At 41.6% G+C, this 144,179-nt stretch overlaps 1 protein-coding gene across 9 annotated transcripts; it reads left to right on the forward strand.

Moving 5' to 3' along the window:
• Positions 1-12,501: 12,501 nt before the first annotated feature.
• AFF1 (ALF transcription elongation factor 1) lies at positions 12,502-87,549 on the forward strand. Of its 9 annotated transcripts, XR_009933226.1 has the most exons (23): positions 12,502-12,649; positions 34,490-34,610; positions 35,127-36,125; positions 54,588-54,632; positions 55,647-55,733; positions 56,327-56,363; positions 56,734-56,785; positions 60,902-60,956; positions 61,085-61,122; positions 62,541-62,697; positions 63,978-64,856; positions 66,449-66,546; positions 68,404-68,653; positions 69,456-69,547; positions 70,123-70,186; positions 70,969-71,105; positions 71,345-71,416; positions 72,046-72,139; positions 72,242-72,285; positions 73,056-73,300; positions 82,809-82,894; positions 85,856-85,974; positions 86,952-86,961. XR_009933226.1 is itself a non-coding variant. In XM_062493053.1 (22 exons), exons 1-22 carry the CDS (start codon positions 12,633-12,635, stop codon positions 87,015-87,017), a joined length of 3,768 nt encoding a protein of 1,255 aa, XP_062349037.1. In that variant the 5' UTR covers positions 12,502-12,632; the 3' UTR covers positions 87,018-87,549. The 9 variants fall into 9 exon arrangements, 5 of the variants coding, with proteins under 5 accessions (XP_062349037.1, XP_062349042.1, XP_062349041.1 ...); XR_009933223.1 differs by lacking the exons at positions 82,809-82,894; positions 85,856-85,974 and adding an exon at positions 75,925-76,812 and having other exon boundaries at positions 86,952-87,029; XR_009933225.1 differs by having other exon boundaries at positions 82,809-85,974; positions 86,952-86,964.
• Positions 87,550-144,179: the final 56,630 nt, after the last annotated feature.

Below are 144,179 nucleotides of genomic sequence, written 5' to 3' on the forward strand. Positions count from 1 at the left end.
GACAACAGTTGTATACAGGCAAAGTATGTAAACACAGCTAGTTAATATACTGCTGCTGCTTTAACATAAATAGTGAGTTCAGAGGGTTTGGGCTTGTCTGGGTTTTAGAAACAAAAAAAAAAGTAGACAGTACGGTTAAGGCAGTTCAATTCTTCTTTTAAATGTTTTCAGGTACAGGCCAAACAATGTAGAAATAGGAACAGATTTTGTATAATGTGCTGCATGGAGCCAAGTACAGCACAAACAGTTTGCACCAGATTACAGTTTATGGGAAACACAAATCAGGAAAAGATGCCAGATTTTGCTGCTTGTCCTCACAGATATGATGATGATCTGTAGTATGGTGTCTTATACCAAATTTCCTTTTAATGGTGGACACTCAGAAAAGCAAAGGATAATGAACTTGACCTAACCTCCCCTTCCTCAGAAAAAGGACAAATACACACATGCACATGAACAAAAAAAAAAGAGCTATGCACAAAAAAAAAAAAAAACAAAACACATATGCACACACAAACCATTCAGGTGTTTCTGAGAAATCATGCAAGTATGGTGAAAGGTGGCATTGGCCTCTTTTGAGAAGTTCTCTGAATTTCTCTGGGTTTGTCTCAACATTGAGGAGTAGAATATTGAATAAAGATTGAATGTTCTCTAGTCTGAGGGAGTCTTAGTAGCTGAGGACACTGGAAGGTTGTCTGTTTTCTGATATGCAGGTGGAACTTCCCTTCTGAAGTTCCAGACTCTTTCACAGCTGATGTGGTCAGTTTGGTTAAAACATACCCCACAGTTCAAAACTCATTACAAAAAAATGGATTTGCTTATGGAGTGGGATGGCTTAAACTTGGTTTCTGTGGAAAATCTGGTTGGAAATATGTACCAATGCTCACCTTTTTCTTCAAAGGATTAGATTACTTAAAATCCTTATGCCCCACTTGAAGAAATGAGAAGTAAAATTATTAAGAAGCCTAGTTCCTTGAAAGGAAAATTGCTATGTGCTTTCTTGCTATGCTGACTACATGATTTGCAGCCTGTATTTGAGAGATTTTTTTTTTCTTTTGTTTTAAGAATTGGGATGCCTTGCTGAGTAAGCATCCAGGACATGCTCCAGCTGAAAGGGATTTTCCTTTATATAGGTACCTGATTTTTAGCAGGAAGTTTACTAGACTAAGGAAAAAAAAAAAAAACCTGATACATAATCCATTACAGTTCTAATTAAAGAACTGACCCTGTGTGTTAACCCAAGAAAGAAAGGATCTTTTTGTTTTTCCAGCCAGAATTAGCTGACAGAAGCACAAATGCTTTGCCACATAAGCAGCCCTATGCCATTAGTAGTTTATCATATCTTTGTTTTCCTTGCTGGTCTTTGCCTGCAAGAGAAGGGCAAGGAGGGAGGAATTCCAGTTGCTCCTGGGAAACTGTTCTGGGGGTTTGTTACTGTTGTCACTTGAATGCTTCTGAGCAGCCTCTTTCCTCAGCACTGAAGTCCTTCTAAAACTAGCTGTGTGGGGGGAAAAAGAACCATCATCTGGGTGGGAGTCTGAATTTGTGACATCCACTGGTAGATAAGTCAGGACATTACTTGCAAACATCAAGTGGCTTGTGGATGCTGACACAGCTGAGTGGAGAACCTGCCCTGTGCTGCCTTCTCAGTGCAGTTGACCTCAGAGGTAAATTCAGGGAAATGTTACTCAGCATTTAAGCAGCTTTGAGAGGGCAGTGTAGCAAGAGGTCTGAATATTAAGAGCATTCATTCCCCAAATATTCATTCAGAGAATGACATTCTCCTGGCTGGGCAAAGTGGCAAATAAATGAATGAATGAGCCAGCAGAGAAGAAAAGGCCAACTCAACGTTGGGAAAGAAAATGCTGACCAAAAGTGGCTGATACAAATAAATGTTATATTGGATATATACTGAAAAGACAATGAAGAACATAGACATACATGATAAAAAGCTCCCATGGTACATGGCTCTGAGTAGTGTTTGCTGCAAACTGGAGTTCAGCCACTGGGTTGGAATTGATAAAGGTAAAGGATTCCATCTTTTGGAAAATTCCTTCTGGAGGTCCCATTCAATTTCAAGTGACCTGTCCAGTGAGTGAAGTGTTGATTGATGAAGATATTCTATTTGACAATGGTGAATCTATCACATCTTCTGGACATTGGAGAATTTGTGGAGTGGGATGTTTCACACCAGCCTCTCCCATGAGAGAGTGAGGATGAAAATGACCATTTGTGTCTGAAATTTTGGCCTGTACAGATCTCTTGCAGATGCACATCTTGGTCCATCCAATTCATGTCAGCTTCTGATAGAATTGATAATAGCCATCATGGAAAATCTTGTATTGCTGTGAACATGATGACAGAATTTCCGCTGCTGCTTTGGGTAAACAAACAAACAACAAAAAAGGCAGAACACCACATCCTGTGGCTGACATTCCAACCTCAATTTGAGCATCACTTCTTGGGCTTAATTCCTAGTGTTTTGTGTTGGCCAGCCCGGTGGGCTCTGCGGGGAACTTTGCTTCTTAATGAGATGCTAGGAAAAGGGCGATTGGTTTTGTTTTAATGAGGTGCTGGGAAGATCTTGGTGGCTATGAGAACGTGACTTGAAGGATAAATCATTGGACTGGGAGCAGATTTAATTGCTAATTTCCTCAAGTGGGTTCTAGGAAATGAATTTCATATTCCTTGTTGTACTGTGATGACCTCCATAGTCAAAAACTTTCTCTGGTAGGGCTCTGACTGTAACTTCAGTACAATAGCCAGATTTCCCAAACAAATTATTATCTCTAAACAAGTTAACTTGGTCATAGATGTAGCCTGGTATTCAGTAACAAGGAGTTTTGTATGGTCTGTTTTACCTTCTCAACTCTCTTTAAAGCCAAATTGGATATTTCTGCACTGTCCCCAAGAAATGATACACTGGGATATCCCATTAAAACCCCCTCAAGTTGCTGTTCTTTCTTTTCTTGAAGTCTTGTCAGAGGTGGAACTCAAAACTTCAGTAAAGGAACTTGATTTTGGTTCCACTTCTAACACTGTAGAGCTTTCAGGCCAAGCCTACTGAAATTGGAGTGTGCTGAACAACTGGTGTGTAACTGCTCTCTGTCTCCTTGGGGTGCGTAAGCCAAATTTGATGAGCTGAGCAAGCCTGCAGTAGCCTTATGGAAGTTGGACAGGGTTAGAAGATAAAGCAAGAGAGTTCTTGGCTATGCACTGTAGAATAGGGTCACTTTCTCCACAGCTCCTTTGACACTTGTCAAGGAAATAAATTTTCTCTTGTCAAACATTTGTGGGTTTAAAAATACCCTGGCTTTGAGTGGTGGGGAGTGCAACAGAACTTTCCTTGCATTTCCTTGTGTCTCCTGCGTGTAGCCTCCTGCTGGATAAAGGGCATTAGGACATAGTTCCCACAGTTGTGGGTTTCCTGTGTTCAAATCTGTCTTTAGATTCTGCAGTGTTCAGTACAGTTCTAGTATGTAACAAAGTTTTTTAAAAGTTAGTTCTTCTAACAAGGAATAATAATGTCTCAAAAAACCAGTGACCTCTGGCCTGGTAATTGAAATAACTTGTCATCTTGATGAATCCAGGAGAAAATTGTTCATTTACACTAAATGAAATTTTTAAGTATGGTCAAGTCTATTTATCCCTTCAATGTCTTTAATGGGTGCTGAATGCTCTGAAGCAGAAGTGGCACTGCCTGGTTCCTCCTAAAGCTAGTTTTTGGTATAATGACACAAAGGCAGCATTCCCAGTTCTGCTATGAAAAGATTATCATGCTGATGCTACAGATAGCAGGAGAGTGAGTGGTTATCAGGAGGCATTTCCTCAATGGTGGTGTTCCTAGAGCACTGCCAGTCTTCCCATCAGCACAATCTGCTCATGTTACCCAGTCCCACAACGGAAATAATTCCCTGAAGCACAGCTACCTGCTTTGCTTTTCTCAGGGAATCATAAAGCACTAGCAAACAAGGTTAGATTTAGGCAGGAATTACATGAGTCCTGCAAGGTTGTCCATTCATATGATAACTATTCTGCATTCATCCCCTTTCTGTAACTGGCTTTTTCACACACAGCTGCATTTTTTTCCCAGCAGAACTTTATTTTTAATAGTTTCGTTTCAAATCCCTATATTGCTATAAGCATTCAGCAATTCTGTTTGCTGTGATAAGTCCTTACCATGAGGGCTTTGTGCTCCCAGCAGCTCAGGCTACTTGTCTTGGCCTTTTGGTCCCGGGACTTCGGACATAAACTCCTTGTCTACTGATGTGTAGCCCTGGCATGTTGAGGGTTGCTTTAGAAATCAGCATTTTCTCAGCACAGGATTCATCAGAAACATTTGCCTAAGTGGGATATTTGTGTCCAGGCACATGGGTGTACTACTAAGGAGGGTTGCCTTATTTACCTCAAAAACACTTACCTTCTTCACCCCCAAATCACTTTATCTTTTTTCTTTCTCTTTTTATTACTGTCTTGTGAGAGAGGCATTATTTACATGTCTCTTGGGTGACCAGTGACTTGATGGTTTATAGCAGATAGGGATAATAATGCAGTTTTCAGAACTTGTTTTCTGAGTTTGGGCATGGTATCAGAGGGTCCTAGAGATACAATAACCTTCTTTTGCACTCCAAGGTTATGGAACTGGGCAGAAAACAAGTACAGCCAAGGGAAACATGTAGGTACCTTATCATTCAAGACCTCCTGGCCTCCCTTGCACTATTTATTGTGCAATCTGACTGTGCCATGTTGTCCAGTTGTCTCATTCACTTAATTTGTTGAGATTTGCCAGTGTTTTTTGCCCTAAGTAAGAAAACAAATCAGCACCTGACATGAGAATTTTTCTTTATATTATGTATGTGGAGAGCTAGATGATGTTACATTCCAGTTAGTTTTTTGTAAAAATTCACCTTCAAGCCCAAAGAAGCTCAGCATAGATTAAAGAGGTGAATGGAAAAAGGTGAGTTCCACAAAGGGCATTTCGAAATGTTCCCCTTTTTCTGGAACATAAAGTTGCCTCACTCACTGTAGATGAATCAGCTCATCCAGGAGAGGAATCCAAAAGGGAACTGTGCCGAGCAATCATAATTCTAACAAAGTCCTTATGAAGGGTCTAGTCAAAGTGAAATGTTTATTTTAAAACATCCTCTGTCTAGCTCTTGGTCTTTCAAGCAGCTTCTGTGACCTTACACTTGTCCTTGTTGAACTTCATAGGGTCATGTTATCTCAATTAACCCATAAGACCCACTCTTCCAGCCTGTCCACGTCTTCCTGCAAGGTGGGTCTCCCTTCTGAAGTGTCCCCTTCCCCACTTGGTTTGGAATCATTGGCAAACCTCATCAGGGTGCACTTGGTCCCATCATGCAGATCACTTGTGAGGATGTTAAACATTGTTGGGCCCAATATCGATCCCTGTTGGACCCCACTGGTGACAGGTCACCAGCCTGAAGAGGAGCTGTTTACCAGCACCTCCTGGTGCTTCCTGCCAGCCAGCTCCCACCCACTGCCAGGACCACTCGTCTAGTCCATAATGTGTCTGTTTGTCCAGGAGGAGGCTGTGGGAAACTATATGGAAATCCCTGCAGAAATCCAATGATGTAAACAATGTCTGCCTCCTGCCCCACTTGGGCCGAGCAGTTCCTTTGCCGTAGAAGGTGATCAGTTCTGTCAAGCATGATTTACTGTTAGTAAATCCATCCTGGATTTTCCCAACACCTTCTTAATTTTTCTTGTGTTAGCCCCCAGGTGGATTTCTTCGGTAACTCTCCCAGGAACTGAAACATAACTTGGTTGCAAAAGCATTTGGAACTTGGGGAAATATGTCAGGTTAATAATGCCCACGCAACTGCAAATTCATGGGGTTCAAATTCATCAGTTTGGTTGAAAACCTGACTCTGTTAAAGCATTTGCCAAACTTGTAGATTGTTTAGTGAAATCTAGATTTTACTGCTGGCTGCTCACATGCTTTCTAGCTGTGTTAAGATGAGCTGGCAGCCGAACAGGCTTCCCCCACACCCTGTTCAGTCAAACATGTGCATGCATCTCCATCTGCCCCTGTTATTACAGTGTGAAGTCTCTGCTTGGGCTGAGGAAACCCCTCCTTCTGTGGTTTGCAGAGTGGTTGTCTGATGGTCCCTCACCTGGTGTTAAAGCCATGACCTAGAGGTCAGCTGCTTCACCTAATCATCAAAGCACCTGTGCTCCTGTTTCATATCAGTTGCCCTAAGTGGGTTGGTTCACAAGGCTTCACATAAAGTTCCTGTAGGCTGGACCCCTGCCAGAAGTAATTTTGCTCGGTCAGGAATGTGACAAGATGCAAATGAATGACAAATTGAAACGTAAACCATTTTCTGTCCTATTTCTTCTTGTTGGAGACTTTGCTTATGCTGAGGTGATCTTGCACTTAATTAATCAAGTTTTCTGTAACATGTTTCCAGGCAGGATTCACTTCTTCCAAAGTGTTTGTAGAACACATCTGCAGAGCACACTCATGGGCCAGGCCAGACCTCATAATAATGATTTTGATGTCATCAGTCTTCTCTTCTGTGAACCAAGGATTAGTTTTGGGCAGACAGGATGGTGAAAAATAGGTGGTGGATGCTGTGAGTGAACAGCATTGTAGGAGTGACTTCACCTCCTTTGCATGGACCAAAGCAAGGGGAATTTTTTTTATATATTTACTGTGATGAGCCAAAATGGTGCCAATTGTGTAGAGGCTGAAATTTAGCTCTGTCTGAGGGCCCTTCTAACTGGAACTGCCCTTACAGTGACATGAGGAGCTTAATTGCTGCAAGATCCTTCCCCTTCACTTCCTCCTTGCTTCTAGAACATTGCTGCCTTGAATTTTTATCCAGTGCTACCTCTTAATCTATAGCTGTCTTTTTAATGTTTGTTTTTTCTCTTCTCCCCTTGTCATGAAGGTTGACATTCATCAGAGGCCTATTTGGTTGTCTAAAGGGAGGGACACAACAGCACAGTTATTCTTAAAATTGAACAAAATATCTTGGAGCCAGTAACTGTAGCCTCATTTGTCATGCTCTTGGCCAAGCCTGAAGTTCTGTTTAGGAGCTGACCTGAACTGCAGCATCACTGCTGGGAGAAGGGAAAAACTGATCCCTTGGTTCTCCCCTTCTTAGCTACATACAATCCACATGTTTGGCTTGTATGTTTAGGAACACTGGCAGTCACTGCCAGTTGGCCATTCCAGGCTCTCTGTGTAGCATGCCCCTGAAGATCTTGAGCCAGTGTCCCTCATCCAGTTGCAGCTGAGTTCCCTGCAAGGAATGCTGAAGAGCCCAGCAGAGATGCTGGCTTTGGCAGCTGCTCATCCTTTGGAAAAACTGCCATGAGAGCCAGCATCACATGGCAGCTTCCACTGCCTTGCAGTTCCAAACAGGCAATTACTAAATCTGTTTTGTTGTTTCTTGACAGTTAAGGCAAAATTCTGCAAACATTCATTATGGTCTACTAATGAGTATGTGTGGCTCTAAGAGGTCTCTCTGCAACCAAAAGAAGTGTTTACAGGAGAATTCCCAGTGTTTACAAGCTTTTCCTGAACTCAGCTTCTTGAGCTGTGTTTGATGCACATTGTGCCTCAGCCTATCAGTATTGGGAATTGTGTGTGGAAAAAGCTGTCAACCTAGTATACCTCAAAAATTCAAATTATTTGCTGCCTCAGGTAAGCAATCTGTTCTTTAGTTTCCATCTAAACTTCCTGTTGAGTAGTATTTCACTGAACATAACCATAACTGAATGATGATTTGGATTGCTAGAGATAATCTAGGGATTCACACAACTCTGAAAATCTCTGGGGGAGTGTTGGAGGCAAGTATTCTGTATTTTAATTTTGCAGTACAAAATTGTTTTGAAGAGTTAATTTAAAATGGAGATTTCAGATGTAACACACACAAACCTAAATGCAGAATGTACACCCACAGACACTTTGAAGGAGGAAAAAAATTATTAGATTTAATTTTTTGTTTACTGTAGCAACTACTGGAATGACTTGTTGCTTTGGAAACTGAAGATTTTTCATGTTTGCTTGCTTGACTTTGCCTTTTTCCTACTGTTGACTCCAAGGAAGCTTGTTTTGGGTTGGCCTTTTTGATTGTTGAAGCAAAGCTTGGGTAGCATCTATCATGTACAATGGGCTGCTCTTTTGTAAAAGAGATGTTGAATATCTGCTTTTTCTCCTCTAGAGAAGCTGACCCAAATTGAGCCTTCATAATGGAATTTACAGAGATGCAGAACAGTGGCAATAACTAGGAATTAATTTGTTGAAATCTTGGCTTCCCAGGTGGTGTGACAAATGTCGAGATGGTTAAAACAAAATAATCCCCCCCATCAATGCAAGAATCATAACCACTGAGTGGAAGGAGTTAAATCTAACATGCTGTCTTTTACTAAACAATTGATGCCTTTTGTAACTTGAATCTGCTGAGAAATGATCAGTGCTGGACACTGGGTCTCAGTGGGATGCTCACACAGATGTAATGCTTAGGGTACAGTGCTTGCAGGAACAATTCTTTGGAAGTTTGGACAATGAGGGTTTCAAACACATATAACTTGTAAAATTTATTATTCTGTCCCTGCACAACCCCCAAAATATAATTTTTAGGCAGTTTCCATTTGTTTCTCATTTAGAGCTTTACAGCTGCCAGTGTGCTCTACCCTCATACCACCTGCTATCACTCTTCAAAGTACATCTAATTTCTCTTTTTTTTGGCAATACATCTGCAAGGAATGAACCTTAACTTGTGAAAGTTCATAGGCATTATGGAACATTTTAAGGCATTCTAAGTGATAAGTGAGTAATGCCAAGTAAGATGATGGAAATTGCTCCTGTTGGCTGCCAAAAGCTAGTGGGGTATAGCCTCTAGTACAGTCTGGTGCCTGCGAGAAGGTGGTTTCTTTTTAAAATCTGTTTTCTCCAATTTAGATATTGAAAGATGAAGAGTTGTTTTCCTCTCTTCTCAGAAAAGTTTGATTCCTAACATCTGTAGAGCAATAACGTGCATAACAGATTGTACCCAAGTCAGTAATTTTGTTAAAGTCAGCATATCCTTTTGGTTGTATTCTCCCCTACCCCTTCTTCAGTGTTGTACTCAGCTGTTTCTTTCCCTTGCCCGGCAGCTCCTTCAACCTCGCTGTAGCTACACTGTGTGTGTTAGGCCCAGTAAAATCCAGGTGCTTTCCAGGATTTGCCCAGCAAGGATGTGCTCCCGGCAGTCAGCTTTGGTTCTGGAAAGTGCCAAGGTTAAGGAGGTGCAATAAAACAAGCCTACAGGGAAGTGCTTTGCTGAGTCAGGGTTAACAGAGAGTTTTGCTGCCTCAGCCTTCTTCAGACTCATCATTTCTCACAGCTTCATTTACCTTGTTGAACTGGTTTTTGGATGGGTTTCTGAGTTCTGCTCACTTTCCAGCTCAACTTTGGAGACAGAAGTTTGAGGATGAGATTAACCAACTCCTCCAAATACGTGGAACTCCTGAAACCCTGTCTGTGCATTATGGTTGTAGCCCTTGCTTTACAGCGTTTGTAGTGTGCTGGCTCCTTGCCTACCGGTGGGGAAAGACACCAGAGAATCATGCCCTTGGCAGCTTTGTGTAGTTTGGGAATGCCAGGACACAAACAACTCTGCAGATGTGCAGCCTCTGTCTCTCTGTAGAGGTAGCAGGGAAATGCAAGGCAGAAGGGCTCTGCCAGCCAGAGGGGCTCAGGGGTCAGGGATCGTTCTACCGGGCTGGGGCAGCAGAGCCTCTATGGAGCACGGTCCTTGCCTTCTGACCTGGTGCCGAAGTGCCCTTTGCAAATGAAAAGGCCACCCGCGGCTCCCTCAGGCTGGGAAACACAATATCCATTGGACCCTTTTCACCTCCAAATGTGAAGGACTCATCAGTGGCAATAAATGGCAGCGGTAAGATGGATTTGTTGTCAACAGAGCGTGTTAATTAAAGGCCAGCAGTGACTCTCGAAGAGTGAAGGTAGGGGGGTGTGTCTGTTTAAAAACCTGATGCAGTGCAGTGCAATGAGATGTTTTGAACAGCGTGGAAAGGGCATGAATTTGACCTATTTCTGTGCATATACAAATACATGTTTTACTTTACAGCAAATGTATTTCAGGAAAGCTTACTGACCGTGTCTTTATTCTAATTATTTTACTATTGCTTTGTATGTGTTCCTTCTTCATTGGTACTCTATACTTGATTAATTGTTTCACAATGCCACAAGATTCCGGCATTTGTCCCACAGACTTAAGGAACTATCACCCCATTATTAGCATAATGTCATGTTCTGTTTTTTTCTGGAGTTAAGGGATGCTGCATTCCACTTCCTGAACCAACACTTGGGTATGGCCAAGCACTGTTAGTGGTGAGCAGAGAGATACCCGTCTCCCTTCTACAAGGCCTTGCTGTAGATGCTGTAGGTAATTTTTATGGCAATGTATCAATATCTGCACCTTATCTGGAAATAATGTTGCTTCACGCTTGAAACTTCTGGGTCTTTTTTTTTTTTTTTTTGCATTGAAATATCCTTCTGGTCCAGATGTCCAGATACAGGTAGGCCTATAGGAAGGTGAGAGGGGACTTCAAAGAAATGTAATGTACCCACAGCCTGTGCTTTACCACTGATGCCTACGGTTGGTAGTCGGGCCTTTTCAGGAGTACAGAATTAAGTAACATTGGCATCCAGGCTTGCTGTACACCTTTGTTTGTTCTTTGGTTGGATTTGCATTTCTGAATCATTTCTGTGATTTCTCTGAATCACAGACTTTGTATCTGGAGAACTGCATTTTCATCCAATGCACAGGTAAATATGAATGGGTCTTCAAATCTTGCATACAGCTTAAATGCCATTTGGAATGATGGTCACCTGTAGGAAGCTTTCCCTGATAGGTTTTAGGACAGAGAGCTCAGTAGTGAATTTATGAGATAATGATGAGCTGAAGAGTACAAAGAGCTTTTTTTATTGATTTGTTTTGTTTGCATTTTACTTAGGACATTTTCCTTCATTTTGCAATCTTACAAAAAGGGGGGAGAGGGGAAACTTGTATCCCTGATCAGGGAATAGAAACAGGTGAGAAAAGCTGCACTCTGCTGATTTTGGAAACAAACATGAGGGAGGAATCAATAGGTGACAGGACATATTCTGACAGAAAGCTTTCTTTGGAGAAACACTGATTTGTCAGATGCACTTAATCAAGTGCTTTTGAAAGGGGGTAGGTGGAAAAGTGCTAGCAACTTTAGGTGAGAGCAAACAAATTTTCTTTCCTGTAGAAAGCTCAGCTGTTGTGGAAAATCTAGAGAATATCTTTTTTTTCCCCATTATCTTTTGTTCTGCCTGAAAGAGCCGATATGAATTTTATTTAATCTTTCTGAAGATAGGTCGGACTCAAGATTACCATAAAGGTTATCTAGAATACGAAAACAATCAAGTATAAACCCCTTCTCCTGGTATCTGCCGAATACTTTGACACAAGCTGTGCTTTAAACCTGAAAAGTAGGAGGAGCATAATGTTGTTGCAGTGTTGAGCCATACACAGTTGCGGAGAAAAGTTGAAGGGATATTGGATCCGCGTATTTTGCCTGCTGAACGCTCGGTCAATTTCTAGTCGAAGGCAGTTGCAGGAGCAGTTTGTTTCTATAATTGTGCCAAGAAACACCCAGAGCAAAGGACAGGTATTGCTGCTTTCCGAGTGCGTCTGCAGACCACAACCAGGAGCAGAGCCCAGCAGGAATTGCATAAGCAGCTTCATGTGCACTCAACAAACCTTTTCCCGAAGGTTTCTTAGCCTGCAGTTCCGATTCTGGCTTTAGCAGCGCGCTCAGGACTTCCTTTGCCGCATGTGTGCGGACACCTGGGATGCGTGCCTGCAGCTGGGCTATGCGTTAATTCCGCAGGTTTTGGAACACGTGTGCCGTTTTGTTCTGTTCTTCTAAAAACAGAAACCTCCCGTACATATAACAATAATCTTTTTAAAAAAATGAAAAGGAAGGGGAAAAAAAACAAAAAAAAACCACAAAAAACAAAACGGCAAACAAGTCAAGACGCCGCAGGAGCACCCTCGGGGCGGTGGCGGAGGGCAGGGGCCGGCTGGCGGAGCAGCCCCGGCCCGCTGGGCCCGGGGGCCGCAGGCAGCGCCTCGGGAGCGGAGCGGAGCGGAGCAGGCACGGCCCGCCCGCCGGGGCACGGGCACAGGCCGGGCCGGGCCGGGCCGTACCACGAGCGCTCGGCCGGGCAGGGGGAGGCGGCCGCGGGGCGGGTGCGGGGCCCGCGCTGCCTCAGGTCCCGCCGCTCCGAGCACCGCGGGGACACCGAGCGGGGCCCGCGGCCCCGGCGGAACGGCAGCACCCGGCCTCGCCGGCTGCGGGCCGGAGCGGGGCCGTCCCCGGGGGCCGGGAGGGCCCCCCTCCCTGCCGGCGGCCGGGGGAGGGCCGGGCGCCCGGATGTCGATCAAAATGAGCGAGCCCCAGCCCTACGCCGGCCGCCCGGGTGGGGGGAGCCGCGGCGCGGCGGCACCGGGCAGCGGCGGGGAGGCGGACGGCACATGGGACGGCGCGCTTTGGCGGCGGGGTAGAGCCCGGACAGCTGCGGACGGAGCCCATGGATAGAGGACGCTTGGCAGGATAACCCCGCGATGGCTGCCCAGTCGAGGTACGGCACTAAATAACTTTGGTCGCGCCCGTTGCATCTCGCTGAGGGCTGGGTCTGTGATGCCCTGGCTGCTGCTCGGGCTCAGTCGGCTGTGGGGTTTTAACCGAGCCCCGGGTAGGTTTTGTCCGCGTGTTTTGTTCACCGAAGTGCCCTCTCCCTCCTCCCAGCGTAAACTTTCTTCCAGCAGAAAAAAAACAGTCTTAATTGCTCCCCGTCAAATTTCTCCCAGTCCAACAAGTTAAAAGCTCCTTGAAACTGATTTCCTCCTCCCCCGTGGACTTGTCTGTTTAAAACCTCTTTGAAATTGGTTCTCTTCTCCCGTCCAGACTTGTCTCGCGTCTGTTTGTGTCTGTTCGCCTGCAGCCCGGCGTGAGCAGGTTTCTGTCACTGCTCGCAGCCGCGGTGGAGAAGGTGGGAATGGTTTCTGTTCGGCCGGGCGGCAGCGCAGGCGAGGCAGGTTGTGTCTGCTGGATAGCTGGGACGATAGGACATGGTTACAACAGAGGAGCACGGAAATGAGGGAGTTGCTGTCAGGGAGCAAAATTCAAGAGAAAGCACCGGTCTTGGTTAAGTACTTTTCAGCTGTGGTTTTAAAGAAACAGCATTTTGCCTGCTCTCGGGAGGAGTGGGGGAGTGTCCTGCCTAAAGTAAATTTCATACTCAGCGTGGGGGAGGCAGCTTTTCTTGAGCAGTAGTACTTGATGGAGCAGTGCTATTTAAGGTACCTGTTAAATGGCTTTTAGCGTTTACGATGCCTTAATGGGCATTTCAGAAATGCCAAAGAGAGAAATTCCTTTTTGCTCTTTAGTCCCACAGCCACCCTGCTCTTTTTTCCTGCAGGCAGGAAAAAAAAAACAAACCTAAAATGGTGGTATATCCAACACATAAGTTTGGCACTCACGGTTCATTTCCACAGTGGTGCTTTTCTGCAGGTTTGAAGCCAAGAGCTGGCTTTCAGTTACAAACTGGAGAAGGACAGAGCCCTGGGCTTTGGGGAAGATTGATTGCTTGGTTAACAGCTGAGCTCTTCTCTAGCTTCCACGGCCTACTCTCCCGATACTGGGAGTATTTTACATAAAGAGTACTTAACAAAAAGGTAAAGACTGAGTTCCTAGCATCTTTTTTCTTCCTTTGTATGATCCCTTTGTATGATTTACTGACCTGCATTATCAGCGTTGCTGTAATAGGACCGCATGCTGGATGCAGCATAAATCCTAGGGATGCTGGCTGGCCCTGGAGCTTGGCTTGGCTCCAAGGCTGGGGACATGCCTGATGTTTCAGAGGTCGCAGAGCCATTCTGCTGGGTGGCAGGAGGGCCACGTGGGAGCTGGGTCCCAGCGGTAGCCCCCCAGCTTCAGCCAGCTGGCCAAGAGGGCAGAGCTGGCACTAGGGCCAGTGAGCCACATCCCTGACCCATCAGGCGAATGGCGCAGAGAATCAAGTGTTACATACTGAGTGGCTCAGACTGAAGGGAGGAAAATGGTCCACGGGCTGGGCCCGTGGGGCTGGATTCTGTAGGGCAGGTGGAAGGACCCTGCCCCACGCCTGCCATACGAGACAGACATGGGGACAAGACATGCACCTGCCATCCTGTACCCTCCTTCCTCCTCCAGCCTGTGTGCTAGCTTTTACTTTTGTCAAGATGCTGTAAAACTGCATCCGAGCATTTCAGCACAGTGAGTACAGAGGTTACTCTGTATGCCTGAAGATGTATGTTAAGATCTCTGATTATTGCTTGTTTTAAGACTTTGAAAGAGAGTAGGAGTGCATATAAGCAGCAGAAATACGTTTGTAGGAGAGAGGTTGCATTTGACAAAGAGCTTGTGGTATTTCTCTTTCAGTGATCTGCAAGGTATACATCCTATTAAAAAAAATGTGCTTTGTGGATGTGTAGAAGCTTTTATTCAACAGTAAAGGATGAATTAATATTCACAATAAATAGAGCTCTACTGCATGGGACTGAGGAGCCACATGTCTCCACAATTCATTTTGCCAACACATGTCAGAGGGTTTACTCTGCAAGGTAGCTGACAAAAGAAACTGGTGAGCTTTCTGTGTTTATTTGTGCTTTGCAAAAAATACAGGCAATTTTTGCCAGCTCAGTAAATTACTGATGAGGTGGTGTGATAGCGAGCGCAGTAGTGGTTTTTGTGTATCACTCTGTACGAGGCCTTCAGGCACTCCTCCATCTGCTCACATTTTCTATTTCTCACATGCTGTTTGCTTTAGCTAGTGAAAGTGATGTGGCATAGGGAAGGATGCTTGTTTGGAAACAAGAAAATCCAGCATCCTTTCTTCAGCTTAAGCGCTGTGATCAGCAGCTCCCCTAGCATTTGGGCTTCACAGTTTTGAATGGTGGAAGGGTAAGGAAAACAAGGTGATGAAACCTGCCTGTTGCTGCTCCTTTGCATTTTTAAAACTGTAGTACTGATAACTGAGGAACTGATGTGCTAATGGATGCCACAGCATTCTTTAAAATCATGATCTTAAGAAATGGTTACGGAGGGAGCTGGGCATGGTTTGCTTTCAGCTGTTTGAGAATGATCAGCTTCTCCCATTAACTGCTGAAAGTAGCTTACATCTGGAGCTATTACGTAGAGAAACCATCCTCCAGTTAGCGTTGTTTTGTGTATAATGTAGGCTTGTGTTTTGTTTTGTTTTTTTTTTAAGTTGCTCACTGAGCCGTAGGTTTGCAGCTGTAGCTTTCCATGTGCTCACTTCTGGAGTGATCTGATGCCTGTGGTGTCCCCAGGCAACAGGGCTTGTGTCAGGTTTTTATGGTATATTCAGGAACTTGTGAGCAGAAGCAGTACTGATCTGAATAAGGACAAATTTAGTTTCTTGTCGAGTGTGGTGTGATGTTCATCATGTGCTGTTCAGCTGCTCTGGGAATATTGCAGGACCCTTGGGAGGAGTGTGGGACAGACAGACTGAGCCCATCTCATTTCTGCTTCTTTCTTCATTAAAATATCTGCTCTACTGCAGAAATTGCAAGCTGAGGATCTTCAGATGAATATGTGCCTCTTTTTTAAGATTCAGGCTGCTTGTGGTCATTTTAAATTGTCTGTAGGCACTGTAGCTTACATTTATTTACAGTAGGAGGATAAACAAAGTACTTTGTTGTTTTGGATTCTAAGAATTTTGGGTTGTCTTATGTTTTCAGTGTGTTCATGGTTAGCATAATTTTTGGTGTGCAGAACAAATGCAATTTCCTAATCTTTGTGCATAGGTGGATATGGTACACAGTCAGAGCAACATGAAACCTGTGTGTTGTGCTGTCATCCCTGCTGTGCTCATCTTGCTCCTTCTCCTGAGTCAGCCCTGCAGGGAAAGGTAATGATGGACAGCAGCCTGGAAAACCTCTGTTTCCACCCCCTAAAGCCAAGTTGTACCAGCTAAACCCAGAATAGTCTTAAGAGAAGGCTGTACTTCCAGTTGTAGTAGAAAAAGGTGATGCTCTGCAGAAATAGAATGTGGTCTTATCTATACTTAAAACACAGTAAATTCAGAAGGGAGTAACACTGAAGCTTTTCCCTGAGGAGAAGCAACGATGAATGATGCAGCTTTAGTTCATTCCATGTCATTTCACAGCTTTCAGGCCAGATGTACAGACACTTTTCATAACTTGTTTCATGGGTCCTGTTGATACAGGCAAATGCCAGTATTGGTGATGTTGGGTTCAAGTCAGCTGATAGAGGTCAAGAGCGGCTGAAACAGTATCTTGGGGGAGTTTACTTGTCTATTGAGAGCTAAAACATCCCATGAAACCCTGTTGGTTTTACTTGCTACTAGCCCTGCCTAGAAATACAAATCTGTTTTCTCCAGAGACAGATGTCTGGATGATCTAGGGCATGTTTTGTGGGCTGCTGGGGATTTTCAGTTTGCTGTTCCTAAGTGCCTGGACTTTCTGAGCATGGAGTTGCTCTGAGGCAGACCTGCAGCTGAAACGCTGCCATACAGAAGAAGGAGATGCTCACAGGGAAGTGGATTTTTCAGGTTGGTTTGGGTTTTTTTTAGCAGTGGGTATTCCAATTTGCAATAGGACATTGAGAACTTTGAAATACAATTGTCATGGCATACTTGAGCTGGTGTACAAGGGAACGTTTCCTTAGGTCATGTAGTTTTCCTGTGTCTGAATCTGTGTTATAAAGAGAGGCCTCCTCTTACAGCTTTTTATGACAAAACCGTTTGCAAGATGCAGCATGAAGAGCAGGAAACAAGATTTTAATGAGGTGCATAAATTCTCCTCAGCACTTTACTTCTGAGGGGAGCCATAGTGAACGAAGCATGAAGCTTTTACATGCCTTTAAAGTATAATAGAAAAGGTGTCTCTTTAAAGTTATGTGGGAATGCTACAATGACATTGTTGTCCATGAGGTGGAGGGCAGTGAGGTGAGGAAGAGTTCTCCAGAGAGTGCAGGGTATCATCTTAGGGTTTGGTGCTGGGTGGTTGGGGGTGCAGAGACTGGTTTGCTTACCTGGCATGCCAAAAGAGTTACTGTAGAGATTCAGGAGCCTCAAAAAAAGAGAAAGTACTTTTCCTGTTCAGTCTTGAACACAACCTAGAGATTATTTTTTTTTCCCCCTGTGGTATGTTACAGTGGAAAACGTGCTGGCTGTTTTATGTTTTGCAGTTTTGGCTGCTGCAGTCCATGATAAAAAAGAGAAGTGTGAGGCTGGCTGGGGCAATTATCACTCCCGAACGAGGTGTTAGCATACGTAGATTAAGATGGAGCTGCCTCTCCAGCAGAATGCCTTTGTGGGGAAGGGCAAGAGCTGCCGCATGTGCTAGGAGAATATTTTCCACAGTTGCCTATTCATAGACAATTCAGGGAAGAGAAGTTGAATTCTAGTCCAGTACAGAATCAAGCAGCTGTGGGAAGTGGTGAGAGGTAGAATTCTTGCAGCCCATCTTCCCTGTCAGCTGTGGTGGCTGCTCTGTGCAGAGCCAGCCCCCAGCTCTTTTGCTGCTGACATGTAGAAGTTGTTGATCACCTTATTGAACTGCATGGCTTTTTAAAAAGTGCATATCTTTTTCTGCCTTATTCTTGTATGGGAAGGGGGAGGTGGCAAACAGGGAGAAAGAGCAGGTGTGCTGGGCACAAAAACTGCATTTGAGAAGTTGCTCTGCTCCTGTTAATGCTTCATAATTGTCGAGCTGAGGTATCTAGGTGCACTTGATTAGGCAACCTTCATCTCAAGTGCTTCATGAAGATGTTTGTCTTCTGGATTAGTTTAGGCTTAGATATTGTTTGTAGAATTGTCATTTTCAGCTCTTCTTAGTGTTTATTGTACTAGCAACCTAAAGTTTCTCTTTGCTTTTGATTTTGCAATTTTACCATCAGGTTAAGAGAAAATAATGTTCCTGCTGTAATCTTTAGAGAAAGTTTAGCAAGCAAATTGTTAATGTTTAACTTCAGAGACAACAGTAAAACTCATTTTCAGAACTGCAAGGACTGTGGCTTTCATTTTTTATACTTGTAAACAAAACAAAAAAAGCAACAAAATCCAACCACAAAAACTCATCAGAGAATAACAAACAACAAAAACACCTAGTTCACCAGTTCAACCAAAACATGAGCAAGAAGTAGCCCTTTTAAAAAAGAAACAAAAGAGGAAACTCTCAAGCATATGGTAGCATTTTTATTCCATACATCTTTGCTTCTCAGAATGCCATATAGTGTATAAGCTGTATTCAGTAGTGTGTGATCAGCTCCTTCATGGCACAGTGGTGTTTAGCAGGTGGTGTGTGCATGTGAGGTGTGTGAGAGAGCTCCTGTGCACGTGCCTCCTCCCTGAGCTGAGCTGAGCTGTGGGCACTGCATTTTGAAATACAGGTGTGTCTGCTGGCATCTGAAATGGAAAGGAATTATTAAAATGTGGAGCAGTAAAGGGATAGTTACGTCTCTGGAGAATTGGAGATGTGATAAGAAATTGCTTTGGGCTTTTTGTTCTTCTGCAGTTTGTAAGGTTTTGCTTAAAAAGATATTACTGGGGTATTTCATCTTTTCAAGCACAGCTCAGAAACTCTCCCTTGTAACTGGTATGCAGCTATTTCTCAATAATCCTCTCCACCCTGAAGGCTATTTTGGGAAAATCATCCTAATCTGAAGGCAGGGAATATACTGTTTAGAAGTGCTTTGGTGACATGCTTCTCTTTTCCCTGTCCCCACAGCCCTCAGCAGAACAAGCTGTTCTAGGAAAAGTTGTTTTCCTGATGTCAGTAAGCCTGAGGCTTTGCTGAGAACAGGCTGTCAGTCTAGAGACCTATTTCTTCATAGCTTTACTAAAGTAGCATGTGCTAACAGAAATGGAGCCTGGTCTATCCCTCCGTGCTGCAGAGCAGGGAGCCTTGCTTGGATTTTTAGAAGACTCCCTTAGAATTGCCACTGCCTGGAAGCTGCTGTGTCTGTCTGTCTGTCTGTCACTGCAGGCCTGTTTTACTGTGAAAACTGCTGGCGTAGCTAAAAGGCAACAAATATACTGCAGAGGTGAGATAACTCTGTTGGCCCAAGTGTGAACTCAGTGATACTGGTGAAGAAGGCTGCTTTTTCTGGCATACGGCTTCTAGGAGGATGGCTGTGGGATGGTGGGTGTAAGCTGTGTTGGTCGAAGAGCTCTTTTGGACCACTGCGTCTCCTTTCTTTGCTGAGACCCTGCAGCTCCCTTGTAGTAGAGCAGTCAGCTTTATCCAGCAGTTAACTTTTAATTGGTCATTGGTTTGATTTTGGGTTTCTGATTTAAGGCGTGGTATTCTGTAACTTTCATTCTGGAAGCAAGAAGAACAAGTGCCTTAATAATTAAAGGATATGTGATCACTTTGCCAAGGTTTTGGAACACTGTGGGTGATCTTTATCTGTTTGCAAACCCCTGTCTATCTTGCATGGACTGGCTTCAGCACACTAGTAATAGGGTATCTGGCTTAGCTGGGTTTGTGGCCTTCCATAGAGGGAATGCCTCGTTCTGTGTAATGCACTACAGGGGTAAAAAAATACTGGTCTAGAGCATAAGAAAATTCTCCGTAACCGCTCGTACTGGGGAGGGAGAAAAATAGGTAAAACTGTGTACTGTTCTTTGAGACAGTCTAATCTTCTTTTAGAAACACTGTAGTTGATGAGACCTGTTATTTGGAGACTTGGGGTACTTTTGCCATTGTGTTCTGCAGGAAAAGAAGTCGACTTTGTATGATGAGGAATTGAGAACGATAGACCAAAATAGCTTCCTAAATTGGCAGACCTAGAAAAATCAACAATTCAGTGTTTTGCATATGCAAAAAGGCTTGGTAATTTAGTGAATTAAGTGTCACAAAGGTTTCCCTTGCAGTTCTCTATTTATTTGTAATAAAAATGAAGAGTTTAGCCTAGAATGGGAGAAGAACATTAGCAGCTTCAGTCTAGAATTTCCCTCTGAAGACGCCTTTAACTTTTTGCTATTGTCCCCTCCTCCTTCCAAACCAGTACCAAACTGTTAGTGGGCAGATGGGATGAGCTCAGCCTTGGTTTTGGGTCCAAGTGAGCCAGCCCCAAAGTGGAGTTTCTGTGCCTACCTGAGCATGTCACTGATGATGAGTAGTGCTGTTGTTTGGTGCCATGGTGCACTGACAGTGCACAAGTAGGACCACAGCAGAGTGAAACAGATGGATGAAGTTGTCAGTCTGCAGAAATTGATAACATTAAAACTTGGCTCCCAAGCTGGTTCTTCCATTACTTAAACATGTGAATCAGTCTGGTTCCTAATGATTTGGAAAGTGTGTTTTCCTTCCAAGTCAGTTAAGTAAACTGGATGAACTGCATTACAGTAAATAGGTTTCTCTCATTACACATCCCTGTTTCCTGCATGTTTGGAGGGACAGACTGAATTTATGTACAGGGAACCTACTGCTGTTTCTTCCTCTTGCAATATAGACAGCTGATGTAGTATAGCACTCTGTTTCACAGCCAGAACCTCCTTACTGTAATTCTTGAATAAATGAAAACAGTTTGTAATTATTGCATAATCTGGTAATTGCAACAAAAACCTTCTTGGGATCTGGTTTGGCAACTGTATTTGTGTGCGTTGATGTTGTTTTGGTATTTGAACAACTTGTGAGAGAATTTACTGTGAAGACTGAGCATACTAAACAAACCCCACCAAAATACCCCAAATCAAAGAAAAATAAAACCATACACACACACACAACTCCCCATCCTGTAATGCTTATAAAGCCAGATGCAGTCGGGATTAATTTTTATATCTCATGAGCATTTAGTTGTCATTCTGTCCTTTAGGCTGAACATTGGCCAAATATAGTGGTTTCTGTTCTTTCCTAAAACTGACTTTGGTATCTGTGCTGTACTTAGTTATGAAGAGATATGTGTGGAGCTTATGGTGTCTCAGCCAAGGGTCCTGTGTTCAGTACTGTTTCCACTCAGTTCCCTTAACAGTGCTTATTCCTGTAACTTTCTGGTTTGGCAGTTGTTTGTGCTAGTCAAAACAGTAGAGAGAAAAGGTCTTATTTTCAACTATAGCAGGAGAAAACATTGAAATCATGTTTGAAAATATTCCCTCACATCCCTTTGGAAAAAGTCTGATAGAAATGCCATATAAAAAAGGTATTGTGAAGAAAAGTCTCTTCTTTCTGTGTCCCAACCCCATCTTCTGGGTAATTTCTTCATTTCCCTGTTCCTTTGTGCATCGATTAAATATCAAGTTAATGGTTTCCTTTTGTAAAAATTGCTTCCTTGAAAATGGGCCATTCTCCTCCCTCACAGCCTAATTACAGAAAAGTACAGATGATATTGATATAAGCTGTGTTTACTTGAATGTAACAACTTGAAAGGCTGTTTGTGTACAGTAATCTGCCAAGTGAATAATGATTCGGTTTTACTTGTTCAATAGTTCTTTCTTTCCCCTAGAGAGGGGGAGGTCTGAACAAGGAGTAGCAGTTGCTGAGGTTAATAAGATGCATTTAAAAGGTCTTTAATTAAGCCATGCAGTTTTCTTGGAAGGCTCTTGAACTATTCTTTCACCCCTTCCTCTTCTGTTTTGTGTGGGTGAGTGCAAATAAGATGGGAGTGCAAGGGAGGTACAGGCACTGACTAGATACAGATCTAGGATCCTGCAGGAGCCTGCTTACATACAGCGAAGTCTTAATGGACAGTAGAAAACCAGAGGAGGATTGAAATGGTTTGTGTGAGTTCAGCTGGCCAAGGGTGTGCTGAAAGCTGAGGCAGTGGTGAGAACTGATGTGCCAGGGCTCAGCAGGGTGAACACACAAGGTGTTGTTACAGCTGCTGCTCCAAATTTTATACCACTAAAAATGTAGAAGAAAATAAATCCTCTGGGTTTATCTACGCTGTCCTCATCTGGGGCCAAATCGTAGCCTTCAACTTGTACACTGGGTTCCAGCTGGTCTACCCCTCCCATATATTTTGAGAAACTTAAACTCCATATCATAAAGCAATGTTGTATTTTAGTGAAAAGAGGAATTTGTGACAGTATCTAATTTTCTAGTTTCCTTTGGCTTTTAAGTTTTCAAGTCCACTTCAAAAGGGTGTTCCTGCTAAAGAGCTTTGCTTGAGCCTTATGCTCAAAAAGAATTCTTGACCTGGAGCCTTTATAGAGAATGGATTTTGCATGCATATAAGCAAGTGCTCAAAATGAATTCCTGATTCACGGCTTGAAACTGAGGAATGACAGAAAACAAGATGTAGAAAAGTGAGGGATATTAACCTTACAATTTTCTGTGTTCTTTCTCTGTTGTATGCATTACTTTCTAAGCAGGGCTGTTAAGTGAAAAAGTGAGGAGTTAAGGCACAATTTGCTAGTTAGGAAGGATCTAAGAGCTGTTCTGAGGATTAATGAAAGTTTCAAGAGGAATAGAAAAATGCATAAATAGTGAGACTCTTTCCTTACTCCCTTTTTTCAAGTGGCTTCCAGAAATACTTATGGCAAGTTTTGCTTTGCAGAATTTTACTCTTTTGCGTCCTGTGTTTAGTCGTGGTGGTAACCAAGCAATTGGGCAAGACAGAAAAGTTACTGAATGTGTTAAAAAGTAGGTGTAGAGAATGTTATTCCATGTTTCCAGATTACTATGATCAACTTGCATTTTCTTGAAAATACCTAGCTTTCTACAGATGACTTGGCTGGATGTTACCTGGGTTATGAGAGGTGTTGGCTGCTGTTGAGGGTGTTACTCATTCTGTTTGTGGACGTTTCATTAATGAATTTCGGGGCCAGCGAGAGAGTACAGAGAGATGAAGCAATCCTGAGTCAGCGCATCCCTGTGATGAAGCAGGAAGCTGCCTGCTTGGAGGAGGTTGTTCAAGGGGCTTTTTGTGCTTGGCACGGGATGTAGCTCTGGGCAGACGATCAGGGTGTGAGGAAAAGTCCAGCAGCCTGCATGTAAGAATGTAAAACCTTCTTCAGGAGCTCGGTGCAGTGGCTACTGTAGGGCATCTGCTCTGTCCCTCGGTGAGCAAAGCGCAGCACACCTCCTGCCTCATCCTGAGGGCAGGGAGTGGGTATTGTTGGGAAAATGCATGCGAGGGCAGGGATGAGGAACCCCAGGGAGAGGCAGTGCTGATTCATTCTCCTTCCAAGTCTGTTGCCACCGTGGTGTTGAGGAAAGGAACTCATTGGCTGTTGCCATGAAAATATTTGTAAGGGCAGAGTCTTGGAAGTGCGTTACCAGAGAAGGTGATTTATTCCCTGGAAGGTGCCCTGAGTCATCACTGAGTGGACAGAACGCTGGATATGCCTGGTGAAACTCCTCCTGTGTATTTCTGTGGCACGTTGGTGTGATTTTCCAGCCTTGGTCACAACCTTGGTGTGCAATCACCACAGTCGTTGCCTGGGCAGATGCGATTTCCTTTGGCTATCAGGTTGAGCACCTTGAAGAGGTGGTCAGTTTTTATGGAATTAGAACTTCCTTGATATTTTTTGCCCTGCTCTTAGAGGCACAAGAAATGATGCTGTGTTCACAGAGAGGAATGCACCCACTCACAGGTGTCCAGGCAGGACTCTTCCCCAGTTTCACCCAATCTCTTGGCAGCAGTCACTCCCCCAATTGTTTATGGTCACACTGGCCCATCTGCAGTCGTGTGTCACATCCTGTCCCTGGTTTTGGGATCCTGCCTATGAGGAGAGTCTCTGTGGGCCCATGAGCACCTCCTGCCCATCCTGGGCTGCTTCACGGGGGCTCTGCCTGACAGGCATCAGCTCATGAGGCTCCTTCTGTTGTATTAAGCTGTTTGCTCAATTGTTTAACAAAGTGCTTTTAATGGAAACATAAAACCGGATAGAAGTACAAAGCCTAATGGAATAATCTCTTAATTGCAGTGCTGTAAATGACTCTTCAGCGCATGATTACTGTACTTCCAGGGGAACAGCTAGGAGGAAAGAATATTGAGTGAAAGACACTAAACACCTCAGCTGCTAAGAATGATGACTTATTGCCAATCTGATCGTTGGGCTAAGCAGGGAAAATAAACTGACAATAGTAAGTGCTTTTGGAGGTAGAAATTGCCTCATTCAGGGTATTCACTGTGTGTAACACCTAAATTCTACCAGGATAAAAATACAAAGAGTGATTAATTTAGTGGCGAGATACTCATGCATGCAGTGTCCTTAGGCAACCCAGAAAAAGTATTAATCAGCACATTGCCCAATTATTGGCAGATAACTCCTAGTATGTAGTAGTTTGCTATTTCAGCTAGAAAATGCATTGTCCCTCTGCCTCCCTGTAAAAATCATGGGGTTTGCTGTGTTACGTGGTTCACAAAAAATACCTCGTTTTTGAACAGCCAAGATGTGCTCAGAGGTATATTGACATTATCATTTTTTGGTATTGCTGCAAGCATTTCAAGATCCATTAGTCCTTAGAGAAACTGTATCCATCCTTCAGATATCTCGCCTAGGTTAGGCAGCAGCAGGTGAAACAGCTGTTACCTGGGTATTGAGCTGGCTGTTGATTTGGTGTACAGCTGTGTGCTCCCCAGAACAGGGCATGGTTAGCAGGGAACATGTTCTCCAAGAGCACGTGCTGCTCAGGGAGGCAAAGTAAGTGCTTTGGAATCGGCCTTGCTGGTTCTCACTGGCACTCCCCTTTCCCAAGATTTAGTGCCTGGATTCCCAGTGCTGCCTGACTTCACCTGTGTGCAGAAGCCCCTGTGCTGCTCAAGCTTTTCTTGGCACGTCTGGGACTGGGCTCTGCCCGATGCACACAGATGCAGACCCAGCAGCAGGCTTGCACCAGGCAGCTCAGAGATTTCCAGTGTTTGCAGTGGCCTTGGCACTGCCAAAGCCGTGCTGCTGTCCCGTGGGAACGGGAGCTGGCTGTTGCTTCTGGTCGGAGCCAGAGGGTGATGTTCCCACTGCCTGCACGCAAGTGTGGCTAATGATGGTGGAGCTGAGCACTTGCCTGCTTCCAGTACCAAGAGAAAATAGGTGCTTTTTAAACAGAGGTGCAGATGGTATGGTGAAAATGTGCTTTGTGTTTGTTTTGGCTTGGGGTTTTATTGTTGTTGTTATTTTGTTTTGTTTTGTTTTTGTTTTGTTTTTAATTGGAAAATCAGAAAGGTGTTGAATAATTGTGTACAGAATTGAAGGGGAAAACTATTTATATCCATTTTATTATTATTCTTTAAAGGGATAGCTTTTTGTAGTTGCTAAAAGTAACAGCTTATGTAAATATTCTTAAAAAGCATGAAAAAGGAAAGATAAGATACTTCAGAGTGTATTTTGGAGGGGTATATGCTTTGCAGTGTGCATTAGGTATGCATCAGTACCTGCCTAATGCACCCTGTCATGGATTATTGCTCTTGCTTAGATTGAACACTTGCCAAGTTCTTTCAGAATGACAATGAGATGCTTTGTTCAGGCTGACGATTCGATTGCAGTTTGAAACTCCAGCACAGAGAGATAGTAGGCTACAGAGGATGTGCACCTCTTAATAAAATTGAAAAACAGATAAAAACCATAGGAAAGTTAGCAGGCCCTTCTGTGTATAGATGAAAAAAAATTGGAAAATATTTCTGGAATAACTAGAATCTGGCAGAGAATGCAGGAAAGGTTTTTAAATAGGCTTTTCAGCTTATAAACAGATCTTTTCAACAAACATTGCTAATCTCATTATGCTTCTACGTAGTCCTTGCTATGTAGATAAGACTTGCTGAACCTGTTACTTGGTAGATGCTGTTATGTAAGTGAAAAACTCAAAAGGATAGCAAACTTTCTTTCATGCATGATGTGTTTGCTGCTATTTCCTATGAAAGTGTGAAAGAATTATTCTCTTTCATATTTTTTAAACTTTTCTTAATCTCAATTTAGTTACAGTACTATCGGTTCCTAGCATATTAGATTTGATTTGCTGGGTTGTTTGGGAAGGGTTTACAGTGAGAATGTTTCACAATAAATTTTATGAAGTTGCTCTTGTGTTTAATAGGTTGCAGGGAATTAAAGATTCAGGAGGCAGAGTTGCACATATCCATATTTCTGAGACAGTTTCAAATGCTCATCTTTGCAGGTTTTGCTTCTGATACATCTCGCAGCAAATTAAACCACTGATAGCATTTGATGTGGAGTTAATTCTTTGAACAGCTTCAGGTTTGCAGTCAGGAAAGGTGCAAATTCTCGGGCTGATGTTACATTTTACACACTGGGCTTTGAGCTGCCCTGAGCTGTCAGCTCCAGGAGCCTGTGCTGGCCCTCAGGCTGGGATGGTTGCACAGGGAAGAAAAGGGGACTGTTTGAACTGTGCAGGAAATCTGAGGTGAAAGGCTCTTGGGCTCTGCAGAGGTCTCACTGCCAGCCCTTGCAAGCTGTCTGACAGCATTTACAACAAGCTGTATGAAGTCAGGGTCATTAAAAAACAGGGGCTTGGGGATGGCTGAAGGGAACCGAGCTGAGCTGAGCTGCATGTGAAGTGAGAATGTGGCATTGTGTGTATGTTGTGGCACCTGTGGACTGCATGGCAGAGTGACTGATGGAACAGGAGCTGCTTGGCAGAGCATGGACAAGGTCAGCTGCTAGCAGGCTCCTGGGGGAAAACCAGGGACGTATTCATTTGGCCAGATGTGCAGGGATGCTAGCTGTGTGAGAAGTGTTATGTGAGAAGGGATTTAAAATGCACACCCATGAAGAAGCTGGTAACTAAACATTTTGGGTTTTCTTTTCCTATCTGTATTTCTTGTTGAAATTCTTTTTTTTTTACTGCAGTGGAGAACAATGATGTTAACAGGTAGGATAGGTTTTATACAAGGGAGAATGTAGGTTGTGCCCTATGCATTTTCCCACGCAAGCCTACAACAGTTCATCCCAGATGCTGGATTTCTGCCATTGAGATGAGGAATTCAGAGGCAGATGGGTACAGTGGGAGATTTCATGCACCACTTTAGTGAAGAAAGCCTTCAGACTGCTGGGGCAGAAGCTGCTAACCACTTCTGACTATTCAAGTATGCCTTGTCAGTGTTGGATGCAGTGATATTTTGCTAGTGGTGGGTGAGTTAATAAAATATCGCTGTCCTGCCTCTGTGTTTCCACGGGGGAACACCTTCCCCCCGTGCTGGGCAGTTGTGCACACATGTACAGGCTCTGAAAGGGCTGCTGCTCACCACGTGGTGGTTACCCTGCTCCTGTGCTCATGCAGCTGATTTAAAGAGCCCTGCCAGAAAGATTTGGCTTAGAGATAACAGCTGAAGCCAGGCACTAAAGCGCAGAGTGCTGCAGGATCTGGCCAGGCTTAACAAAACTTGAGATTTGGCACTCTTCCACTTGTTTTACTTCAGTCACATAGTTTTCCTGAGCTGGCGTTTGTAAGACAATGAGTTAAATTTGTTTATATGTCTCAGGCTGACTTAAACAATCTCATGATGTTTTTTATTGTAAGTGACATGTAGATAATCAAGAGGAAGAAACACTGTGGGAGGGAGTAATGCTGCAGGGCAGTCCGTTCCCGAGCAGTGAGAGGTTAATCCTGGTGGAGAGCAGAACATGTCATGATGAGTCTCTTAACGGGTCTACTCACCCTAATTTTTCTTGCTGCCTGCCTACTACCTGAACACTGACTTAATCCAAATTGCCACTGTGCTGCTCTGACATGGCCACGTGTGAGTTCAAGTTTTCCTGCTCTGTTCACGGCAAGTTGCCAAGTGCTTTACCTCTGTTTTCATTAAGGGGGAAAATCCAGTTTGCAGCAAGCTCCAGGTGCTGCAGAGGCAGGGAAGGTGCTGCTGGAACAGTTGCTGCAACAGCAGCTGGGGCACAGGGCTGGTGACCCTGCTGTGCCAGCATCCCTGTGCTTGCCCTGTGGCAAGTCGGGAGTAATGCCAGGCTGCATTTTGTGGATGAGAGACTTCGTGATCGCAGCTGACTTTTAAATCCATAAAAATGGGAAAAGGTCACTTCTGAGACAATCGTGGGTGAGTCAGAGTCCCCTCTCTGTTGGAGCAGGATCTGCTCAGTAGGGAATGCAGCTTTTCCATTGAAGCGGATTCTCAGACAAAGCCAGGATGTAGCGCGCTGTCAGAGGGATCTGGGTGTACCAGCTGAGCCTGACCAGATTGGCCCTGGGTCTGAGAGCTCTCCCTGGGAGGAGGCACTTGGGGCTGCTTGAAAATGTTTGCTCAGCTGTGCCCCAGAGCAGTGTAGATGAGTTAGAGGCAAACTGAAGCATCCCATTTTGATACAGAGAGTGAAGTTTGAAACAACTTATTTTTCACTGTCACCTCTGCAAAGTAAACCAATTTGGGCAACTGTCTTATCTGTATCCTGACAAAGCTAACTTTTTGATCCTTGCTGAGAAGTGAGAAAGGGACATGGATGGGCTCCTCTTGCCTACAAAAGCTGCTCGCATGGAAGCTCAGTCTTGTCACGGTTGGGTCACCGCAATCAAGGCCGCCTGGAGTTGCAGCTATGAGAGCGCTCTTAAAATCTGGGGAACCCAGATCCTGATGACACCAAACCAGGTCCCATCCGAGGCTGCGCTTCCTGAGCTGCTCCATCAGCTGCAGCCGAGGCGCCAGCAGCTTTCATTGACTCTTGCATACCCGGTCACTGAAATAGCACTTGAGTCGCAGATCTTTACTCACCTACCCACAAAGACACGCATGCCTTCAGGGCTGAATGGCAGTCAGACCACTCACGCGGCTTGGGGAAATCCTGGGATGTGTGCCTGAGACTGCCGTGTAAAGAACGCCTTGCAGAGGCGAAGTGGTCAGGGTTTTTCATTGAGCATACCCGGTGATTTAAATTTTTCACATTTCCTCCTTTGCCTGCCACATCCAGAACAAACAAAGCCTTAAATTCATCAGCTCCTTGTCTGCTTTCCTTGTAATTACACTTCACACAATCACACCTTCTTAAAAGCCCTCCTAGTATATTTGCATTTAGATGGAGAATGACAGCTTTGTGTTCCTGTCTAACTTATAATTAACACCTTTTCTGTTCTATTAACGTCACCTACATGGGGAGAGGCTGAAATCCTGGGTTACTTTAGAGACTTCATTTCTGCAGCATCACAAGTGCAGATGCTGTCTCTTGGTTTGTTCAGGTCTTCAGCTATGGCACCATAGTTATGTGCTCTATAATTGTCATGTTTTTCCAGATTTCCTAAGTTGCTATTGTATGTGGCAATAGTTAGATTTTAAACATTTCAGGGCGTGAGGGAAAGTCCAAGTCACAAACTTTTCACTTGTTTGCCTTTCTTGAGTAGGCACAAAAGAGGTCGTTACTGTCAATTATTTGCATCTTTTGACAAATCTGCTTTTTCCTCTTTTGAGACTTCCGTGGTTCGGGGACCACAGGCTGAGAAATCTTGAGAGTGTGTTTTTTAAGTGCATAGCCATTTGCACTGGGGTTTAGGCTCAGTCTATGAAGGATCTGTCATGTTTGAAGAACATCTGAGAGTTCCCAGTTCCTGCTAAAGTCTCTGGGCGCTGCAGGGGCTCACTTCTTTAGGAAAAGATCAGGCTTACTCCTGGGAACTGCTTGATGATCAAAGGCCTATTGATGCTGAAAGGAAGCAAAAGCCTCTAATGGCTGAGTAATGAATATAATTTTAAACTTGGCAACAGTGGGAGGAAACAAATAAGTAAGAATTTGAACCCAAAGATTACCATAGGAGAGGCTGAGTGAGAAGATGATTAATGTTGCAAAAGTAGAACTGCTTTTTTTTCTGGCAAAAGCCAACTTAGCTTCTACTTAAGCAAAGTGGCAGTTCCCTTCTGCCTGTTACATCCCAGCCTTCCCTGCTTCAGTTTCTTTTTGTGTAAACTAGAGGGCTCTGTATTTAAAGTGTATTCAGGATCATTTTTCCATATGCTTTGAAGGAAAGGTTGCAGCAGTGCTACATTTTCTTGGAATGTTTTTTTTTTTTTGTTCAGAAATATTTGAGAGGAGGTTTCTTACAGTCATTGTAGATAAACAGGTGGGCTGTGAGGCCTTGATCTTTTGCTCAGTGGGTCTGATGGCCCTGTCATACAGTCAGTAAACGGGGTGGATAGGTGAGATGAGTTGAAGGAGCTAGAGGAAGCAGAATCTTGAAAAGCTAATTCCAATTTCTATCGCTTCAGTGTGAAGATATGTATTTTTGGGAAGCATGTACCAAAGGCGACTGATGATGATGAAGAAAATTATTGATTAACTGTACCATCTGTTGTACTTCTGCCCTATGTTTTTCTCTTACACAGTTTGAACGTACACTAGTGATATTTTCTGAGAAATAGTGTTTGATGTGAAACAGAACGTAGAAGATTCAGCAAGTCACAACTTGTCAATGTTTCCATAAAGGAAAGGAAGGAAGGGCTGGGATGAGGAGTTTTTGATGCTGTTTGGTATTAATTGTAGTGTTGTCCTTTCATCTGCCCATGTTGCAGTCACTGTCAGGCTGTGTAGGTGATACCAATGTGAGAGCTGAGCTCAGCTGTGATGCTCAGGAGCTTTCTGTGCCATGCCTTTATCCACGTTCCTTTTCAAGCTGATGGGCTGATGAATGAAACTGCGTATTTAATCTTGGCAGATGTGGCTCTATAAGTTGGTGGCAATTCTTCTGTGAGATTTTAATAGGAACAGAGCCAGCATGCTGCAGCAAGGCTGTTGAGATGCATCCTTGTGATCTCTGTTTAATTGTTTTTGGGGATTATGTGTCTTGCCTTAAGCAAAAATATGTCTCTCAGTCATGATCAGCAGTTTCTCACCTTAGAAAAATACTCAATTTTAATGACAAAAGAACTTCAATAAATTTGTGCTTTCCCGCAGTTGTACTAAAATGAAATGTTGTGTCTCATTGTTTCAGAGGAAGAGGTTCTGCATGTTGAGAGGCAAGTGAGTGTTTTCTGTATGTTTGCTTTTTAGACTTTCTCCACCTCCCTTCCTTCCTCCTGGATAATTCCTTTTGGGAGCCAGCACTAGATCTTATTAAAATTAAAGCTGATTTTTCATTTTCATTTCATTTTTGGTTGAAGAAGACTTGAGGCAGAAGAGGCAGAATTTCCTCCTGCACCAGTCTATTTTTTGAACATGTTGTCATGGTCTGGATTGTCACATATCAGCATTTGAACCTGTGTAGTAAGGGTTGGCATGTCACTGAGAGCAGCTTCAGAGCACATTGGTGTTTTATGGCTTCTGTTACAGACCCGAGTCTGGATGATGTTGTGGGTCAGGGTGTGTGTTCTGCTGAACTTCCTGAACCAAATCCCTTATTATGGGAGCCAGTGCAGTGCCTTCACCTTGGGCTGCCTTGAGCCTAGCATAATTCTAGTGTTTCAGTCTGTATCAAGGCACAGTTTGATTGTTTTTCATTTGTTTTTTTCTTTAGGGGGAGGTGGGGGTAATTTGTGCATGTGTCCCCCAACTCCCAGACTCTCATGTACTTGATATGCTGGTGCCAAGCCTCAAGGTCCAGTTTCCCAAAGCATTTCCGCAAACCAGTGAGGAAGAGCTTGGGGGTGGTTTTGAGGTTTTTCTTGAGTTCTCATTCTAGGAAAATTGGAATATCAAAGCTGCAAGTCTGAAGAGGTTCCTGAGGAGCAGGAGTTGGGGTTCTCCTGGCATCTTTGGCAGTAGCAGGGCTACTTGAGGGGACTACACGAGGGACTCCTTGCCGGACGGAGCCTGGCAGACGGTGTCTCTGCACGGGTTTCCTTGCTGGCGCCTGGCAGGACATGGAGACCTCCTCCCCTCTTGGCACAGGTCCACACCGGGCCTGAGCTGACCGTGGTTCTCAGAGGCTTTCTGCCTGGCTTCCTGACTCTTGACCTTAGGCTAGCTACCGTGTGAGTTACAGCATAGCCCAGGTTTTCAAAAGGATTTTATAGACACCTATAGATAAGATAGGATTGGAAGGGGTTTTAGCTGTTGTTTTTCAGGTAGTTTAAGGTCTTGCCTGCAACTTAAGAGAAGGGAAGGCTGCTGCTCTCAATGGCACTATTAAATAAGTATTTTTTTCCCCTTATCCTTCTGCTTTTGAAACAGCTCCTTCGTTTTCTTCAATGAAGTTGGAGGAAAACTCGGAATGAAAATCGCATTGACCCAATTCAGACAGGGAGGCAGAGGGTGGACGGCGATCCTGAGCAGCAAAGGGGAGGGGAATGACCCCTGGCCGTGCGGCAGGGGCAGTGCATGGCCAGCAGCCCGGGCCACTGTACCCTGGGAGGGTGGGAAGATGGACCTCACTGAGCACTGCCTGGTACTCCGTCCATGTGCACGGTGTCCGCTGGGATGTACCTGAGCAGGCACCTTTGTCTCCTCTCAAACCTTCAGGAACTGGCACTGTGACAAATAGGCGGTGTCCCTGCCCTTCCCCTCTGCCCACCCCCCCCCCCCCCCCACACACCCCCTTTAGAAAGAATTTATTGCTGAGAAGAGAGCTTGGGGTCAAGGAAGGTTCAGGGAAAGAAAAGGCCTTTAGAGGTATTACAGCTGCTGTCTTTGCAGCAAGCAAGTTGTTATATTCACATATGTATGCGGGGTGCATATAGGAAACATAGCTACTTCTCAGCATAAATATTATTGTTGTGAGAGATTCAAGTGGTTTAGGGTTTTCCTTTTATTTGAACATGAGCAGAACCTTTGAGCAAAACAACTTGATTACTCTGAGTTTGGGTGCTTGCCAGCCTAGAAATAGAAGGACATCCGTAATCCACATGGATGGAAGCACAGTGTTTTAGTAAAAAGCAATTTTCAGGGTCATAATATGTGGCTTGCTTTTTTGTGAAACACATTCACTTAAAAAAATAATAATTTACCAGCATACAATTTCAGATAGTAGATATAGCCAAGATTGCTTCTGGTTTGCCTTATAATTTTTCTTAAGTTTTTGCGTTTTGCAGTTGGTGTTTCCCACACCTGACTGCACAAAGCTTTTCTGGCACACACAGTGCAACTGCCCAACTAATTCCTTATAGATAGGAAGTTGATGACATGCAAAATGACATCAGATGCACAGGGGAAATGGTTCTATTATACACTTTATTACAGAAGGATTGTATGTATTCACTGAAGCAGTGGTTTGTGATTGCTGCTTTCCTTTTTTTTTTTTTTTTTTTTTCTTTTATGAACATTTAAAGTTGTTTGCAGAAGTAGGGTACATATATATTACTGGGCACTTCTGTTTTGCTATATTTGGAAACAGTTTGGCAGTAGCAAAGTTGGAAACTATGCTAAATGTGCACAGTCTAACCCCTGCATATATTTTTCTGCCTTAGCAGTACAAGTACATCCTTACTGCAGTTCTATAATAAAGAAATTTGCCATCTGTCCTCATCATTTTCCAGAGCTCCCATTGAGTCAGGAAACCCCTTCTTGCTGCAGTCAGACCTCTTGGTTAACTGCTACATCAAAGCCAGTCCTCTGCCTCTCCTCGAGGGATGATTAAACTTTCAGTAGGTGGCTATTGGTGTAGCATTTGGGAAGATGTCACTAGTGGGGAGAACAAGGCTCTTCCCTTGCAAAGTAGACGCCCGAGTGTGAGGACAATTATAGGAATTGTATGTATACAGTAGTCTGTGCAGTAGAGTAGACAGGAGAGAGATGCATGCTTTTCCTTCCCCAGTGTGTGTAAAGATTAGAGCAAGAGATTCCTTTGTTTTGCAGTAGAATTTCACAGGTAAGGTATAGTTTAAAGGGTCTGGCTTTCCATGAAGTCTTTCCACTGTTCGCATGATGTGGGTTTATTGGTGCTTTGGTGTGGGGCTGGTAGGGTTGAATGCATGCAGATGTGGTTGAGGAGGAAGAGGGGAATTTGACCTGGTGTTTTCTGAGTTTCTGAGACATTTCTAAATATGTTTATGTTATTGCCTACTAGGTAAAAAACAAGGCAACGGCTACTTGGCAATAAACAGGCTTGAAAGCTGCTCATCAGGAAACCCATGTAGTTGTATTTAAAGCAAAGTTCATTCTTTGAAAGTGGCAGCACCTTCAAAATAATGGATTTTTTTTTGTTTGTTTTTTACTCCTGGGTGAAGAGTTGGGGTGGGAGTCTGAAGAACAAGAATGGTAGTTTTTCACACTTATTGTTGTAAATGGATTTACCAGCTGGTGTGCTTGTCACCCCCACTGACTGCTCCTCAATTTGTTTCACAATGGAATAGATGGATAGCTTTTTCCTTCCCACTGTTCTTGAAGGATGGTATCAGGAGTAGAAATCACTGAGAAGTATGCATGTACTTGGTGTGCCACGTTACTGTGATGTGCAGTAAATTCTTGATGTAACTGGCTTGTCAGCTGTAACCATCCCATGGTTACATGGATTTCAATACTGGATGTATGCCATTATCTGAAAACAGGGTTTCTGTACAAAGTAGATACTTTTTGATAACACTGGTGTACAATGTTAATCATCCTTCTTTTCTCTCCTTCCTAAAGCTTATGCAGTGAGGACAGAAACTTGCAGCGGATTCGAGAGAAAGAGAGACGGAGTCAGGAGGCTCTGGAAGACAAAAAACAGTTCTCTGAGAAGACTCCCCTCTTTGCAGAACCCTACAAGGTAATGGTACAGGGTGTGGGGGCGGGGAGAGGAGGAAAGAGGGCTGGGGTGGAAGAGGAGATCTGTGGCTCTGGATGGGATGTAGCAGACTTGAGCATGATAAATACAAGCACAGCATCTTCCCGTCGGCTTAATTTCAATTCCTCAGAGTGTGTGTTTGAATCTCTGTTGGTTGTACAAGAGCAGTATGGACTTTGGGCTGGCCTCCTGTAGTTTGAGGGAGAGTGCTCAGGAGCAGCTTGGCTGCCTGTCTGCCTGCAGCTGTGGCTATAACAAATGAATCTGATGTTAGTAGTCTGGGAGGCTGCAGCTGCACCAAGCTTGGCTTGGAATAGCTGATAGTGGCTCAAGCACTCCTGTCTGCTTTGGAGAGATTTGCAGGATCAACAGGAGCTTGCCTAACTTTACTCACGGTGATCTGTGGTGATCAAGTTAAGGTCCTGAAGAATGTTTCTTCCTGAGCTGAATCTCTTAGGGGGCTTTTGAAATCTCCACCTCTTTGTTCTTCTGTTGCAGACTAATAAAGAAGATGAGTTGTCAAGCCGAATTCAGAACATGCTGGGCAATTATGAGGAGGTCAAGGAGTTCATGAGCAACAAATCTTGTCAAAACCTGATAGGGATTCCAAAGAGCGTTGCCCCTCTGTTTCCCCCCAGACAGCCTGATCGCCCATACTTCCCTGAGAAGGCCATCCGTACATTGCCATCTTCATTCCAGCACCTGACCCGCCGTCCACCCATGGGACCCATGGTTGTACCCCCTCGTCCTCCAAGCCACTCCAGTCACTACCAAAAGGCACAGCCAGGAACAGAACCAGCTTCAGGTTTGCACAGCAAGAGCCGCAGCTTACCCAGCGCTCGGAGCCATGGTCAGGAACACGGCCAGGGTGGCCGGGGCACTCAGGCAGGTTTTCCCCACGGCCACAGTGACAAGCCTGGGAGCGGGGAAGGTCGTGCTCATGGCCTGCAGGCCTCCCCTCTGGCGCTCTCCCCATTCCTGCCATGTTTGTTGTCTTCTCCTGTGGCACCCCTGTCACCTCTACATTCCAGCCAGAATATCAATTCCAGGTCACAGAACAGCAGCAAAAGTCATGGGTCAACCTACAGTCAAACCAAATCATTACAGGACTTAGTGACAGGATCACAGGAGAAGGAAAGTCGGGACAGCCCAGCCGTTACCTTGACCAGCACCACTCAGCCTTCCTCTCAGACTTTCCCCCCTTCTTTGACATCAAAAGCCAGTGCTATGCAGCAGAAACCAACTGCCTATGTCAGACCCATGGATGGCCAAGATCAAGCACCATTTGAATCCCTGGAGCTCAAGCCTCTTCTGGAGGAATACCATGAAGGACCCAATGAAGATGTCTCGGATTTGAAGGCAAAAGTTAAAGCTGAACTATCCAAGTTGGAAACCCCTTGTGAGCCCAAGGAAGAAACTGATGAGGATCTCTCAGATTTGAAGGCAAAAGCCAAAGCAGAACTATCCAAATTTGAAACCCCTTCTGAGCCCATAGAGGTGAGTGCAATTTTTAGGGATATTTGTTGGAGCAGGATAAGTTTGGCTGTGGGAGAACAGGTCATCAAACAGCAGTGATTGCCAGAAGCAGTGGTGACTCTGTGTGTGTTACCCTGTTTGGAAGCCGCATTTTGAGGCTGACCTGGATTTGAGATACCTGTGTGAATGGTGAAAATGTGACACTTCCTGTGATTTTTCTGTTGCTTTCTCAGTGAGGCTGCAGCAGGTTTTATGGTTCAGGTTTGCCTCTGTGCCCATAATTTCTGTTTTCCTCTAAGGTTTGTTGAAAAGAAGGGGGAAATGATATGATGAGAAGATTGAGTGTTGATGCAGGGTGTCAGGACTCTGAGTGATGGTGGGTGGAGACCCCAAATCCTCACTGGATACTGGGACAATAGCAGTGCAGTGTATTCTGTGGTCATCTGGGCTTTGTGATAAGAGACTGTGAACACCACAGGATTCTCCTCTGTAAGTTTGTAAAATCTCACTGTAGACCCACAGGAAAGTATGACCTGATTCTGCAAATTTCCTTGTTGTACTCCACGTGTTTTGGCTGACCCAAGGCCACCTCTCTGATTTGTCATGTGGGATGGAGGCAGAAGCCCTGACTGGTAAAACAGTGGGAGAGGAGGAGCAGCATTGTACATGTGTTGTTCAGCAAATGCAGCTCCTTTTCCTGTGCCCTTTGAATCCCAGTTTCAGCTGTGCCAAGGGACCAGAACACTGACTCTGCCTACCTAGTGACTTGGTCTTCTGTGAGCTCAAAGGCACTTGGTCCCTTGGTACATTCTGGAGATTTTCTGTGCTCATCCTTCAGCCCTGAGGTTATTGCTATGCTCTATTGGATGTAGGATCCCATGGTCCTAAGGTAGCTGGGCAAGGAGAGCTATGGAGATTATTTCAAATTGTATTTTGCCACCTTTGTAGTGAAAAAGAAGAGTGTGAGTGCAGTCTGTTTTCCATGGAAAAGGGTGTGGATCAGCTGCAAATGGCTGTAGGCAGTGTCTTGTGGGAAATGAGAGGAAGCTGTCAAAATGACATTGTTGAGAAGTTGTGAAAGATGTTTTGTGCTGAGAGACTTTATTGGCTACCAAGTAGGTTTGGCATTGCACGTCACACCTCAAAACAGGAAGTTCACTGAGGTCCACATTGCCTTATTTGCTTAACCAGATTTTACTCCTGGGAGAGAAATAAAGTAGAGGGCATCACCTTCTACATTATCTTGTTGCCTCATCTGCATTATTCTCTTACCTCTTTTCCCATCCCCATACTTCTTCTGTGATCTCATGTAACTCTAGTTTAATATGAATTTTGATAGGGCAGCATTAGTTATGATGCCGTGTGCTGAATGAAACCTTTTTCTCACTTGCTGTTGAGCACTTGGGTCTGAGTCCATTAAATGCCCATGAAATTCTTACAGTTGGCATTGCAGGAGTACCATTGCTCAAGCTCATTCTGTTATATCTGTGTTAAAGTAAGAACACAATATAAAATGAAATTGAAGGTAATAAAACACCATGTTTTTGCACAAGCCAGAACCCTGGTTTTAATTATATGCTTTGTCCATTTTGAAGCTGACGGAGGAACCTTTTTTGTGAATATGACCCTGCTTTGCAGTAGGGATCTTTAGGCTGTGGCTCCTGATAGTTTTCTGTGCATAGCCAGGGAGGAATACAGGCGTTCTGGATAATGGCTCTGTAAGCTCTAATGAAAAATACATTACTTTAATTTCTGCTTTTTTCGGTCTTGTCATTGTCCCATTTGCTTACTTACATCTATTTGATAATAGAGTCCTCCAGGGCAGAAGTTTGGAGGGAGAAGAGGAAGAAATAGTGAGGTGGCACGCCTGGATATATGGCCTGTGTGCTGGATGTGCTGTACAAGAGAGGCTGGTTGGGGGTCTGTTGGCTGAAAGGTTCTCACTCTCTTTAGTTCTTATTGAAACAGGAACTGCAGGGGGGCTCCTGCCCTGCAATGACCCTGACAGTGAATAGGTCTAGACTAGCAGAAACTCTGCTGTTCTTCCCTCTTCTTCCCTGAACTGTTTGGCCCCAGTTTACTGAACAGCCATGTTCCAAATACAGTTTTTCCTGTGATCTCCCTTGACATGACTTAGGAAAGCCATTTCCTCAACATGTGTTCTGGTTAATTGAATTTCTAAAGTGTGTTTCACCTGCAGCTGTGGAGTCATTATTGACAGCTTCTGCTCATGGGAACGCCGAAAAGTTGAGCCTTCCAGGCCAACTAAACATGCAGTTTCACTGCAGAGTGAATGAATCCACAGTGGATAACAGTGCAGTGAGTCACTTTGCATTCACAGAGGCACTGAACAGCTCTTTCCCCTCTTCCCCAAATCAAAGCCTTAACTTTCAAATGTCATCACTGTGCCTTTAAGGCACCTTTCCAAATTTGTTTTGAGAAGGTTTAAAAATATAGCACACATAAGAAGCTTGGATGTATCCCTTCTTTTCGTGTGCCAGGTTTTACTTCTTCCCCAGCACCTAAACAAAGATGCTTTTAAAGCCACTCTCTCTCCCTCCATGTCTTTAGGAGAGCTGCAGCACCAACAAAGACCTTTGTATTGCCTCCATTGACACAGAACATGATGTGTGAAAGGGAATCAGCTTGACAGCAGGGGAAGAAGCAGTCAGGCTGTTTTGAGGGAGAGGGTTTATAAATCCTCAAGCATTATTAAGGGCATAGTGTATAGAGGAATGTAGGCCCTTGATGCTCATTGACGATTTGGCTTTGTTTTCCCAAAAATTTTGGGGTTTTTAGGGCATAGGTCCTTTTACCTCATGTAGTGATGCCACTGGATGTTATTGGACTCTCCCGCCTGCAAACTGGGAAGCAAAGAGGAAAGCAGCCAGTTTAGAACTCCTGAACAACAACAGGCAACAATGAGGCAGCCCAGATGTAATAAGTTTTTTTGGTAACACTGTATTATTCTTGAAGCTCAGGGTGCACTGGTGTTCAAATTGCTGTTCCTGAGCTGTGTTTCTCAGTAAAGATTTATCAATGTTGTCCAATTAAAGCATAGTTGTTGCATAGTAAATTGCAATTATTGAATACCTACCAAGAAGTTTGATTGGCAAATATAAAAAGTCTGTTCTAGACAGATAATTTTTAACTGGACTTCTCTTCATGGCATCTGAGTTTTTCTACTGGCAGGAGCTGTCAAGCAGGTAAACCCTGTAAAGTAGAAATAAATATATTGTTTTAATCCTGCATTCTTTCGAAATGAAAATCATTAAAGACATATGTAGCACTGTTTGCCTTGTGTGAACACACAGTTTATTATTTCTCATTTACTGAACAGAAAGGAGATTGTATTTTGTATGGGGCTTTTTTTCCCTTGCCTCTTGTATTCCTGTTTTTTATTTATTTATTTTTTTGACTGTTTGATTTTCTGTGCTTTCTTCCAAGACAGGTAACAAGATGTTACTTCTGTCTCCTCTGCTGCCCTGCTTATAATCAGGAGTGCTTTAGGTGTTTGGAGAAGGGTTTCCATGCTTCCCCACAGGCATTGTGTCAATTTGTCTTGTTGCTGGTGTGTGACTGCTAAAGAACCAAATCAAACATGAATGAGAATTGTTACTTTTCCTGACTGTTTTGGGTAAGAAAAGTTTTAAAGGAAAAAAAAAATAAACCTCAGTCAAAAATCAAATCAATCAATCAAAACCTTAAGAGCTGAACTGAGCTGTCTCATTTTTGGTAAGCATCCCTAACAACTTGCACGTAAATATCCAAAGCTGTGCTGTCCAAGGCCTTTCTCACAACCCTTGGGCATTGTGGTGTGAGTTGAAATGAATTGCAGCCAGAGGAGGGTTTACTGTGGGATTGTTTGCTGCTCAGTGTAATACCAAGTACCCAAAAACAAATCCCTTCACTTGAGTCTTCTCCATATTCCCTTTTGACACTCAGAAGTGAAAGCAGTTGGTAGTTTTTATGCTCTTACATTATTTTAATTTCCTGTTGCCCTCATTTGAGGGGTTGCAGGTACATCCTGAACAATGACCTTGATCACTGCCCCTTGGGATGGTTTCATGGACCACTGGCAATTTGGGGGTTTGGCTAGTGGTTATGGGGTCAGGATTAAAAAATGAAAAATCTGTGTTAAATCCATAAACACAGTTTGGTGTCTCTTGTTTTCTCTCACTTGGTGAACATTCAGTATCTTAGGAGAAGTCACAGTCAATCCTAGTTGACAGAAAAGAATTGTATGTCAGTGCTGTGTTTTGTTTGGGTTTTTTCAACTAAACCAAGCCAGAGCATGTGGGTGTAGTTATGTAAACAGAAAAAGCTACTTGTATTTGATTTAGTAGGTGAGTCCCACCGGATGCAAAAGAGGATTTTCCCTTGTGTGCATCTCCTTTGGAAGAAGCCACACTTTCTATCCAGGCTGGAAATAAACCAGCAATAAAATGCCAAAGCAGCTCTGATGGCTTACACGACTCATCCTCCACCAACCTCTCTGTAGGTTTCTGAAACTCTCTGCACCATTTCTTGCACAAGTGGAAAGTGCCAAAGGGACAGATGTTGCCAATTTGAACTGTACAGGGGGAAGGCAAATATTGCTAAGCAACCGAGTGCTTGAGAGAATTTTTCGGAGAGGAGCCAAGGGAGTTATGCTTGGGAGCGCCTGCAGCTTCTCATGGCTCGGTGTGAGGGAAGAGATTAAAAGTTCTTTCCTGTCAGGGCTGACGCCGCCAGCACAAAAGACACCATAACCTATTGACACTGATTAGGGCTGACAAGGCAATGTATGAAAACAGGAAATCTGCCCTGCCATGTGGGAAGGCAGTAAGACATGTTCACAGAGGTAAGTGCAGCACACAGCCAGTGCCAGGGTAGGGGCAGCAGCTGGCTTCAGCGGGATGAGGTGAAACCCAGGCAGGCACCCAGCCCCGTGAAGTCCAGTGGAGGCTGTGTCTGGGTCTGCCTTTCACATCTGACTGGGAGCAGGTCTCTGAAGGACGGGCTGGCAGGGAGAGGGGGTTGTTTTCAGCGAGTCCTGTAATAATTGCAGGCTGCCTCATGTAAATGGAGTTAACTTCTCTAGTTACTGAAGGATGAAAAAGCTTATAAACGAGGCAAGTCTTAAAATACCTTTGTGTGGTTGTGCTCCTCCCTGGCCAAGCAGTACTTCATAGGTAAGTGCCAGCCTGGAGGTCTTTGCTTTGGTGGTCCCAAATGCCACTGGAGATGTTTCCTCAGAGAGTAAATCTGCCTGTTTCAAGCCTCTGTATTATTTTGGCTGTAGTCTCCTGGTGTCTTGTTCAAGAGATGTGTTGTCAGGAATGAAACACAAGATTTATCTTCCTACATTGGTCATCGCATTAACAATGTCCTAATACTACTTTGAGCACCTCCTGGACTTTGATCGGATTCTTTCCTTTGTTTGAGTGTAGGAAAAGGTTTAGCGTGTGCTTTATTTTCTATTTCTTTCTTACTTCGTGGGATTTTTTTTTTTTTTTTTTTTTTTTACTGGCTACCAGTGAGCCTCAGTGGAAGTGGCATTTTGCAGCTTAAGGATGCTCCGTAGGACTATGGATCAGCACAATGATGTGGGTTATGACAAGTCTGGTGGTGCTGCTTTTGCTTCTTGGGCACTGATTGCAGTGCTCTTGCCCCACGTGGGTGCTGCAGCAGGAGTGTGCCTCACTGAGGTATTGGTCAGCTCTCTGGTTTTCAGTGAGCACCAGCATCAAGGGGAGAAGAGTTCCTCTGCTGTTTGTATGAGCTAGTACAGTCCTGCATGGAGAAGGGCTTCCCAGTGGTTCTGGGTAAGACATGAGATTGCCAGAGCTCACTGAAGCTTGACTGCAGCCATATGGTAATTTTTGAAATGAAGTCAGCAAGTAGTGGTGTACTTGCCCTGGCATACTACTCAGTGTAGTCTGTTTTTATGAGTTATGCCACTCTTATTTGTTTCCTTGTGTTCTTATTCGGTGCTTTGAAGTTTCAGGTCTCATTTTTCATTTTCTCTGATGTCTAACAATGTTGCTGTCTGGAATATCTTTTAACATCCTTCTCCTTCCCAAGCTTTAAATGCCAGCTTTTATCTTCACAATGGTGAGCATTTATTACTTAGACAATAAAATAGTGCTTTATGGTTTTAAGCCAGCAGAATATTTCAGTTCTCTGTTAGAAAAGGTGATACTCCTAACTTTTTGATCTCCCGCTTTTCGACACAACAATTTCTCTTCCAGACTGCTTTAACGGTATTACATCTTCTTGCCAATTTGTTCCATTGGTCAAATGGTTCATAAATGTCATTAGATATTGAGATGTTCATTTTGCATACAGTCAGGGGTAGCAGTCCCGTGGCAGTCCATTGTGCTCCAAGCAAAAAATCCAGGTGCATTCCCAGAGAGGCTCTGCCATCAGCCCAGCTTCCTTTGCATGTACCCAACCACAGGGAGACAAGCTGCAGCTGGCATCACTTTGTGCTTGTTTCAGACCCAACAACGGCTGGATGCTGGAAAGTGTCCTCTGTCCCCTCCCTTCCCCACAGCCACCTTCATCTAATAAACGACACTCTGGCCATCTATGAGTCCCTCTTTTCTAGGATACTGAATTCAACCACTTTGGCCTTTCTGCCTGTTCTTCAGGTGGAGCTTTTCTGGAGTCAAAGGAGGAAGGAACAAGGGTGATGTTTGCTTTGGCTGCTAAGGAAATAGAGCTCAATAGGACTTGGCTTGTGGACTGATTTTTAACCAGTTATTAAACTTGACCTAAACTCCCATTAACTAGAGAAACTCCAGTTTGAGTGACTTGTTCAAATGTGCACTTTCCATTGAAGACAAATAGCAACTTTTGCTGTTCAAGAGATTACCATGTAGCTTAGGTTATGCCACAGTCAGAAATGTTATCTTGTCTGGTTTACTAAGCTTCACTAAGTCAAAGGAAAAAGTTGACCATTAAAAAACTCCAAAAGACCTACTTAAAGTTGTCAGATCTTTTTTACTGCTTGAAGTTAGAAAGAATAGCAACAACATAGTGATATTTTTTTTCCCTTTTCCTGGGAGACGAGAGAATTCAGTTTCTGTATTAGTATAATTTTAAGAGAATTTGTCTTGAATTAGAGCCTAAATTAAAGTATTTGCTTTAATACACTGTTGAATTGAAAGCACCCCCAAGGGGAGAAGTGAGTGAGCACTTCCCATGATTTTTAAGGTTAACTGCTGTATGTGTTTGCATGTTTCTGTGTCTACTGTAGAAGGAGTACACTGGCAGAGTGACTGACCACTTTACAAGTTTGTTGAAAAATGGTGGAATGATTTGCTATTAACACTATGCTGTCTATTTCTTCTAAAGCTTATATTTTTTTTAATTTGGTGTAAGAACATCAGGGTTTTTTTAAATGTGAGTTATGCATGTTGTGTTTTGAATAGCAGTGGCTTATGAAGAAAGGTAAAGGTTTGGGAAGATGTATGGTGAATTCATATAACAGAAGACAAAGTTATGTTAGATTCAGATCCTACCAATCCTACCAATTCAGATCCTACTCCTCCTCATACAAGGAATACTTTGGTTTGTTTCATCAGCCTGTCAGCTCACTGCTGTTCAGACCAAGTTGTAATTCAGACTTGGCTGAACACCATCTGTTCTCTAGAGGTGAAAGGTGTGGTATATTCAGCCTGAATGTTTTCACTTGAAGCAGGCATTTTGCTGAAGGTGCTCTTGGGCTGTCACGTTGCTTGTCTCTTTGCAGTTTTACTTTGTTAATCCTTGGCTGAGTGTGCTGAAGGAATGCCATCTGTGCTTTACCAGTGCAGAGGACATCCCTTGCCTCCTTGGTGCAGGTCAGTTCCATTCCTGCCCTTCTTTGCCAACACTGTATTGATGTCACCACAATAATATTGCATGTTTTTCCATAATGAAAGCAAGAGGAGAAGTGTAGTATTTATTTTTCTGTTTGCTGTGGTAGCAGTAACCCCTTGGGTATGTCCTACCCTTCCCTTAGACGTTTCCTTAGACATTTCCTCAGAGCCTTCTGTGCTGCACATGTAGGGAAATGCTTGTCAGCTGGACAAGGATTGCGTGTGAACCTATTATAATGCAGAGATGTTGCCTGAGAAGACATAAAAAAGTCACAGTATACAAAGGTGTTGAGCCCTATCCATCATGGCTACAAATTATGAACCTGCTTGCTCACATCCCCGAGGTATTTGAAATTATTTTGCCATTGGTTCTTGGGAACTTTTCACACAAACATTGGCATTATTTGAGCAATTATGTATGAAGGAAATTATGGACAGTTATACAGAAAATCTGGAAATGTCTGTAGTCATCTCCAGTTTGCTGTCCCTAGGATGCATCAGGAAAATATGGAGAAAGGTTCTCCTTAGGCAAAGGTTGGTTGGTGTCTTGGTACTTCTTGTAATCATCTCTGTTTGGATTTTAATTACAAGCCATTCAGACGGTATGTGAAATAAGCAAAAAGGCCATTTCTTCCTTCCAGATTATACAGACAAGGAAAGGAACAGTGAACTGACCCTCTCCCATCCTCTCAACATTGCTTTGTTTTCTGACAGCATTTTGAGCCTGTGAGGTTCATGGCCTGTAGCTGTCCTATTACACTTGACTGACAAGGAGCACTTGTCAAATGCCAGGTATATTAGCTCAGCACCTCCTGCTTCACTTGGCTGCAGATAAAAATTGCCTGTGAAAGCTCTGCAGTGTGTAAGCCTGGCCATAAAGAATTTCTGGGACTTGGGGAACACTGTCTGCAGTCTTTAATGCAGAGTTTAGGGGATGATAAAAATGTATTTTAAGGAACCTTACATTTTGAGTTGTGACAAAGGCAAGTGTCTTCTTTATACAGATTTTAAATATTGTGGACTGGTTGTTCTAGGCACAGCATAAGCAAAGAAGGTTCTAGAAGGCTCTGTCCAGCCCTGGCCTCTGTTCCCACCTGGCAAACAAGCTCATGGTGCTGTGAGCTTTTTGCTGAGTGCACAAAGCTGTTTGCTGAGGAGAGGATGAAAGTGTCTGCGTGTGCTCAGCTGAGTAATAACAAACATCTCCAAGGAGCAGACCATGTCAAACCTCGGACACTGCTTTTACAGCTAAAAGTGTAAGTTAAACTGCTTTCAAGTTAGGCTACTTTCAGATACCTGGTCCCTCTGTTTAGCATTAAAAAATTGGAGTGACCAGGTAACTGGTGGACAGCACTTGTTTGGTTTCCCATTGTCTTTAGCGAGATAGGGAGCTTCCAGGAGACTTGTCCAATGTTTGTCTTGAGGAAGATAACTTTCATCTGTGTAGACATGATAATTGTGATAATAAGATGGTACCTTGCTGTTCCAACCACAAAACATAATACCTAGAAAGAGGGGTTTTTGCATTTAGTTCAGATGTAAAACAACAGTGATAGTTGCCTTTGCAAGCAAAAGGATATCCTGCTATTTTTTTCCCTGCAGGTTAAGTTCCTTGATTTGGAAGCATTTAAAGAGATTTCTTCCATTTCCATTAAGGTTTAAAAATAGCATGTAGGCTCTTTCTGAGTTAAGAACTTAATTTTCTTAGGAAGAGAGGTGCAATTCCCATCCTTTCAACACATGTGTTTTCTTCTCTTTCTTCCTTTGGGAATGCTATCCTTAGATGTACTACCAAGCATCCCTTTATTCATGTCTCTCCCACTTGCCTTCTTTTTTGATGTACTGGTCCTGGTGACTGATGCCTTTTAGCTCCCCTCCAGGTTGTGTGGTCTGTCCCAAGCAGCAGCAGCAGCACAGAGCTGTGTCGGGTGCTGGTGTAAGACTGGTGATGTTGCTTCAGGCTCCAGCCTGCCTCTTCAATCTGTTTAATTTCCCAAACTTTTATTGGCAGTGTTGGTAAAGCAGGGGGATGCTGAGGGTGCTTCCAAACAGCTGGGAGAGCCTGCATCTCCAAATCTTGTTTACTGAGTCATTAAGGGGAGGTGCACCAAGTGCCACCCCATTGCCATCATAAATCTAACTCAGTTTGTCTTCCAAGGGCAAAGTGGTCTTTGGAAAGGGTAAGCATTTCTGAGAGATAGAAGCAGTTAATTATCTGAGGTGGTCCCCAGAACCACAGGATGTCTCTCACCACCAAAAGCCCCAATTTCCTTGATGTTCTTAACAAATAATTATTATTTTTTTATCTTTTGTTGTTTCAGCTGCAGTGACCAGCTTTTTTCTGGAATAGGCTAGAGTCAGGCTTCTCAAAATAGTGTAAAAGTATATCTGTGGGCATAAATGAGGAGGTGCTGGAAATGAGAAAATACCTGAAACAGTGGCTTGCTGCTCTCACTCAGATGCTTACATTGAAAGACAATCATGTATTCAATCTGCAGGCAACAAGGGGATGCAACCTCAGCCTTTTATGGACACAATACTTAGAGATTAACATTAAGCAATATTAAAATTTATTTACTGGAGAGACTTTAAGGGGACAGTAGGTAAGAAAGTTTTGGGGAATCAAGGGGTCAGAACTAGGTTTTTTAGCGCTGTTGAACAGATGGTCATTGCAGTGGAGAGGTGCTCTTGTGTAGAGGTGGTTTATCAGAGCAATGAGCAATAATCAGCCTTGGCTGGGGTCCTGGTCTGCATGGCAGTGTATAGGTGATGCTGCTCTTAACTTCCATGCTTACTTTGTTTGGATTTCAGTTATTATTATTATTATTATTATTATTATTATTATTATTATTATTATTATTATTATTATTATATGGAGGCTAAGAAGAGAAACACAAATTTTTGCTCGCAGCTCAGGATTTGTAAGGAATCCTTCATTAAAACATATCAACAGTCTGTTCCCCCAGGACACAACCCCCTTGGCTACTTCAGTCAAAGAAAGACAAAACAGCAATTTGTTTTTCTTACGCTGTTTGAACACAAGGAGGCCCGTGTATTTATTTTTAGATTGAGCAAAATAATCCATCTCAGGGTTAGAAAAGCGTGTAAAATCTTTAAAGAATGTTTTATTTCCTGCAGGCGCCCACGGAGGAACAGGACAGTACAACCATTGTTTGCTGAGTATTTTGATGTAAAATGCTTAAATTGCCAGGATCATTCAGTGTCAGCTGAAGAAAGCTCATGGGAATGGTTTGATTTGTTTTCAAACCTGCAACGGCAATGACAAGCTGGAGCTGCTGTCTTGACTTGCAGCTTCGCTGCTGAGTTGAGGTGTGGGCAGAAGCAGAAGAGAAGGTGATGTGGCTTTTTTTTTTTTTTTTTTTTAGTGGAATAACTTTGGTGTTGCCTTGGAAGAGAGAGGATTGGGCTCAAATGAGTTAAGTGTGCTTGTGGAACTGTCCACAGGGAACTTGGCTACAGGCAAGCTGCTGGTAAAACCCTGGTGCCCACAGAGGACCTGAAATAGCACCTAGAGAAATTATTTTGGGAGGCTCCTATGGACTCTGAGACTGGTAGATTGGATTTGTAGTCTACAATGAAGTCTAGTGACTTCAAGCAAGCAGCATAAACACAAATGAGAAAACAAATACGTTTACAGTGTAATTTTGAAGACTTTGTCTGACTGGATAAAACAGAATCCTTCTGTACATTTCTGTGGTGCCTCAGCGTTGTTGTAGTGTGCATACAGCAAAAAGCATAAATAGATTTTTTTTTTTGTGAACTACAGAAGTGAAACTTAACCCTGGAAGCAGTATCAAGCAGATCTACTTTAGCTTTGCTTTGATTTGCTGGAATTATTCCAGTCTCACTCCATTAGGTTGAAGAACTAGGTTGATGATAGGGGAGACCCAAGATGTATTACTGGCTTTTCTGCTCATTCTCCATTGCTTAACCCACCCATCTGGCTACCTGAAGCTGGCACAAAACTCAAACAAGTGCATCCCCAAACATGTATTTCTTACAGCTCCTGCAGTGTGTGCTACTCTGTTACTGCTTTCCACAAAGAGAACCTGATACAAGGTTTTTATACAATTTCAGCTATTTCAGTTTTGTGTTTAATTTTTTTTCATCCTTTTGTATTCTACCTTATGCTTTGTTGGGTTTTTTTATTATGGTTGTCATGTTTCTGTTGAAATGGAGTGAGCTTTCTTCTTCTGTGCCAAAAATGATGTCATGTGGTAATTTCTCCTGTGAAAATTAATCCTAGTTTTGGTCAACCTGCTGAGAAAATTGCCGTCCCTTGTCACAGATTTGTTGTTCTGTGACAGCATCTTCCTGAATTTCCTGAAACAGCTTGAGCTGCTGTTAAAGGGACTCTGCTGCTAAATAGTACCTCTATGTTATTTTACAGTAGTAATGAAACCTCAGACAATATTTCCTGTAATAAAGTGGCCTTTAAAATCTGTGGCCATAGTTTATGAAGTCAGTCATTTAGGACATACTGAGCTCCATATGATTTGAGGATTTAAACAAATGTTGTCTATAAAGGTTTCATGACAGTAATGAAAGTCCCTTTTTGTTGCATATTTCTGAAATGTTTTTGAGCTTAATAGAAAAATAGCACCAAGGAAAACCTAAATGTATGCAAGTATTCCCACACCTGCATATGAGGGGAGTGTGAAGTAAAGGAGGGGATGGTCTCATCCTTAAAATACAGTTTGCTTTGAAGTGTTTGCACACACTTTATCCTGCTTTGTTACTGACTTAATCCAAAGCTCACAGGCAACAGTGCAAAGACTTATACTTGTAGGCTTTAACTCTCACTCCAACTTTTTCCTTTTCAAAACACTAATACTTTTTGCATGGCAAAGGAAACAAATAAACCCCCAAATACCTGTAATTTCTTAACATGAAAGAAATCAGAAGAAAATCTTGTGTTGACTACCTGCCTGCATGTTAGTTGACACAATTTTGATGGCTTTGTTTTTCATCTGTTTCCCTTGTGTTGTCACTTCTCCAGTGGTTTGCAGGGGTCTTATTTATTGCAGCAGTTGCAACAGTGATGTTTTCCCAGGTGTTCACCCAAGGGCCTCCTGATGCCAAAGCTGAGAAGAGTTGTGTTTTGTTAGAAGAGTTGGGTGCTGATGGAGCCTTTGGGCTGGAAATGAAAGTGTGGTTTTATGCCCCAGGGAGCTGTTGTGGTTACTAAGTTTCACCAGGATGTGCTTCAAGACCAAGTCGTTTTCTATTGCTTCCAATCCATTTAGCTATAGGCAGTTAAAATATCCCTGATCCATAGTTCAGGGAATACAAGGCCATGGACTAGGCTAGTGCACATGAGAAAATACAGTGTTGTACATGGACTTTGTGTGCCTTCTAGGGCAAAGAAAATTTGCTGGCAGCAAAGCATACATTGATTGCATGGTAGGTTTTCTTTGTGTTTTTCTCATAACCTAAAATACCCACTTCATAGAGGTTTTTAAATTATTATTTTCAAGTTATGCAAATATTTGGTACAATATAAGAGGTGCTATAGATTTGTAAAATGAAAATAATTGAAGGACTTACGTTCTTTGATATGAAGCATTATTTAAAGAGCCTTGGCAGAGAATCTGCTTGGTGTCTGGTGCTCTTCAAGATAGCGTGTGAAAGCCTTTATAAATTTTCATGTTTATATATTCATGTCGATCAACAATATGTTTTGGGCTTCAAGTTTTGGCAGCCTCTTGCAATACATGGCAGAACATTATTGCATCCATCATCAGGATTAGGTTAAAATATGCCTTGCCTCTTGTTGGCTGGGTCATTTTGGAAGCATGCCCTGTGTGTGTCCATCTTGCATCTGTCTATAGCACAGAGAGAATGGATTTTTAACTGCACAAAAATACAGTTTGGAAGTTGCTTTGGAGAATAAGTTGGCTTGCTATTGCTAGCGTGACTTGTGTGCAAGGAGGAGAGGGCATCTAATATGCAAGATCTCCTCGTGCTCTGGCTGGCTGAGCACAGATGGGTGAAGTGAGGACAGGATGGTAGGTTTTAGTCTGATTTTTGTCCTGCCTGTTGTTTTCAAACTAAGCCTTCATGCAGTGAAGTATGCAGTTTTGTGATCTTCATTGCATTCAAGTGGCAATGACTGTGCGGTTGACATGAAAAAATAAATTTAAAACTAGATATTCCTATTCAAGTATAATAAAGCATAGTATTAAATGGGAAGCAGCTGAAAATGTGATAGTTTTGTTTGTTTGTTTGGGTTTTTTTAGCATGAGAGCAGGAGACCTTCTCTGCTGATAGTTGCAGGGGCAGAAGCTCTCATTAGGAAACAAAGAAAACCTGACAGCAGAAGGAAGGGCATGGAACTCATTATTAGCTTTTCTCATTGTTGCTGCACCACTTGCTTGGGTTTTGTTGGTGCTAATAACTCAGTCTGAGATCAGGCAAAGAGCTATAGCTGGCATGCTTGAGCTGTACACACACACATTTCAGTTTTAATTAGGAGGAGATACCAGGCAACATACTTGTGCTGTAGCTGCTCCTCTCCTACACTGCCTGGGTACCTGCAGCACCAGTTTCAGTTAAGATGGAGATGGAGAAACAAGGGGTTTGTTTGTGCACAGGATGTCAGGGGGCAGCTCCAAATGGGCTGTGACAGCAGAGGCTTGCAAGTAGCAGGGATAAGCAGTTAGGTGGAAATTACTGAGATGAGAAGGAACAGAAAGGTCTGTGACACCTCAGTGCTTGCCTGAGAGGCAGCCTGTATCCATTCCAGTTAGTGTCTGCTCCCAGACTCCTGTCCTTGTCCTTGCACACTCTGTGTGCTCTGACTGCCGCTGGCCTTGTTTGAGCCCACACATCTCAGCAGTGTCACACGGTGGCTTCTGAAATGATGCATGGCCAACTCCTTCTGGGAGGCGATTTTTTTGACATCTCACATGAGACTACTCTGCTACAGCCTCCTGATGAGGCAAGCTGTTTAAAGACCAGGGAGAAAGCTTCAGCCCCCTGCTTCCACATGAGAGCCGTACGGTCCTTCAGCTCCACTTGGCACATGTGACAGAGTGGGATGAAAATGTATGCTGTAATTTTTAATGGAATATCTTTTTAAAAAGAAATAACCTTAGAAGCTCTCTAATCCCATCTTCATTATGAAAAAACACCCTCAGAACAACCACTGCTTATTCTTTGTAGTATCTATGGCCTATGTATTACCGTGGCCAGTGGGGCATCTCTTTTCTGTGCCTGGTGGTTCCTTAGTTTAGTTTGAGCTTGGTTTTTAGTTTATTATCTTCATTTCCTAATTTGTTCCCAAACAGAGCAGTTCAAGGCTCAGGGCATGAGCAGAGCTACATGTTCATGAAAGTGTGGATTTTGGAATTGCTTGTGAGGAGAGACATGGAAGTATTTCTGAGGGTTTCATCACACACTTGCTATGCAGTGTGAATTGAGTGCCTGTGCAGATTTTAAATTGTTTTCTAAATTAAGAGCTCACTCTCTTCCTTTGTGGGTATGTGCACCTGTGCATTTCTGCATGCCTGTTGTAGTAAAGACAGACTAATTCCTCAAGTAACTTCTAGGGGTTCTTACGTTTGTGTAGATGCTTGAAATTACTTTGGCCTGAAGTCCTTTCCAGTTCATGACCAAAGTAGTAATGAATCCTTCAGTGGCTGTTTTCCTTTTTTTACTTTTAAATCAGTATTCTTACTAATATTATTAGTAATTAAATTAGTATTATTGCTGCAGCAACTAGCTGTTATTGAAGCACAGCATCAGTCTAAAAAGCCAGACCAAACCCAGCAAGCCAAAAATTCTGGATGTCCCACGGTTGTGCTTGACCTTGACCATCAAAAAAGCATTCTGAAAGCGACGTTTGGAGGTGCCTGTGTCATTCCCAAACTGGAAGAGTGTGGATGTGGCATAAGGAAATCCAAGCTGGGGATTGTACAGACGTCTGTCAGACAGAAAATATGCACCCGGCTTAACTAGAGTTGTCTGTGGGGAGCATGTTACAATGTTCCCAGGAAAGGCTGTAGAAGTGCTAGCAGGGATAGACAGCAATGTGGAGTATTTGATCTCCCCCACACACAGTCCTCAGTGGAGCTGAGCTCCTTTCAGGGATTTCTTTTGGCTTTATGGCTTTGTAACTCTTCCTGCAGCAGCATCATACTTCTCCTTTCCCCTAAACTCTTCTCTTAAAGCTGGCAAGGACATCCCTTGCTACTGGGTGGTAATTGTGGTTTAATGGTGGTTTAGTGGTTTAACAGGCTGAAACACAGCCAAGATGTGACTTGAAGGGAAAAAAAGCAAACAACAAACAAAAGGGGAGAAAAATACTCAGGATGCAGAAAAGCCCAGCTCCTTCAGGCACTGGATTCGTAGCTTTGTAAAAGATGGAAGTGTCCTCGGTCAGTGGAGCTGGGATGGAGGGAAAGGGGTGTGCCACACAGGTTTGGGATACAGGGATTGTCACAGTCCTACCTGAGAGCAGAGCCCCCGTGCAGTCAGCTGACTCTGACCGGTTTTGGTGTGGTTTTGACCCTGTGTGTCCCCCAAACTATCTATGATTGTAATCTCTAGAGCAATCATTTCACCAGGTATTTGATAATGGTGTCCTAAAAAAACCCAGCAAAGACAGAGGTCCTTATGCTGCCAATACAGACTTGTATGGTGCTTGTTCAGTGTCATGTATTTATTTTCCTTTAAATTTTGTGCCATGAGGAAGAAAGTGGTTTCTGCTGAGCCCCTGGACCTGTGAAGAACCAGTCGCTGAACCCTTGGGGGTTACAATAAATCCTCCTGACAATTGAGCTATAAATACTCTGTGTATGTAAACCTATATCAATGTCAAAGTCTTTTCAGGCTCATCAGAAAGGACTCCAGGAAGGGGGATGTGGGTTGTTTGGCAAGGATAAGAGAGGTCCAGACTGGCTATCACAGATATTCTCTTATTCTCAGGTTAATCGCATTCCACTTTTGTCATCACTTATCACCTCATAAAACTTTAGTTTCTGAAATGGGTGAAGTAAACTGATTTTAATTTGTTGCAATCAATCTGTTAGAGTTTTGAAATACTTTGTCCAGGCAGGATCTTCATTTCTTACCAGTTTCGTGGGAAGTTTTTTTTCTGTGGTGCTGTCATGGGATATCACAGTTTCTGAAGCATTTTGTACAGGAAGATGCAAGTGAATGTGTCTGCTGCTCACCACTTACTGAATTAGGAGATAAATTAGGCTGAGCTACCAGGTTAAGCCTGCTGAGAAGAAAAGGAGGAAAAGGGGTGTCTTTTTTTAGCACTGTGAGTTATGAAGCATTCCAGTCTCTTGCCATGTGGTAGTTCCTTGCTGTTTGCCCTCCCTGTCCCCTCCTCCTCTGCTGTGGGACACATCTGCAGGCCTTGCTTTCATTGTGTGACTAATCTGGCCATGCCTTAGCTTTCATTTGTTTGGGTGAGTAAGGTCAGAAGCAGTTCTCTGTGTGATTTTTCTGAAGAAATTTAAGGTTTTGTCAAATGAGAAATGCTTCAATGAGAGCTTTATGTAGACTCAGACAAGTGAGGTTGCAAGGAAAAGGCACTCCTCATCTCCTCTTCTCCTTGCAATGTGAATAGTGCAGCATATGGGAAACAGATGAGTGGACTTCCTGTGTAAGGCCAAGGATGACAGTTTTGGACTTCATTGAAGTGTTTGCATTGCTCTTCACTTTTTTTCTGGGGAAAATCACTGTCAGCTTCCTTGAATATGAATAAAGTCTTCCTGGCCTTTCCCTTTCAGCAACAACTCTGATGACTGGACACTTCCATAGAATTTCTTCTCTATAGACAAGAAACTGATCTGGAATGCATTTTGTTCCTTACAACTGCTCAGCTCTTCGGTTGTTTACTGTTTCAGCCTCCTTTACTGATACAAGTTAGGAAAGGGCATGTCAATGACAGATACTTTCAAAACACATGCCTTGTTAGTAGATGAGAAGCTGATCTGTGGAAGGGAAGGGGTGTTTTCCATGGCTGGGACACATCAGTGTGTGGAAGCACACATACACTCGGAGAAGGGATATGTTAGAAGATCCTACCATTAAAATTCAGGACTGGGCTTTTATAGTGTCGGGTGATTGACTGTCAGATCTCTTCAGGCCAGCTGTGTCAGCTCAGCAGCTTTAGATAAAATATTGGCAGTGTCAATAGAATGTTTGTTCCTTTGTCAGGTGCTTTACCAGGTCTACCACATCTTCATCGCACTATCAGGATGTTTAACTTTGGGATTGATGAGTCAGACTGGTTTCAGATTTATTCTACACTAAAAGTGCTGTGATGCCCCCTTTTCCATTTATCACCAGTAGCTTTGCAAATACCATTTGCCACTGGTGGCATTGTTCGAGTTGTTTTACCCCGTTTCAGGCAGAGCGTCCTGGTGGAATCTCCAGTCACCTCTGCCAAGGACTTGGAAACAAGAGGCATTTTAGAAGTGTGTTATTAACTTCCCTTCTGATGGGGACTTTAATCCTTACTAGTATTTTATTACAAAAGGACTTCCATGAAATTTATTGAGCTGTTTGTAAGCAAATGTTCACTGAGTGCATGCCTTTCTCATGTCAGTTGGTAAAAAATCCAAACAAACTCATGCTGCTTCCCTCTTTCTTGTTACAGCAAACCAACCCCATTGATGTGCAGTCCATTGAAGAAATTTTGAGGGTAGGTACTCTTAAATAATAGATCTCTGTGTTTGCTTAGATTTTGCATGCTTTAAGGCAATTTCTCTGCTTCTGTTCACTCAGCAGATGTAGCTGTCACTAGTTTCAGGGTGTGTTGAGAAGTAAAGATAAGAACCTTGAATACAGCTGGAGTTGTAAGATCTGTCTTTCTATCAGTAAGTGTAATACAGTCTGGTACAGTTCAAGACTGGCAAGTCATCTGAGACAGCCAGAACTACTACATCAGGTCAGGAGTCTGCCATTCCTAAGTGCCCTTCATCCAAAGGCTCTGGACAAGCTGTCTGGTGTCTGTGTTGCCAGCCTCAGCAGCGTGGCCCTGAGCAGGAACACTCCTGTGTCCTTCCCACCTGCCTGTATATGGCACTGCTGCTGCTCCCTCACTGTAATTCCAGCCTTGTCATGCAGAGCAAAGTCCTGGCTGATTCTGTAACCTTGTGTCAGAACTGACTGTGAGCAGTGCACAGGCTTCAAGTGGCTGTGGCCGAGTCCATGTTATCCTGTCCCAGTGCACGGTGTGAAAATGCCCTGGGATTCCCAGACCAGTGGTGCTGATCTTGATGAGACAGTTCCTTGATGTCAAATGCTATTCTGAGATGCTGAAATCCTGGTGGAGCATTTTGGTTTCTGCAATTCACTTCCCTTGCTGTTGCTTGAGGTTGCAAAATCCTGATACCTCGGTTGCTCTCCAGAAGCTGCCATTGGGGCAACGTTTTAGCTGGAGGGGAGCTGTGCACTGGTGCCCACTGGCTGCCCTGTGCTGGTTGGGGTTGCTGCATGAGGACTTCTCCTGGAAGTCTGGCATCCTTTTGTGTTTCACCAGACATATTCTATATTCTTGTCTGTTAGTAATGCATATCACTATTTTTGTAGCAACCATGGGCAAACATGTCCAAATGCATGAACAGGTAAATCCAAATGAATCTCTGAAGCATGAAACTTGATCTGTGCCTATCAGCAAAAATCCTGATAGCTGCTCCTCCCAATCTCTTTCTAGGAAATGACCCGCTCTTGGCCACCTCCCCTGACAGCTCTTAATACTCCTACTAAAGCAGAGCCTCCCAAATTTCCATTCCCAGCAAAGGTAAGACACTGTTTCTGCCAGGACTTTTGATAAACTAGAGGAGAGCTTACTGGCTATTGCATTTGTTTCCATCTGATTTTGTCCCCCTTCTGTAAATAAAGGCTGTTAGGAGGTAGTACCTGCAGAATTAGTCAGATCAATTAAAGCACAACGGGGATGAATAAAAAGTGCTTCAGCAACTTAGACATTTGTTGTAATTGCAGCCTTCAAATACCACTACTTTTCTGAGATGTTTTAAGTATCTCTGCTGAAACACAAAGTACGTTTTATCTTTTGGTCAACAAAAATATTTGCTGGATGTGTTAAACAGAAGTGTTTGGCAGCTCTTATAAAATTTTTAAAATATTTCTTCAAGAATGCACATACACCTAATGTAATGTAACCACAACCCATTTTTGGTGACAGTAGCACATTATAATTTCTGTCCGTGCTAAGCTTTGTCAGGCTAGTGTAGGCTATGGGACACTTTGACAAGATAGTTGAAATCTTTATTGCAGTAAAGTAACACACGAGAAAACTAATCAGTACACTGCTCTTACGAGAGAGCTCATTTATTTTATTCTCAATTTGAACTTTGTCCTTTTTTTTCCTAGGAATTGCAACCTGAAGGATCTGTAGCAAAGGATCAGAGTAAGTTGATACCCAAAGGAAACACACAGTATGTGTATTGACAGATAGTTTTGTGTGTTGTGTGTTACACATGACGTGTTGAGTGTTTGCATTGATTAAGAGGTGTGGTTTCCTCTGCTTTGTTGAACTGTGATGAATTTAGAAATGGCTTAAGGGATTGTGTACATTTATTACCTAGACATTAAGGCAGCTCTGCATCAGAGGACAAATGGTATTTCATTAGGAAACCCCTTTTGGAATAATAAATAATCTGAATGACAGTTATGGCCTAGAACACAGTGATGAGTCTAATCTGGTGCTCAGAGACCATAGGGTAAAAAAGGCTATAAAGGATGCAAATAAATCCAACCTGTTCATTTTTGATTTCCAGAGCAGTATGGAACACCTTCAGAAATGTTGCCAGGTTCTCAGCCAAGGACATCGTAAGTAACCAGACCCTACTCACATCTCTACTGTGCAGTTTATTAAAATAATCTGAAAAAAAAAATAAAACTGGGTTACTCAATGTTTCTGAAGATTAAGGTTTTATCAGTGTGATTTTTCTTAGAAAACTTCCAATGCAGGGAATTTTCACCAACAGAAACATCATTGTTTCATGATGGAATCATAGAATCATTTAGGTTGGAAAAGACTTTTAAGATCGTCCAGTTCCATTCTTAACCTAACAATGCCAAGTCCACTAAACCTTGTCATGATTACGATGACTGTGTTAAAACCAAAACAAAACTGAAGAAAAAACCCAACTATTAATGCACCGGATTCAAATTATTTTATTTCTTTTAATCTGTGGCTATTTAACGTCACAATTTTGTGCTCTTCAACCTACAATAATGCATCCAACTGACATAAATCACAAAGGATACAAACTGAATCTGATTGATCCTGGATATTGTTTTGAAGCCTGGGAGAGCTAGTAATGCTACACCTACAAGAACTATAAAAAACAGGGCTGAAATTTAAAAGCAAAAAAAAAAAATATTGGTATATAAAGTAACTTGGTGCTGTCCTTGTAGGTGAAAGTGGTTATCTGTTAATTAGGTTAATTACAAAAGTTGCTTGAAAGCGTTTTTGTGTGGGCTGACAATAGTCTTTTAGGATTAACTTGGCCAAATGCAGCATTTCTAGGTTCTGAGCCCTGAATAACAAACAGAAATCTTTTCATGTCTGGAAGGCTCAGGGGTCCCTGTGCAAGGCGCTTGCTGAACTGTTAAATTTAAATGTCTGTCAGTTCATATGATACATAAAGATCTTGTTACTCCATGAGATGTTCTTCCGTGGAAGGCTGCAAACTATAGTGTACAAAGCTTACTCCACTTGTTTGCCTTTTCCTTATCACAAATCATTTAATTAAAAAACAAACAAAACTGGGCTAGTCACAAGTAACAGCAAAAGCCTATCTCCATCTTGGTTGAGATTCGAGAATTTTTCACTCAAGTTCTGTAGGGTCTGTTAAAGATCCCTTTTCCTACTGTTCCAGCATAATGCAGAGGAGCCCTCACTGGGAGAGTGGGATAGTGTCTTGCTGAGTAGTCAAATACTCGCTTAATCTCTTCTTTATTTTGCTTCACTTTCATCCACCCCAGTTTGCTCCTCCTCAATGATGTCTGGAAATTTTCACTGCACTACTAAAACTAGTAGTTCCAACTGCTCCAGCCTGTGCCTTCCTCCCCAGCTACCCTATGACCATCATCATTATTTCAGTTGTCAGCTGCTTGTAAAAATCCCTTTAGTCTGTTTTCCAGGCAGCAGAGAGAGAAGAGATTTTCTATGCAGACAAGAATTGGAAAAGACTCCTTTCTTAACCCACAGGGCCAGAACTGTAAATTTGGCGTGGTATGGAGCTCTGTCCTTAGCCATGATCCCCTCTCTGCTCAGCATCCTTGCCGGGCACTTCAGAGCCAGAGCTCATCTGGAAGGGATATGTGAGCCCATGGTTGGCAAAGGCAGTGGAAGCAGGAGGAACAGGGTGGTCTGGGTTTGTGTCCAAGTGAAGTTTGCCTGAGGACTTTCTCTACATCTTTCCCTTGAAGAGATGCATCCCTTCTTTTTTGTGTTTGTTTTCTCTGGAACAACAGGCCTGGCTTTCTGTGCTGTTCAAAGCGCACGTGACTGTCTGAAAATTCAGCTGCCTGCAGTAGCTTGTGTTTCAAAGTGTAGCTGGCTGAAAACAAACAGTGATTGTGCTGGTTAATTAGAAGATGAAATCCCAGGGCATCTGTGTGCCCAAATTAAGCATTCAGCTTTTCAGAGCGTGCAGGGATTTCCCAGATGGATTTCATTCTTGAATGCAGCCATGAAGTTTGCACCTGGCAGTGCTGGAATGGAAGCAGCCCTTCTTTTAAAAGGGGAGATGCCAGCTCATTCTTAGTGATGCATCTTTAACCTGGCTAGCAGAGGGGGACCAGCCTGTGCTTTCAGTGAGGTTGTTTGGCAAGTGAAAATAATTTTAGTGCTGCTTCTCTCACTGAAAGAGCTCTTTAAATAGCTTTAGGGAGATTAATGGTGTGTATATAAGCTGCAGATGAACAGGTCCTGCAAATGAAACCTTGGCATCTATTAATTCCTGAGCTAACTGGAGCATTAAAATTATTAAGGCAGATTTATTTTCTTTAACTAGGCTATTTAACAATTTGTCAAAACCTTGTTTTGGGGAAGCTGGCTTTGTCTACCCTTGCAGAAGTATGACTTGAAGTTTTAGTGTTCTTCCTTGATCCCAAATAGAGCATAAGTAGTTGCAGTGTTCTTTTATGCATTTTATTTACCAGCACCTCAGGTGGGAAAGGTAGTCCTTTTTATTACAAACAGTTTAATCAGATTTAAAGAGATCTGTGTAGTCTCTTTGCATGTCCCTGTCCATAGCATGGGTTTGAAACTAAATTATCTCTAAGGTCTCTTCCAACCCAAACCATTCTATGATTCTGTGATTGTCCTTTCACCTCTAAAGCAAATAAGTCCACAATTCTTAAAGCAGAACAGAACAAAACAAAACAAAAAAAACCCACCCCTAAAAAAAAAAAATAAAAAAATTAAACCTTTTAGCATCCCTGAAAGTTTCTTCACTACCATCTTTGAAGGACTCCTTCCCCTGAGGAGTTGTAAAAGAAAATAAAAAGAATCCATTGAGATACCAGTAGATGATTAGCCAAACTGCCCAGAAGTGTGAAGAGTGCCTGTACTGCCACTGTTCTTTTTAATTTCTGTGCCTCATCTGTCTGGCAGTGAGCTTGGGCTCTGGCCCACAAGCACAGCTGGCTCACGCAGGATTGCTGCAGGCTGTTTTCCTTCTGTAGGAAATTTGGGGCTCTCCCTTTCCAAGGTGGTGTCTCATAGTGCTTCCCTCCAGTGTTTACTCTAAATGAAGAGGCAAGAGGTGATTTCCAGCGAGAAGGTGTGTGAGGAAATGAGGCAGTGGAGGGTAGAGCTCAGGGGAATGGCAGTCAAAATGCCTGAACAAAGAAAGCACTGACTTTTTCCAACTTTCTCCCCCTTTTTCCAGGGTGATGTGGCCCTCTGGAGATTGTTTATAGTTGTTTTCTTGCTGTAAAACATGTTGTCATGAGGGGTCAGAGTCCTATTTTTCTTTTTTGGCCATAAGAAAAATTTCTTAAATTTTTCTAAAATTTCTTTCAAAAGCCCTTGATTTGAAGTGAGGTTGAAATAAGCAGAGTTTTGACCTGATTGATTAAAATCCCTTTCTCAGCTCCCAAGCTTTAGATTCCATTTTTGGAAGGACACTTGAATAATCCTCTGGGTTGAGGAGTCAATTGCCAGCTAGTTTCAAGATTTGAATAACGATACTTTCGAATAGCTGAGTTTTGCCTGCCTATTTTTTAACTCCTTTGTGATGCCTGCACAGTTGCCAGAGAGGGGGATAACAGTCTGGGAGAGCTTTGGGTCCCTCTCCTTCCCTTCAGCCTTTTAAGAACCTTGGTAATATATTGAAATTGCGAACAGTACTTTCTACCTGCAGACACAGGACGAAATGATGCTTTTGGAAATGTTTGTGGGCAGCCTGCTGTCTTATCTAGCAATAGTGAAACAGGGCTTGTGCCTCCCCACTTGTAAACTGCTCTGAGTAGCTGAACTGCTCACCAGTACTGCTGATATGTGCAGGAGCATGGAGTTCACTGAGCAGAGAAGAGATGGGAGGGAGGCTTGACTTGGGCATTGACTTAGTGTGATAGGAGACTTGAGCAGCAAAACGAGAACCCCTGGGACAGAAGAAACATTCACAGCCCCTGAGAGTAGAGTGTGAGAACATGCACAGCTCCCAGTGCTCCTGATACTTTCTGTCCCCTGGGGAGCCAGTACAGGCTGATATCATGAGAGTTTCTTATTGTACCAGTAAAAAAAAGTAAAACATTTTAACCATTCATTTCAGGTAATGACAGGGTTTATTAGATTTGAGCGTGCCAGATGTTCAGAAAGGGTGGGGGTGGTTGGTTTGTTTTGGCAAGTACAAACCAAGTCTTTATCAGTGTCTGCTGCTTCAAAATGTGGTTGCCTTGGCTGATATTTATCTTCTGGTTGTCTTTCAGAATGCTCCAGGACGACCTGCAGCTCAGTGATAGTGAAGAGAGTGGTGACGATCAAGTCGGTTTTAGCTGTTTTATACACTAGGCACACAGACTTCCCTTTAAACATCACCACTTGTTGCACTGTTCTGAGTTCTGAGCTAACCTTTCCTCCCCCTCTCCTCTTTGTCTTTGTGAACAAAACAGGTTGTCGAAAAGTCACCTTCTTCATTTGCTCCTCCAAGGTACAGGTTTGTTCCCAAACTACTAGCTAGACCACTTAAGGAGAAAAACAAAACTGCTTTTTATATGTGGGGTAGGAGGGTAAGGGTTCCTGGTTTCTCTTGTAGCTACAGACTTTGGTTTCTGGCTGCTCTTGAAAGTCAGCTTTAGTAGTGTGGGGTTTTCTGGAAAGCTCCAACTAGAAATGAATAATCCAGGCATGCTGGCTTCTGCCTATGAACCAGAGCTGTACTTCCTCAACTGCTCCTTTCTCTTCTCCCCCTCCCCTCCACCAGTGTCTTTAGATCACACTGCAGCTGATGGGATTTTCAGATGTAGGGTCAATGGGTGAGATACGAGTCCAGTTTTAGCTCAGAAGGAAGCCCAAAACAGCCAAGTGGGTAAAGAACAGGAAAGGGGTAGAAAGACTCATTGAGGCTGTTTCAGCTCTTCTTGGTAAGGAAGCTGATTGTAAGCAGTTCCTGCCACATATTGTTAGTCAGAAGCAATATTCAAGATGGACTGAACAGCCACATGCCAGCATTTGAGGAAGAAAGATGGAAAAGCTCAACATTTTTCCTATAGGAGAGCACTGACATAGATTTTTTGGCTTGATATGCATATTCTTCAAGCACAAGGGTGGTCTACAAAGTCAAACTTGCAGAGGAGCACACCAATACTTGGCATGATGTGTGACTCTACAAACTCTTAAAATAGGTGTGATCTCATGATATCAGTCTTGGATCAGCAAAGAGCTTGCCTCCAACTCATACAAATGTGTTGACACTGATGTAGGAAAGTAAAGTAGAAAAAATAAATTAAAATATCTACATTTTAATTTTGTAAGCCTGAATCCAAAGAAAAACACTGTGCATAACAAGGGGCAGCTCTTCCTTGAGTCCATCCACTCCATTGTCAGTGTGGAGGAAACCACTTTTTGTTAGAGCAGGGTGTTGCAAGAAATGCTGCTGCCTAATGTGGCTATTAATGAAGTGGGTACAGCAGCATGACCAAGTAACACAGATGAAGGGAAAACTTAAGGGGGAGAACAGAAAAAACAGAAACCATCTTGAAATAGATGTTCCTGCCTTGTTCACTTTTATTGGAAGTTTTTCATTTTGAGAGTTGGGATTTTCAGAAAAGCACTGGGCAGTTTCAGTGGTTTTTCAACTTTGGTTGGCAAAATGCAGCTCCACATCGTAGCAGTGGCATCCTGCCTACATCTTTGACTGGGTTGGAGTTGAAGGTTTTATTGTCTCCAGCGATTTTGTATTATAGTGCTTTATTTGTTGAATATGCCAATCTATTTCTCTGGCCTTCTCCCCTCTTGTCTCTGTGACAAAACATGGGGTTTCAGTTATTTTTGAATACTGCCCTGTCAATATAATAAGTAACCTTCAGCCACGCTGCTTTCTAATTTTATCTCACGGTGGCCTTGCAGTTCCTTACAGTCCCAGCCCAAGAGTGTGGCATCAGCACATTCCAGCAGCTCGGAGTCAGGGAGCACCAGTGACTCAGACAGCTCCTCAGACTCGGAGACAGAGAGCCACTCGAGTGACAGTGAAGCAAACGACCCTCCAAGAGCACCAGCACCTGAGGTGAATGCATATGAAAGGCAGAGGCTGCTTACACGGACCCTTGCCTCACACTCTGCTGTCTCAATGCAGTCAGGGCAGGAGACCTGAAACACTGTCATTGTTCAGGTGTCCCCTTGACATCTTTGCTGCATCACTTGACTTTTCTTGCCCTTTGCTTCCCTTCTAGAGTTTGTCAACTTTAGTTACCCTTAGTACGAACATAATTAGACTTTCAGATGCCCAACCTGGAAGTGTTCTCCTGTATCCTTAGGTATAATTGTCTAGCCCTCCTGGAGGAATCAGTGGGGAGATAAGAGAAGGCACAGATGGGAAGTATAGCTGGGCTGTGGGGGGCCCACCTCTGCCTGTGCAGGATTTCTGGGTGCCTTTATGGGCAGTGTCAGGGTGAGAGCAGTTTCCTGATAATTTGAGAGAAGCTGCTGCCTCCCTGCAGCTTCTGTGCCTGAGTGACAGGTTCAGCTTCTCCCAGGTTGCAGCTGAAGGGATCAGACCTGCAGGAAGGGCTGGAATGTGCTTAGTCTTGCTGCTCTTGAATTTGGCTTGGATACTGCTGCAATGGCATTTCTGAGGCATTTACTGGGGAAAGCAGACCAACAGAACTTGGTGCCTTAAACTTTCACAATTGTGAGACCATGCATTTTAAAAAAATCTGCTGCAGGAGTGCTCATGTCCCATTCTTTCAAACAATTCTTCCAGCTTGCGAAACATTCTCAGGCCACTGGGAAGTACATGGCTGTGTCTGCAGACCACAGCTGATGCAAAACAATCTACTGGCAGTTTTGAGGTACTCTTACAAAACCCATTGTAAGTTATTTTTCCTCCCCTGCCTCAGCTCGAGCTCTTTCTTTTCACCTTAGAAGTGCACAAACAGGGAGAAGCCAAAAACAAGCTCTGAGACAGCCATCTCACTCTAATACTCTGCTCTCCAGCAGTTCAGTTACAGACTTGGCCCACTGCAATATGGTGTCTTTGAAGGAAGATGTTACGCTTCTCCTCTTCTACTAAATTCTGCCTGGTTTGTCCTGAAAATACTAATGATGTTCTAGCTACTTGCCATTGACCTTTTTGTCCATTTTTTATTCAGCCAACTGTTCATCCATGATGCTCTGGAGCAAGTTAGTGCACATGGCCTGTTTGTTTATAGTCAGTTCTTCACAGGCAAAAGCAAACACTTTGAGACCTCTAGGCAGCAGTCCCTGGGCTCTGGTAAGCTGCGCTAGGATGGAACCAGCCCATAAAGACATCAGTTTTGAATGTTTCCTTCCTCTTTTTGTCTGCAGCCTGAGCCACCAACTCCTAATAAGTGGCAGCTTGACAACTGGCTGACCAAGGTGAACCCACCAGCAGTGCCAACTGAGAGCCTCAGTGACATTGTCCGTGGAGATGGATGCGAGGAGGGCAAGAAGCAGGAGCAGTGCATCAGCAACAATTCCTCCCAGCAGCACACGGAGCTGAGGGAGCCTCCTCACAAGAGCCAAGTGACCAGGGCTCCTCAGGAGGCTCCTCTTCCAACCAAACACAGCTGCCAGAAGCCTCCTGCCCATGCCAGGGAGCCCTCACCCAGGAAGACCGTGGGGATCAAAGGGCCCAGCAAGCCCCTGCTGCACGAGGGGCCCAAGAGAGGCTTGAAGGTGGAGAGTGAGTCTGGTCCTTTGGAGGTCACTGACCAGTCTTTCAGGGACAAGCCAAAAGTCAAAAAAACAGTGAAGACAAAATCCAGTGACAGAAAGGACCTGAAACCAGGAGTTCAAGAGCCCTCTGAGCAAAAAAAGGACAAGGGCTCCCACCAGGCCAATGCCAAACCCTTCTCGGACCCCAGGCTCATGGGAAATGCCCAGGCACGTGATGCTCTCAGTTCCCTTCCTCAGGGCCAGGGCACAACCCCCATCAGGACCAGCAGCCACAGGCCTCAGGATTTGCCCAAGGAGAAACTGCCCTTGCCTCTCAGGGAGAAGTTGCTCTCACCAGTGAGGGATCCCCCACCCCGTGAATGCCTCGTGGTGAAAATAGATCTCTGTCACCTGGAAAAAGTCCCTCAGCCCCCCAGGAAAAATGGGCACCAGAGGAAAGCAGAGACCAAGGATCTTCCTGGTACAAGGAAACAGGACTTGAAGAGGAAAGCCACGGACACTCCTGAGGAGTCCCTTGGAAAAAAGAAGGTGAGAGGTGGAGTGGGAGGTTGGTTTGTACAAGAACCAAGTGTGGACTTCCCACTTCATGGGTTGGGAGTAGAGCCATTATTCTTCTATAAAGCTATTGTCAAGGGGAATGTGAATCAAAACTGTCTGCAGATGTTTCATGTTGGTCACAAATTCCCTCCTGAGCAAATGGAAAGCCCTGTAAGCTGTCTAATATGCTTGGGTGTTTTAGAATATATTTTTGCTCTGTTTTCTCGAAATCCTAGTTTTCTCAGACAATAAAACCAGTTGTAGCACTCACTTTCCATTGAATTACGAGACAGCCCTATATTTAACTCAGGTGATTGTTGCTCACAAGTGTTCTTTGAAAAGCTGACTCCCAGAGGGAGAGGACGATGAATATACCTCCAGCCAGCTGGGTCAGCTGCACAAAGAGTTGTCTGCAGGCCTTGTGGGGATTGGGTATTCCCTTTGGATATTTCAGTCCCTCACTCCCTTTTTGGTCCTCCTCACAGAGCAGGTGGCTCAGCACTTGGTATGGGTTTCATTTAGTTTTGCCATTTTATGAATTTCCTGAGTTGTGAGGGAGAATTGAGAAGAGAAGGGAGATGGTGAAGAAGCTTGGGACACCCCAGAAATTCCTGTTCTTGCAGAGCAGAGAAAGGGCAACAGGCAGTCAATCTGTCACATTTTTTCCTTTTGTCTAAGAGACACAGCAGAGGAGCTGTTTGATGTTAGACATGTCTTCCCCTTGCAATCTCAGTGCCTGACTGCAGGGAAGCCCCCCTCAGAGCCTCACTGTCAGTTCTGTCAGTGCATCACTACCCTTGGGACCTCACAGCAGCCAGCTGGGTCAGGTACAGCTGTCAGACATCTTTTGTGGCTGTGTGGAACCTGAAAAACAGTGTAAGGATGTGATCTCAGTGCTGGAGCCCTGTCCTGAGCGCCGTGCCAGAGGCAGACTGTGTCACAGCACAGCCTTGTGAGTGACTCCAAGCTGGCTGTGTCCCAGGCATGAGACAGACTGGGAGAAGAGCTCTGCTGAGAGCATGCTGGTGGGGAAGGACCTGGAGGTTCTGCTGGATGAGAGGCTGGACATGACCTACCAGTGTGTGCTCGCAGCCCAGAAAGTCAAACGTGTCCTGGGCTGCATCCAAAGATGTGTGCTCAGGAGACTGAGGGAGGGGATTCTGCTCCTCTGCTCCTCTCTGGTGAGACCCCACCTTTAAAATTTCACCTATATCAGCATTTTGGTGATAAAAACGAACCCTCCCTGCACATCTGGAGTATCTGTGTGACCTAGCTCACATGCTTTTGATTTTGCTTTTGATTACTGTTAGCAGCAACATGTTTAGCAGTTCCATCCCTGTCACTACAAAGCAGTTAATCTAGCCAAGCAAAATTAGATAAAATGTCATTTTAGGTTACTTGTCAATGAGCTTGCAATCTGTATTTTCTGTGCTGTGGGTTTGCAATTAATTGGCTCCAATAAGGTATTTTTTCTTCTGCTTTTAACCAGGCTCACTCAAACTTAGCTGTGTTGGTCTGTGTTTTATATGAACTTTGAAAACCTAAAGTGATTTTATGTTTCCTTTTTTTTCCCTTCATATTAGAGGGGAGAGAAGGAGGAGACTGATAGGAAGAAAATGAATTCAGAAAAAGAAACAAAATCATTGCAGTCTTCATCTAACAAAGACTCCAGTAAATTGAAGTGAGTATACAGTGGTGGAACGGCAGGATGTATAAATCCAAGTCTTTCCTAAACAGCTTAGATCAAGGAACTGCATCTCCTGTCCTTATACTCATGAGTTTGTTTCTAATATAATGCTCCTTCTGAAACCTAATCTACAGCAGATTTGCCTTTACATCCTGTAAACAACCAGTCCAGAAAGCAGCTCTGTAGGTGTGGGTAAGGGCAGTGAGCATTTCCCTTCCCCACTAAAGTTATCCTGTTGGCTTTGTCTTGCTCTCCTAAGTGACCCAATGGACACAAAATGGACACAATGCCCTTTTGAGTCCTGACTGTCTGGAATTTCAGGTGGCCTTTGTGACCAGGAATTCCTCATTTTTCCCTGTGCAGCATTTGCAGTGCTTCTGGTAACCCTGCTGGAGCTTCCCCTGTAATTGGCATACCAGAGCACTGCCAGCATTCTGGCAAGGCCTTTGCTTGAGTGAGTGGTTCTAAGAGCATGTTTCCAACTGGGCAGTGTTCCCAAGAGGGGAGACTCATCCCTCAGTCATGGGCTACTGCATTCAATTCCTGCTTGCTTGTGGCTTGAATTTGAGGTGTTGGCTTGGGTTGGTATGTGGTGTTGAGGTTTGTGTCCTGACAACAGTTGTAAACTGCTTTTCTGAAGAGAAAACACTGACGTGCTCCGGAAGCACTGAGGAATTGGGACTAACATTTACTTGGGTGAAGGGATATTTGGATTGTGGTATATTGCAAGAGCTTTAATTCTGGGACTTATTCCTCCATTTTTCTCAGTGAGAATGAGCACCTGTTTTAGTCGTGTTCTGGCTTTTGGAGTGGGAAGGAAAGGATGCGTTTTTGGGGAGAGAGTGTGCTTGGGCAAGTCAGGTGGTGGTTTTGTGCTCTGTGGTGCATCAGCTGTGCCAAGGTGGAGAAGCTTGGGAGCATATGTATGATGTGTGTGTGGGGGTCCAAACCATGGGAAAAAGTGTGTGATGAAAGAGGGGAGAGGATTATCCCATGCACAACAGAATGAGGCAGGATGTGCACCATCACACCTCAGTATCCTCACTGCATTAAACTTCATTTCCTCCTCTTCTGATGTTGCAGTCCATGAGCTGGGATTCCCTGCTCAGTGTTTTCTTAGAATCTTCAGGAAATAGAATAAAAAAATGTAAATGAGCAGTGGTAAAGCAAAATTTAGAACTATTTGGTGCTACTTAGAGCTGCCAGAGTTCCCTGCTCATCCTAACTTCAAATGATCAGAAGTCTAATGTTGTTAAATGTGATAATCTCTGCCATTTAAAAGCATAGCATTTTAAGTTTCTCTCAACTTTGTGAGTGTTGTCTGGTTAATCTGGCAAGTCTTAAAGGAGGAACTCAGTTTAGTTCTGTCAAAGCACATACAGGATCAAGTGTCAGGGTGAGTATCTCTGACCACAGAAGATACGATCTGCTGGAAGGGGATGAGGCAGGCAGTGCTGCAGTTCATTTGCCTTGTTGGGCAATTTTTCCCAGGGATTTTAGTCACTGCAATTGCCTCCCTCACTGAGTGAAAAGGGGCTGTATTGGAGGCATGGTTTTTTTGCAGTATCCTGATGTTCTGGTTACAAGTGTTTGCTCCAAGGACAAGTTCAGAGGATTATTCCTACCTGAAAAGCAGCTTGATTGTATGTTGATGGTAGGTGAAGCTTTGCTGTCTAAAGAACAATGAAACCCCTTAAGTTTCATTTCACTTTTGCTGAATTCTTTGTATAAACAAATAATCTCACACCTCCAGAGGAGTTTAAACAGAATTGGCACATGATGTAAGTAAGTTTGTAAAAAATCCCTACATTGTATGCACACCATATTTATGAATTTCCTTCCCATCTCTAGAGCATCAAAAGCTTCATTAGAAACTCAGAAGAAGGATGTGCTCCCGCCCCTGCCAGCTGCGTCTGCTGCACAACCTGCACCAAAGGCAGCCAAGATGACCCAAAAGAGTCAAAAGAGATCCAGAAATGAGACTGATGAGCTGCCTGCCATGGATAACCCTGCCAGGAACAAGAGTAACCACAAGGATCCTTTGTTTTCCAAGCACAGGAAAGTGGAGGGAAATCATACAGAGCTGTCGAAGGGCATCAAAGTAGGTGTCCAGGATGAATGGTGGGATGTTTCTTCCAATCTGGGTGCTGTGTGATTCTCCTCAGAAACACACTCTGTAAAAACCAAAGGCATGAGAATCATGTTTATGCTAATCACCATTTCAGATTGTAGGCAACTGCAAATACAATACTTGTGTATTGGTGCAAAAATAAGTGTGTTTATGAAAAGAAATAGGGGATTGAAAACAAGTAGCCTGTGGCATTGAACTGCAAACCAGGTATAAGCTTTTATAACTTGTTTATAAAATGGTTCATGATCCTTGCAGCTGGGTCTTTGCATTTCTGGGTTACAAAATTAGATTACATGGCTATTCACTGGAGGCTCAGGGTGTGTGGTCTGGATGTTGCTTTGTGTGTGTTAAGCTAGACTGTGGACACTCTATTAGCTGGCTCTAACTGCTTGCTTTTTCCTTTTCTCTGTAGTTAGTAATGGGGAATCAGCAATTGTTGTGTGGTTAAGGTGGAAATAAGTGTGAATAGATCTTGCCATTCTGCCTTGGCTAGAGGACATGAAAACTGTGCTGCTTGAAGCCTCACTGCTCTCTTAGTCATTGTGCAAGGAAACCTGCTGCTGAATTTCTCTGAGCTTGGGACAAGTTTGAATGGTGTTAGGCATGACCAGCAGTCAGGTGAGAAGTAAGCAGGGTTTGCTGGGGAAGAGAGCCTGGAGAATAGACTATGCTTGGAACAGATGAACATTTTCACTTGAAATTTAGGGAAGCCAGACTTTGGAATTGGTTTAGGCATAGCTCTCTAATCAGCTGTATGTCTGTCTTTTTTCAGGGATCTGCAGGTGATGTCACAAAGCCTTTCCCAGTGCCTTCTTTGCCAAATGGTACCTCTAAGCCAAGGAGACCTCTGCTCAAGTTTGAAAAGTAAGGGTTTTTTTGACTCCTCATTTTTACTTTCTGAGGACATGAGGAAAGGCTGGCCATGAGGCCACCCTGGCTTCTGCTTTTTTCCTGAGCACTTCTTCGGGAGGAAAGTGGGGGAGAGATGTATGAGACTTGCCTTGTACTGCCTTCTCATGCCTACCCCCCACAAAGTAGAAGTTTATAGTTTTGCAACAGTTTTGGTTTAAGAGAAGCTGCTCTAGAAATTACATCTCTCTTGTAAGCAGGTAGCTTGAATGCAAGTTTTGGTCTCAGAAAAGTGTATGGTTGCTGCCAAATTTACTTTGTTCCAATTAAAATGTATTTACGGGTCTGTACTTGAGGAATGATAGTAAGGAATGTAAGTACTGCCTTTCCATGGCAATGAGGAAATTAATTTGATCCCATAGAAGCCCAACCTTAGGTGTTTTTTTATTTCTGAATGTAAATTTTCTACATTAGTCCAACATATGTTTTTAAAGAAATCAATCAACCCATAGCACCCTCTAGATAAGGAAGTAAAACTGATAATTATCCTACCCTTTTTCATCTGTTTTTCCTCTCTGTCCCCAATTTAGGCAACATTCAAAGGAATACTACATTGAACAGGCCCAGAGGCTGAAGCACAAAGCTGATGCAATGGTAAGTCTTGACCTTGTGCTGGGAATGTTGACCAGCTCCTGCAGTCAGCCTTCTTGCCTGAGTGTGTGGGAATGAGGCTCACTGGTTACCATGACTTCTATACTCCATACATGGAGTGTGTTCAGTCATGTGTTGGGATGTTTCTCTTTGATGCAAACACATCTAGAGATTGGGATTCAGAACTGGCATTGTTGGGGTTTAGCTCTGAAGACGTATAAAAGCATCCTTGGAAAACAGGTGGAACAGTTAGTGTTAAGACAGTTTAAAAAGTCAGGATCTTGGCAGTTATTGAGTTGCTATTGACCGAGATTTGGAAGTGGCCTTGGCAGATCTGATTTTCTCTGCTCTGTGCAGTTTAACAGTGTGCACAAGTGAATGTATTGCTTTGCTAATTATGGCAAATAATTATCTCAGATAATGTCCATTTGCTGCTTTCTGTTTACCTGGGAAAATGAAGAGAGGGCATACTGGAGTGGGAAATCCTCCTGTGCCTTGCAGAAGGAAGCCTCCAAGACCAGATAACAGTAGTATCTAAAAAAAAGTGATGATAATAAATTGCTCAAGGAAACCATTGAACAAAGAGGGACAAATGTAGCACACAAAGTTGATGACTGGGATCACATTAAGGGTTCTGCTGAGAACCCTTTAATTTTCACCCAGAGGCCAGAGAAATCTTTTTCTTTCTTCAAATCCTGCCTAACTAGGAAGAAAAGGGAATTCAAATATGCCTGGGAGAAGTGTGCTTGGTCTTAGTTAAAAAATTTGAATTTTCTTCCCAATAGACTGACAAGACTGGAAAGGCCTTTGAGTACCTGGAGGCTGCCCTTTTATTCATTGAATATGGGATTGCCTTGGAATCAGATGTGCTGGAACCAAAATCAGCTTACAGCATATTCAGTGACACCATAGTTCTCATCAAGTAAGTGTCTTTCAGAGGGTGACAGTTTGGCATGTTTGGAGGGGAGGGCATTTTGACACAGAGTCAGTCCTCTGCTCAAGATCTTACAAAGTCCCTTGTACCAGGACTAAGAATTTAAGGCAGGTTTCCTGACTTTCCAACTGCTTTTAAGATAATGGCACGCACTGTTTTTTTCATAAACTGTGGGGCTTCAGAGTGCTCTGGTGACTGACAAGGTCCTTTTTATTTTGTTGCCATAGATTCATCATGACTTTGAAACCATTCGCAGATTCCTCAGTCTCTTCACACGGAAAAATCTTTGCTGTGTTACGGTGAGTAACTGTGCTTCTGTTCTTTTGTGCACTGCTTTGAAACCTGAGAGAGGGAAAGATCCGTTGCTTCCAGGGGTGAAGGAATGAGTAAAATGGGAGTTGGAGTTATGCAAGGAAAAAAAAAACAACAATGTAAAGGAACAGAAAAGAACACAATAATGAATTGAAACATCTCTAAAGTAAGCTGGGAGATCACAAGAAACCACATGTAGAAAGCACAAGCTTTAAAATTTGATCTGCTGGTAACTTGAGAGCACATAAGGACTTTCACCTAAGGTGAAAGAATGTGATTTGCCTGCCCATGTTTGAGCTGTGTAACTGAAGCTGTAGCTGAACATGGATGAGACACTTTTGGATGGGGGCTTACTCAGCCTTTGGCACCTCTGAGAGCCTGGGCACCTGTTTGTAAGAAAGACCAGAGGAGGCCTTTCCTTGTTTTCTTTCTTTCCTTTGTGATTTTTTTTTTTCCCCCACAAAGTTTTTTTTTTTTTTTTAATCATGATCAGAAGGAGGAGAAATTTTAAGCTTTCTTGATCTTCCAGTAGAGCTAAGCTGTGCCTGCCTCCATCCCACAAGGCTGATGAGGGCTGGGTGCAAACACTGACGCTCAGCTGTGTTTGTGTCCACAGCATGCGCTGCCAGTCCATTCTGCACATGGCAATGTTTGGTTACAAAAAAGACACTGCTATGAGGTATTCCAGACTCCTGAATGACCACTTTAAGGTAGGGCACAGGTACCACTAAGCTGCCAGCTGGATGACTGTGGTAGTTACTGATGTCAGCTGAACAATCCAAAACTAACTAGACTTTTATTTCTTGCTGCAGAGTAATTTCAGAGTAATACAAGCACCTTCTCCGGGAGTCGCAAGGTAAAATTTAAAAATTTGTTTTCGTATGTCTGTGTTTCAATGACAATGAGTAAGAGCTTTGCTGTGTTCTGTGGTCATTTCATGTGGCAGCTACCAGGCTGTCTTTTAAAATCTGTGGCTGAGCGAGACAAGGTTGTTTGGACCTTGACAGTGATGCTGATTCCAGTTACATTTTTTGGCCACCTTGCACAGGATAATTCATTGAGAAGTAAATGGTCTCTTGAGAGCAGTGGTGGAAGCCCTGTCATACCAGGGACTAAAATTAGGTTGGTTGAAGTGGTGGGAGTGTGATGAGCCAGGCTGTGTCTGGAAGGCGGCCGGCTGACCACATTTAGCTGCCCTGGGGCTATAAATACGTGTGTGTAGGCTGACCTGGCTGCTCTGAGGAGCTGCCAGAATCTCCAGCCTCCAGAGGAGGGGAGCTTCAGTGTGCCTGATTTGAAAGGCATTAGGGAAAACACTTGGATAATCTGGTGAAGACTTTCACAAGTAGGTGTAGAGTTTGGAAGATGGATGGGTGGACCTTCTCAATGTCTGGTCCCACTTTTTCTCTTGTTGAGTAAAGTCTTTCTAAATCGCTCCCAAAAACTTGGCCTTGCCCCCAAAGTACAATTGCTTGTGCTGTAGCTGAACACATCTCACTTTTCAACAGTCCACTCCATGCTGCAGGCCTGGGTGACATCGGATACCTCCTGGCATGAGGCAGTCTTGCGGAAAGATGTTTAGCTCTGAAGTTGAATGTTCATGATGGTGTTTTTTTTCTGCTGCAGAAGCACAGGCTTGCCTTCTCCTCTTTCTCCAATACCCTCTCCTGCTGGATCTGTGAGTTCTCAGCTGGGATCAAATGATAGCAATGGCGTTGGCCACGGCGGCATTGGCAACAGCACTAGCTCTACTGTCACTGTCTCCTGTCATATCTCCAGTGTCACCTCTTCCTATGTCAACATCACCTCCTATATCCTCCATGCATATGAAATTTGGGAAAAGGCTGATGCACTGGCCAGAAAGAATAAAGGTAAGTTTTTGCTCTTTGTCTTTTTTGTCTCATGTGTCATGGTTGTGTGTGTATTAGCTTTGATCCTGACACTCAGTGCAGCAAGCACCATACCTAAAGATCAAAGCATGAAATATGTTGACTATATCTGCCAGGGCATATTGACAGAGATACTTGATGGTGATATATTGATGAGTGTTCCCATTAAAAGGTTTTCTTGGCATCCTCAAATGTCCAAGAGCTGGGGTGTTGAGTGCAGGAATCCAGCCAGCCTGTTTCATGGTAACTCAAGAAGTGTAAGGGGTTTGGTTTTTTTCTGTCTTGCCCTTTGGAGCACTGAGCTCTTCTGTGTTGGTTAACTTTGTTTAAAACTATAATTTTGGCCTGTAGCCTTGTGTTGTATTTTTTGTCAAATTTCCAGGTAATTTTGTCTTGAAGATGGTGAAGCTGGCTTCTCTGCCTAACAGAGAAGCTGAGCAGCACTTGAATTTGAGGCCTTGCTGGTATTTGCCAGAAGCAATTCCTAGAATTCTGCAGCTTTTTTTTTCTTTTTTTTTTTTTATACAGTTTTGTTGTTAAATATGTTGTGTTGTATTGTCCTTTGGTGCAAGCAGTGGTGAATACACAAAAGCCACAGGATGGATGCAGTCCAGCTGTGACCTGCCATCCCATGTGGCCTCAGCAGTGTCATTTTCCATACAACACAAAGTTTTGGAGCCAGTGTGGCTGAAGAGATGCATTGCCATGACCTGTTGGCAAACTTGCAAAAGAAAATAAGCACAATGTGCCTGGCTGGGTTGATGTAAAGCTGTAAAAATCCTCACGCTAGTAAGGCAGTTGCTGAAAATCAAAAGGCTTTCCAAGTCACCTTTGAATAAAAAAACTGGTTGTTGACTGTCCTCTGAGCAAATCTGCTTGCAGCAACAGTTCACGTGTGGCATTTTTGATTCTGTCCTCAAAAGGCTGATAAAAGACTGTCACGTAGAAGCAGTGTATGCTGCTAATAAGCCAGAGGAGTGAGTCATGGAGGAAAATGTGTGGGAGGGCAGCCTGAGCACAGCCTTGCATCAGTCAGGACTAAAATCAAAATGTGCTCTGTGTGGCTGGTCCTGATGTAGGGGGATGATGGCTGGGGTACTAAATACATTACAGGGAGTAGATCTGTGCAGGAGACCAGTAAATACTCATGTAGGATTGGTGGTGGTGTCACTGTTCAGGACAGTTGGAAGCATTTCACAACTGGAACTTACTGATAATCAGTGTAATATACAAAGAGGTAGAGAGAGTGAAAATGCAAAATGAATTAAAAAGGCCACATCCTTGATTCTTTTACGCAATTCATAAGGTGTAAGAAGAGGAAGAAGGAGCAGCAGCCTTTAGCTATCAAGATCCTATAAGCAGGGAACTCCTAAGCTATTGGAAAGCAGTGAGCTGTAACTGCTGTCCAATTCACTGGTGCAAAGCTGAAGTGCTTTCTGGAGGGTCTACTGACAGGTCCTAGCTCCTCACTAATTCAGAGCAGCACTTGGATCATGAGGCTGTAACAGATTGTCTTCAGCCTCTGATCTCCCCCTGCAAGGAAAAGCTGAAGCTGCAGGCATGGACATGAAGTCCTCCTTTCACATGATGCTGTGCTGATAGATCAGGTTATCTTCTGTTTGCTCAGAGAGGGGCTTTGAATTCCTTCTAATCCCCTATGGAGGGCATGGATTCTGTAAACAAAAGCAGGAAAATCAGAGGGAATGTGTTCTCTGCTTCTGCACTGGCAAGTATTAGAAAGGAAGCATTGTGCACTCTGCTTCTGAAGAGCTCCCTGCACAGCCAAGCAGAATTTTTCCACGTCTAGCTTCAATCTTTGGATGTCAAAAAGGATAGCTGAGAATGACTAGTTTCTGAAAATCTTTTTAGCAACAAGATTGAGCTGAAGAGTGAGGGACTGGGCCTGTGTCAGTGGGAGGCAGGTTATGCAGGAATATCTTGGAAGGGTGACTGCTAAGGAATAGGTGTGAGAATTTCCCACAGCTCATGGTTACCTGCACAGATGATTGCCAGCACAGAGCAGGGCTTGCAGCCTGCCAGCCCCTCACAGCAGGGTCAGGTGTGCTGCAAGAGCCACCTCCTGTGTGGGAGGAGGAGCAGGATGCCCTGGTGGTGGAATGGGAGGAATGTAAGGTCTGCCTGACACACCTAGTTAGAAGCAGTCCAAACCAGAGCTGTATAGCCTGGCAAGCTGCACAAATAGAGAAATCCTGATGTCTCCAAGGCTTGGGGTGGATGAAGGCAAGGGACCACAGCTGTGTGTGTTTCTGGGTGCTGCTCAGGAAGACACTCAAATTTGGCCTGTTTAGAATTTGGGGGAAGCTTGAAGCAGGGGCTGTGGTGTGAACACCCAAACTTTTGCCCCCTACCACAGAGTCTCTCTACCACAGGCTCATGTGTGTAGATGTGTTTCCCTGTTGCCTGCATTGCCTGCTGTGCTTGTCACCCTTCCCAGCCTTGTGATGCTGCTGAACTGTCTGCTCTAGCACTGTTTTGCAGGACTGGCCAGCTGACAGTGTGCTGCTGCTGTCACTCCTCACCTGTCAGCTGTGCCTGGTGTGTGAAACCAACCAAATGTTTTCTCTCTCTCCCTTTTTTCCCCCCAGAGTTTTTTGCTGAACTCAGCAGAGCGACAAGTGCTCTGGCACTGACCAGTAGCCTGACAGACCTGGTACACTACATCAGACAGGGATTACAGTGGCTGAGACTGGAAGCAAATATGCCTTAACTGGTTCTCCAGGTGGTTAAATACCTTGAAGTTTTTTTGCACTTTTGAAGCCTCAGAAACCGTTTTTGTTTTTTTTTTTTAATTGTTCAATACAAAGCACCTGCAAGGGAAAATACTTTAAAAAAAGTTGGAAGTTATCTGGTTACACTGGAAAGCCCTTGAACTGTGTTTTCCTAGGGTAGTACTTTGCTACCTTGAAAAAGAAGAGATAGAGGATGGCACCTTCCTTTAAAACGATGAAGTGCAATGAATTGTCTGAATGGCCCTATGTATTGATGGTCTATAAACATTTCTTTTGCAAATAACCAGCAGGACAATAATTGCACATGATGCTGACAAGAAGGAAATCTGCCTCCAGAGGTGGTTATGCAACATCCCACAGTCTGCAGCAGTTGAGTACCCAGACAACATGCCAGAGGAGTTGCTTTTGCAAACACAGATGCAATCTTTGGTGTCTTTGTTCCTCAGAGAGCAAGGAGCAACCTCATCAAGCACCGAACAGCATTATGTTACTGGAAAAGCAGCAAAAGGATCTGCTCTGCCTGCTTTCCAGCCTTACCCTCCTGCTTTCGTCAGCCAGCTGACATAACTGAGGAAGCCACTGCCTTCAGTGCTGCAAGTTTCCTCTTCAAGTCATCACTGCTTTGGTCCTCCTTGCTGTGCTCTTGTGCACATCCAAGCCCCAGGTGCTCCAGCTGTGTTACTGAGGGGCTGGCTCAGCTTTAGCCTTTCAAGCCAAACACAAATGGGGTGGCAAAACAACGTGGTATGTTTGGAACAGCTCTGCCTCTCTGCTGAGAGATGTCACCATGAGGATTCTTTGTTGGGCTGATTTTTTCTCATTTCAGTGGGTGGGGGTAGAAAGCTGCACTGGCTCACTATGATTGCTTGGACATTGTTCTAAGAGCTTCCATGGGAAGGAATCGCTTCTGGTTAAGGAGGGATTAAGTGGCTGAATGTGGAACATAAGATACATTTTGCATTTGGATGTTTGCCTGCAACCATTGAGGGTCTTGGTGAATATCTAAGAGCAGGATTTGTACCAAAGTATGGTTGTCTTCTTGTGGGAGACAGCTCGTGTTCTCTCAGCCATGCTATAGGATGGCCCCAGTGACTTAGAAACCTGTCAAGGGAGCAAGAAAGGAATAATGAGCCATTTCTGAGCATTATTTTCCTTATCACAGTATCAGTGAAGGCAGCACTCATGGCATTTGAGTATTCAGTGAGGTGACACCCTTCTCTACCCAAAGATTCCTTGTGGTGTGACAGCAGCATCCTGCTGTCCTCATACTTTATAGTGTGCCTTAGCCCGCTGGTCCCCTCTCACATCCCTCTCCCTGTCTCTGACAGACCTGTGGGAGTGGTGAAGAGAAGGATGATATCCCAAAATATAGGGATATAAAGGATGATATCTCTTTTCCACATAATTTCACAATTAGGGAGGAACGGGTCTGCAGATGTGCAGAAGTACCCTCTTTGTAAAATACCTGTTCATGGGTTTGAGGCTCATGAAAATGGACAGTAAATAAATACCAGCAAAAGTTTTGCATTTCCAAAAGTAGTTTCTGTAGAAATGGTCCCTACCATGGGGAAGCCTGGGCTCTTCTTGGTTCTGGGAGGAGGTGATGGGAGCGTGCTGGTCGTGAGCTCTCCTGTCACCTTCCCTGGCAGTGCAGGACCACCGGGATCATGGCTGGGCCCTTCTGCACCTTGAAGGGATTGGTCTTTTATGTTCACTTTGTTGAAAGCCTCAGAGCATTTCAGGGATGAGCTGTCCTAACAAGTGGAAGGAAACCCCCCCCCCATTTTACCTATCAAGCTTTGCTTGCACTCCTCCCCCCTGGAGCAGCGACTGCTCAGAGTAAGCAGGGTCAGAGAAGGGCTCAGCATTAACTGTTTTGTTCTCAGGAAGTGTGGGGATGGGCAGCCAGCCTGGAGGCTGATGTGCACTTTGGAACTTGATCCCAGACTGGTGGATCGATGCCACCTTTGGACTTTGTCTTCAGACAAAGCTATTTCTAGGATCACCAGCTAAGGACGAGGAGGAGGAGGAGGAAAGACAAAAGCTTTATTGAACCTGGAAACCACAGTGGGAGCCTGCAGGAACTGTAGCGGAGTGTCAGGGGAAAGCATAAGGGGCAGCAGAGACAGGGGTGTCCTGGTACTTTCCTTCTGTGTGCATCCATGTCCCTCCCTGCTGCCAGGAGAGGTGCTTGCTGCTGTGTAGAAGTGGTTGTGTGAGGGCTGCTCCCATTCCCAGGACAAACTCCCCTGGGCTTTGCAGGACAGAACATCACAAGCAGTTTGTGTCACAGGCATGTGGGGGCTCTTTGGGGGCTCTCAGTTCTAAAGCAATCTTGGAAGCATCACTCGCAAGCTCCACAGAAGGAAGCTAGGTTTTGTTTCAGGACATAGAGAAAGAATGTTCAAATAATAGGAAATTTTAAGAAAAGCCATCATATTTCAACCTTGGGCCAGGTCAGAGGCCTTCAGAGGGTTAGGAAGGAAGCTCTTCATTTTCACCTGGGACTATTCAGGCCTTTAAAAAAAACAAATAATAAAAACAGAAATCGAAACATAGCAGTGGAGGAAATAGCATTTGCCATTAAGAAGCTAATCATAAATCCAAGGAAAACCAGGGGTGATTGTTTAATCCCAGAAAGAAAGGAGGCAGCTATGGTGGCAAAGCAGCATCATTTCCATGCAATATTTATTTAAAAGAAATAATAATACCTGTGTTGAAATTGTCAAATGTTCTATTTTTAAGATGCCATTTATTTAATAGTTGAAAATCCCACTTAGATGGAGATAGAGATCTCTTCTGTAACTGAAAGTCAAAGTCTGACTGCAATGTCCTTATTTTTGGTTTTGTCTTCTCCCCTCCCTCTTGGTTTCCACGATAAATCTGTACATCTTATTTTGGGGATGTATGTCCCTCTTGTATATAACCTTTTTCTGCCCTGCGTGTGATGGAATTTCTGAGATGGTTGATTCATACGGGGGAAATAAACAATAAATGAATGTTTGTTATGAGGTGTTTCAAGAGTCCTTGTGTTCTCAGCTTCTTGCAGAGAAATTCTAGCATAGCTTTTCTCTGAATGGCCTTAGTGTTTCCCTTCTGAATGAGGTTTAGGTATGAATTTCTGTACAAGAAGTCTCTTGTTCCCCTGTTTGTCACCACTTGCCCTTTCTTTAATGACCATAAGTGGTGCGAATGTAGATGCTCAGAGTGGCAGGAGCGTCATGATTCGGGCCATGTTCCTCCTACCCTCCCAATCCGATGCAGGGAAGGCTCTGTTGGGCCAGCTGCTGAAGCCAGCAGAGCCTGGCTCTGAGCACCCCGTGACAGGAACAGCCCACAGGTTGGTTTCAGGCAGTCCAACAAGGTAAATTAGAAAACCAGGAGACAAGGCACAGAAGTGGTGGCTGAAGGGTCCTGCTCTGTTTGCCGCAAAGGTTTTGTAGGGCTTGGTTTGTGAGTTGGTTTCTGAAGGGTTGTGAGGAGGATTTCCCTCAGGGAATCTCATAGGATTTTGTGCCCTGTGGCAACAGTGTCTCATTGGTTGTGCAAGGGGATCTCTGCCATGGCCTTGTACTTCTCCTTGGAGGCTTTTCCCACTTTGTATTTTCCAAGTTGTTCCTTGGAAGAATGGTTTTGGTATCTCTGTGCATTATTGGAATATAATTTCTGTGTATGTTTCAGGTCCGATCTGCAGCAGGTGTTGCCCCCAGGATGTTTGCTAATAATGGATGTGGTTTTTTTCATGCACTGTGTAAATTGTAGCGGATTCTGACACCTGGTTTAATACCCACTGGAAATGCTGCTGTTACAGGTGCTGTGCATAGAAATGCACTCTTGGATTGTGATCAGTGCAGGCCTGAGGCAAAGCAGGTAGGGTTAATTTTGGGGGTGGGATGGACATGGGGTTGAACATGCCAGCAGGGAGGGCATCCAAAAACCATGCAGGATGTGGGGCTGTAGCAAGTGTTGGCTGCCCTGCTTGGCTTTCTGCCCAAGGCAGTGGCCCCCCTGGGCTAACACAGCCAAAAATATTTTTCCAATAATACTTTGTTGTAGTTTCTTTAATTATAGAGTCTTTATTGCCCAAACCTAACTTTGCAACCCTGTTTAATTTACTTTGAGATTTGTTATTGATTATAGATGAGCTTGCATTCTGTCTTTGGTTTGGCTTGTCCTTTTCAAAGATAAATGTCATTTTTGGCAAAACAGCTGAGTTAAAGTCGATTGCACTTTCCCAGCCCAGTGCTGCTCTCCAAACACTAAAATAGCCCCTTGGCAGCCTGTGCTTTCCTTACATTAATTGCAGTTTCAGCAGCCCTGTCACAAAAAACCCAACACTGTTCCTGGGCTATCATCAAGCTTTCTGAATGTGTTTCCATAACTTTTGTGTTTCTGAAACTTGTGCATGTTACAAGAGCAGTGTGCACTCACTGCTGCTTTGTGATGTATTTTGTCAAGGGGTGGGGTTCCCGGAGATCCTGCTGGGTTTTCCTCCTCTCCTTCTCAGTATTGCTGAGGTTATGGGGGTTTTTGGGGCTAGTCCTTCATGTTACAGCATTAAGGCCATGTTTTACACTGTCAGAGGCATTTGCAAAATTTGTAGATTGTTCAGTGAAATCTTGGTTCTACTGCTGGCCAGTTGCATATGAAGAAATACTTGTAAATGGAAAAAATAGTTCTTTTTTTTTTTTCCTTTTTCAGTTTCCAAGTAATAAAATGCATCTGTTTTTCACTTGTTCCATGTGGGGTTTTTCCCAGATGCCTGCTGTACCTTTTCACTTGGAAACTGTAGCTGTGGTGAATCCAAGTCTTTGTTTAAATTTTCATTCGAAAGAATCAGAAAATCCTGTCAGCTTAACAACTGCAAAGGAGTAATTACTTAGACAGTGTAATGCCTTTGGAGTAGTTGGAATCTTTCGGACCAGGGAGGTTGTGGGCAAAAGGTAGCTGGGCTCCAGCCCAGGACATGAAATACTGTGCAGGCAGATCAGAACTTGGGGAGCATTAGGGGTGTAAATCTTGTAGTCAATGCAAAAAATCTTTTCTAAGATTTTTCTCCCACACAGCTGGGAGAAATGAGCCTTTTACTTTGATTATATTCAGTGTTAAGTGGAATAGTAAGCTTAGTGCAGGTAGTAGATTAGACTAAACAGTCTGGCTGAGGCAAAAGAGGAAGAGAAATCTGCAGATCATGGGCACAACATTTATTTTAACACACTAAACCTGCCTCTTGACAGCCAGTGGGTTTTCTGTGATGATTATTAAATAAGAGGCAAACATTTTGTTGTATTTCTGTAGCCAGTGGAGGAGAAGAGTGACTCCAGACAGAGGCATTACTTCCCCCTACTGTTATTTTGTGTAAGGGCAAGATTTGCCATGGAAAACAGAAAATCCCACACTACAATTTTGTAGCTGACACAGCACAGTTTAGACATGGTCCTGGTGCATCCCTGTTCCTCTCCAGTGATTCCTTGGCACTGTGTGAGCTGGACAGAACATGCACCACAACTGTGCAATGACTGGTGGCAACTGGAAAATGGCAAACTTATTTGCAAGAACACTGGTAAAGAAATAAATATAGAATTTTTAAGTGGTCCAAGGACAAATTAATTCTCCTAATAAATCCAGCAGTAAGCATGGGAGAATGGGATACAAGAACTTATATCCTTTAAAATACAAATGTATGTTTATAGCTGAGGAAATTCTATAATAAAACTTTTAAAAAGTGAAATTAAGTTAAATCTCTGATTTTATTTCCAGTGGCTGTAGAAGTTCAGGCTTGGGAAACGTAGGTGGAAGGAGGCTGGGCAGTAGGTTTTGTGTCTTGGATGAGGGCAGGCAGCCAAACATGCTGTTGTGATTGAAAAGTATCCTAAATAGGAATTTGATACGAGATTCCCTCTTTTCACAGAAAATTTCAGGACATAGACTTGCAGTGTAGCAAGCAAATGTGAAAGAAGATTGTGTAGTCAGAAGATCTGACTACACTGATGTGTAGTCAGAGCAACAGAGCTGCAGCAATCTGCTCTCATCATAAAAATCATCTGGCAGTTATTTTTCATCACTGAGGTGAACAAATCATCTCCTTGATTTGTTCATCAATTTGGAGTTCGCGGAATTGATGATTTATATCTTATTAATGATATGTTGATTTTAATTTAATTGTTTAAATTATGTCTCTGACTGAGATGATTTAATACCCCATTTATTCACCACCTGATGGGCAGAAGCCTTTTCTTACATGAATTCTTTCATGAATTAGCTGTACTTTGAAGGTAGTGTAAAGAATCTGTAAATCACAGAGATGAGTTGGGCTGCTGTGGTGTTTTGCTGGCTACAGCACTCCAATGTCAATTTTTTTCCCCCACCCCATTAACTTACTAACATTAATAATTTACATGTGGAATTCTTGTTGCAGAGGCCCTGCTCCAGGAATTCTCCTGTCTGGACTGGTAAAGAGCCTTCCTGAGTTTCCATCACTGCTCAAAATGCTCAAGTCACAGAATTTAATTTCTTGCTACCTTTTTTCATTGAATGCCTGCAGCCTTTGGACAAAGCAGCTGCACAGTCTGGCCCTGGTACCTGAGGCCTCCCTGAATCGCTCCTTCTCAGCTGCTGGACAATGGGGGTTTGGTGATATTCCTTGTCAGAAAGCCTGTCTGTGCAAGGTAATCCTCTGCTTGTGGAAAGGGAGGGAAAGGGCAGGCACTGATGTCTCCTCTCCCTTCCAATCCCTGTAGATCAACAGGAACAGTTTCAAATCCCAGTTCTTACTACTGCCTCTGCAAGCTGAGAGTAAGAAGTTGTTGCTCCAGGGAAATTGCAGGTAAGGCTGGAGCTGCTGGGAGAGGCTGAGCCGAGGAGAGCCTTGTTTGCACAGGGGTGCAAGGTGAGAGCTGCTGGGACAGGGACATTACCCTGAGTGAGGTAACTCCTGACTCCTGAGTCAGCTGGTCCTACAGTGGAGCTGTTGCAGCCCATGACTCCAGGGGAAGATGGTAAAGCCTCCATGGAAAAACCCAGATTGCAGAAGTGAAGCCAAAGCAATTTATTATTGTTATTATTTTCAGTTGTAATAATCCAGTGTCTTCTGTGACTGTACATTGAGGTGTCTCTTCAAATAATTTAATGTATGAAAAGACATCAATAATAATGTTGTTACTAACATTGACATTAAATTATTATTAATAATGACAGCAGCATTGAAAGGAAGGGAAGCTCATAAAGGAGGGTAGCTAAGGTTTAACTTTTCCAAGCAGTTTCTGTGTTCCATGGGAGCAGTTGTTTGCCTGGGGCTTCATGAAGAAAGCCACAAAGAAGAGGAATCAAATAAGTCCAGAAAAGGGAAACAGAAATCAGTTTGGCTAAATACAGAAGTGTAAAAAAACAGGGGCGAGTCTTTGGAAGAGAAGCTGCTAGAGTTTCCCATGTCTGTTTTCCTGAGGTCTGCACCTTAGGGGTCAGAATTTGAGTAAATACAACCCTCGGCTCCATGGATTAGGAGGCACTGTTGGCTCACCTAGGTTTAGGAGCAGGTGTGGACAATTTCTTTTACTGCCAGGTGTCCACTTCCTCAGCTTTAGGAAATCTCTGGATTAATCTGTGCCCAAGTGTGTGAAACAGAGCTTGGCTCACCAGGGCACAGTGCAGCTGGACTATCAGCAGCAGCTCGTGGTCAGGAGGGGATACACTGTCTCTGCCAGGAAGGCTGCCTTTGTTTCATCCTCCAGGTGCCATCAGGGGTTTATTTATGGTATTTCTGCAAATGCTCTGCTGTGCAGTGCTAATCTTTCCTCTTTCCTTTTTTGACATGCAGTACTGAGCATTGCAACAGGATTTGACAATGTGATCATTATTTGTTTTAAAATCTTAGGAACTACAGAAATTGTCATCTGCCATCTCATTAAGCAGGCAAACCATTTCAGGCCAGGTCCAACAAGTGCCAACTCTTACAGATAAGCAGTATGGTAGGGCAAAGGCTCAGCTGCCCTTCTGATTAGATTCTTCTTGGCTTAACAGGGAGAGGAAGGTTTTAATCCAAATCATCCTCACTAATTGTCTCAGGCTACAACAGAGAGGTTCCTCGGTTCTGCATTGTGCTTTGCTAAAATATCACAAAATTCTAGAAAGGAACTAAATGTTCTCCCTGGAGATGCTAAGATGCTTTTTCCAGATTCTCAGCCACATTGCACTGGGAGAGACAGGCCCCAGAACAATGATACCAAGCTGTTTTCTTCTCACATCAGCTCACCTGTCCCTGCAAATGTCATTATCTTACTTAAAAAGCTAGAGGGCTTTTTAAAAGAAATGTTTTCTATTGGCTTTGAGCTCAGATTGGTTTGCATAAGAAATTACTTCAAGGCCCTGACTGAACCTGTTCTTCAAAAGGGAGTGACATAAAGCAAGATTCTTTCTACTCCCATGATGATTTTCTTCTTCCTCTTCTTGCCTCCTCAAAACAGTTTACCTAAAGGAGAAAAATTGCATTTTTAGTCAGTTGTACAAGCGGCAAGGCAGTGCTCTGCATCTTCCCCTGACCACCAGGCAAGAAGAAAGTTTTCTGGCACCCCATTAGGAACACCCAGAGTCGTGATGTTCCCAATGGTTCATCCAGCAGTGTACAGGGCAGGGTTTCATTTGTTGCTTTTCTGGCACACACTCGTTCTCTGTTGGCTGGCTAAGCAGTATTTAGCAATTGTTCCTTGCTTACGTGGAAATAGTTCTTGGATTAGAATTTAGTCTCTCTGTGCAGTTAATTTGTTGAACTGTGTGGTAAAAGAAATGTTATTTTGCCCCTAATCATTGTTAACAAAAACGTAACCATGACCAAACTCTCTTGGATATACATGCAGTTTTCAATATAATGCACAACAAAAAGGCATTGTATTAAATATTTCTATTGAGTGTCAATGGTTTTAGTTACAACCTATAAAATTACACTTAATGAATCCCATAATGTTTCACTTACCAGTGTCTCTGTCTATTACAAATGCTGAACTGGGAGCTGCCAAAGGAGTATTGCACTGACTCTTATAATAATAATAGTAATGAAAGGGTTCATTGCAGTTGTTCCACATAATCTTCCATAGCTTGCTGTTTCCAAGTTTGTGATCCTTTGATGATTATTTGGCTACAAAATGAAAGCCTTTTCCCCAGATAATGAAGGAAAGGAAGGTTGTCCTGGACCATTTGAAGTCTGAGAATATTTAATTATTTTATTGTTTACAGCTAGACTTGAAAAGGATCAAAAAGATTTTTGCAGGACTAGCTTAGTGTAAAGGCTTCTTTCCGACTTGTAGCACAGGCAATGACCATAAAGAAGGTATTGTCTTTAGGAATCAATTACACAGTAATTAAAGCAAGCTACAGATTGTTTCATACAACAGGAGGGACAGGAGGTGGAGAACTCTCTCAGTATGGAAACAACTTCTGTATGTGCAAGCTTGATTTCATCTAAAAGCAAAGTTCTCTCTTTACTGAAAACTTCAGTTTATTCTTACTCTTTTACACCTGTTCTGGTAATCAGCAGACACCCAGATTGCCCTAATGACTTCACCTGATTTCTCTCAGGAAGCTGTACCTAATTATCTAAATGGAGCACTAGGACACAACAGAGTTAAAACACATTAAAAACTTTTTTAGCTTAGTTCTCCAAGTGAATTAACTATTGGAATGAAATTTCCCTGCTCTTAGGATCTGAAGTGAATGTTTTAGTGTATAGAAATGGAGAAGAATTTCCCTAAAGAGTCTTCTGACAATCCTTACAATATTTTTATTATTTTCAAAGGCACATCAGCCCATAGCAGCAGGATATACAGGCAGCTAAGCCCAGATTGTCCACTGTTGAGAAAAGGGCATTTGGATCTCACATGGAAAAACACAGGAGACAGTGGCAGGCTAAGAAGGGTGAGTCCTGTTTATGATGGATATCTACTCAGATGAACTAAAGCCAAGACTGAAACAAGGACAAGGTTAAGGCTCTCAATAGATAATTAACCTGTTTGAAGGAATTCAGACCTATTTTAGGACTAATTTAGTGAGAGAAGCTTGTATTTCCTGATCAGACCCTAGGATCAAGGCTGTGTTATACCTGAGTCAGTGGCCTTAGGAACAAGATAAGCAAGATGTCAGCAAAGTTGGGGTTACACCAAGACCAAGAGAACCTGTTCATTCTGCCCCAGAGAAGGGGACAGAGCTTATGCTGAGCTAAGGGTGAACTTGGTAAGGAGATTCACAGGTGGGGTCCTGTTGTGAGCACCAGTTTCTTTTGGTAAGGAAAGTCATCTTCATGCACAATTCAAAGAGGGCTTTACAATGGCAAAAGCATTTGAAGAATTTAGATCAGAGAGGAGAGAAATCAGAAATCCAGTCCAAGGCTAGGACTAGATCTGTGTGAAGGCAATAGAAAGGATTTCCAAATGAGCATAAGAGCCACCTGAAATGCAGTTTAATGCATGGAGGACAGAGAACACCTCTTCTAAATTTAGGAAAGAGAGAATCTCCATCTAGACCAGTGAATAACTTACCAGTGTACTCTGTCTATTCCTGATGGACACAGATCTTTAAGGTCTTACACTACAGTTCCCATGAAAAGCAGCAGGAGAATGGAAACATGAAAGGTAATCTCTTGAGCTCTGTTATTAAAAAAAAAAAAAGCTATTAAAAAATCTCTTATGATAATTGCTACCAAAAATCCTTTGTATTAACAGAATATGAAGTGCTACCTCGAAAACCTTCACTGTATTTTTGCATTGCTCATTTGATAGGTCTTGAAATACTCTGACTCAGAAAAGGGTAGAAAAGTCACGATCTTACAAATAGTTTCTAAAAATCCAGAAAAAACCCCCTGATTTATGACAGATTCTGCTTGATTCTATTTACAGAAAATCCTGCTGCTAAGGGAAAGTGATATTGGCACTGACACCATCACAAAATGCTACCAAGAGTGAAAATGAACCATCAACATCACAACTATGGGAAGGTGTAAGTAGTACTGGCTGCCAGGTTGATATGTAAATGTGTGTATTCCTGTATCACAGCCACTCACAGCAATGCAAAATGTTTGAAGGAAAAATTATTATTGCTACTGGGAATATCCTTCTCAGCCTCTTCACACAAGTAATAAAAATACTGCAAAAACTATGCTGGCCCATTTCCTGGAAATGCCAATTTGTATTTGTTGGTAGAGGTAGGCAAGAGACCTTCTGGCAAACATCTAAGTACAACATGTTCAGCAAAGACTTTCACCTTGCAGGCTGAGAAGTACGAATAATGTGTGAAATGTCTAGGGAGGAGAAAAATCAGTCATCAGCTGATAAAGCCACAGAACAAGATGTTTACTCCTATTTTAGTTTCTTTGGTTATTGGTTTATTTTTGTTAGTATGCGAGTTACTACTTTTGTAACAATAATGTTTGCTTAATAAACCATTTTTCTTCTTAGCTGTATATTTTTCTCTAATAAAGTCATTTATGTTCTTGAATTTTTATTTCCTCTTCTAAACTCTGACACTCCCCTTTAAACATGAGATTATATACCAATATATTTACCTGAATAGGTAAATCAGATATTTACCTTCAGCTGTGTTGCAGACATTTGGTGTTTAGCAGAACAACTTCTTTCAGCTAGAACAAGTAAGGGTTATCCATTTTACCTGGGGCTGTGTTGTTACAATCTGTGTCATTCTTCACATGTATCAAAATGCTCTTCCAAGTAATTTGCAGCTGGAAGCTATTTATTCCATACATCAGTTGTATTAAACATAGGTTGAAGTCCATGACTGCAGCTATAACAGAGTGGCTTATGCCATATTTCACAAAAATGTTTCAGATTGCTGCCATGGATAAAGACAATACTCATGCCAAAGTTCCTCCTGAAAGGGGAAAAAATAATTTTTACAGATTATGTCTAAGCAGCTGAAGAAAATGCCTGTAGATTTAACTTTCTATAACACAGAAGCCGTTACTGGGACACCCAGTAACCCAAAACCCAGGCTGCACAAACCCTTCCGAGTTAACAGGAATTGACAGTACTTCTGCCAGCCAACACTGCCCTCCAGTGTGGGTTGTGTTAACTTCCTTCTGCAATGGCTTCCTTCTTCAGGGTGAATAAATTATTCCAGTGTGCATTGCTGAATGTGTCATCTCCTGACTTCATTCATCTTAAGTATTTTTTTTATTTTAAGAGAATATTTTCAAAATACAGTTTATTAGCTGTTACTCTCTTTTCTATGAACTACTGCAAAAATATGAAGGAATGTGTAAATGTATTAGTATTAGATTTATTATTTGTGTTTGCCTTATGTTGCATTTAGTATTTTTCCAAAGTTCTACAGACCCACTGTATCACCTTCACAGATTATGTGTAATGTGTTATGGATTTGCTTTCTGCAGTTATATTTCTATATATTACAGATGTAAAGGAAGTCAATATTATTTCACTACTCTCCCTGCAGATTTCTGATAGTCCATATGGTATATATACTTATATAAAAACAAGATCTACATTTCAAATCAAAAATCCCCTCCACCATCCTCAAAGCATAAGGAACTGTTAATCTCTGCAACTCATCTCATAGTCAACGTGCTGCTTGTAGAGACACAAGCACCTCAATCTCATTTAGAAATAACTGGTGTTACAGGCATATCTGATTTTATTTTATCACTGAATTATCTTTTTTGCATCATTCATCTGAATTTCAATCCCAAGTCCCATTAAAAGAGAGCATTAATGCTAACATAGAGGAAGGCTGCTCAATACTCCCAAGTCACCGAGGTGCAGAAAGGTTTATTTAACCCCATATTCTCTGTATGTTTATTAACATAATGAACAGCCACTGGAGTTTGCATTTCATAGGAAAAAGAAGAGGTGGGAGCTGGGGGATGTGTTTGCATGTCTGGCTGTGTTTTGCACTGTAGGGAGTAATTTCCAGTCCAAAAGGTGTGTGTACAATTCCTGCTCAAAACTGTCCAACTCAGGAACTGCTTTTTGTAGAATTTGGGCAAACACTTCACTACCCTGCTGTGTGACCACTGTGTCACATGGGACATTCTTTTAATATAAAAAAGCATATATTATCCTAAATTTAGACACTTCCCAGAATATTCAAAGAAATGGTTAGGCCAGGGTACTGCAATTCTTTATCTAAACATGCTAGAGAAGGTGGCTGGACTGTCATTCATCTATATTCTGATCAAGAGGAAAAGCAGGTAGACTGAGATTGCACCTTCAGTTGTCCTGAGAACTGGGAATGATCCCCTTGCTTCCACAAACAAGCTGGTTTGTGATGCAGTACTTGCCCCCACAAGCAGCCATGGTCTCAGCCTCGGCTGCTGCATGAAGCGGTGCAAACCCCTCAGTTCAAGTGGCACTGCCACGCTGAGCTCCCTGGTTTCTATCTCGTGTACTCTGTGAGTAAATAAATTCTGATGGAAATGCAGCTCAGCTTGGCTTTTCCCCAAACCCCTGCTGGCACCAGCAGCTGTTCCCAGTCTTTCTCTTGCAGCAATAGGGGAGGTTTTATGCCAGGCAACTATGACTACTGATGTCAAGGGTCAGTTCCACAGCCTCTTGTCTCTGTCACCAGCTCCCACAGCTGGCTGGCATCCATTTATTCTATTCTCTCAGTTTACAATCAGCTTGAGACTTTCTGCTACACAAATGTTTCTTCCCCCTGTGGCCCCAACAACCTTTACTTGAAATGATCTGTGCTGTTAAATCCTGAGGTAGTCTGGCTGTGCCCTGGGCATCTATTCAGTTTCTGTCCCCTTGTACCACCCTTGTGTAGTGACACAGATGCCATCAAGGAACAGGACACATTTCACATTTTCAGTTCTGCACTGATAGAGCCCCAGAACTGACCCCTGGGGTATCCCTTTGGCTTCCAGCTGGACCCAGAGCTGCTGATCCCAACCTGCCAAGGCTGGTGCCTCAGCTGGTTCTCAGCCCACTTTCTCAGTGTGTATTTCATCAGCTCATCCATGAGGATGTCTTGGGAGACAGTGAAGAGCATTGCTATGGTTCAGGTAAACAACATCCACTGCTCTGCTGTCCTCCACCAAACCAGACATTTACATGGAAGAAGGCTGATGGGTTGGTGAAGGTTGGCTTATCATAAATCCTTGCTGGCTACCAGTCCTCAGGAATCTACCCCCTCACCATGGCCACTCAAAGATCACTGAGCACTGTCCCCTAGCCACCCTTCACACAATATTAGGAGCATTCCTCTTCTGGATTTATTAGCTGTGGGCTCCTCATTCCTCATTTTTAAGGAGGCTATAATAGCAGTGTAGAAAGCAATCCCCATTTTTAATTTTTCACCAATAAACCCTTTCACTGGAGCACCAACAGAATAAATTCTAATTTACAGATTACCAGTCCCAAGGTGGTAATGACAACCCAGGAAAGAGCATAAGGCAATCACATTTATATCACTCCATCTGGGAGAGGCAAAAGCTGAGCCTCTGCTTCAATAAAGACCATGACACACAAACATGTTGCCATTGTTTTCCATTCACCCTAAGAAAAAGACCTGAAGGAAAAAATGCTGGTCTTGTTCTTGACCATTCTCCAGAGACATTTTCTGACTTGAAATCTGAGACCAGTTTTCTGATCATGCCTTTCAATGTAATCTCCCTGCTCCAAGTCATTCCAGAGGACAGCTAGAAACTTCTGGGAAAATGAACATTCAGGGATGTTAAGGGGTGAGGATAAAAGTACTTCACAGGACAATGTTGGACGAATTTTAGTGAAATGAAAGTTATACTGTTATATAGTTTTGTATCACTTGAACAAATGAGTAAAAAAAAAGTTAATTCATAGGACTTCTGCCCCTCTGTTTTTCCTCAAGAAATTCTAAATCTCCAAGCTGATAAATCACTTCTCCCTTCAGCTTCTTTTTAAATAAAAATGCTGAAGTCCTATTACACTTTATGTGGCCCCAGGCTACATAAAAAGAAAAAAGCCTGGGAGAGCAACAAGCCTGCAGTGAGCCTCTGGGGAGGCAGTTTATGGCAAAAGCAGGAGAAACATTGTACTACAGCTCCAGTTGGAGAGCCCTGAAGTGGGCTGCTCTTCTCTTTGAAATATTTTTTTTTTATTTCCTCCCACTCCCACTTTAGTCCATCTTTGCATAATCTCTTTTACTTTGTTCAAAATCTCTTTTATTTTGTTCAAGTGAAGCAGCAGCAAGAAATTCCCCCCACTCTCTATTTTTTTTTTTTTTAATTGAGAAGAACTGCTGGTACTCAGCCTTTGGTGGGAAAAAGCAAAGGCCGAGGCAGAGTCCTGGCTCCCTTCTCCCACATTATTCACTCTGGTGCAGTTAGAAGCCAATGCACACTAATTGCTGTGATCCCCCCATTTGGTTTTTAACTTAAATAGCCATCTGTAGGAGAATCTCAGCTGCTTTCAGCAGCCAGAAGCACTTGAAAACAGCAGCCCCTAACATTGTTTAATTTTTACTTTGAGGTCATGAAAAAGACCACTAACTGTTTCAATGAAACTCCATAGGATGGGCTTTGGCTGGATGATTTGTTTCTGCTTTAGGATTTAATTTGAACAATATGGACTTTTCCCCATTAGCATAAAATAAATCAGCACTTTGCACTAGTTTCCCACGCATCACTTTCCACAGGCTGCCAGCATTAGGGGTCATGTGGACAGATGACAAGCACTCAAACTACTTACATCTATTACAGTCCACTGGTCACATCAGCTCCTGGTTTTGATCATTCTTTACCTTGTTTATCACTGTTGCTTGCTTCCCACAGTCACCAGGTTTACTATACACATGCCTTGTAATTCAGCCACACAACACATTTAGATAGCCATAAATTCAAAAGAGGTAGCAAGAGTTTGAATAACAGAAGACATTTTTTCTCAGTAAGGCAGTTATTTGAAATATACCACAGCTATACTTGTAGGATTTCAAGATCAAGTATCAGTACTCATGTTTTCCTTCCCCAGCTTTCCATATTGGTGTTAGCACATAAAATGCTGCTTTATATTGAAGTGATTTTGTTCCAGGAGTATAACTGAGATAAGTTTGAGATTTACAGCACTAAAGTCCAGGTACTTCATCTTCAAAATCACATGGGATGAAATAAATTATCCAAGTTAATGAAGGGAAGCCATTGAGCTAGTTGGAAAGAACAGGGTATTTTTCCATCAAAGATTTGCAGGCTTCTCCTTCCCCACTCCACCACTCCTGCCTTGCTGCAGTGTGTCATAGGGGACATCACCACACCGCTCCGAAGCTGCCCCATCCCTTTTCTCCTCACCTCTCCAGGCTCCGTGGTGCCTTCATCCCTCCCCCACATCCATGCCCCGCTGTGAGCTTTCTGTGTTTGCCCACACAGCACCTTCTCACCCTCAGCAGGACCAGCAGCCTCCAGCTGTGCCCCAAAAGAGACAACAGAGAAAAGGGATTCCTGCTGAAGCAGCAGTGATGGTCCCAGTAACATCCCTGCAGTCAGTGCCACACTACTTGGCACATTTCCTCCTGTGCTAAACAAAGCACTTGGGTGTTAGCTGTGCAACCATGAGTTCTTCTGAGTACCAAGAAACTACTTAAAAGTAACCCCTTTTGCTGGATTTTTTTTTTCCTTTTTGTGAGGCAGGTATGTCCTAAACTATCAATGAGTTAAGACATAGGATACAAAGGTGTGGGGAGATTTACAAGAAAAATAAAAAAGAAGTTAAAACTAATCAGAAACTAGGGCACAGGCAGGAAAAGCATAGGATTCCTGGCTCTGGGTCCAGCAGACAGGGTTGGTGATTTGGGTGTGTCTGTTGTGGAGAGTTTCTACAAACAGTTTTGCAAAATACAGCAGAAATCCCAAATATTTATAAAACATTTAGAAACATTCAGCTTTCTGCACCAAATGAAAATATGTATCCTAACCATGATCAGGGGTTTTACCTACACATTTCTATGATCATCTCTTCAGATCCAGCTATCTCCAATCCAAATTAATCTGTAGTGCTTCTTGTCCAGACCAGTCTGTATATTGTAAACTCAGATGCCAGTTTTAACTGTGAAAGAAAAATTGAACTTGCTGAGGAAAGAAGTTGAATACGTATCTAAATACCACAACAAAACAAACTGCAGATGCTTCCTCTAAAAACCATGTAAGCCATGTCAGACTAGAGATGCACATTTTTTGCTAAGCACTTCATGTTTCAATTGGCAGCTCTAAGCTAAATTGTTCTGCCTAACCCCAAAACAACACATATACAGACGCATCAAAATTTCATGCAGAAACCTTTTTTGAACATGAGGGGAATTTTTTCTTAAGACTACACGAATAGACTAAACATTTCTAGATTTTTAAAAATATACGAAAGTCAGATGTTTTCCACCTGTTCATCACTGAGGTCAGATAAAATAAAACCCCAAATTGCTCCACGCTCACATCTGAATTTTTGGTCCATGTATAAAAATTTCATTTTGTACAACTATTAGAGCAGTTCAGATTGAACCAAACATTTAACTAATGAGGTGGCTTCATATTTTGTATTAACAACAGATCATTTTCCCTGTTTTGCTGGACAATTCCAGCACAGCTGCAAGCAGCCTCCTTGGATGCAAAGTCTTCCCTTCTTGCATTCACCTCAGATTCCAGTGCTGCAACAGCTCAAAGATGGGCTTTTAAGTTTGGTAGGAGTTCAGTAAGCATGTGCATTTGTTTGTGTTTGCAGAGTAGATTACAGCTGGAAAAAAAAGGGGTAATTTCTTGTTTTATGGGAGGAAATGAAAAAGACCAGTGCCATAGACAAGGATTTCATTAAGATGAAGAAATTCCACTTCTCCAAAGGGAAAAAATGAAGCTTTGTTTGAAGGTCTTTCATTAAACGATTTGTGTGGTCTTTATCATTTTAAACTCTTAAAATGAGATAGCTGCAGAATTGCATGATTTTCTGAAGTTGCCTTGGAATTTGAGTTGGAGGGTTTTTTTAGCCTGTTTAAGCCCTGAATTCCATTCCAACCAAGTAAAGACAATTTTTGATCAAAGGGCTGTTGCACCAGTCTGCACTCTTCCAATGAAATTTATCAAAACTCTAACAATAGGCCTAAAAGGAGAAACTAAAACTTGACAACTAAAAAAATGTTGCAATTATGCACCATTGTCTCATCTTCACTGAATCTTCTAAAGCAGACGTCCTTCAGAGTACATATAGAGCATGGTTTTGCATGTCAGCAAGTATTTCCATTACCATAATGTACAACCAAAAAGTCTCACTGTGATGTTAAAATGCTGGAAGCAGCAAAAGAAAGCAATTTTTTACATCAGAAAGTTAAGTAACCTGAATTAATAAAATGTAATTAAGAATCGGTTAAGATGGAGCAAACCCAACTTATTCAGATGTTATTTTCCACAAATTTAAAATTTCTTTTTATGTAGTTTACTCTTATTATCCACTATCCTTTTTCAGACCAGAAGTGGAAATGATCAGTTAGTAATTAAATCTTGTCTTTAACATTGTTAAAGGCTATGGAGTGGTATAGAAGAACAGGAGATGCTGTCTCAGGGGACATAAAGTAGGTTATTTTTGAGGGAAAGATTCTTATAAATAGACCCAGTATTATCTGGTTGTTATTAATGTTTTCCACTTGTATGTCAAAGCATCCCTAAAGGGAGTCAGGGTCCTTAGCCCTTTTGGAAATAAGAGAAACTTCATCTGCAGGCAGACTATTAGTGGGCAAACACTGTAATGGAGGGCAATTATGAATAGACTACTTTACTCCTCACACCTCCTAAAACCAAAAGGGGAATAATTAGAAGCAATTCCAATAGCTGACTGGAACAATGGTGTAAACACTGAGAGAACTTCTTTCATTTTACTGAAGTAGAAACTGGTGCCTGACTACACTTCTAGGAAGAAGATCCCCCACAACAGTCCTATTTTCATTCCATTAATTAGGTATCACAGATGAGGTAAACACTGAAGTTATATTCTAGAGTTACTGGAGGGTAGGGGGAAGAGGAAGACTATTTCCCCTGAAAAATCAAGAAATAATTTGGATATTTATTTATTTTTACAAGGGTACTTTCTATATCCAATGGCAAGATAAAAATATCCTTAATCACTGAAAGCCTCTGAAAATTTTCAGAGCAGTCCACACTAGGCTGATTGGAAGAATTACTGAAAGCAAAGAAACAGTGCTTTGCCCAGGCATCTAGTCAGATTTTTCTGAATTCTTCCTCAGCAGTCTGTCACCTTGATGTCATTCTCACTACTGTCATCACACACCCTATAAATAACTGTATTTCCTACACTGGAGTAAAAAATTAGATTTCCCTGAAATTTCCAACAGTCCATTGGTTTCACTGTGGTTTCCTGAAAGGAGATGCTCATTTTCCTGACTGTCATCTGAAGAGACCATGGTGCTTTAATTGCTGATGAAAATGCACTGTCATATGGATGCTTCTGTAATGAAATTCCAAGCAGGTGAAATGAAAATCTCTATTAAAAGATAATTGTCCAATTTTTAGAGAATTTATCAGTCCTTTGAAGCCCCATGCATATTGGAATTGCTTCGGATACTGCTTCCCAAAATTTGAGCCCATTCAAGAGTTCAACTTTTTTCATTGGGAGGGATTTTTGTTAGGTTACCATAGAAATGAGTGATGAAGCAGAAGCTGGCTCCTGCTGAATAAAACCTACCAAAAACCAACAGCAACCAAAACCTCCCCCATTAACCCCCCCCCCCCCCCAAAAAAATTAGAAATTTTAGCAAGAATTCTCCTGAGGAGGAGAAACAGAAGACAATTACTAACCTTTCCCTTAGGGCTATAGGGTGCATCATTAACTTGCAGTGCATTTGGTTGTTGAAAACCATATATGTGTTCACACAACCAGACAGCAGGGCTGTTGTGTGGGAATTAACATAGGAAGGAGAAAAATAATTCATATTTAGAACCATCCAGCCCTTCAGACAAAACTCATCTTTCTTTATTTGCCATTATGTAACATTCAGAGACTGCAAGATGTTCTATCTTGTGAAGGAACATCTGAAAGGACTCAGTTTTACTGAGCCGATTTCTGTCTGAACTGGAATACCAGTTCATTTGGACTTCTCTGTTAACTAAAAGGTCTTCAAGCAAAAAAAGTAATTAGTAGGCATCTTCTAACCATCAAGCCAATGCACTGACAAATATAATTAAAGCCTGTGCCCAACAGCTGTTTGCAAAGCTGCTGAAAACACAATTTTTATTTTTTTTAAGAATCATCAATGTTTGGGCCAAAACACTCTGAGTTCAGGACTACTTCAAGCTACAGGGGGTTTTTTTCCCATTATAAGGACAGACCTTGGTTACAGTACTCAGGTCACACATAAGCTCTTACTCGGAAACATGCTGGTCCTTCCTAACATTTTGACACTTCAAATCAGTAGTTGTGACTTTGATTTGTAGTTGCCTTTGCTTTCACAAGGCTAAACACTGAATTCCTTGATTTCACTCTCTAAATCTCAGCATCTCCTTTCTACTTCCTTTTATCCAATGCCTTCAGCCTTCCAAGCCACCACCTCTAATTGTCTTCCCTCACTTCAGAGACTTCATCATTCTTGGTCACTTACTATCTTGGCTGCTTTCAGTCCCCGAATCTCAATTCTCAGTCTGTTCTTCCAGTCATTGGTCTTTCAATACTCTTTTTCTATTTTAGCTTTTATAATCTTCTGGACTTCTTAGAACTATTACTTCAATTTATGTAAACTATTTCTATCCCTGATCTCTGTCCTTGCTCCATTCATGTCCCCTGGGCATCTGACATTGTCACTAAAGCCTTATACTGTTGCTTAATCTCTCCATTTCATTTATTCTTCCAGCATGCTCCCAGCTCTCAATCCAAATTAAAAACACGGCTTTTTGCAGTAGCATTTCAGAACTGCACTTCTTTATTTCTTACATCTTCGCAAAGGGGGCATCTGTATCTGTATTATTTATATGCAGAAGACATTTTGGTCATGCACGTTGTGTGACTACATAAAAATTGCATTGTTCTGTGCCTCTGCACCACCTCTGAGGGTTCCAGGATTCTGTGCGGCAAAAAAAGCACAAGGGAATTTTTTTAGATCGTATTTTCCACTGACAGCTCATTCTGAGCTGATGTGAGTGTGCAGAACAGTGACATTTTTAGCTGTAAATCCAAATGAATATTTTTTTTTGTAGTAAAAGCCAACCTAACCCTAGTATTCAAAGGGCTGCTGCTGTATCCACTTTCTTTGGTTAATACTTGGCCCAGTCGCATCTACCTCTAACCTGCCATGCAGCTCCAGACTTGTGGTTTCTTTGAATTTGGCATAACCTACATGGTTGCAAAATGCTGAGCACCAGCCTCCGTTATTCTGGAGTTGCCATTAAAATCTACCTAATATATCCTACGGACAGGAAGCTGCAGGATTCTGTGAAAAGCAGATATGTTCTCAGAGAGAACAGATCCTGCCACCAGACAGTGCCTTAGGAGGAGCCTGGACTGCTTCCTAATGTTCCCCTCCTATTTGCACCAGTGGACAGAGAAAGAAGTACCTTAGTAGGGGAAGATATAAAGTGTATTCCTTGATGAATAAGGATGAACTCCTTCATGAGAGTTTTAATTTTTTTAATTGACTGGTTTTGCCCAGAATGGAGCAATAAGCAGAACTCATTAAATGTAACATTAACGAAGTTCATTAGGGTTGGGATTAGACATTATCTGTTCAGTTATCAGAATCCCTGAATCCAGTGCAAATATTTTGAACAGAGACAGGGATTACAATATTGTCATTGAGCTCATGACTTCCTTCCAAGACCTTCCTACTAGGGTCCACTCATGCTTCCATCTCACTTGATGCACTCAGTGAATGTCCTTTCTTTGTCCATGAAATGAAAGCTGCACCACAAGACAGGATTTCTGTGCACTTCACAACCCTGCTCACAAGAGAAGAGCAGACAGTTCACCATGGCTCTCACAGGCTGCAGGTTTGCCATGAATTCATCATCTGAGAGAAACTGGTGGCCTTAGCTGGCATTGGTATGGAAACAAACTGAGGAGCTGAACCAGTAGGCCAAAAAAAGGGGCCAAACCATCTATCAGTGTTCTGGATAACTTTCACCTGAAGTTAAATTTTCAGCTATTTTCCCCACTAACACACAACCCAGTTTTGGTGCCAATCGCATTTGCAATGAGCACATGCAAACCTGTTTCATTTTCTCAGTTGGCTTCCTAGCAAATACCTGCACAGTGGGGAAAAAAAAAAAAAAGGCCTTTATTGGCACTAACCAAAATGCTTGTTAGTAAAATGTGTGAAATAATATCCAGTTTTCCAAAGATTCTGTGATTCCTGTCAACATTTCTAGAATCGGTTTAATTTTCCTGATAAATAAGTAGTCTGTGGCCAAGGAGTCACATTTCTCTTTTGCTTGGTTAGCATTAACTAAGTAGAACGAAGTCTCTTCACCTCAGTTCCACTAGCACAAGCTGATCAGGAGCTTACTGCAAAGAAAGAATCCATTTAGGATTTCTAGGGGAAACTAGCATTCTGTGATGGCTCATATCATATAGAACAGACACAAATACTCTACTGAGTCCTGTTTTACTGCAGCTGGTGGCCACCTTCTCTTTTATGTCACAGTAACCCATCCCTCAGTCTCTTTTTCCTAATTTGTTTTTTTACCCATACTGAGTGCTCCTGAAAATAGATGTCTGAAAGCAGACCCTTAAAAATTTCAGTCACTACAAATCCCAGAAACTGACTCAGCTTCCTAAACAAATGTATTACAAATACATTTGAAATAGAAACTTGAGGGGTTTAATAAAATCTAAAAGCAGCAGGTATTTTACCTTGTGAAAGGTAGCTTCCCCTGCCCTCTCCCCAGCTCTAGACCTTTCCTGGTTGTGTAACAAATGCAAATCCTGAATGGAATATATCTTCAGTCTTCGTTGAAAACCTTAAATATGCTATGCCCTAATTTTTGTTGTGTATGTTCTCCGTTTCCCCTTCAGTCCTCTTATTGAAACTGGGCATTGGGATATCAGATCAGATAGATAGCAGGAAAAGGTTTTCTACCCAGAGGGTGGCTGGACACTGGAACAGACTCCCCAGGGAAGCACCAAGCCTGACAGAGCTCAAGAAGCATTTGGACAGTGCTGTCAGGCACATGGTGTGACTCTTGGGGTTGGTGCTGTACATGGCCAGGAGCTGGACTCAATAATCCTATTGAGTCCCTTCCAACTCGGCACGTTCCATGATTCTGTAACCTTCTCCCTCTAATACTGCATCTGTGCACTTCCAAGAAGTTGATACTTCATTTTTTTTTTTTTTTGCTTCTAAAGAATGTTTTGCAATGTCACTACTTTAATGAGAATATTTCTGATGATTACAGAGTATTTTTCTATCATCAGGGTCTATCACCGGTCTTGGAATTCAGTATACACCTAAGAAAGAAACTCCAGCCTCCTGAGTCACTAGAATGTCTCAAGGTGCTAAGATTCAAAATGCAGAGGTGATAAATAAATTATTCTAATTGCAGTAAAATCAGAATTGGGGATTTTTAAATCAGAACTTGTTAAGCATCCTCACCATAATCCCATTCAAAAATGCACTTAATGCTAGGATTATGCATATTGAGCAAGACTTGTTCTGGGGTGACAATGGGATGCCTGTGAGAGGGCACAGACAGACTGCCTAGGTGTAATGAGGCTGAGGGAGGAATAACAATGTCCCTATTCATATACCCAGACCCTGCAGCATCTGAGCCATCTGCTGCTAAAACTGCAGATCTGGACTGAAGAATGCCAGATTATTTCCCTCTTCTGTTATTCAGACAGCACTTCTCTTCTGACATACACTATGCTCATTTGTTCTGTTAAAATCTCAGAGCAACTTTTTACTGTCAGAAAGCACTTTGCAAGCTCAGAATAACATGCACTGGTGGAATTACAGCCCTTAAAAGAATATACCTAATGGATGAAACTGGAAAAGGAATTCATTTGTTAACACACAAGGGATCTAAATGCAGAGTTTTAGTTATAAAGAAATTGCATGGTAGAAGAGAATAGCACCACAATATCTGTAGTACAGAGCAAGTGAAATGAAGCGCAGTAAATTGCTCCTGTGAGTGGTTTTGATGACTTCAGTCAGTAAATGGTGTGAGAAAATTTTGCACAGTTTGGCTCACAGTCCCAATGAAAACTAATTAGGTTTAGAAGTGACCAGCTACACTTCTGAAACCACCTGAAACGTGTGGTCTTGAGCCCCAAGAAGCAAAACGCATCATGGCCAACTTCTCGAAATGTCACGAAGTTCCTTAACAACGATGTGGATATTAGTATTGCAGAGCATTGTTGCAGAAAAACTGTGCTAGATGAAGAAGGGCTCCTTGTGCAAAGATCAGATTTTTGCCAGCTATTAAAGCTGATGGAATACACAATGTAAAAATGTTTTTTTTTTTCCCCTAGAAAACAACAACTTCCTTAGTAGTAACTGATAGCCTGTTATAGCCATTCACTAACTAAACAGGTTTGATTCCTCTGAATATTTTTATTCTCTGCTTAAGGCAGCAATTCTGCATTCTGTGGAGAAGAGAGGGAACTGGACTTTGCATTGTTCCACAGAGTTGATTTTGCTGTCTTCAATAATGAAAAACCAAAATGTTTGCACAAGGTGGGACTGGACTGTGAACAGCCCAGTAGTAGTAGAAGTTGTCCCTACCCATGGCAAGGGGTTTGAAATAGATCATCATCAAGGTTCCTTCCATCTACAACCAGTCTATGATTCTCCGTACTCAGAACTGTGTTAACCAGAGTATGTGAAACACTATTTTTTCTACATTACTTATACATCTTTATGTTTACCTGTCCAGTCTGCACTATTAAATTTTCAGAATTTTTGCTGGAGGTTGCTACAAAATATAAGAGTTAGTGTGATAAAAAAATTTAGGTAAATAGTTCTTCAGAAATTTATTTTTCATTTTTGTTTAAGTAGAGGCAGGTATACCTGAAATATGAACAAAGTAGTTCCGTTAAAATCAGCCCAGGCATTGCACTTATTAAGGCTACACTACAGCTATACAAAATAATTTCTCACTAACTGCAGGGAAGAACTCTCCTTGTCTAATGTACTTTTGATGGCACAAACACAGCAAAAGAAATTCTGCTGACTGTGGTTCAAAACATCCTTTTTTATGAACCCCCCCCCCCCAAAAAAACCAAAAAACAACAACAAAAACAAACAAGCAAACAAAAAAAAAACCAAAAAAAAAAAAAACCCCACACAAACCCCAAGCAAATAAAGTTACGTCCAGCATGAAGTGAAAAAAGAGGGTGTTGCCAGGGAGGGGCACAGGAGAACCTATCTCTGCAGGAGCATTTCACACCAGCTTTATCAATGACACACATTAGAATACACCCCATTCCCGCTCTTTTATGTAGACTGGAGTCCCCAAATCAGACAGCACAGATGTCCTACTGTATCACATGTCTGTATTGTGCTTGGGCACACACAGGAGGGAACAGAAAGCCACGGCAAATTAATTGATTACTATTAAAACATGATTCTAAAGTGGTGTCTGACAGCAAAATGTAGTGCTTCGAAATCAACTGGTAGGAAACTCCCTGCCAATGGACTGGTGTCTTTCTATCAAAAGTGCTTCAATAAAAAGCATCCAGTTTGTCTCCAGCACCACTGCTTCCAGCCATCCAACCAGTCTCAAAGCTCACTGGCTGGAAGGCTTGTGAGACAGAAAGGTATTGCATGTGTTTGTCTGTGTGCCTATTGGATGCTTTGCTTTTTGGCAAGAACTGCTGAAGAACAGAGCAGTCCTACAGAGTTTTGACAGTTCACTGCAAGGTGCTTGCACATTCTTGTTTGAGGTGGTGTGAAAGGGTCTGGCAGAAGTGGCTGCATGTACTCTCTGTCTAAATAAAGACACATATTGTTAATAACACTCTATCTAGGCCCTGCAGTCCTTTCTCACCCCATATCATATTTACCCTTTACAACAGTCTATCTGGTTTAATTTGTAAGTTAAACCCCTACAGACAGGAAAACATGCTGGCTGCTTCTGCATTTGTTTCTAGCATATACATAGGAGGAATGGAAAGCAATTGGATACAAATAAAATTTTAAAGGCCTGAAGGATGACTTTGCATAAGAAAGGTTTTAAGGGTTAAAAATATCTAAGTTTTTACAGCCCAGCTTTCAATATTAACCATATTGAAAACTTTTTTCTCCTGTTTCTTCTTCTTCTATTTATGAGACAGAGGTTAATGCAACTTGTGGTGAACCTTTCAATTTATGTTCGTCCTTATGGTAAGCAAGAGTAAATCTTTTGCTTTGACCAAGATGGCTAATGTGTATAAATCCAGGGATGTACACAACTAATACAAGTGACTATGCAAAATATTGTCCGTGTTCTTTAGCCAAACACATCCTTTTTGCTTTAAACTCAGGTTTCACACCATAAAGTCCAGACACCAACTTTTAAAAATTTTGTAGAAACTGTAAAAATTACCATTATTACCCAAGAAAGTACAGTAAGCTTTCCATTGTTGTCCTCCAGTTATTAAAAGCATATGTGCTTTCACATTTTTAAAGTGCTAAACTTTAAATCAATGCAGGACAAGTCACACTGTTAGTTTGGAAGACAAATCAATTGTGCTAGAGGTTCTGTAGTATGAATGACAGGGGAAAGGGAAAGAGAACTGTCCACTGGTTTTGCTCATAGTTAAAAGATAAAGAGGCCAAGGAACAACTCTATTAGATTTTTAAAAGGGAGGGAGAAGAGATCTTGACCTGTGGAACTCATGTCTTCAGCATATTGTACTGGTCAAGCCTGCACTGCTGGAAAGGCAGTAAATTTGAAAAGGTTTGAATGCAAAGTGAGAAAGACCACCCACATCTGCCCCGTGCTTATTTTTTTTTGCCAAGGCACCTGCTCCTAGTACTGCTGGCTGCAGTGTAGAGGGCTTTTCAACTTTTTGCAAGTTATCCACAAATGAAACGAGCTGCTGTACAAACACAACTATCTAGATGTGGTGGTTGCTGGAAAATGGAAATTCAGAGCTTGAAGGGACCTGCAGAGACTATTCAATGCAACCTTCTTCATACTGTGCTGATAATAAGGGTAATTGGGGTAATCTGTTTTTATAAGTAATCCCCAGTTAGCAAGGTTCCAACACCATTTTAGGTAGCTTGCTTTTCTCTTCTTGTACTCAAAAAGACTCAGCTCTAAATGATATAAATGATATAAAACTAATTTCCTTCAAATTGAAGTAATTCCTGCTCACTTTCCTATAGCAGAGAAGAAACATGATTAAACTAACTAAAAACATGCTTACCTTTCAAGTGAGTGTAAGGACCATCATACCACAGGTAGGATGTGCTGCTGCTCTGACTTCCAGATCCAAGCTTCTACTCATCAGGGCTTTCCTGATTTCCACAGAGTTCTCCCTTTCCATTTATTTTCTGTCTCATTTCCAAACCAGAGCCACAGCACATGTCTCTCAAGTCTTGCAATACCATCTCCCCTGTTTCCCAGAAAGCTGGGACTGGCCTCTCCTCCATGGCTCTATCATTCCCATGAGCTGCTCCCTGCTTGGCAGGGCTGTGGGCCAAAAAACCCCAATTTGTGAGCACCTGTATCAGCCCAGGTGCTGCTCAGGATTCATTTACACCAGTAATTTCAAGCCCAAAGGAGGTTTATCTGCTAAGCACTCAGCATCCACTGGTCTGGGACTGGCCACCCAAGATAGAGGGAAAACTTTTCCAGTAATCACAAACATCTTCAACAGTGCAATAACCAACATGAACACCAAATAACAAATACTGTATATTATTTCTACCACACAAGTTCTGTAAAAGCTCATAAATAAAATACAACCACTCAGAAAGCATTTTCAAAAGCAAAGTTATTCACAAAGAGACTTGCAAACATCAATTAAAAAGCACTGTAAACATAGTTTATATGAATTATTTGTTATTCCTATTTTCTGTGCATTCCACTAATGCTGTTTGCTGCCCATGGCACTCTTGATCTAATACCTAAAAAAGTATTTAAGCACTTACAAAATTTCTATTAAATGAAAGAAAAACAGGAGATGCACATTAAAAAAAAAACAAAAAACACCATATAGGAAGCAGATTTAGCCAAACTCTACCAAGCTAAATAACATTGCTGCATATAAAATTAACACAATCACCTCATTCTTAAAGTCAGAGTAAATGAACAGAAATGAAAAAGATATTGTTATCTATGGAGCTGATGAAAAAAGGCATGGGCTTTCAAAATATTCCTTCTCATTTTATTTCACAGAAATCATCTGAAAATATATTTTTGAGTTTCATGGAGAAATTGCTTTTATTTGTAGAAAATTTCACCTGGCACCTGAATTCGAAAGCTGACATAGAGTTCTTTACTGTTACTGACAAAAATAATACTGGTTTGAGAAGATTTACATAAAACCAGAATCTGTGCCTTCCTGCCAATTTACAGCTCTCAGGGTAGCTTCATTGCTGTCGGGCTCACACACTGCATGTTTTTAAATATATTTGTCTTCACAGATCAATGTAAGCTAAGCACATACTACTGGTCTTGCCCTCCAGACCAGGGACTCAGTCTCAGGAATAAGGGTCACTTGCTAAAGTTCACAGAGCAATATTCTGATGGAGCCATCTCAGACAATAATCCCCTTACCTCTCTGCTCCTCCTGTCTGTACCAGGTTACTGCAGGGCAGCCCTTTGGGTGTGTGTCTTCTGTGCCCCAGATTGCCCAGCCAGAGCCCCACAGCACTCACTGGCTGAGAGAGGACCTGGCACCATTTAGTGCTACTCACTCAGGGGAAGGAACAGTGCAAGAGTGACTCTTGATTATTATTAAATTGATTTTCAATTTAAGAATCAGTTAAGCCCAGAAACCTGAATTTTATTGGATGATACTGTCACTCTTCCACTACTTCTTCGTCTGAGTATCACAGGGAGCAAGCAAAGGTTTGCAGTCTTTGAACAACCCCTGACCAGGAGTGGATGGATGTATCAACTACATAATTTACAATAAACTGTAAATGGTAACAATATTTAGACTAGCAAATGAAACAATTCCTAGGGAACTCCCAGGCACTAGAATAGCACTGTTTATGCTGGTAAATTAGTTGTGCCCCAAGCCAGATTTTGGAAGCTAAAACCCCCCAGGAGCCATTTCCAATAGGAAATTCACAGGTATAGAATCACAAAGAGTGGTCATTCCAGCTAAGCTCAACGGTGGTGGTGTTCCTGTGCAGGTTTAATTTATTAGAAAATAGTCTAAGTGTGGCATTTTCCCTAATGAGGACATTTATAACTTCAAGAATGTAATTTTTTTTTTTGCAGATACAGCTCTTTTGAGAGTGCTGTCTAGCTATCTACAATGGAGAGGGATTTTCTTTCCCCCCAGAGGGTCGTGCAGCAGCTCTCCTGCTGTCACTGCACTGCTCTCTCAAAAGACCACTCCTGCTGGTTCTCAGACCCTGGAAGGTTTCGTAAGGACACTCCAGCCTCACCATAGGGGATAGGATTGAGTTCAATTGAACCTTCCTGTGAAAGAAACACAAATGTATTATCATCACTGCAGCGTGCACCTGAGCTACACAAACCAACACTGCCTATATAATATTAGTTCTCATATTTTTCCTTATTATTAAATCGTTTCAGTAATTGACTATTTTTGCATATCTGTTTCTATGGTCTTACTGCATTTATTCTAAGTTGCCTAGTATTTGAATTTTTATCAGTATTAACTCATCACATATAAGATTGTCTGTGATAAATTATTATAGCATAAATTATGATAAGTAATTATAGGATCTAAAATAATTCAGACAGATAAAACTCACTTGAACACTTCAATTATCATTGCTAATGCAGGACCTTCTATGAAAAAGACCTGCAAACCAGAAATCATTCCTACAAAAAATGTGAGCAGGTCCTACCCAGGAAGGGAGGTCAATTGAGGTAAATTAAATTTTGATTATAAATTGCTTAATTTTAAGAATGCCATCCAGTGGTGACAATAAACCCCTCCCAATGCAAAAGCAACCGCAGTGCAAATGAACATAAAAAAAAAATCTGAGTGACAATGAAAGCTGAAATTTCATGTTCTATAATATATACATATTATACACATAGTAACAAATATCCAAAGAAAAAAATTGGACTTGCCTGTGATTTTTTCCATGCATACCAAAAAATAGCAACGATAAGAATACAAAGCAACACAAGGGCAATGCTGACTCCTGCCACTAGAAGAGCAAAAGGAAAGGTAACCATGACTCTTAAGCCATTAGGACAAGGAAAAAAATTAATACCTACATTTGTGGTGGGTAATTATGCAGCATAAAATAATTATATGTGACACTAAAATATAGCTCTTGATTTTTCCTACAAACAAAAATCTCATTTAGGTCTGGGTTTGTACAGAAATAAGCCAGTTATGTCACAGATCATTACAGTATTTTTAATTTTTGGCAGTGAAAATATGTGCTTTAATTAATCTCCCTTTTTTTTTGTGAGCAACAGTTACTGATGATCACAAAATTAATATTTGTGTTACAGATTTTATTAAAAGAAGAAGGCCCAAAGTAATAGTAATAAGAAAGCAAATTACTATGGTTTAGTCTGGTCGAGTGATACTCTCATTACTCAAATCACCAGAGAAATGCCATGACTTGCAATTAAGGACTGTCTTAGATACTATTACATGAAAACAGAGTTTTTCAGGCTAATGACAAGTCCATACATAGCTTTTGTATTCTATAACTAATTGCAGTAAAAGAAGTTAAAAATTCAAAACTTAGATAAAGAAAAAATTATTTTAATGAAAGTACAATATGTGAAGTTTTCAACTTACCTACTAGATTTGGCAGACTTCTTCCTGCCAGAAGGGAAACAATAAAAATTAGAAACTTGAGAAATCTGCACAGCCACATGTAACGAAGCTAAAGCTGGCTTTCCTACCTCAATATAAGAAGCAGAGAGACAAGAGGAGGAAATAGGGAGGGCAGATGAAATCCCTGACACTTCAGCTACTAACACCAGCACCACCAGCACCACCAGCAGCACCACCCAAAGCCCCACAGAAGTAGGATTTGAGAAAGCATTGGTGCTGTGAGCCTGCACCTAGGAAGTTCCATGCAGCCCTTGGCTGTGGTGTTAAGAGCAGAGGTGGGCTGGAGAAAGCAGTCACTCCAGAAAGCCCAGGGGAGCAGATGGCATTTGAGACACACCAGAGACAGGTGCTGCACAGAGAGGTGTCACAGAAACCATCGAGACACTTCACAGGGCTCGGGGACCTTTTCTGCTGTTCTCTTCTTCTAGTGTACTTTTCTTGGCACAGAATACAAAGCTATCTACTAATAATGGAAAATGCCTGACATTTTATATTAAATTATACATTTCCTGGCCCTTGACAGACAATTATTCAGATTGTGTTATTTGAGATGTCTGAAATATTCTTTGTGTTTCAGCTTCCACTTCTGTAGAAACAGGTGGAAACCTGTTTAAATCAATCACATTGATTATTATTATGATGATAATCTATTAAATAATCACAGTGGTTATTATTGGTTATATTACTGCTAAATTGGTTTGTGCTTGCAATTTTTCTAAGGACAGTCATTGGGTGGAAAACAGCAGTGGAAAAGTGGAATAATGAGTTAACTCAGATGTGCACACCTGTCAGGATTTGAAAGAAGCAACAACTTGAAAAACAGACCTGTAGCAGGATAACTCCATCGTGTTTCCATTTCAGGACTTGGTGAAGAATTTTTGATATGTGTACCATATCCCTTAGAGGTTGAAATATTCGATGTTGATGTTGTCACTTCCTCCTGAGCATTACAAAGATATCCTAAAATTAAAAACATTTCAATAAATTGTTGCTGGAGTATGCCATACCAAGTATTATCAAGGTTACTTGATAATTTCAGTTATAATATTCAAATGTCATAACTTGGACAATCTTGCCTGCTGTTTTACATTTGGAATGTTTCCTTCCATCCTTATTTTTTTTGTGTGTGAACATTTCAGTTGAAATTGTTAAGGTATTTCTCAGAAAAAGCTTGGAAAAACTCCCCTCACTGCCATTTACTCAGCTTAAAAAAAACCCACAGATATTCTTTTCAGCTATTATTTCCTTGCTCTGGAATAAGAAAATTAAATCCATAAGGGAACAGTAGCAGAGCCTTTACTAGATTTGGGCACCCTGTGAAAATCAGCAAACCCATTTTCATTTGCTTTGATGGGGGTTGATAGGATATGGCAGCTCAGTTCACCTAGGATGTTTATTGATATATTCATCCTCATTCTCACTTTTCCTCTTTCCCTATATGCTTCTCAAATGGGAAGCAACCACATTGGTGGAGATGATGACACTCATTTGCTTGCTTTAATTAACAAATGTAATTAGCACCCCCTCTTTCACATTACTTCTCCTCTTCAATTGCAAATTAATGAAAAAGAATTGGAGAGAGGTGAAAGATAATTTTCCTGAACTTTTTGTTAACGACAGGAAGAGTGGAAAACTATACCCTTTTATAAGTTATTGGAGCATTAAGGAGATGCTTTTCACAGCCACAGCTGTGACATAAGGAACAAACCAAAACAAAACCTCTTTTATTGAAGCAGAAGTTGCAGGAGATTCCACATGGGCTCTGCAACATCAAAGGGGAACAAAACTTTGCCCTGTGAGATTCTTGGACACAGAAGTTAAAAAAAAATCAGCATCACCACGTGTCTTATTTAATTCTGGTTTCCTCTGAGATTTGCTACCTACAAAGTTTTTCCTAGACTTACAGCATCCCTTTGAGACATAACATCAATCTACATTTCTCTGGAAGAGAGCAAACATGTGCACCCAACAGTACTTAGGGGCAGACTCTGTCTCTCTTTGAGAACGTGCAGCACTTGATAGCAAGGTATTAAAGTTACTCCAGGGTTAGGAGAGAAACTTGCTCTGTCACTTTGAAGCTTTCCTAGGACTCTGCCAGGCAGGGCACAGCTCAGCAGACAGGGGTGATACACATATTTCCATGGACTCCTTAGAAGAGGGGCAGCAAAAATTCTCAGCCAGGCTTGTTTCAAAACACGTGTGCCTTAATGATAAGAAGGTCATTAGCCAACCCCCTCCACCTCTTTGCACCTTCTTAAATTCTCCCTCTATTGCTGCCTTTAGAAGTGTAGAGAAGAAAGTGTCTTCACACCAGACTAAGCCTATTATTTTTCTTTTTCACAAGAAAACAGTGTTCTGGTGGAAATTTATGAAACTGATACAATTAGTCACAAATTCTAACAGACAAACATAAACCCCTTTCATTACTATCTAATATTATACTCGAATCCTTTAAGGTCTCTCTAATACAACATTCAGTCACAAATTCTGAGTATCAAACGTTTTCATTAGACAGAACTGATACAAGGGGTCCTGACTGTCCTAATCATGCAGATGGTGCAGTTGTGAAGTTCATTAAGCTTGCAGAGGGAGATCCCAGCCATTCTCACTTCTACTCAGTAAATTCACAGTCTTTGTGGGGCAGGTGGGAAAAACTGGTGCTTATTGTTAAAAGCCCTGAAATAATTAATTTTTTTTGTTTCCTTGCAGCATCACTGAGAAGCTGCCACTCCACTGTAACCAGCAGTGCAGACAAATAAAACGGGATGAGCTGTAGGTGTTGTCATTTCTCTAGTTTTATTGTTGATTGTTAGAATATTGATCATAACTGATTTTAACATTTATTTTTGTCATTCATTAGTGAGTCTAAGATGACTAATGTTCCAACAAGACTTACCTTTTATACTGGCACATGTGTCTTTCTGTACCTTCAGAGGATTTCTTTAAAATGCAACTTAAATTATTCTTGAAGTTTTAATATTAGGAGTGACACAGATATTTGCATGGCAAAAATAATTGTGGGCTTTTTAAGCATTAGTTTACTGATTAAGCTTAATTTACTGATAGAGATATAACTAAAGTAATTGTTCTGTGGTACAATATAATAATGCACAGACAAAACACTTTCAATGCTTGTACTTACAGATCAAGCCATATGAATTAACATTTAGAATATGCTTAGGAATATTTTCAAAAACTAATTGCAAGTATTAAAGAGGAAGTATTAGATGAGGAAAAAAATACTTAGAAATGTTCACTCACCTGTAAACAACAGAAGGAACACAAGTATTGTCTTAAACATCTTATTTTTTTCTTTTTGTGCCTGGAGCAGGGCAAAAGCACCAGGGAAAGTCCCCACGTCACTGTCCCTACAGCAAAGAGGTGCCACCAAAAGTCACAGACTTCAAAAGCCTGCCCCTGCTGTGCTTATCATTCTGCTGTGCTGCTTATTGGCTGAGTCAGACTGGCTTCTGGAATACCTGCTGCAACGGATTGGGATGCCAAATGGGCTCTGTGACTCCAGCAGTTTGAGATCTGCTGAAAAGAATTGTCACACTTCACCGAGTGTGCAGCAAGCACAGAAATTACGAGACCAACAGGTGAATGGCAAGTCCAATTCATATGTAATACAGGTTCTGAGCTGCTCATTTCCTAAAACACTCCAGTTTGGATGAGGATATTCTTGTATGTCACGCCTATAGAGAGACTATGTAGATCTCAAAGTTAGTGCAGAAAATGTATCCAGATGGTAAAGCCTGGACACATGGAAGTGAAATGCCTGTTGATTACAAAAGCCAGGGATTTTCTTTGGCACTGATCACAGGTCATGATACATTCATAAATATTTAGTGGACCATTAAATTAAGTGCCAGCCTGTAAAGTGTAATGACTATTCACATACCTAGATATTTAGAACTGTTAAAAAAAACAGTATTATGCCTTCCACAGTTGCTTCCCAAGTCCATCTCAAAATTGACAGTCAGTGCCCCAGATGGGTTGACAGAGGTATGAACTTCATCAGGGGGTATACCATAGAATATGCTGAGTTGGCTACTGATAATTTGAATGTAAAATACATAGATTTGTCAAGAAAAAGGAATTTGCTTGGCAAACTATCATCCTGCTGTCAAAATTTTACCCTCTTTCTCTGCTGAGACGATTTCTTTTGAGGTATACAGCAGTGCAACAGGGAATATTTGTGTTCCTCTGGACCCATGAAAAAGATATCAGCTGGACTTTCAGGAGTCACAAGCAAGCATGAATAACAAGCATTTGGACAAATATCTCTATTCCACAGGACAGCATAATGCTTGCAGCGATGTGTCATTAACAGCTTTTTTTTCAGTGCACACCCTTATCTTTTATTTGGAACATTTATCAGGCTACAGCAGACTTTTGCAGTGAAAAATGCAGGTAAAATGTTTTCTGCCTTCCAAGTTCATTGCTAACCAGCATAAGAAACCACTTTAATTGTGCATCCTTTTTCTTTCAAAGGCTTTTCTCCCAAAGAGTGCTTGTGTAACAGACATTTTCATCTCAGACGTTGTTTGAAGACTATCTCCAGTAATAACTATGTTTTCTCTGCCTACTTACAAACATTTTCACTGGAGGAAGAAATTAATCTTCATGCATCTCCTGTCTACACAGAAAAAAGTATTCATGCAAGAGACAAGTTTGAAGAGTCCATACTCTCAATGGAATACTCTGGAATTCCCTGTCCTGGTTGCCATATTCTGCATTTCTCAAATCTGCTGTCATTGCTATTGCTAGCAAGAATTCCAGGGTGAATCCATTCTTCTAATTTTACGAAGTGCCACAGCAGCAATAGGTGCACTGTACAACAAACAACAGTGATTTATAAAAAAAAAAAAGTGGAGGTGGAAAATTTAGAAAGCCATCTATAAACAGGTTCGCTGAAACTGCAAAATTCAGAAGGATTTTGTCAGCCCAGTTCTCCCCGGGATGTTGTCCAAATATCTGGAACCCTTTTACAATCTCTCTCAACTCTGTATTCTCATTTGCAGTCCTATTCTTGTCCTCACACATCCACACAGAGGCACCACAGGGTTCCTGAAGTGACAGCAAATATATTGTATAATTTACAAATAGCACTTGATAAGATTTTTCAGACCCTCTGAAATGTGTTGTTCCTTTTCCACCACTGGCATCTAGGAATGTTGGGTGCTCCCTTCCTTTTGGGAGTGGGACATGACAGTCACACACACTAATTTTCATGTCTACACTATTGTATGTGGTCAGGAGCTGCGGTATGAACAGAGAACTGTGACTGGGAAAAATAATCATTACATTAAAACTCTAGTATGTTTCATGATTGCCTTGGAAGACAGATTTTATTTACTTATGAAATAGTAAGTGGCATATCTCCTAAATCAAAAGGTTTTTGTAACAAGATATTTACTCTAAGGTGGCTCAAAATCATTGCTCCTGCAGATTAAGTCATACACACTGTAGCTTACCATTTGTTTTTTGGTCCTCACACATGTATAAATGTACACCACCCAGTTCTTTTTCTAGGCAAGGACATTCTCCAGGAATATCCCTGCTGAATTTTCCTTGGAAAAGCAGGGCTTATCCCTCTGAGGAACAAGCTGCCAGGATCCCTCTCTGGCAGGCTTTCCCAGCCCTCCTTGCTCTCTGTGCACTGCTCGTTACACAAAGCCATCACCCACAACTGAGATAACTGAACAGGGCAGATTTCTTGAATCTCTGTGGTCAATGAGCAACATGACTGTAACATGTGGAAGAAATTTTGTCTAGTCTGGTCTGCAGCCACTCACTGGTAGGTTCTCTCTCAGAAATATATGCAGTGCCTAGCAGATATGGGAAGTGGAGGTAAGTAGTTCATTCCTCTTCCTGCTTACCTTGGCAGAACTACTGACGCCACACAAGAAGTTTCAGTATTGTGGACAGCAAGCAATCACTGCTGTCTTCCACCTCATATATGGAGAATTTAAAAATTAATCCTATTATCTTTGCCTTTTGAATTAAAAGTAACACGTTGGTCTTTTATGTTAACTCATTGTCACAGCAGTCCGTAAGGGATGTAGTTTAATTTGAAGAAACTGTCCTCTTTGTACTGGGAGCTGCAGACATGTGTAACACAAAACTCCTGTCTCAAAGCAGCTTCAGTTTCATTTAGGTCTCTCCTATTTTCCTACTTGCCAAAACTGTGGATTACCCCTAATGCGTACAGGAACAAAGGAGATTGAGCTGCACATTGAATTGAATTATCTCAAAGTTACTGCACAAAATGATCCCATTTATTGAGGAAGGACCTTTCACATGCCTGGGTGAAAATCTTACCCCAAACCAGGTGCAAGTTTGCCCCCTGTAGCAACAGCTCTCATTTTTGTGCTTCCATGTTTGTATTACAGTGGCAAAGTCCTTCCTTCACAGACTGCAGGTAGTAGTTTGCCTTCAGCACCACATACAAGTTGCTGAAGTGAGAGACTGTCAACTATTTATTTTTTCACATATGAGCATTTCACTCAAGAACTATAAAATGCTTCATCTTCTCTACATTTTGTAACAGAAAATAACACTGTGCCCCCTGTGTTTCAGTTCCCTTGATCTATTGACCACACATTTTAAGGACAGGCTGACAGCTAGCATGTCAGTTATTTTCAGTTATCTGTCTCTGTCAAATGCAGAAATCCCAAGAAAATAAACGAAGTGCAGGATTATAAATACATGTGAAATCAGAGCTGTCATCACTCTCAAGGATTTTTTCATTGTGCCTGCTACACTGTTTTTAAGCTAAGATTTCCCAGATGTTTAGTAGGAATGCTTAGAGAGTAAAGCATTTCATTCTTCTGATGGCTGCAACATTCTTAAATTTAACCTAATCACAATTTGAGGGTTGTGCATTCCACCCCCCCCCCAATTGTATGAGTGGAATAGAATAATAAAGCCAAAGTTTAGCAAGTCTACATAGTTCCTGATGGCCTGAAAGTTGTTGTTTAAAATTATTGGGTACCCTTATTATTCAGATGAATAAAGCATGACAGAGACCCCCTGAAAGGATGCTGCTCATGTGTGCTCACGCTGTGCTCAGAGGCCAGCACTGGGACTGTATTGCTCTGGGCCATAGAAGAGGAAAGCAGGAACTATACCCTGATTTAAACTGCAAATTTTAATTATGATTAAAAATTTAAAGAAGGAAATTTTATCAGAAATATTTATCTTACCTTGCTAATTGATACAACAATATACTTCCAACTTTCTGGTCAAGCAGGAGGATAGTTATACATTTTATAGTAAGTAAATATAGTTTGAACATACTTAGACACACTTTGTATGCTGGCTGAAAATGTCAACTGACCCATTTTCTGTGCTACCTAAACTTCTTCTTTTTTACTTGCTTTTTTCTTTTGTCAAACTGCACTTGAAAGAAAATTGGATTCCAGCTGAAAACTTGTAAAAGTTTTAGAACTACTAGGTCTCATATTCTTACACTTATAATGAGTCATCTTATGATTTTTACTCTCTTTCTGGCTCAGACTACAGATGATTCAGCCACAAAAGTGATCTTAAAGGCAGGAAATACCCCCTCTGAATCCTTTGAAGAGGCTGCTGTTGTCAGAAAGATGCTCAGAACCTCCAGGTGCTTGAGCAGTGATGCCTCCAGCAGAGCTGTGCTTTTTTTTTGGCTTCCTTTTAAACACCAGTAGTATGGTTTTACTACCTAAGTACTAATGCTGCTTGCATTCCTCAGGCAGTGTGTGCAGCACTTTGGATCATTTCTTCACAGATCCTGGCCAGATCCTGCTGCTGGACAGCCAATGCGATAACAGGATAAAAATGTTTACTTTAAGAGTATTCTGCTCACGTTTGCATTAAGATGTCAGCTATTTCCCATGCCTTTATTAAAATACAAAAATCTCCCTATTCTGAAGCTTTGCTGTACTTTGTATGCAGTCAGCTACTGCAATTTACTGTCAAGTTCTTATATAAGTTGCAGAAAGCTTAAAAGTTTGTAGCTAGGTGGCTTGTGATCACTGCCCACAGCCATCAAATCAGGACAGCCATCAGAAATTAAGTCATGTAATTGGGTTTGCCACCCAACACACAGATTTGAAGATTGCACTTACATCTCTCTATGTGTAAGTGGATTTGTCATGGTTTATATTACAGGGAAGACCAGCTTCTGTATACACCTCCTCTCCTTCCCATTCCCACACTCTCTGCTGTCTCTTACATATCCATACACATGCTTTTACTCCAGAGATGTTCAATAATTATAAGGCTGAATTCTTTGACCCTAGGCCATTAGCCCTCTCAGGACAGACCCAATAAACAACTGAAACAGCAAAGAGCTTTAGGCATTTGATCTCTGGAAGAAACATCAGACCTCTGCAGATGAGGTCCCCTGGGAAGTGGTTACAGCACCAAGCCTGACAGAGTTCAAGAATCATTGGACAATGCTCTCTCAGGCACATGGTGTGACTCTTGGGGTGTTCTGTCCAGGGGCAGGAGTTGGACTTGATGGTCCCTTCTAATCCAGAATATTCTGTGGTTTTGTGATTCTTGCTGCTGGTTAGGGTACAATCTTGGAAGGAGAGATCTGAGATCCCAGCCTTGCTGTAAGCATGATTTCTGTACTTTATCTTATTTCTATTAAAATATATATCTGCAAACTATTAATTTATCCATTCAGTTATTGGCTTCTTCATGCACAATTTTCTAGCACTTCTCTCTGGAATGCTTCTCTCAGAGCGCGGTTTAATCCACTCCTGCTAACACTGTTAAACTTGAGCTATGTTATGTGTACATCACTGAGTTAACATTAGCCAAAGAAAACTTCTCATTGCCTAAAGTCTGAGTCACAGGCAGATGGACTTCATGGAAGTCAGATCTAGCAAAGCACTTTTCCCAAGAAACATGGAATACCTGGACCTTTGTAACTGCCCACCGCTTCCACAGCTGGCAGGATGGCACTGAAGTTCACAACTGCTTTCCAGTTCAATCTCCATTCAACAATACTGTTGTGAAGGAAATACCTAAGATTTATTTTCCTAAATTTATGCCTTCCCACAGAAAACAGTCTGGTTTCATATCAAAGTTATGATATTAAAATAAATATAATAATAACTAAAAATCAAGCTCTGAACCATTGTGGTCGTTGAGCCAGTACTTAGGCATCCCATTTTCTCAGCTAAATTCCAGTTAGTTGATAATGATGTTACCTATTTAGGCCTCATGCTTGAAGGTCATATGCTCAGTACTATGTGCTGGCTGAAGCATAACATTTGCAATGTAGGTTTCATTCCTTTTCACAGACTGAGGAAAAGACAAATGCCTGAAACAGATGGTCCAAATGTGAATAATCTTGCATAGTATTCATTTTTACAAATAAGAAGCTTTCTAGTCTTGCAATTAGCATAAATATTTTGCTTCCCCTAATACACTAAGTTTAAATATTATTATTTTGCACTTAAAATACCGTGAATTGAAAGCCCAGGTCAGACATTTTAGCACTGAAAAAAGGGTCACTGCTTTATTGCCTGTTCTCTCAAAGCAATGCTCGGTAGAAACTTTGAATACCTGTTCTTGTCCTTGGGCACTAGAGGTCACCAGTGGAACAGACACGAGGAAAGGGATTGGTTTTTACAGTCCCCAGTGGTACTGAAGCCTCAACCCCTCTCCTGTGACTTTCATTTAAGTTGTTACTGGAAGTCCTTTGGCAACTCGAATTTTGGAAGAGTGAGATTAAACTATTTCTTTCAAGCAAGTTATGTCTCAGATGTATAGCTGTGTATCTATTTGAAAGGGATGGGTGTTACTTGAAAATATGATTTATTCATCCCTCTGATAGTTGAGAGTTCCTTGGCTGATACCTGCTGTATTTGAGCTCTGAGTAATGTTGTTGAGACAGAACCACAGAACACCCAGCAGAAACACATGTTGTTTCAAACGAAATAGCATGGCCCATTTCAGGGAAGAAACAGTGCTCCTTTACTGGTTCCATGTGTGGTGTGTGAGGTGTTCACTGAAGCAGAACGTTTAAGAACATCAGTTGCATTTTTGTGACCAAGAGACCACACCATCTTTTAATACATTCAGGGCTTTCCATTTTTATGAGTGACACTTATGACAAAAAAAAAACCAAAAAAAAAACAACCAAAAAAAAACACCAAACCTCCAAAATCCTCTTATATGTGAAGAGAGTCAGAAATGCTTAGAAATCTATGCTTGAACACAACCTTTCCCTTAGAGAAAATATATCCAGATTTTAACTTCTAAAAAATGAAGATATGCTTAAAATGTTTGTACCAGACCAGTAGTTAAATTTAACAACTATCAAGTTTATATACTCCATCAGTTATTTATATAATGCATGATACTAATATAATCCTAAATAAGAAGCAGGGTTTTTCAGCAATGATTCGTTTTATAAAAGTGTTGGATTGATACAGTGTAATAAACATATAATGTGTAATAAACATATTGCTGCAGTTATGGAGACTGATTATAATAAAATATTCTACCACAGAAAGACTTGGTTCATTGAACGTTATTACTGTGTCAAACATCAACTCAAGGATTGTTTTGTCAAAAGATTTTGTAAGATTTTGGATATTAAACCTATCACAGATTGAAATTTTGGTGAAAAGTCTATTGAAACTCTATAAATCCTAAGACTTACAATAAGTAGCAATAACACATAGGCTTTTTGCACGCTTACTTTCTTCACTCAAGTTGCATTTGACTTTGAACTCCTTTTACTTTGAGGTGCAGCACAAAAAGAAGTCTTGAACCTTGCAAAGTTAAAAATTATGCAGGCGGGAGGAATCTTAGCCTCCAAAGAAATAAAAACAACTATAGACACTATATGCTACATATTTTCATTACTTTGTTTAAAACAGCATATTGATGTACTTAAAACACTTCAGATCTGTGTGTTATTTATGATGCTGTAAGTATACAGAAAAGCGTGAAAGTCACATTTTCCACTGCATCTAAGGAGAGAAATTTAAAATTACAGCTATTGGAAATCTGGTTTATGAGCTGTGTGAAAGGTGCAGTTAAATGCAGTGTTATAAACTTTGGCCTACAATACCCAACGTGTAGCAGCTCCTAGATAGTGTTAAAGAAAAGAAAAATCGAATGAGATAGAGACTTCTGGCTACATTCTGACTTTTCTACATTCTTCTGGAAGGAATGTGAGAGCACATGTGAATCTAGCCCACATCTTATAGATTCTTGTATGAGCAAGACACAAACCCAGAAAACTGAAATATATAACTTAATGCATTACTTATGATCAAAGGTAAGCAGGGAAGACAGCTCAGCTCAGCAGGGAGGAGTATCAAGGGGTTTTGTGAAGCTTTGTGAGTCAGACATCAGATCTGGGACACAGAACTTTGCGGAGGGTCTTTTCTTGTGAGCTCCTGCAGCTTCTGCTCATGGGCTTTTTTCCCTTCTCTCCTCCTCCCCCTTCTCTCAGGAGCCCACAGCAAATGTGAGCTGAGTGTCAGCAGAGCGTAACATGGCACACCTACAGTAGTGCCATGCATGTGCCCAGCCCAAGGTATCCCTTACATCAGGACCAACACACACTGGAAGAACAAAGCACCAGCAATAGCTGATAACTGGGCTTACATGGGGAATTCACTATGGGGAATTGCTTTTGGCTCCTTTTGGGGAACCCATCTGTTCAGCACAGCATCAAAATATGTCAGATACGGTCTTTACTCCCACAGGATTTATCCTGTAACTGTGAACTGGACTTATCTAAACAAAAGTAAGTTTGGTTGTGGTTTTTTTTGTTCTTTTTCTTGTTGTTGTTTTTGTTGTTCTTGTTGTTGTTTTTGTTTTGTTTTGTTTTGTTTTGTTTTGTTTTCTTAGTGCACTCATGAAAAGGCTGGTACCAGTGATGAAATTTAGAAAATAGATTAAGAGATACAGCTCTGCAGAGATGTGGCTTTTGCCTGGCTCAGTTCTCTGTTTCCTGTACCCTGTATCTGAGGAAGTGTGTGTTCTACACATACAAATGATGCTGCTGGAACAAGACAGCAAACACAGGAAGGGACAGGTGGGACCAACCCTTTTGGCAAAAGTCTGAACTAGCTTGATTGAAAAGTCGATCACTGAACTGCAGCATCTATTTTATGAATATGCACATAAAAGACAGAAGTTGACATGAGAGTGGGCCTTCAATTTCCCCTTTAATGTAAAACATCCAGAGGTGTTGATATTCAGGGTATGCTGCTAAGCTCATCTCATACCTTTGTGGATGTGGGTAAGGGTAGTAGCACATGAGACTGGATGTGTAGATGGGTTTGAAGAACCAAGGAGTTTTTCTTGCTGATCTCAGGAAAGTTTCTGACATTTTTATTGTAATAATTTACTACAGTTTTCATATTTGGTGGATATATGTAGGTCCTGGAAAAGCTCCTCTGTATTTATATAAATCTACTATAAACAAGTCTCATTTACCTTCATCCACCCATCACAGAGTTCTGTAACTGGAGGAAATAAATATTGCAACTGGCAAATACAATATTTTATCCCTCTGGTCCCTTCCCATTTTCCTAACTTTCATCTTCCAAAATTATATTTCTGTTTCAATTATTCAGTTGTTTTGTTGTTTTGCACTTTGTTTTTTCCCCCTAAAAATGTCTTCTTGGTGAGAAAGCTCTGCTCAGCGGGAAGACAGCATTCTGATGAATGTAGAATATACATTCAGGTTGGTGAACCCAACAGATGGGTCAAGCGCATCAGTTTTCTGACCCTTTTGTCTAAGCAGCTGAAACCCTCACTGGTTTGGCAGGATCAATGTATTTTTCAAGTCCTTACAGCCTTGCTCTACCTGCTTTGGTGACCTTGTAGGACAAGGTAGTTCACTTGGGCAAGGGGGGTCTCTCTGTAGGGGCAAGTGGCTCCCCTCACCCAGGTCCAGGTCTGTGTTTGAAGGGAAGAGGCTGCACCCATCTCTATGCTGGCACAGAGGAACCTGGCTGCTTGTGTCTCTCAAGAGCTCTGGCTTGCTGCATAACTCAGGCTAAATCCTGGCACAAATAAATTGTTTCATCTTGAGATCTGAGCACGCAGAAGTGTCAGTGAGGTGCACAGGCAGTTTAGAACTCCCTGTGTGCTTTGTTCCTGAACCTCAGCATGCAATTCCAGAGCTGTCAGGGCTTTGCACCATGCCTGTGCCATACCAGGAGTGAAGTTAACCATCATGGTTACCTTTGCTGTCAGAGCCCCTGCAGTCCAAGCAGGAATGCAAGCACAGGCTGGTAGCCAGCTACCCTGAGACTGTGGAGCTGCTGGACTTCAACAGAAATCAACTTGTAACACGCAGACTATGTCGGTGGGGGAAGGGACAGCACTCTATCCATGGCCACCCACTGCCTAGGAAAAGTCTGGCAACAGGGGTGTTATTCTTGTTCCATTGGCAATCGTGGGACTTTTGCTAGACTTGATCCTAAATGAATGCATTTTTCTGACCCAGAGTCCTTTTATGTGGTTCGGTATGGAAAAGTGCCATGGTATTTGTCACAAAAAGTCCTCGCTGGCTAATCTGTTTTTAGGATTGTTGACGGTTTATAAATTAGAATTATTAGTCAAACATTGCTCTGTGTGTGCAAACTCCTACAGACTGGGCTATAGGGCCAGCATGGAACCACCTTTCTTACTACAGCACGTTGTTTTGACAGAAGGGAGAGGTAGTCAGAGAAAAACCAGAAGGGTATGTACACAATTTACCCCCCAACACGTACTCTAACATATCTTAGTCATTGTGTTGTCCACAAAACATTTACTAATCTCTGATAAAAGTGAACTTCTTACATCTCAAGGCTTTGGCAAGTTCCATTTAAATGTACCATACCTCTGAGGCAAATGCCCTGTGTTTTCTCTCTGTGTTAAACAGAACAGGGAAACATTAGCAATTTAAAGGCATCAAAAGAGGTAAAATTACATGAGCATGCTGGTTCTCTTTAATCAAAGAGCAAGTCCTTCAGTAGTGCTTCAGCCTGCCCTTCCAGGCATTCAGGATGTCCACCCTAGAGGTGAGCTGAAAGCAGCATTTAGAAGTGAGGAACCCTTCATGGCTGCATAGCCATAAATCGCGAGCCAGGAAAGTTCTGTTACTGACGATAGACTGAAATTATCAGAAAATGAAAGCTGGCAGGCACTTATGTACATCCATGTGTTGCTGTGCTAACCCGACTCAGATGTCACACTGCCAGATTCCCTCACTCCCTTTGTTATTCCAAATTCCTTGTTCATCCAATTAGCATGAGAAAAATGACAAAAAATATAAATAGTGCTAAATTCTGTGACAGATGTAGATCTGAGTCTTGAACTGCAGAACATCCAAACCAGCAAAAATGGCTCAAATAATATCAACCCTGTATTTTTTTGTCATTCCACACCTGGCTGAGTTTCAGAGCCCCTTTGTCCACTCTCTGAATGCACCTTCTTACATAAGAATGTTTCTGGGGAAATGCAGAATGGATGAATAATGCAAACCCAACATGGATTAATTTTATTGAAAAACTGGAAATTTTTAGCTAGTGTTCTCTACCTCTAAAATTCAAAGTTTGAATCTCAGAATGGGCAATGTCATCAAATGTGAAAGAAAAAGACCATGTTAGCTGCTCCTGATGCCCTGAAATTAGACCACTTTCAGTTGAATGATGTTTCAACTGGAACATGTATCTTTTGTACTAGAGCCATGTTAAAATCTGTCCCTGCAGTTTTGGTAACTATTTTTTGCCTCAGACCAGTTCTGATAAACTTTTTTTTTTCTTTGTTTGTTTGTTTTGGTTTGGTTTGGTTTGGTTTGGTTTTTTTGTCTTATCCACATAAAAATCAATTCACAGTTTTAGGAGAATGACTCCCTTGACCCATAGTTTTTATAGTTATAGAATCCAAATTCTGTACATTCTGATCTTTTCCTAGTAATGCTAATTACAAAATCAATACAGTGTGCAAAATAACAGACAAATCTAAAGATCAAATGGGAGGCAGAAACCAAAACCGAACTCCTGTTTACACTAACACTGAGTGTAACACCACAGAGAACTATATTTGCCATCCCTCAAACTAAATTTCATTTAAGAACCAACTAAATATATTTGCTTTGATATGTCTTTCAGCCAAAGGACTTCACTCTCTTTTCTTTTACATGGCAACCTGAAATATGCTGTTTGTTTTGTGTTTGGCAAAAGATATTAGAAAGATTAGAAACGTTTATGTTATTCACAGTCACATTAGAATGAGAGTGTGTGACAGCTGCTAACTGCCTGGAATTTATGCAAAAGTTCTCTATTTAGCTTTCTATATACATATGTACATGTGTGTGCATTAAAAAGAAAAATTAAAAAATTATATAAGCACACATACAGCATATATAAGTATACAAGGTCAGCTTCCAGACAATTCTTCTGGAGCATTTGCTACAGCAGCTGATAGAAACAAGGCTAAAATGCAACCTGAACAAGTGGTAAATCTATAGTGGCAACTTTTCCTTGCCAAAATTTGTTGGGCAACTTCCCACATAGAGGAGGGTGCTAAACTGAACAGCCTGAACCTTCTCCTTTGTATTTGGCCAGAACTACACACGATTTTTAATTCTTTTCACCTCTCAGGGGAGAAACGGTGGTCAGAACTGTTACCTCTCTAAAAGATGCACATATGTCTGTGGAGATCTGCCTTCCCTGCATTTCTGGGCAATGGCAGTGTGAAAAGACAGAAATGCAGTCTTTCCCTACTCAAACTTGATGATTTTTTCATCTAGCACTATCAAAAGGCAAGTTATGACACACAACTAAGAGAATTCATTTTGATGAATTTTGTGTGATGGCAGACAGTGGAGATGTGCTCAGCTTCTCAAACATAAACTCCTCCCCCCCAGAAGTATGATCTGCAACAGAGACACTTAATATCTTCTAATTAACATTCTTGTTCTCTTGCCATCAAACATTCTAAAGGACACATCTGTGCAGACTGGAAGAAAACCTATCAACAAGGGACAAAAACTTGTGAAGTCAAGCCTGTGCTCTACACGTGCAGAGTAAGACAATATGAGCAGAGTACCATCCTACCACACATTCTACCATGTAAGTGAACTGCCCAAGTTAAGACTGTGTTTTTCTGCACAATGGATACAGCTCAAGTGTTAAAGGTAGTGGTGATCAATGCTTCCACATTTTTCAAGTCTGACAAAGTCTATATGATCTTTATTTTCTTTCTTTTTTTTTCAGCCTGTCTCCTCTCTTCACTTAGAACATGCTCTAACCCACAAGTTAGGTACTGAAAAAGGGAATTCCCTCACTGGACAGAGGCGCACAGGGTCTAAAAATTCCTAAATTTGGCATTAGCTGCAATTGCTTACAAGCCACTGCCTCACTCCTGGTTTAATACTGTTTACAAGAAAAGAAAAGGAATGGTCAGCATATGTTATGGAAACAATGAGTGACCCTGGGTACCAGAGATCCTGTACATTGCTCACTGGCAAGACATCTGTTTTCAACTATGGGGCTTTTATTTGAGAACTGATGAATAAAGGCTCCTGATATCCAAGTACCATTGCTAACTCTGCTGACAGAATTTCTCTGCATGTCACCTCTATCACCCTGCACTCATGATGTTGCCCAAGCCAGCCTGTTTGCAAAATACACTATGTATTCAGGATATGCAAATATTTGATTGACTTCTAACTTGGAGTTGCCATTACTACATTTCAGTCATCAAGCCAGGCTAGGCTATCATTTAAACACTGAAGTTAGAGTGCAACATAAAAATAGCATTACATCTCTGAAAGAAATTAGCCTGTAGGAATTTCTTCTCCATTTTACTAAAAATTTTCCTTCAGAAATGCTTAAAAGTCAGAAATTAACCTGCATATTGCTACTGAACTGGAAACATCATCATCACATCACAGAAAAATCACTTAAATACCCATGGAAAGGACATTCAGATAGATGTAACACAGACAAAATGCAAATAAGCTGCAGAAGTCAGATTTTAAAATGATAATTTACTGTTATTGGGAGAGAGGAGATGTTTATGGTCATCTTATCCCAAAGGCCACCACATACAATATTCCCACTGACTTTAATAGTTACAGGAGGTGCAGATTTATGGTTGGGTATAAGGATGTTTCAGTCTTCACCTCTTCACCTCTTATTAGCACTTGTCTTCTGCTTCCTTGCCACAGTTTAAGCAGTCCCAGATGCTGTATAGCTCCAAAGCTCCCCTCTAGCTCCCATAAAACCAGAAAAATAGGATCTTGTGGAGTACATTGTGAGTGGCAGAGATGGGGCAGGAGGGCAAAGGGGAAGGATTCTCTCTAGAATATTGACGAGCAAAGGATGGTTTCAACTCACTGCTAGTTAGAGCTAAACCAAATGTTGTCCTGAATAATACACACATTTTCAAGTTTAATGTTTTTACTAGTATAAGTACCTTCAGCAAATCTCAATCTATTTAATTTAATTTCTTATTAAGAAAACTTAGCAGTGAGGGGTTAATGCATGTTAATCAGAAATGCAAAAAAACAAACCTATAGAAATTTAAAACAAGTATACATTTTTTGCTGCCTTCATGAATGAATGTGCTTAGGCATTTCAAAATTACAGTTATTTTGTCAGTTATAATTTCAATGATTAGGATAAATGAAACTATGAAATCTTTATTTAGAATGAAAGAATTGAGGCTAAAGCTGTTTTATTTGAATAAGAATGTACGGAACTGACTTTATCCTCACACTGCTGTTTAAAAATATCACTTACATTGCTCTAAATCTGGAAGAGGTTCCTACAAAATATCTTGGGCTGTAGGGTAATGTGGAGAAATGGATACAATTATCTCTGGAGAGGAATATATTCTTCTCAGAGTATTACAAGTCCTGCAGTTTATGAATGATACTTTCTACAGTGCTGCGGCAAACAGGAATTTTCACTTACCCAATTCTAGCTGTAATTAAGAAAGATGGTTTAGTCACTTTGCCTCTTCCTACCTCTGCCAGAAGGTCAAGATTCTTATAAAGATACACAACTGCCTTTCCAGTATTCTTTTTCTTAGTAGCCAAATGACTCTCCTTCTTCTGGCAACCACACTCAGACCTCGTTTTTGTGTAGTCAGAGATTGTGTCTGTAATATCACCTTCAAAGTAGCACACAAATAAAGGGGCAATTTAGCTATGATACATACATGCAACAAATGTCACCAGCATTCAGTTTTGAAACTCCCTCAGTTTTCTTTTTCTAAGCCGTTCCCTATATCAATAAATAAAACCCACAACAACAAAAAGAAATACCTTCACCTTATTAGACTGCCAGAGATCCCAAAATCTACTTGATACCTGGTTCCAATTTGTGTTTCTGGAAGGGAAGCCAAAGCCTTGCTTTTCCTCTTCCCTGCAGAATGCAGCCAAAATGTAGCCTAACCTGGGTGCACCCACCCACACTCACCCGTGTGCACATTCTGGTCATGGCTCGAGTTAATAAATTTGATTAGCTTGTACAGTACTCCAAGCCAGCAGCCCACAAGGCAGGTTCAACCAATACCTTTGCTCCACTGACTGCTCTCAGCAGACCACCAAGGCTCTAGTTTGTATTTTTAAACCTGGGTTAAATTGTGGCATAACCACAAACCATTGTATGTGATTAACAGTGGGGTTCCAATGACTGACTGACAAACAAAATCTTAGCACACTGAGCTTGCTTCTCCCAGTAGTAAACACATGTTATTAATGAAATTATTCTAACAGAATACACAATTGGAAGTTTTTCCTTGATTGACAGGCTATGCTTTTCTCAACAGGCAAAATAAAAAGGGCATGAAGAGTACACTTGTATTTTTTATTTTGTGCAGTAAAGGCATAAAAGTATTGCAATAGTCTCTCCATTCAGTTGTAGCCCAATGGGATGTTTCTCTGGCCAGCCACTGAGTGATGCATTACCTTGATACACAAGCTCTGTTTCTATGAACAGAAGGGACTGACATTTTAAAAAGTGCTGCCCTCCAATTCTTACTGTTTCCTTTCCATCGTGGACCCACACCTCTGTCATCACTGACATAGCTTAACAAGAGAACAGATTAATGGTGGGGTAAAAAAAGGAATATGTCAACATGCATGTGGCATAAGATCATGACATCATCCCTCAAAATCTCAAGACTGGTACAGTTTAATTGCCAGCTGCTGGAAACAAGGCTCACTAAGCTAGACTGGGCATTGAGCAGCAGGGTGGAACAGATGGGCTTGCTCATTCCTAGGCACTGGAAGTTCATACTCTCCAGAAGAAACAGCAATGGCCAAAAAACAGGATGGGAAGCATTACACAATTTCACTGCGCCTTTTTTGTTTCCACAAGGAGCGGATGAAACACATATCCAACACATCTTTAATGAAACAATTCATACCAAGATTGTCATCACAACTGTCAGGGCCCCTAAATTGGACCTACAATATTCAGGCATGGGATTTAGTTATACGTTCAGTAGCAGTGTTCTTCAGGCTATGAAGCAGCCCTCTGTACTTCAGTGTCTCCCTGGACAGATCATATATGCTACTATGGTGTAATTTGCCAGGCTGGAGGGCAGAAAGAAGAGGCAGGGCGTTCTGTCTGTGCTGCTGCCAAAACAGAAAAGTGCAAGTTTCACTCTGATGAAATGGCCCCAACTTATGGGCAGTTCACCCACCTGGATTATCCTTACACCTAACAATGCCATTATAGCCAGTAAACAGTAACACACGTTACTCTTATGGTAAACTTGTTTCTGTGCTCAAAAAAGGTTTGGAATTCTTGTCTTACACAGCCCATCATGGCAGTCTGCACAGCAGAACTGCTATCATTAACACCACATGCTTGCTTGACTTTCAGGGAAAGTTCTTACTGGGGAGCAGAAAAGCAGTATTTCATATTGAGCACATTCAGCACTCCACTACCATCACTTTCTAATGCCTTTTTTTCACATCAAATAGACTAAAAGATCAATATTAATATTGCTATTTTGAGGCTATTCCAAGCAGTTGTTGCATCACCTACATGTGAACGGCAATTTTGCTGGAGTAAACAGTTAGTGTCCATGGAATTCACTGTTTCATTTCAAAGAAATAAGCTGTGAATGCTGAAAGGAGATTTCTTCCATGCAAAAGGTCAGAGTTCATGTTAGAGCAATCTGTCACAGCTAAGTCAGTGATATTTCCATGCTGCCCTGTTCTCCCTGTATGTGGTATACAACATGCTGAACTGGGTTTGCTTGGTCACTTTTTATAATTTATTATTGACCTCCCTCTGGGAGACAGATCTCACATCTCAGAACATTGCAGCTTTCTTGGGGAGAAGAGTAAATTTATGGGTGGGAGGGAATAGGAAGCTAGAAGAGGAAGGACTGGAGGGAATGAAACAGCACTGGTGCAGTGAGGCAGGATTATGTGTCAGGCTGTGATGATGATCCATGAGGGATGGTATGGACTTCCTCCAAACAACTAATGCAGATTTTCCTGGATGTTTCCTGCAGTCTGATATCTACTGCAATTCTGTGCACTCTCTCTTGCCCTTACCCTCTTCTGTTCATGGGGGAATAAAATACTGCTTCCTCTGCAGAAGCAACCCAAACTAGAAAGCCAGTAGTTACTGCTCCTTTTGTGGCTAGGTAATAGCCACAGGCTTAAACTAGGCGTTCTCTTTAGATTCTGCTCCTGAGGATTATTCTTCCCAAGAAGAGGAAATTTTTTCTTCAAACAGAACTCCAAGGGAAGAGTTAAACTGCTTTTGCCTGATTAGTCAGCATTGCAGTATCTTCTGGTTCCCTCACTAATGATAGAATGGCAAACAAGATTCCTCCACCTTCCACAGAGAAGAGGAGAAATGGCAAAAACAATAGAAAATAATCCAGCTATAAATTGCTTTAAACACTAGACTTGGCAAGGACTTGATTCAAGGCCCTTTTGAATCACTCATACCATGGAATATTTCAAAATAAGGTGACAAGCTCTCATTAAACCTTGGAAATTCATAAATAACCTTAAACTTGTTGAAAATAGTTTCAATGGGATCAGTGACTCAGATGAACATGTTTAAATGCTGATACTAATTTGCATTATTATACAATAAGAATCATGCTGAAGGTAACCTGACGTATTGCTAACCAGGCATTTCTGCCTCTCCAGAACCAAGCAGTGAGAGAGTATGAAGTCTGGGTTTTATTGCTCCAGCTTGGCTGGCTGTGATGAGGGCTTGGTTCTCCTATCATAAAGCACAGGCACATCCTGTTGTCAATTAGAATCACCAGTATTCTGGGGCAGCAGCATTGGGCCCCTGGGATGTTGTATAGTTTGCTTTGCTATGTAAACACCATGAAGTAATCCAGGCAGTGAAGGACACAGATGAGCAGGCAATTTGCAGCATGCTGAGCAAAAGAATAAAAGGTCTGTGAGCAAGTCAGAGAATAAATAGTAACAACATCCCTGGGATATAATATCCACTGGTCTGGAGTCATTAAAAATATATACAAAAGAATGCTAAGGGACTAATTAAAGTAAAATACATCTGTGTTTTGCTTCTGTGGATAAACTGAGAGAAGGACATACTGTAGGAAAAAAAATTTGTTTTAGTTATTACCATTATTTTAGCACATATCAAATACAGCTTCAAGGTGGATTTTTTTTTTTTTATATATAGCACCTATACAGTAACCTTGTGGGCTTTTGAATCAAGTTATAAAACCAAGCATTCATTCTGTACCTGTTTATTTATATGTTTTGGAAAAGTAAAATGTTAAAAAATGTCCTTAGACACATTTTAATTGGAGCAATTTAGGTCCCCTTTGTTCGAAAAGGCAATTCCACATTTTCCTTGAAAAATCTGTCTATTTGATACCAGTATAAACTTGTACAAAAATGGGACTGCAACAGATTTAAGCACGTGCTCCTGAGTCTTTCTTCCTCTCCTCTTGGACACACAGAAATGAGATGTTCAGGATGTTTAAAACATATCAGACTTCACTGATCAAAGAAAATACATAAATCCATGTTTATTAACAATGTTTGTGTTTAAATAAAGCTAACCACAGCACACCAACATACAAATATTTGCCTTAGTCCCTTGGTGCTCTTTGTTTATGGCATTCAGCATAGAGAGCTCCTTCCCACCCTCCCATTTATAAATAGTGCTTCACTGATGGTAGTCTTCTACTATCAGTTTTACAACAGCATGTCATTCTGTCTTTGAAATTTCTAGATAACACTGTGGAAAAATTGCATGGTTTACTGTTTTGAACATGGGATTGAGAACCAGCATTCCTGGTTTCTATTCCTCTCTCTGTCAGCACTTTGCTGTGTGACTGCAGCCAAGTTACTCATCTTTTCTCCTCTTTGTTCTGCTACATCTGCCATCTTCCAGATCCTTCATCTATCCTAATTTTGAATAGGTGCAAGCAGTTTTCTGGAGTTTTGTCTTGCAACTTAGAATAGAAACTACTGAAGGGCAGGGGAATAGAAACTACTGAAGGCAAGGGATAGAAAAGACAATCTCTGTCCCAAAGGATTTTGTTTGTAGTGAAAAGGCCAGAGATTTCACAGAAAATATAACCCAGGCAGCAATGTGACCAGCCCTAAGCACTGTTCAGTACACCCAGGAAGGACCAGCTGAGCACTCATGGAAAAAAAGTAAATTGTGGGAAGAGGGGATGTGGAGATGCTTGGCAAAGAAATAAATTCATGAAAAAAAAAAAAAAAAGAGAGGAAAATGTTAAAACCAAAGAAGGTACAGTAGAAGCTTCTGTTCAACAGCTCAAGCACATCTTCCACGCCAGACCGCGTCGACTGACCAGCCACAACTGGATAATCCTGGGCAGCTGGTTATTGACTTCCCTGGCTATGGCAGGAAGCATCACAGCAGGAGCCAGCAGGGCCAGCCTGGACATCCCTCCCACAGACAGCATTAAAATTGCTTGTTAGGAATTATCATCAATGTTTAAGTTTTCTCTCTCCCCCTCTTGTTCCCCCCTACCAGAATGAAAATGTCAACTCCGCATTTGAGAGGGCCAAGGCAAAACCAGTTGGCACAGAGCAGGCACCTTTCAAGGGCTTTTTGTAGTCTTTTAGTAGGGAAACTTTTGAGGCCTCAATAAGCAATAACATTGGAAAAGAACTAAAATCTCCCCTTTTTCTAGAAACACCCCACATTTTGTATAGAAATAAGAGCCTGCTAAAGCCTGCTAGAAAAGACTGAAAGGCAGGTCACTATTGTAGAGATAGTGAGTTAATGGGGAGGTAGAGAACACACAGATTCAAACTTAACATTTTTTTTAGCTCACACAATGACAGAATAAAAATAGATTGGTTTATGACAGTGTGAGCAGTAGATCTGCCAAGCTGAATTTAAACTCAGCTCTACAACAGAATTATATCCCATCAAGTGGCATGACATGCAATATTTCATTTGCTGGCTCACTACTACACTGTGTGTGAGAAAACATAAAACCAGTATCATTGCAGCTTCTATTATTCATATTTTCTGAAACTGTGTGTTATTAATTAATCAGAAAGGAAGGCAGAATTCTTATATGAAATATTTTTTCCATTTCCATCCTGATTAAAACAAGCTGAGCACAAAAATTTTAAGAACTGATCATGATCACTAATTGTAAACAATGAAATGGGAAATGTACTTACCCAAAAGATTTCCATTAATTCACTTTTAATATTACTTCTTTTTTTCCCCCCCTGAATGAATTATGGAAAGCTGATTTTTTCCCCCCAAATAATTAATCTTCTATTCATAAAATTGAAAAGTTCAGATTTTTTTTTATCATCTCCATTAACTATTGCACTGGAAAATAAGTTTCAGAATATGGCAGTTAGTATATAGTTAGAAAAATTACTGTATTACTTTAAAGCTAGGCAGAACCCCACCTTCCTGTGCTGGCACTACACAGCCTTTCGAATTTCCAGTACAGAAGTAATGACAGCAAAGATGTAATGAATTCCATACTTTTCACAAATGTATGCATAAATTTATATTCCTCAGCTGGTGAATTCTGATAAGGTATTTATAATTGAATATGAATATGAAGCTATTCATATTGTTCAACTCTTTAAATAGGTGATTTAAACCATACAACCACAGAGTCATAGAAAGGCTTGGATTTGAAGGAAACTTAGAGATCTTCCAGTTCCAACCTCCCTGCCATGGGCAGGGACACCTTTCACTAGACCAGGTTGGTCAGAGCCCCATCCAGCCTGGCCTTGAGCACTTCCAGGGATGGGACACCCATAGTTTTTCTGAAAGAATCATCCTGATCCATAACGTATATTGGAACAGAAAATAAGCATGACATTCTCAGTTCTGAAGATGGCCAGTGTCAGGTCTGAAGTGATTATGTAGTTCACTGTACTACATCAACATCCAAAATTGAAAGTTTTCATCAAGAAACATATTTCTAAGGTATAAAACTGTAAATCCCATTTGCTGAGCAAGACATATGTTTGTGAAACTTGAGCCAAGTAAAAGCATAGAAGAAGAGCAACACAGCACCTGAGAAATTTTTTCTTTTTCTATTAGCACAGGAAATCTAACCTGATGGCAAATCTTTCAGCCAGCTCATTTTAGATTTCCAATAAGCAACACTGGTCATAAGCAGGGGAGGATGGATTTCTTTGGAAACACATTATACCTATTTCAGTTTCTATTAAAAATTGTCTTTGGGCACAAAATTCTTGACAAACCAGAGATTTGCTTGGTGGTAGAGACAGAGGAGTGCTGTTTAGCCCAGCCTTGTGCTGCTGTTCTCCTACACCTCTCACATCTCTAACTCTTCCTAAATAAGCACCCCAGCTCCCTGCTGAGGACATTTCACATGACAGGCTCCCCACTAAATAATATCCCAGCCCTTCTTTAAGCTCTTTCTCAGACGACCCTGTGATTAGGACAGAGAGGATAGCAAAGGAGAAGCAATCCAGGAATATCTGGGGGAGGACAAAGGAACAGAAAGAGAAAAAATGTCAGTCATTGCATTCCCAGTGCCATCTGGCAGAACTGCTCTGGGGGACTCCCTAGCTGGGACTCAGTGAAGACCTGTTTGCAAATGAGTTCCGGGAAATAACAGCTTTTCCTTAATTTCCTTTCAGTGTTGAGTTTCTTCATTCCCTCCTAGGCTGGATTTTAGCCCACCAGACAAAATAGTTCTGCCAGAGCTCTCTGTGTCTGTGTCTCTGTGTTCCTCTCGGGCTCAGGGGATGCAGCTACAGGCTGTCTGTCTATCATTTATGACTTATTCCAGAGGAATCCAACTGTACAGAGAGATGCTTGGTTAGCTTCGCCTTCTCCAGAGCATTTCTCCAAGAACTAAAGCCTCAGGGGACTTCTGTTCATTTCCACAGGAAACTAATGTTTCTAGATTTTCATTGCTGCCTTCCTCCTTCATTTATATGATAATATCATACTTGGAAATTAATGTATATTTGATTTGCTGTGCAGATGGCATCAAGGACTCCTCAAAATACAATACACTGGATGAGGCATTTGTTTCAGACAAAATCAGCAGCAATTAAGACTTAAAGAGTGACAGTAAAGCCAATGAACTTAGAACAATGACCACAAAGGAAGATAAAACCAAAGATGTTGAAAGACTATTATTTCCCTCCTGAATCTATCAAAATAGTAAACAGGTTTCTACTAAAAAGAGAACACAGAAAACTGAAGTACACTGATATTAATAAGTTGTTTGAAGCCTTAAGGACAAAATAAAAATCACTTGGCCAAAATTTCTCTATCTCTGAAAAACCTTGCAGAAAAGATTTCTCACCATTTGCCACTTCAAAACTATTCTAAAGAGGTTACAAGTTGTCACAGATACTGTACTGTTCTTTGACCAAATTAAAGACAGAAAACCAGATACATCTCCTGTAGAAATGTGCCCAAAACCTGAAAATAATTGTGGATCCTTAGTGGCCCACCCACAGACTCAAAAGTAGAGCAAGCAAAAATATTTCTTCCTAGACTACAGCAACTTTTGCACATCTTTAATGAAATAAAGATCAGTGCAGCATCCTGCTAATATAATACAGTCTGTTCACTACAATGAAATTCCCTGAAGAGTTCACTGAGTACAGGACTGGACCTGGGGTGATTCTGTTGCTGGATGCCCTAATATTCATCTGTGATCTTAGTAAACAATCCCACTTTGTGCCTCATAGGAGGAGCTTCTAAAAATACCTTCCTGCCTTTTCAGAGTATTTAGTGACCTACACATGAAAACTTGTTCTTCTTTCCATGTGTTTCATGGTACATTCATTTTATACCACAAATTCTAGAATTCGATAGATTTTTGTACACAAATAAATGCCTGAATTTTTTTCTCTGCCAATATTCAAACCGAACTATTATAACACAAAAATTTTTGCTGTTCCATCATTTTCTATAGGATTAGAATCACAAGAAGTACATGTGAATCTGATCACTGAATAAAATGCCAGTATTTCCTGTTAATTTAATGGGTTCCTATTATCTCTCAGGGATAAAAGTTTCTTTCTTAAAATTTATTTTGGACACCAATGCTTTAAAAATACTCACTGGAAGCACATTAAACTGAAGCTTAGTTATTATAACAAGTAAAAGATTTAAAGAATGCCTTTTTACCCTACAGATTTTTAAAATAGAAAGTCTCTTCCTGTGCAAACATCAATAACCAGAGTTGTGATGAATTTTTGAAGAGCGATGGCCATTTTGTTGTTTGGAATTTGTGTTCCATAACAAGGGATAGACACTTGTAGAATTGAGGATTGAAGCAATGAACTGACACTAATAAAATTTCAGCTCTTCATGCAATTGAAATTGCATCAAGTACCTCTTCCCTTTGTTGCTCACTTTTAAATACTGAGGAGTGGTTTCTGGCACTCCTTCTGAAGGGAAGAGGTTGCTCTAGTCTCCAAATTTTTTCTTCACTAGTGCCTTGCCAGTTGTGCTCATTGTGCTACATGGTGTAATAGAGAAAACAGAGTCAGTCCAGCCTGCTAAACTCATTTTCACTTTTCAGTGAAATAAGTTTAAACCAAATTTTTAAAAGGTGAAAAGCCAGTCCATTAACACAGTAATACAGACTGAGAGGTTTGAAGTCTAGAAGTCAAAGCCTTCCATTGTAAACCCAAGTAATACATTACATGCCGTACAGATTAAGATCCTCCATAAGACACATTTGTTCCAGAGACGGTTACCCTCCATGGAATGTTATTCTCAAATCTCTGTGGGGAAGGGTTTTTTTTTTGCAGAGGAAGAAAATATTTCCTAATGAGAGAATTTACTGGAAATACTGTAAATTCATGCCACATAAAGATGACTGATAACTCCTTCAGCATCTTCAGGAAGGACAAAGCCCAAAGCCAAAGGGGTGTCAAAATACTTCAAGGCTTTCCTTTGCCTGACTTGCATGAGAACCTGAAGCTTTATCATAAAGGGAGAAAACTGGAAAATTAACTGACTGGCTTGCAGTTATTGAGAAAAGGCATCAACATCTGTTTCTGGTCTTTTGCTGAAGAATCCCTTCAGCTGATCATTTGGATTGGTTTGTTTCCATAGGCCCATTTCTTCCAAGTTCGGATAAAACAAACCTCTCCTGTGGGCCTGATGGTTTGTGTTCTGAATTCTTGGTTCATGTGGCAGAGATTCTCTGTATTATATTGCTAAAACATATTATCCCTCTTGAAGAACATGAAGCCGACTATGCCTTGGCATGTTTCTGTATGTTTCCTTGTCTAGTTTTAAAAGATCTAGTGAAAGCATGGAAATGTGATCCTGATAAATTCCCCATGGTCAAGGAAAGTTATGTGTGTGGGCATGTATTTCTGTATCTGTAAAATGACATTTGTCACAAATGCCAGTTACAGCATTCTAGAAGGAAAACTTTAGTAGTTCTTTACTAGAAAATTCTGCTCCTAGATATAACAAACAAAGCAGAGTTCACTTTACAACTCTGCCTTAAGCATGGTTTCAAGGTTTGGCTTTGATTCTTATGTGCTTATGTGTAACTAGAATTATATTAAAGTCCCATATTCAATGAATAGGAATTAAAAATCACTTGTATTTTTAAGTCTTATCCCCTTTACACAGGTTTTCTGAAGCTTTCCTGAAAGCCTGAATAAGGGAATAGAAGAGTTCTGGGCCCCTTACTTCAAGAAAAACATTGAGGTGCTGGAGCAGTTCCACAGAAGGGCAATGGAGCTGGTAAGGGGTCTAGAAAGTAAGTCATATTAGGAGCAGCTGAGGGAGCTGGGGGTGTTTAGTCTGGAGAAAAGGAGGATCAGGGGAGCTGTTATCATTCCCTAGAACTACCTGAAAGCAGGTAGTGGCAAAGTGGAGGTTGGTCTCTTCTTTCAGGCCACCAGCAACAGAACAAGTGGAAATGGCCTCAAGCTGAGCCAAGGCAGGTTCAGGTTGGACAGCATAAAGAATTTTTTCACTGAAAGGATGGTTAAGAACTAGAACAGGCTACCCAGGGAGGTGGTGGAGTCACCATCCCTGCAGGTATTTGAGAAATGACTGCACATGGCACTTACTGCTATGGTTGAGTTGCCGTGGTGGTGCTCAGTTGGAGGTAGGACTCAATGATCTTGGAGATCTTTTCCAACCTTATTGATACCACGATTCTGCAAAAATGACAGTTTAAAATTCTGTCCTGAAGGATGGTTTCAATCTTTCCTTCAAATAAAATGAAACCATAAATATGAATCTTAAAGAGTGAGATTCACATTCTGCTGATTCTCCCCATGGGAAAAAGTACTTTCTTAAGAGCAGAACAATGTAAAGTTATGAAAAGTTTATTTGGGGAGACAAAATTACGAATATACAAACATTCTAAAGCTGTGATTTGTTGTGAAACATTTTACTTGAGCACTGTAATATATGAAAAGTAAGTTTTCAGTTTCTTTACATCTCAGAGGAAATAATAATACAAGAAGAAACAGGAAATTACCAAGTTTAACTTAAAAGAAATGTATTATGGTTGCCATAATTCATAAACAGGAACAATTTATCAAAGATGCTCAGGAAGCCAGTCAGGGAAAAAGGAGTATTTTAACGTAGTTACATATTCTAATATAGGATGAATGAAACTACTACTTCTTTCTCTTTTTTATCTCTAGACTGAAGATATTTACATATTTACAGTGGGATTTTTATAGTTTCATCATCTTATCTCCCATGAAAGAAGAGCAAGCATTTTCTTTATTTTCATTACCGTATCAAGTCCCCAGAGGAGCAATGGAGGGCACAAAAACTGCTCACAGTGCCTTCTGCTCAGACTGACAGGGCTCTGTGACTGCTGTGGAAGGGCACAGTGACAGCTGAGATAGTGCCACTGCAGACTGCGAGAGTTAGAAAAGGCTGCCATGGACCACCAAGTTCCCACCTGGTCTTGCATGTTTTGGAGAAGGAGATTCATTGGAGCATTCATTCATTCATTCACTGTTTTTAAACAGATATAAAAAGCCCTGGTTTTCCAGTATCCATAGCATTAGGGAATGCAACCAAATTCTTAGTACTGTGAGAAATAGAGGTACAATAAAACACAAACATATAATATAAATACTTTCATTTTCTTATTTAATTTCAGCTATACATAGTCTTTCAAGTGCCAGCTGAAGAAGACTCAAAGCTTTAGTCTGATTTCCAGACAAGTTACAAATACAGACTCCTCTGTATATTATGATCACAGTTTTGTCTGGAATCTAATATTAATTTCATTGCACCGAATATAAAAAACAGTTACAACTTACTGAGGGGTGGTCCATTCCTTTGCCAGGGAGCAGCAGAAGAAAAAGGACTCCATTTGATTAGTTTAAAAAATGCTTACAGATATTCCCAAAGACTCAGTGAAATCTGCTCTGAGAATGTTTTCTGATACGCAGAAAAATCTCTAAGAGTGGCATGTTCTTGTAACAAAGGTTATTTACCGTGGGAAACAAAATATGGGCAACCTGACAGATGACAGGGTTACCCAAGTTATTTCTTGTTACTTCACAGTTATTTCTGCATTTGGACATTGAGAAGAAAAAGAAAGTGTCAACAGACATTTACAAACAGGCAAAATAACTACCCAGGTTAAAACCAGCGCTGTTTTAGGTCAGGGGGAAAAGTCCCACAGAAGACTTCAGATTTTCTGAGCAATCTGTTCTCCTCAAATAATTGGTAAAATATTAAAAACTGACACATAGCCTTCAAAAACCTCTTTGTAAGACTCTTCATATTTCACTGAAAAGCCAATTTTTACTTTAGAAAATAATTATTCTCAAAAAATTCACTTATTCTTAAGTATTAAAAGAATTCTGAGGCCATTTCTGTCACTTAAGAAACCTTAGCACCTAGCTAAACTACCTACCTTAAAGATACTACATAGTGAAATCTAAATGAAATTAATTTTTTATTGTATTGTGCAGTTTTTAACAAAACCTGTTTTAAAATGTTTTGATAAAAGATGATTTTGTACTTTTAATGATTGTAAATGACTTTGTCATCCAAATTTCTATACATGGTCCACCATCTTCCTTCAAGAAAATTTCATTTTCCTGGCAATTTTCATTTTATGGGTATACTTTTTTGTAAGACACAACTGACCTTTCAGCATGAGCATTTGAAGCATGAAAATAATCTGAAAATTAGTAGTGAAAATATGCTACAAATATGTTAGATCACACAAGATCTACAATCAGAAATCTGCATTCTTGACTCCATACAGCTCTCTGAAAAATTATGATTCTTCAGCTGCTGGAAGTCGAGGAACCAAAATTTCCACTGAGTTTTCTCTTATACCTATGGTTGGTGTTTTCTTTAGGGTTGCCAGAATTCCTCATGAAAGTAGCTGAAATTTCCAGATGTTTCTTCAGTGAAGAGCGCTAGTTCTGCTCTCCCATATCAAATCTTCCCTAAATAACAACACTTTCTTTTCACAAATACCATCAAACATCACAGCTGTCAATATACTTGCTTCACATTCCACATTTATATTGTTGAGTTAGCAAAAAACATGAAGTAATTCAGACATGGCAAGTTCTGCTCGGATTGTGTGTTCTGGGTAATTTTGTCATTCCTGATCTAATGACAGCTTCTTTCAGCACTGCTCATTAAACAACCAAGAACATCTCTTTGGTTTTGTCATCTGACTTATATCATAACATTATTGGGGAATTGAATCTTGCTTCAAAGTACTTCAAAGTTTTGATCATTAAGAATCTCCCAACTTGCATCACCTTTACAGTAAATTTTTGCATCTCTGCTGCCTTGCTTTTGAGCACATTACCTTCAAAAAGAAACAGTGCAAATCCTACTATTTGGGCAAAAATGCCTTCTAGTTTATCAGGCAGATATCTTCATCTATTTAACTAGTACAGCATATCAATATCCGATACAATAAATATCTGAACATACAAAACAATATATTTATTTATATATCTGTCAAAACCCACAATATCACAGTGCTAGGCAATTTATTTTTTACATTGAATGACATATGGCATGGAGTAGTTAGAGTGGAAAAGAATAAAAATTCAAAATGTCATTAAATATGTATTAGAACATTAGGAAAAAAAATATTCCAACAATAATGTTAAAAATCAAATTGCTTGACTGTTGCAGATTGTCACCACAATAATAGTAATAATTTCAAGGCAAAATTGAGAGAAACTCAACTACTGGGCTGCTGAATCTGAGAGTACTGAAACACAGACATCAGATGAGTGGGACTGCCACATGTGCGACAGCTCAAGAATCCCTCCTAAGCCTGGGGAGAAAAATCAGTACTATTGAGGCATGAGACTTCTCATTCCAAGGCTACACAGGCTCGATGAATCAGGGTTATGAAATGCCCCGTTTTTGTTCTTTTTTTTTTTTTTAACTGATTTTAGGAAGTTTAATAACTAGTTCTTAGAGTGGTCTTGTACTGCTGATGTCCAGTTAACCAAGGTGAATCCTGAACAGGATACCTGAGCTGGAGCTACAGGGGGCAGAAAGGAACATGATGATTTAAGCCTCTAGCACTTGGTGAAGAAGTAGGAACAGAGCCTCGACCTGAGAAGTTTTGTGAACATGCTTAGATTTCTTAGTGCTTAAATGAACCAAACCACAGAAATCTGAGGCTTGCCCTTCATGAGCTGGCAGATTACTATTTTTGGCACTCGGTTTTGGTGATGATGTCAGAATGATTATTTTATTGTAATCAAAATTTGAATGTATATGACATTTTGTTTATGCCAGTCCTCTTTTTGTTCTCCATGTGTATAAACAGATATACCAGCACTAAACAACTACAATTTTGTGTCCCAGACACAGATGTGGAGCAATATGGAGGCTTTCAAAAAGTTCAGGGTTGCCAAAAATAATGTTCTACCTATCATCTTGCACACCAGTGTTTCAGAAGACTTGTGTACCACATACACAGCAACCTTCTACTTGTGTAGTAGAAGAAAAAAAAGGATTTTGCAGTATTTGATTGCTCAAGAAAGATGGCACACCTACAAGTTCTACAGAGAGTATGTATCTAATAGTATTTTAAGAGTTTCAGAACAATTTTAAACATCTGCATTTTATCAGAATTTCAGGGACATCATTTGAACAAGGTCAGAGCTGTCCATACTGTAGGACCCAACTGCATCTGAATGTGTTTAGCACTGCTACAGTACCTGCTCTTTGCAACAAAGCAGTTATTGGCGGCGGTTTCCCACAAGCACACAGGCTATTTAAAGCTACTTATTTCATAAACAGCTTCTAAAAAAACCCAAACAAACAACCTAAAGCTCGCAGCAGCCTAAAAAGAAAGCTCCCAGTGAAAATCCCTCCATGAACCGGCACGGCAGCTTCCCTCCCCGCCGGTTCTTTGGGGTGTCTTTGAGGACAGCGGAGCCCCTGCTGCAGCCAGAGGTGTGGCAGCGGTGCCTCCAGGCACTGCTGAGCTGGAGCCCCCACCTTGTGAGTAGCACTGTGAATGCAGCAGCCAGGATTCCTGCACACGGCTCCCCTGGAGCCCCGTGGGGCTGTGGCTATGACTCTTTCTGCCGCAGGCACACTTCTGGTTGCTCTGCAGACATAAGTCACCCCCGCTTGATTTTGTGTATCGACGGCTGAGTCAAACTTTCCTCATGCTACCAAGCCCTGCACTGGCGAGTTTTCCTTCTGTGTACAGTGAGTCAATATACTCTGACTCTGTTTTCAAGATTCTAGAAAGACAAGGCTGGAAAAGCAGTATAAATCATTCCATGCTGGAAATAATTACTTACATTTGAATTCTGTAATCCTTATTTGAACAAAACTCACATAGACCTTAGTGGGAGTTCAGCTTAGTTAATGACTGAAGTACTTGGCCCTTAATTCCTTTTTCTGCCCTGCTATCAGATGTATTATTATTATGAGAAACATCTGTAATAATACTTTACACTTCCATAGCCCCTGACATCTGGAGGCTTCAACAACCCTCTCTAAAATTACTATTAGCTATTCTTATGTTACTAAGGATGTCAAGTAATTTGCCCAAGCCAGAGATATTATGTTTATGCTTTATGCAGCTCTTAAAAAATTAAATGAGGTTGCAGTGATAAATACCATCCATTATACAGTCCATGTATTTATTAACTAAGTGGAGAGAAAGACAACTAAAAATATGACTGATGCTGAAGATTAAAAGAACCATAGACGCCTAATATCAAATAATGTCAAATTCAGCTCTCTGTACTTGAAAATTTTTGTTTTGCTTTTCAGACTCTAGAGATCACTTAACAAACATGAGGACAGAAGTCTAAGTGGGACAATAATGTGGTTTCTGTTGATGCTTGCTAGCTTGTCTGCGTGTGTTTATTTGAGGGCTGCAGCTAACTGATCACATACCGTATCTGTTCCACTGTGGCAAACCAGCACTATTTGCTTTGTTTTTCTGCTTCAGGGTACTTAAAAAAAAATATTCCAAATACCAAGCAGCCAGTTACTTTAAGGGATCTCAGACCTGATCATGTTCTATCACACAAAAACGTGGCACGAGGTAATCAAACACTCAAAAATGCACCTGAAATGAGGTGTGTGACGTGCATGTTGTCCTTTTAAAAGAAAACCCAACAAATCTATATACTATAAAGAATGAAATTACAGGTTCATCTTGTTAGACGAGGGCAAAAAAGAAAAACCAGAAGAGATGTAATGTCATGAAGAAAGTGTCTGCCAGACTGGTCACAAACAGCAACATGTTCATGACAATGAAAAGGAAGGGTCTATTTTCAGTTCACAGCTAGTTACAATTCATCCCTCATTGTAAGGCACTCAGTTATCAAGACCCAAGAATAATAGTTCATTGTTCTTTTAGCTCTTTCAGACACTCAGAACCACAGGACTGCACTTCTCCTCTGAGTATCCCTGTCACTGTAAAAGTATAGAATGCTTTACAGCTATGTATGTCAGCTGTTACATCGCCTTGTGCCTTCTTTATGTGGGCTCTCAGGGTGATAAGTCAGTACAGTACCTCACTTTCTGGACACTTCAAGCTGTAATCTTTCCTTTGTCAGATGAAGAAATCCTGAACAGAGGCTGAAATAGTTGCTATGTTGAATCATGAATGGGCACAGAGCGAAAACGACTACTTCTGCTTTAAAATATAACGTATGATTTATCTCTATTAACTTCATCACATAACAATCTACAGAGAGAGAAAAAGATTCTGTTTCAGTCCTGAAAATCTACTGGGATGTAGTGCCTTGCTGAAGCATTTGAATGGCTTAGAATTGTAAAATGCATAGCTCAAAACCCTAAGGCTTCACATGCATGCTCTTTTAAGGGTAGAGGGCTGACTGAAAGCGCTGCCTTAGAGGAGGGGGAGTGAAAGAAAGTGAGACCGAGTGTTCTGCCTAGCTGCCTACAACTTTTGGCAGCAGATCAGACAAACAAGTTCAGCAGAAAGTCGATGTAATTTTATTGGACCACACTGTCTCAAGCAATTAGAAAAATATTTGTAAAACATCAGATGAGAAGGGGAAATGTGGAGCCCAATAATGCAAAACAATGTTTATAAGACAGAAATTGTGAAACTGAAAGAATAAACATAATTACTCTATCAGCACCTCCAGTTCTGAAGATTACTTAGCTTAAGAGCAAAATGTTTTCTTGTTTCATTTAAAAGAATTCATAGTTTAAAAAGTTTTACAAATGCACATGTATATTAAAAAAAAGTTATATATGGATTTTTACTGTGGAGTAATCACTGCTCATCATCATCAACAGAAAATTACATGCTATATGAATGCACTTTAGGTTCTGACATTCACATGCATATTTGGGCAAGGAATTCAAATCCATGGTTGAGCAAGAAGGATCATTTTTAGAACCACAGATTCTTTTTAGAAGAACAACAGATCATCCAATGTATGTGTAAGCTGCTGAGATAAATTACTACTGTGTGAGGCAAAATCTTTTTTTGTCATTATTATTTTCCCCCTTTAAAAACTATGCTGAGAAAAACAGTTTTGACAACTTGCACAGTGCAAGCTTAGACACATGCAACAGTAAAGATGACCATATGCATTTCTTTTTAAGTTGCTGGCAAGTTCAGAAATTTGTCCGCATCTTAAGTTGGGATATTTGTTCTTTTCTACCAAGTAGAAATATTTCATTTTCTGCCCCAATTAACATCATAAGACTTGTCACATTAAGTGTTCTGTGAAAACTCCAGCTACTTAGGCATTAGCGCATGGAGAAGATTTATCTCTTAATTCTAGGATAACACAGAACTGTCTGACTGTAGGCAGCTATCTGAGTAATAGGATTGGACAAAATTCAAGTATTACTATGTCCATTAGAGGTTCTATCAAGATTAATGATGGTTGTTAATGAATCAGAAGAAGATTCTGAGCTCCCTGGAATTCAGGTGCATTTGGCATATCAATCCTAAACTCTCCTCAGCCTGCTGTCTGTGTTTACATTTTGTGCAAAAAGTCAAAGAACTGAAGCTGTTGAAAGGATTGTTTTTACCTGAATCTCAGTAAAAAACACAGTGTGACAAACAAAGAGAGAAATTTAGGTCAGGGAAGGTTGTGAGCAAAGATTAGTGATGCTGAGTGACAGAAGCAGGACTTACACTAATCTAGGTGGCTTCAAGCTAACAACATGGCAGCTCAGGCTCTGGAAGAATGCTGCTCTTCCTACACCGCGAAGAACTTTCAGGATAGCAAACACAGGGATCCAGGAGCTGGAACTGCTAAAAGTTTCAATAGTTTATAGACTACTACAGTTACTCATTTGCAACCTCAGCAAAAGCAGGAACAGGCCTTTATAACACCAACCATCAAGTTTACCTTCCAGGCTCCATTCCAGTGCCAACATATTCAAATAAAATCCAGAAAGAACAGCCTGTGTTGCCCAAACAGCCTTCTTGTACCGAGCTGTACAGCAGTGATTTCTGGGCAGCAGTGCAAATTATCTACAGTATAACAGACTTTTCCCACAAGCACACTCACAATGAAAACAAGCTGCGAATTTCAGGATAAACCTAAGTCTAGAGAAAGCAGCTCTGTTTGAAGTTGTGTTTACAGTGAAACTTTGGCAGTCCCAAAAAACAGCTAAGCTCCGATTTCCGTACATCTATATACTCTGCAATATATCTTGTGTGGACTAGAAATGAATCCTTTGCATTCCAGACGCATCAAAGGACGACTGCTGAAGAAGACTAAAACTTCTGTGAGTGATTGCTGGCCGTGTGTGAGTGTGTCTGTGTGTGTGACAGAGCTGTAGCCAGACAGGCCATTAAATGTCCCAGCAGAGCTGTTGCTTACACACATCCTTTAGCATACTGTCAACATTGGAAAAGAATCTGCGCTGGAAAATACTGGGAAAATACGTTTTTCGATGCATGTTACGTAGTCAGCTGAGCTAAGGCACAGCAGCAGCACATGAAATAGATGATATCCTGTATTAAACCAGCAGCATGGAAAAAAAACATGAAGGCAAAAATGGGCAGAGAAAAGGAACTAGGCAGATAAAGAAGAGCATGGAAGATAGCAGAGAAGTTGTATGAATAAATTACATGTGAGGTTTGCATGATTTTAAGAAAAAAAGAGTTTAAAGAAGCATGTCATATAAGCAATTTTCATTCTGAGAGAAGTACTTCAGAAGATCAATTTTCTACTGAATGTCTTCATTGACCACACAAGATTTTTTTTTTCAAGGATTAATGCTGAGCAAATACAGGGTAAAGAAACCCTTTGCA

This window comes from Cinclus cinclus, chromosome 5 (genome assembly GCF_963662255.1).
Source record: "Cinclus cinclus chromosome 5, bCinCin1.1, whole genome shotgun sequence".
In the NCBI taxonomy this organism is placed as follows: Eukaryota; Metazoa; Chordata; class Aves; order Passeriformes; family Cinclidae; genus Cinclus; species Cinclus cinclus.

What these genes read in the sequence shown, in the direction of transcription:
- AFF1 (XM_062493053.1), top strand. An exon ending in GACACCATAGTTCTCATCAA is followed by an intron (nt 71,106 to 71,344) that starts GTAAGTGTCTTT and finishes TTGTTGCCATAG; the next exon opens with ATTCATCATGACTTTGAAAC. An exon ending in CCTTCTCCGGGAGTCGCAAG is followed by an intron (nt 72,286 to 73,055) that starts GTAAAATTTAAA and finishes TTTCTGCTGCAG; the next exon opens with AAGCACAGGCTTGCCTTCTC.